Here is a 144,179-nt window from a genome sequence, read left to right as displayed (position 1 = left end):
ACATTGCTGACAAACAAACAAACAAACAGTGCCCTATTTTTTTTTTGTTTTCTGGGGGAAAGAGGCCAAAAGTTGAAACACAGCGAGACCATATTTAAACACTAAAATGGCTTCTCTCAAGTACATTTTGTCCAGTACGATTACATTTTGTGTGTATGCTGGGGGGAACAGAAATCATCTAATTCTTCATGTAGTTTGTTGTCGGTACTTGAATCCAGTCCATGTTTTAGTTCCCATGGGACACTGACCTGGAAAGACCGGAAAAACAGCTGAGTGGACAGGGCAGGATGAATACACGGCATGGATTCACCCTTCCCTCTCTCAAGCACATGCTGTAAAAAAGGCAGTGTATTCGCTGAGGTGAAAGCAGTGCTTATGTTCCTGCATTTCCTTAACGCCCACACATCTAGACAAACGCACGACCATGACAAACACACTGCATGTAATACACGTAAACAGACATGAACAACATTTGCTTTGCAAATTGGACATTTTGCGTGCGGTCCACTGAGCAGAAAGGCAGACATGGAGATCATTAAACTCCAGCTTGTGGCTGCAGGCTTGTAGTCAGGGCGGCAATCACAATGTCAGAGCATTGATCTGCAATAGGTTTCAGGGACAATATGCTGCTGGTCCAATCAGAACTTCAAATCCGGCAGTATGTTCTGACACACAGTAGATACATTAAATTACATCCAACTAATTGTGGGAGTGATCCAAGGAAGGACTATATAATCTATACTCTTAACTTCTAATATGTCAACAACAAAAAAAAGCCGCTCTGATCTGCACTACTGTAAGGATAAAGCCCGCTCACTGCTGTGACAGACAGCAACAGGTTGAAGCTCTCTACCGTGTCTAAACCCCCCTCATTCTCATACATGGATACACACTCCCCCATCCACTGAGGTCAAGTACAAGTGTGTGTGTTAAACAAAACAATACCCTACAAGTCATCTCCACTTCCCCCTTTTCACTCCGTTCGCCCCAAATATCTGAGTTACTTCTCTTCTTTTGAATGTTTTTCTTTCTTTATGGCAGCTCTCTCTTAACACCTTGTTTTTTCTTTCTCTACAGATTTCAGAAGCATGTCCACACATACAGGATCCTCCCAGATGATGAAGGATTTCTGGCTGTACAGGTAAAAGAGGAGACACACACACACACACACACACACAGTTAAAGGTTAAGTGTGTGTACATGTGTGCAGCAAAAGCTGTATTTGCTTCAGTAGCAGCTGGCAGGCAGAGATGCTTTTGTTGGCTGTGAGCTCTCACTCACACAGACACACTAACAGCAGCTTCTTTGTGCGTCATGGCCAACAGCTGTGAAGTCCCCACCACACACACACACACACACACACACACACACACACACACACACACACACACACACACACACACACACACACACACACACACACACATACATACATTCAAGATGGGGCTTCACTCGATTCATGTGGCCACATTTCAGACATCTGTGCCCCGACTCCATACTGTATGATTTTTAGGGTCTAAGCTGTGACATTTAAGGGAGTCTAATTTTGCTTCCTGGAGCAGAATATGTTTGGAAGTAATGTTTACCAAAACACCTCTTCCTGGTTCGAGTATATTTAGACTACTGGGTCATGTTTCCTTACCCAACATTAAATGTGGAACAATAGGGGCCACTAGAGATTTCAGTAACAGGATAACTTACTGCCTAGAATTAAGGATGTCATTGTTATGTTGATACTTGATATGATGTAGAAAATAACTCTTCCTCTGTGTATTCCTTCCTCTTCCTCGATCTCCCTCTCTACCAGACATCTCAGGGTGTGCAGCCTAAGCGATTTAAAACGTTAGCGGAGTTGGTTTTGTTGTACCTTCAGCCCAGCCAGGGTCTGGTCACCACCCTGCTTTTCCCTGTGGACAGAGAGGAAACAGCTGTCAGCGATGACCGGGACTATTCAGGTATCTCTAGAGCCGGATCTCTGTGTTCTTCTCACTTTATGCTCACGCTAACTTTTCTCTTCTGTGATTGGTAGATGGGGAGGATGAGAAGCCACCCCTCCCTCCTCGCTCCGCCTCCACCTCCACTCCTCCTGGACCAGAAACACCCACTGAAAGGTACATGAGGAGTTTTGTGGAATCCCGTTCATGAGGTTGTCTACAAGTGCTGCAATTGAAATCACAAACTACCTGCTGGGCATCTTAGACGCACAGTACAGTATATAACTTCCACCGCCAGCAGGCTCTCATTCAAAACACTAACATAATATGACATTGAGGCTGGAAATCATGGGAGGGATTCTCTTTGCTACTCCACCACCCCAATGAAAACCAACTCCAAGTTGACCGTAGTCCGGAAGAACGGCAAAACAGACCCGAATCTGTTTACAGACGATGTATCCAAGTATAATTTGCATGCCGTCACAGCCGCCCACTCAGCAACAGTACGGCAGATTTCAGTAGCAGTGCCCACATCCTTATACAGCGGTCTTTGACCTAACCTCCAGTGTTTCCATGGCAACAAAAACATTTTGTGTCTCTGTTGCGGCTCTGTAATGGCAGCCACCAACAACAACAAAAATATATAACATAGGCTTAGTCAACACACACCACACCACACCGCGCGTGTGCACACACACACACACAGAGGACAGATGTTGCATCATGGGGACAAATCTATATTGTAGAGGTGTAGTTGGATGTTCACCGTGTGAGGTCAGGGGGGGTCCTGCTGCCTTGCTTAAGTGAGTGTGTGTGGTTTGTGTGTGTCTGTGGTTGGCACTGAAGACATAAGTCAGCGCTCTGTTCAGAGGAAGTGTGTGATTCTGAAAATCCTGACTGCACAAATGCTAGCAGATTTATGCTCTACTTTGGTAGTATGCAACTGTGAAACCCAAATATCAGCTGAAATGGTATAACATTTATAAGAGATTTACTGTATGTATGAAATAAATAGAATTTGACAGGATATAACAGAAAGACGGAACACATGAAGAATCTGAAAAACAGACTGTAAAGTTGTATGTCTGACTTCAGGATTGTAGCTTTTGCAGTAGAACTGGCAATGTATTAAACAACGATTATTCTGTTATAACTTGTTTTCATTTTAATCTGTATTCTTCTCTGATGGAGGCATGTGCATGTAATGAAGGTGGTTGAATATATGTGTTCACTGCACTGTATTTGAATTTGTTTTAGCGCCCCAGCAGCTAACGGCCTGAGCACAATCTCCCATGAATACCTGAAGGGCAGCTACGCTCTGGACCTTGAGGCAGTCAAACAGGGAGCCAGCTCCCTACCTCACCTCAACAAGACACTAGTGGCCTCCTGCAAGCGCCTAAATGGGTAAGAAGGACACAGTAGCACATCAGTAGAGACACATTGTCCAAAGATACTGACAAACTATGTGAGGATTAACAGCCTGAAGACGTGCATGCTATCTAAACACAGCTTTTGTTATGGCCACATGACATTTGTTGTAAATTTAAACAGAGTGCTTAGCCACGGTAAATTAACTTTCATATGAATTAAAAAAAAAAAAAGTAGCTGTGTAATTTGGGAATTGTTGCACAGCCACCGCATGTACTAATGCACATCGTTAATATGTTTTCTATAAACCTAAACGGAAGGAAGACATGACAGGACGTTTTTTTTCTTTCTCTGTTTCCCCATGCAGGGAGGTGGATAAGGTTTTGTCTGGTCTGGAGATCCTGTCCAAAGTATTTGATCAGCAGAGTGCTTTCATGGTCTCCAAGATGATCCAGCAGGTACGCATCTTTGCTACTTCATGTGTGTTTGTGTCAGTGTGTGTATGTGTGTGAACACCTAGAGTGGAAACAAGTGAAGGTAATCCTTTGTTTCTGTTGTCCTGCCAGTATTAAACCCCTTTTCTGTACGTGTGCTGTACAGCATACTGCATGTGTTTGGTATATATATATCAAACATATTACACTATGGGGCGCTGGTGGCGCAGTGGTTAGTGCGCGCGCCCCATGTATGGAGGCTATCATCTCAAGCGGATGGCTCGGGTTCGCCTCCTGCCTGTGGCCTCCTTCCCGCATGTCAGTCCCCCGCTCCCTCTCCCTGATTTCCAACTCTATCCACTGTCTATCTCTCCATTAAAGGCACAAAAAGCCCAAAAATAAATCTTTAAAAAAAATAAAAAAAAACATATTACACTACACTGAATGTCCACACTGTATGTTGCCATTACACAGATTTCAAAATGTAAACATAAGCCGCCTGAATTTGTATTGAAGCTTTTGTGAACCGTTGTTAATTTCATAGCTTCAATAACCGACCTCTTGGGAAGAATATCGATTAAAGTTCTCTCACTTCTTCATTTGTTTTTCTTCACATTTGAGAATCATCACATAATATTCTTCACTCTGAGTTATGTGTGTCCCACGGGAAGATTTAATCAGTTTCACAGATGATGAAATATGTGACATAATGTCCCCAAGTAACAAATCAAGTCTTGCTAAAGCTCCTTGTGTACCGAGCAGCCAATCAGAATACATGACTGAGGCTATAACAAGTTCTTAAAAAAAACCAGTTAGTTTAAAGAGACTGAATGGACTGTGTGTTGTAACACAAAGTGGAACCTGTATATACATGCTTTCCAACACATTTATACAAGAGGGTATCCTGAGGAAATGGGTTTTTTTCTTTCTTTGTGGTCTTCTTAGGACAGCTGAGGTCGACTTAGTCACACTACAGTCATACACACTGATCTTAAAATAGCATATCACAAGGAAACTCTCATCTCTGTGTGTGAGGCTGTCTTCATTGTAATGGTCTTCCAATAGTTGCTCTTAACACAGTTCTTAATACTTAGACAAGATGTTTATGCTCCCAGCAGAAGGTCTGAATTTCCTGAAGATTATCATATATTCACAGAAATAAGATGAGGCCTGTTAATTGTCATATCAGTCACTTGTCATCATGCACACACTTACATGTTGTTTTATGTTTGAATAAAAACTGATTTATGTAAACATTGGAAGACTGGTTGTGCAGCCTTGAGAACAGTCTGCATCTCTTTTTCTGTGCAGATTAACACACTGCAGAAGTGTTGAATGTTTTATTCGTGTCTTAATTCAATGCATAATTTCACTGCATATTTCAATAAATGATAGTCTATGTCTTCCTCTGTAAAAACATTTACTGCATCCCTTAGAAAACAGACCTAAGTCATTTTCTGTTTGTTAATAATAATAGTTCTCACTTTTTTTCCCCCTCCATCAGTCGGTGAATCAGGGTGGAGACCAGGAGTTGGAGAACCTTGTGACCAAGCTGGCGATACTCAAAGACCTGCTGTCCTCCATAGAGAAGAAGGTACACAGTCAATTACATTCGCCATACAGTCATTTGGAGGCATGCATCCTTACACGTGATCACATGGCTCCGTCTCAGATTCACACAAACACACACACAGAAACAGACACTGGCAGCTGTTGAGTGGAAGTGCTTAGTTTTGATAACCCTAGCAGTATGATGGATCATCTGTCGAGAAGTCCAGCTCGCTTCACAGCATGATGACTTCAGGCTAAGGCTGAGTGACAGTGTGTGTGTGTGTGTGTTTGTGTGGAAAATATTGCCTTTTCTTTTTGACACTTCTTGAAGACACATACATTTAGATAAAGATCAGTTTGAGGACTTTTGGTAGAGCAGTTATTTGTCTATGTCTTTAGCTCCAAAAAAAATATTCCGGCTGTAAACCTCACCAATAAGACTTTTTTTTCCTTGTATCAGCTCTTCTGTAATTAACGTTTTGAGCTACATTCGTAAGGAGGGGCTTCAGCTTCACAAGGAAGGAAAAGGCCTCAGTGCGATCACACTCCACTTCTTGACTTGTGTGTTGTCACCGGCTCCACCTTCTCTGCTCCTGCTAGGTCACATCCAGGAAATGGGAAACTGTTTCCTTTTGAACACTAACACTGGAGCTGAAAACAATCCAATTTATCTGCTTGTGACCGTTTGTCTTTCCTTTAGCATGTGTGTGAGTGTATGTGTTCTTTCCCGTTTTCATTTTTTTTTTCTGCCCTTCTCTGTCTTTTTCCTCCTCAGGCTCTAAAAGCTCTACAGGACATGAGCCTGTCCTCTCCATGCTCCCTTCCTCCTCTCTCCATGCGTCACAGCAAAGCCATCCCTGTGCAGGCATTTGAGGTATGCATTAAATAGTCACACTTCAGGGTGAAGTCAGTATAAAGGAAATGGTGATGATGTCATTTGTTACTGGCTGTTGGTTTTTCAAGGAAGTGAATAAAATGAAAACTAGTCTTTTTATGTAAGGAAGGGGGGGTGGGTATAAAATCTGCATTCATCATCAGTTATTGTCAAACTGAGAACAGTTTTTTTTTTTAAGGTGACTGAAATAAATATGTAAATGCTGCTGTGGTGTAGTTGTCCGTCAAGCATGCTGGAGAAAAAACTTTTTTTTTTCTTTTTTTTTCATTTGAATTAGTGAAACCTTTGACTGCTTAAAGATCGCAGGGTGTGATTTCTCACCAGAAACATTATTTACACATGTACAGGACAAGATCAGCAAAGAGATTGGAGGCAATGATTTGTTCCAAAATTGACACAAACTTCAATTTCATTAACAAGACTCTAAATGATTTCAAAGTCAAATTGCCTGAATGGTACATTCAAGCTCTACCCTGCTACATGCATCAGGATGCAACAGTATTTTCATATGTTTTACAATATGTGCAGATATAATAACCTGTTACTCCAGCATATAATGTAGAAAACAGATTTACTCTGCACGGTCAAAATGTTGCAGAATCTGATGACAATTGCTGTAGAAAAGGTTTATTTTGATTTCAGTCAAATATTTCAAAATATTGGCCAGCATTTGGTAATTGTCAATTTGTAAAATCAGATTTGGTCTCAAAAATGTATCGGTTAGGCCGTTCTTTGATATGGAAAAAAATCATAATGAATAGATCACTTTAATAGTGTTTAAATACTCTAGATTAGACGTAACACGTGCTTCTGTCAGGAAGTGATGGATTTGTTAAACAGAGCACAGACTGAATTACATTAAGCAGGCTATGATTTAATATATACTTTGGCACCGTGCTGATGAGAGACCTAAGAAATGCTTGAAGTACACGTCGTCATACAGCCATCAGTGGCTGTGTCAGGATGTGATTAGTAATCATCAGTGTTTGTAATATCCACACTCTGTACACGAGGCTGAATGTGCAACTGACATTTAGCGGTACTACACATTAAGAGACTGTGGTGTAGAGTGGGAGGGGAAAAAGATGAGAAAGTCAGAATTTTATGAATGAAAAGAGATTGTGAGCACTGGGCGAGAGGTAAAGAGACCATAACAGGGATACTAACTCTGGGGATACAGTATGCTCAGAAAAAATGAACTATTTAAAATATTGAATGTCAGCAGAGTCCTCATGCTGTTTGGTGGTTCAGCAGCTTCCTGTTGCACAGGAAAATACATGGTGTTGTGATAAGTAAAGTTTCAGATGTGGCTCCTGATTCACCCACTGACTCACAAACAGAGATATATTCTGACTTTGAGTCATACCGAGTAATACCAAGATGCGGTCTATCTTCTAGTCTTTATTTTGCTCTGACAAATTATGAATGTATGTGTCTTGTTTAAAGCCGAAGGGATTCGCAACCCAAATGCCCAACCCTTCAGAGCACAAAGCATTAGCAAAGTGTGTGATAAAACAGAAATATGAAAAACTGTCTGCTTTTCACTCACTCTAAAACAATGTCATACACCGTATGTCTGTGATGAGAACAGGAGTGCTGACAAGTCAAATATTTTGACTCTGGAGACCCCCAGTGGTGGAATGAGGATTTGATATCGTGTGAAAACTTTGTCACTTAGAGCAGGGGTCCCCAATCTTTTCAGCTCGCTACCCCAAAACAAGGATACCAGATACAGGGGACCCCCACTGTCCCTGGAGGTGGTTTAAGCATATAATGTAGTGAACAGCCACACAAATGGACTAATAGGCATATCTTAGCACTGGTAACACAAAAGAACATCACAGAGGAATACAACAGCCTAAAAACTATAACATTACTTTATATAGTAACTTATTGTAAGAAAGGTTAGGAGCGAAATAGATAATTAAATTAAGATAGTTTAAATGATCTTAAATGTGTATTCCTTTTATTTGGACGGCATCAGAGTGTCACATAGACATTTCATGTGCACTTACAACAGCGACTGTGTGTTTTTCTCCTCTGCTTGTCTTCAGGTGAAGATGGATGTTTACCTGGCAGAGCTGACAAAGATTGGAAAGAGTCAAAAGTACACGCTCTCTGTGGACGTGGAGGGAGGACGACTGGTGGTAATGAAGAAGGTGAAGGACAGCCAAGAAGATTGGACCACGTTCACACATGACAAAAGTAAGGATTGCATAATCACTTCACATACAAACACCCTTTACTTGATGGCTAAAGTTTAATATTGTACAAGTATATTCCTTTTTTATGACTTTAATATCAGAGAGGTACATCACTGTGTGAGAAGCTTTTTTTGGTAAAGACATAAAAACTTGGATAAGGACTTTGGGACTTTGGACCAAGCAACTTCACCCCCTACTATCTACTCCTTGACCTTGCCTCTACCTCTTTCTCTCTCTCCTTATCTCCGACCCTCTGTCTCCCATCTCATCGTCTATTTTGTCTGTCTCAGTCCGTCAGCTGATCAAGTCCCAGCGGGTGCAGAATAAACTGGGCATTGTTTTTGAGAAGGAGAAGGACAAGAGCCAGAGGAAGGACTTCATCTTTGCCAGTGCCAAGGTCTGCACAAACTCACTCACACACTCACGTTGACTCCAAAATATTTGTAGGATCTTTTAACAGATAATTATTCAAACACAAAACTCTCATCTGGAAACACAACACAGGTTACACCGTCATAGTCACACTGAAAAACTCTCTAATTTCTCTTTAATATGTTTATTCATAATAAGACGGGCACAGACCTCTTCTCTAAATTTCAGTTTCTGTGAAACTTCCTGTTGTGTAATTCTCAATAACAAAAAATATGATGGAAAATGCCTAAAAGAGTTGATCGACAACAGTGCTTTTTTTTTTTTTTTTTTACAGTACTTCTATGTCAAAACAGGAGTGCCCTTCAGTGGCAGAATCCATGATTTACATGTGTGTGTGTCTGTGTGTGTGTCCATGTATTTCAGAAGCGGGAGGCCTTTTGTCAGCTGCTGCAACTGATGAAGAACAAACATTCCAACCAGGACGAGCCAGACATGATCTCCATCTTTATAGGCACCTGGAATATGGGTTAGACACACACACACTGCTATAAACTACATTATTATAAAAACACACTGCTACATTATTCTAAAAACTTTTTATAATGTATTAAGAAAATAACACAAATGCATGTTGTGTTTAGGCTCAGTGCCTTCTCCCAAGTCTGTGGCCTCGTGGGTGTTGTGTCGCGGCCTCGGGAAGACTCTAGACGAGATGACGGTCACCATCCCCCATGACCTTTATGTGTTCGGAAGCCAAGAAAACTCAGTGTGCGATCGGGAGTGGGTGGAGTCTCTGCGTGCCATGTTGAAGGAACAGACAGAACTGGATTATAAACCGGTGAAAGCACACAGAAATAATGGTTTTAAATGTAGGACTGTTATGCTAATTTGTAATAATTTACTGGTATTGTATTTTATTGGGTATTTTGTGCCTGCTCGTACCTTTTTTTTAGATTTTAGATTAGATTAAAAACTGGATTATTAGAGAAATTTTCAAAGCAAAAGATGTAGAAAGATAGCCATTACTTTTGTGCATAAGGGTTTACTTAATTTTTGTTCTTGTCTGTTGTCTTCTTTGGTCGTAGATCGCAGTGCAAACTCTGTGGAACATAAAAATAGCTGTGTTGGTGAAGCCTGAACATGAGAACAGGATCAGCCATGTGGGGATGTCCAGTGTCAAGACGGGCATCGCCAACACACTCGGTAACATCAGTATTCACTCTTTATTTTCTTCACATGCTTAACTTCCTGGTTGAAATCTGGAGAAATACTTGAATATTGGCATAAGTTCAACACATACACTTATTTTTCCACTGACAAAAAGGGTAGTAAAAGGCTTTATTATGGCTTTATAACAGGATCTCTTTTAATAGCACTAAATAATGTGGCCCGAATTACGGAGACATCTTTAGGTATTTGTAAAATCAAGTAAGAAAATAAAACTTTCCAAAGCAGTGTCTCTTGATATTCCACGTGAGTCACTAAAACAACACAATGAAAAATCTACTATGATCTTAATGATACAATAGAATATTTTCTGCATATATACCTGTATCTTCCGATATGAGTTATGAATGATATTAGTACAAACCAGTGTCAGCATAAATGTTTTCCAATGCTCAGATAATTCTATTATTTTTAATGTAAAAAGATTGAAATAGCTGGTTATCATTTTGGTATTGGTTATAAGTTTGTATGTCTTGATGGTTTCCTAGGTAACAAAGGAGCAGTGGGCGTGTCCTTCATGTTCAATGGGACGTCCTTTGGCTTTGTGAATTGTCACTTAACATCAGGGAATGAGAAGATTGCCAGGTACTCACCACAGTCCTACACAAACATGAATATGGCCGTTGTATTTCAGGCTCTTTTTCCTACGCTTACATTGCAATATCCTCTTAAGACATCTGTTTTGGAAATCATCTTAAACACAACACATAGTTCTCTTTTTCCTCTGATTGTCTCTGGTACATGTGACCTTTGTGTGTGTGTGTGTGTGTGTGTCCTACAGGAGGAACCAGAACTACCTAGACATCCTCCGCCTGTTGTCACTGGGAGACAAACAGCTGAGCTCCTTTGACATCTCACTCCGCTTCACACACCTCTTCTGGCTGGGAGACCTCAACTACAGGCTGGATATGGACATACAGGTAAAGCTCATACTCTGAGGCATTTACAGAGTGATGATATAAAGCAGACGCCTTCATCAGTGGTTGTTTCTCTCTTTGTCCATGTGTAGGAGATTTTAAACTACATTAACAGGAAGGAGTTTGATCCCCTGCTCAAGGTGGACCAACTCAACTTGGAGAGAGAGAAGAACAAAGTCTTCTTACGCTTCGGTTAGTAGAAGATAAATGATGGGAAATCTCACAACAGCTCAAAATAATGTGTCAATCATCTTTTTTTTTTTTGGTATTATAAATACTTCCACATGCACTTTTTACCTGAAAAATCAAGTGACTGTGTGTCTAACTGTATGCAGCGGAGGAGGAGATCTCATTCCCGCCAACCTACCGTTATGAACGTGGCTCAAGGGACACATATGTCTGGCAAAAACAAAAGGCTACAGGGGTAGGTTTACTTACTTCGACACCTAGATAGATCTAAGCCCAGCTGTTCCTAACACATTCTTGCATTATTTTTGTGAGTTTGTGCTTGATAACTTCCTCTTGTGTGTCTGTCCCAGATGAGGACTAATGTTCCATCCTGGTGTGACAGGATCCTGTGGAAGTCATACCCAGAGACACACATTGTTTGCAACTCCTATGGTGAGATATTCATTCAAGAAACAATTGATTAAACACACTGTAACAGAGATCACTACGAGCAATGTCACTGAGACTTTACAAACCTCTTCATGTCATACAGCAGTTAATATGGTTGATCAACAACAAATTTAAGTGTTTGCTCTTCTGTTTTTCAGGCTGTACAGATGATATTGTGACCAGTGATCATTCCCCTGTGTTTGGTACCTTCGAGGTTGGGGTGACGTCCCAGTTTGTCTCCAAGAAAGGTTAACTTCCTTCAGTAAAAAAACTTTTCTTTGTTTCCTTTGTTTATTCCCTCTCCTTCTCAGCTTCTTCCTCCTCTGTACTCCTGCTCTTTTTAACACAGCAGAGACAACACTATTTGGCCATAAGGAGTGACATTCAAAACAAGGGAACTTTGTGCTTTTTAGAATAACTTTATGATGATCTGTTTATTTTCCTCCTCCAATCCAGACATTTTTGGTAACCTCTGGTAGTCCAGTCATTGACTCATGGCTGAACAGAAGCCAGAAATAAGCAATGAGTTGAGCAGACCAGAGGAAAGAAACTGAAGCCTGTTATTTTGACTCAATCCTCATTTCTACTTTCTCATTTTGGTTCATTCATGATCTCCCCCCTTCTTCTTTCAATGAGAAAAATATCACACTTACAAACAGATGTTTAGTCTGCACACCTTACTCAGATTTGTCTCTTTTTTGTTCTATCATTATTTTCCTCCAACCCCCCTCAACCCTTCCTGGCCTACTGTCACTCTCTGCAGGTCTGCCAAAGTCATCAGAGCAGGCCTACATTGAGTTTGAGAGCATCGAGGCCATAGTAAAGACGGCGAGCAGAACCAAGTTCTTCATTGAATTCTACTCCACTTGTCTCGAAGGTGAGAGAAAGATCCACCAAAATCCACCTGGCGATACAGCACAGACATGGTGGATTTAATAGATGTAATAAAATTGTTTCTGTTTCTTCTTCTTGTATGTTCTCCCTCCCTCCCTATCTCAGGCAGTCAGTATACCTTTAAAGCTCAAATCCATGTTTTACCTGTGCTGCATCCCTCACCTCCTGTTGACCATGTACCTTTGAATGAAATGCAATAGAAACATCTCCCTCCTCTTTTTGCCTCCCGCCTTGTTCCCTTTGTTTCCTCTCCCATCCACCCCGCCCTGCATCTCTCTCTCTCTCTCTCTCTCTCCCTCTCTCCCCCTCTCTCTCTCTCTGCTTCTCATCTGTAGAGTTTAAGAAGAGTTACGAGAACGACAGTCAGAGCAGCGACAATGTCAACTTCCTGCGTGTGGGCTGGTCCAGCAAGCAGCTAACGACGCTCAAACCTCTTCTCTCAGAGATTGAATACTTGCAGGACCAACATCTGCTGCTTACTGTGAAATCACTGGATGGATACGAGTCCTACGGTATAAAGAGAGCGTTCATGATTGTGGTGTGGCTATGCTATTCTTAGAAGATGACAAGCTGACCATGTCTCATTTTGTCTGTCAAATGACTGTTTATTTGTTCTTCTCCTGTTAGGAGAGTGTGTTTTGGCTCTGAAGTCTATGATCGGCAGCACAGCACAGCAGTTCCACACCTACCTGTCTCACCGTGGGGAGGAAACAGGAAATATCAGGGGGTCCATGAGGGTCAGAGTCCCCTCCGAGAGGATGGGAACCAGGGAGAGACTCTACGGTAAGGTTGTAACAATAAAGTTTACTGTGGGGAGAATAAACTGTTCTTTGCATACAGACAGGGGAATTTAAGATTGAGAGTTTTACAAACACCATTACCATCTGAAGAGATAGCATCAAAATGTAAAGGTGTGTATTGTACAAATATGTTACAAGTGTTGATAAATAAAGAGGTCATGTCTTCAATCAAAGCAATACGTGCTTAAGTTTTAAGGATGTAGAGAAATGTATTTGTTTTTAGGTAAGCTGTACTGGTTATATTTCAACACAATGATTGAAGAAGCTGCTCAAATAAAACCATGTTTTTCTACATTATAAAAAAATCTGTGTCTGTAAAGATTTACTTCAGTAATGTCTCCAATGTTCTTTGACTTCAGAAATGTCTTTTAGTAAAAAAATAAAATGTTTATGTTCTGTTTGAAGATCATTTTGCTCTTAAGTAAGAGACATTTTCCCCAAAGGTCACAGCTTTTCTTTTCATGTTTTTTAGCTAAACTTTTTTCATTGTTCTTTTAAAATCTAAACTGTTTTATTGTATTGCAGAGTGGATCAGTGTGGACAAGGACGAGACAGGTGGACCTAAAGGGAAATCCACTTTGGTATCCAGAGTGGGACATGAATATGTCAAGTCAGTACGCTTTTCTCTTTTTCGACATTTTCACACCTTCTTCACAGACCTAAATGTCTTATCGACACGCTTTGCATATAAGTGGAATAGATTTCCCTCTCTCAATAGATAAGATATCTCCATAATAGATGGTTGAAAGAAAAGAAAATGAATGTGAGCCTGATAAAAGGTTGTATGTTTGCTCATGTGTCCTTTACAAAGGGTTCTAAATGTAGATATGGATAATGATGAAAAGCATGCATCATTGTTCAGAAAAAGTCTAGGTGGAGAAATCCAGCATAAACATTTTTGGGGAGATTTTAATGAATGTCTTTCTTTTGAAGTACACCTTCTAGATTAAAGCTTCCAAGCTGCATTGTTCTGAAGTTAAAGCCAGTGTTATTGAAACTGTGATTTTTTTTTTAAGTATATGTCTTAGGAACTTGTGTAGACTGTAGTGTGTAGATGCCCTCCATTTTGTCTTCATTGATAAAATATCCTGCAACTTGCACCAGGGAGGTTCACACAGTTATAATGTGCCATCAATACAGGCCATCTGTGGTTCGTAAACAGCTTGGAGAGCTTGGAAAGGTCAGCGAGGAGGCTGAAAGGAGCAGCAAGGAGGAAACCGCTGCAAGGTAAGGCAAAAAATGAACTTTACACACATTGATACCAAATGCTCTTAGTTAGTAACACAATAAATAAAAACCCTCAACATGTTTTATCAACCAAGTGAACGTGTGGATCATGCTTAGGGCATCAAACACCTGTTCTGGTTTTGTGTGTATTATAAAGGCCTAAACAGGAAGCACCTGAAGGGGATTCATCGATCTGCAAGAACAGCTACAATAATCCCGCCTACTACATCCTGGAAGGTGTTCCCAACCAATCAGCAGCTGCTCTTTCACCCGAGCTTCTCCCATCTCCTAACTCTGCAAACCCTCAGATAGCTAAACCCCCTCCTCCCTCTGCTGTAGCTCGCACCAAACCCCCCTATGGGGCCTCAGGGCCCTGTCACGCACGCAGGCCCATGACTGGACATCCAGTGCGCGCTATAAGCGAAGAGGGCTCCTCAGAGGACGATGGAGGTACCTGTGTAGCAGGAGCACAGGGGGTTGGTATCGTAGCAACAGTTGGGACAACACTGACTCGCCCCCCTCCTGACTTCCCCCCTCCTCCTCTACCTAAGGGAGCACTGGAGATGGTTGCAGAGGCCCCTTTTCCCAAACCCCGTCCTATTTACCCAGACCTAGCCGAGGTCAGGATCCCCGCAGCCAGTCCTGCTAACCCACTGGCACTTGGAGAGGGTTTTAGAAGAGGAGGAGGTGGAGGTGGTGGTGGTGGTGGAGGAGCGCTGGACGACCAGTCGTGTTCTGTGCTCCAGATGGCAAAGACACTGAGTGAGAGTGAATTTCCTGGGCAGCCTCCACGAGCTCCGTCTGCACCACCGCCTCTTAGAGGGCAGCCGATGGGTTTAGGTTTGGATGCCTGCCGCACTTTCCCGCCCAGAAATCCCATCACGGAAAGTATCGCAGAGGACATGCCGGAGGAGGTGAGAACTACCCTTAAATCCCATTCTTTTCTACGGATGAGATGTTAATATTTATTTTTCTAGGTATTTATTTTTCAGGTTTTTTTGTTTTAGCATGTTTTAGGTGATCGTATGTTGTATTTCCCTTTTGCAGGCACTTTGGGGCAGCAGCAGCTCGTCTTTGTCTGTTGGCGAGTCATCAGTAGGGGAGTGGCTGCAGAGACTCGGACTGGAGAGGTATGAGCAGGGTCTTCTACACAACGGCTGGGACGACCTGGAGTTCCTCAGGTGAAGACACTTAAACATGTTCACATCCATTCAGATTAGTGTGTCCTTTCCTCCACCTGTAATCCTAAAGTTATTCTGATATTTTCACTATTTTGGTAAATAGGTTTTGTTTGAAATCCTGTCTCTTCTTTTTGAGAAATGTTCTCACCTCTTGTGTTATGTTTCCAGTGACATCACTGAGGAGGACCTTGAGGAGGCGGGAGTGCTTGACCCTGCCCACAAGCGAATCCTGCTGGAGAGCCTCAGGCAGCAGCCGCAGCAGCAACAGAAATAAACTCTTTCAAACTGGTCTTTGACTGGTCCAAACTGGTCCTGTTACCATACCAAGGGGCTAAAGCTCAGCTGAGCTGAACTGAACTGAGGCAGACCGTGCCATTTGATGCCAGACTGTGCCTTCTACAAGAGAATTTGCACTTCATTTGTACTTACTTGTTGAACCACCATCCTTTTTTTTTTCACATGTACTGTATGTGTGTTGTTTTTGTTATATAGGCGGCCTTATTTAATTATTATCAACACAGTCCATCGAGCATAACTACATAACCCTCAGCTATAAAACTAGTGTCGAGATGTCAAATGAGAAACTGTTATTTTCAGAGGTAAGACTCCAGCCAAGGCGTCATGTTTGTGTCGTTCCATCAGATCTGACTTCAAGCGTCTTCAAGCTAATGTTTGTTTTCCTCTCTTTGTCCTGAAAAACCTCAACTGAGGAGTGATGGAGTTCAAGACTCCTCCAAGGAATTTTTGTGTGATACCAGAGCCTTGAAAACACACTACCTGTGTTTTGCATTTTCAACTCTTGTTTCTGTGATGTGTCTATAGTTGTGTTTGTTGTTATTCAATGATAAAGGGAATTTGGAGCAAACAAACCAAACCAGACAAGCTTCAATTGGCATATTTCACCTCGGTTCAACATTCACGTTTAAGGACATAAACATTTCATATGACAGAAGAAGACAACTCTTTATTTAGAATAATAAGACCCAGTTTTGATGGGTCACATTTTTCAATCATTTCTCATCACAGTGTGTGAATGTAGCGGTGTTTAGGCGACTGGTTAGCATAGCCAAATAGATAAGCTAATGCTCTTCTGGGAAAGATTTAACAAGGTTTTTTTTTATTATCATAATCCTGTAGAAACCAAAACATTTTCTTTAAAATAGTCTGGAAAAAGTCTGGTTTCTTTCTTTTTGTGATATAACTAGAGAGTTGACCTAGTGGACGAAGATTTGACCTCTCATGATACATTGAAAACAGAAATGTCAGGTTTCTTCAGGATACAGATGATGTAAGGGCTGTTGTTATTCGCTGGTTTCACCAGCAGAAGGCGCTGCTGCTCCATAAACCTCTGCCATAGACGCTAACTGGAAACTATCAGAGAACAAAACACAATCCAGTCAAAGGAGTTATACTTTGGTTTATCAATATGTTGTTTAGGCAGTTAAAACCTGAGTTATCTAACCTGTCAGTGTTCAGACTGCCTTTTTCTTCATTCAAATCCTGCCTCATTTTCTGCCTTTGTGACTAGAAGCTAAACAGATGAGCCAGTTTATTGACGTCTTATGAGACACTGCCAGAAAATAGAACTCTAAATGAATGTGTTGTTGCATTAAACAAACATTTTTTTTAACATGTCACATGTCTAAAAGGTGTTTAAATAATTGTAACCGTTTAATTCATGTCTGGAAATGATCCCCGTTTTCTTTTTTGTGACCCATTTCTTTGGGCTCCTGATTACTTGTGTGTTGTGGTTTTTGTTAAACAGTTTGTTTTATCATCAACAGCCAAGCAACCTTAATGCAGAAAATTCAGCTTGCAAACTTGTTAAATCTAGTCTTTTGAGCCTTCTTGGCCTTATCTGTGTGCGTGTGTGCGTGTGTGTGTGTGTGCGCGTGTGTGAGATTGAAAAAGAGGCTCATGGTCTCTAACACACTCCTTTTCTTTTTTTCCCTTCATGGCGTCTCTTTTCTTTCGGTTATGTTAAGTTAATGTATGTTGTTGAACCAATGCCTTTTTTTTCTATTAAAATGTAACATCTTTCCTTACCCTGTAAATTGTGTACTCTGTTTTCACTCTTTTTTTATTGTTATCGCCTGCAGGGAAAGTTGAGGGGATGAGACAGTTACAATCCGTGAGCTGTAGACCCACCTCAATACAGGAAAGGGAAAGTGTGAGGTAATATTTTAATAAGTCATAGTCCTCTAAGGTTAAAGTTAACCATAATATCACAAGTGTGTACCTCAATTTTTCCACAGATTTGACAATCTTTGGGGTCTGACTTTTGCACACATCACACTCATCACACTATTTACACACAAGAAATCAGATCATTGAACTCCTCGTGTAGTGCTTCCATAATGTAGATTTATTAGAATATTCAGAGTAGTGCTATAACTTCTCATTCACTAGAGCGTCCGTCAATTCTTAGATTTCATGAACATGTTGGTCTGGGACACAGGCGCTCTGCAATGAACTCAATCTGTAAAGCAACATGAGAGAAATAAATCAAAACCCTACCTAATATTTATATTACTAAATACGGGATTTACAGTCACAAAATTTCAAGGAGCAGTCCAGCGAATTCTGTGGGTTTTTCACCGACATATTAAAGAATATTAATAAATACATTTTGTTCCCCATTTTGAGATATCTGGAGCAAACCCTTCTGGAAAAAAACAGCTTAGAAATCAGTCTTTTTTTCAGTGATTTGCCACAAAATAAACAAGGGGTGATACACAAGCAACTTTGTAGAGATGCTGTCTCTCTCTACAGCCAATGTCTGACTGGCTCGTGGAATTTTCGGCAAAAGATTGCCCAATATATATTGTGGCAGCGTTCATAAACTGATCAAAAAGTCAGAGTGGGGGACACGCTGTAGGTCGGCTTGAGCTCAAAGCACAAAACTGATGCGACAGTCATTTTTCTTAATCAAGCAGAAAAATCATCCAGAAACTCTCAACGACAGTGAGAAACCAGAAGTAGTACCATGATACCAAGTCCGTTATAGTTTTCCTTGCCTTGGTGCATTTAAACAAAGTGCCCACTGTTAGAGAAAGGCATGATGGGACAGAGGGAGTGAAGGGATGGGGACCACATAGAGGATGTTTGTGAAGGATTCATGACTTGATACAGTAAAGAAGGACAAGGAGGAGGGATGAACTGGGGATGTGTCTGGTCTGGACCCGGCTGCTTTAATTGGATTTCTGGTTGCTCTGCTCTGTTAGGCAAAGAGATTTAAGGGGGACCCTGTTGTCTTACGGTGGTACTGTGTGTCAGAGGGCTTAGAGGAAGTTGTGCTTGAGGGTAAAAGTTTTGTTTGTTTTGTTTTCCCAGCAGAAACTGGAGCATGATGTTTGGATTTCTGCTTTAACGTCGTACCTGACCGCCATGCAGGATGGGGTTAGTTTGCAATGCAGCCAGTGTGGGAATTTTTTTTTTAAAGAAAAGCAGAAAAAAGGAGATTTGTATGTGTGTTGTCAATCGAATGTGGTTTTTCAGCCAAAAGTAGTTCTGATTCGGCTACACACTCAAAAATGTGAAGTTAAAATGGCCTGAGCATGAAGAGTTTAACATCTTATGCAGAGCTGACGATACTCTTTCTATTAGCTATTTGAGCAGCTCTGGTTTTAGGGTAAATGTGAAGAGTAAAGGTGTTGTAGGAAAGGAACTGACACACCTGATAGTTTAGTGGGCGATGATGACCAGACATTTGAGTTCATCTGAGCTTTGAATCAGTTTAACAGTAGAGGTTTTTAGAGAAGGTAAGAGGGCCCTGCAGGACTACATCAGACTAGAACCACTGGACTCGGCCAGACTGTCCCAACACTGATCCTGTAGTACCACATAATGTTTGGTTCTCATTTTCTCTTCCTCTGTGCTTCAGAACAGGTTCGTCTTGATGGCAGGGTTGGGTTTTCTATGGAAGGAGGACAGTACTCCGGCAAAGGGCCCGGTCATACTGTCCGCCGGCTGCCAGGCCTTCAGGATCTCCTGAGTCTGCACGGCAGGCTGAGCCACGGCCGGGTTGGACGGCCCCAGACTGGACCAGCTGGGCGGCTTCAGTCCCTGGAGAACCGGAGAGCTGGAGGCGTTGCTGTAGATGCTGTTGGCAGGAACAGGGCTGGGGCTCAGGCTGGCGGGGCTGCCAAGGTTGCCATTGGCTGAGCCCGGCAAGGAGGCCGTGCTGTCGGGTGTCGGGCTGCAGGTGGATTCTTTGGATTCATCATCATCTGATGAAGATCTCGGCTCTCCATTCTTTTTCCCTCCAGAGCTGCTACTGCTGCTGGTGCTGCCGTTGGGACCCCCAGAGTTGTTGGCTTTGGCGTTGGCTGCACGCTCCTGCTTACGAAACTTGGCACGTCGGTTCTGAAACCACACCTGGTTAACACAGACAGAGGTAAAAAAAATAGTTATGTGATTAGAAAAGGCACAGAATGGAAAAGAGAATAAAAGTATCATTACAAGGAAATTAAAGCTCTTCTTTAGGGAAATCTGCTTGTAGTGATCCTCTCACCTGTACACGGGCCTCGGTCAGGTCTATCTTCAGTGCCAGCTCCTCTCGTGTGTAGATATCAGGGTAGTGGGTTTCAGCAAAGACTCTCTCCAGCTCCTTCAGCTGGGAGCTGGTAAAAGTGGTCCGGATGCGCCGCTGCTTCCTCTTCTCATTCAGGCCAGAGGGGTCCGAGAAAAACTTGTAAGGAACTAAAAGAGATAAATATTTTTGGTTTATTGGTTCAAAGTAAATTTACAGATAATAAATCAATCAATGCAGATTGACTGATGCGTTAGAAAAGCAGAGACCACAAGGTTTACAGTTACACAGAAACAAAAGAGGCTCAGTGTTAATAAAGCAAGGCAGGCAAAGTCAAATATTTGAAACACAAGTTAAGTTATTTTCATAGGCAATCATCCAGAATTATTGCCCATTTAATTGCATTAAAAGATAAATAAAAATCCTTTATAACAAGCTGCTGTGTTATTTATTTGAGTGACTTATTTGTGGAGAACAGATTCATTCATTTATGAATTATGTTAACAGCCGGAAAGAACCGACAAAGAGAGAAAAAAATATGATAAACTAAAGGTCTGAGACTATGAGACCACAACATAATACAAAGACAGCATGTGCTACAATAAAGAATAGTTTTTAGATCTTTTTTTTTTTTCCTTTTGCCAAAAACATGTAGGCCGACCTATTTGACAATGCTGAATTAGTTTTTGGTTCTTTGACATAGTTTGATCGAATTACACACATACGTTTAAGCTTTAAAGGTTTGGATGTTGATTTAAAGAAGTGATTTAAAAAAAAGGTAGGTCCATAGGTGCAGTCCATGTACCATTCACTTTTTTTTTCAGTTTCAGTGTTTGCAGAAAAATATGTCTTTGTCACAGTATGGAGCATTATCCGTCAGCCTGGAAGAATTTGTTTAAATGAAATGATAGTGATTGAAATGCATAGCCTAAGTGTTGTATAATTTTAAAAAAAATAGCTGTAGACTCAAACTCTTCGTTACATGGGCCTGTACGTCACAGGTGTGCGCGCGCTTGATTTATTAAGTCCACCTTGAATTTTTCATAGACGATGTTTTATATAATTACTATTTATCTATCATTTTATTATGGTTGTCTTTGTAATTGATTAAAAACTTTTAAATAAAATGTCAGGCCTATTTTTAGTTATCATGTTTTACGTAGGCCTATATGCATATATATCATGTATTTGCTTTAGTTCAAACAAGTGTAGAAGGTAGAAATAATCCAAGGATCTCAACGCCTCATTAAAAATGAACATACATTAAGATATAAATTATTACATTGATTCTCCATGCAAATGTAGCAGGCCGTTTTTTATAGGCCTATTCAATCGAAATCTAATTAAAATCTATTAGATTACAGATCCATGTGCGACAATCAAGGCATCATTTTTTTAGATATTCAAATAATCAAGAGTCTAGATGTAAACCATGTAACAATTTAAAACATATAAAGGCATTTTTCCATTTTTTATAGCCTATAGGACTTTAATTTGACCTCATCGCTCATTAATGTCGTCATGCTAAAACATTTATTTTAATCGCGGTGGACCTTCGGGAGAAAACAGAATGGAGTCCCCTGTACCTGAGGAGTAAGGTGTGGGCTGGTGCTCCCGCAGAGCTCCTAAGGTGCAGCTGGCCGTGCTGAGCGGGGTGCAGCCCGGGTTGGAGAAGGGTCCACTCCGGATCGGGTTGTACTGAAAGGAGCTGGCCTGGCTGCACGAGCTGAAGTCCGCGTAGGCCGACGCTTCCATGGCTGCCATGCAGGAGTCATAGGAGTTCAGGTAGGAGTAATCCATTTTATACATGGAGATCAGCCGGTGAAAACACCGGGGTGCAAAAGAAATGACGAAGAGGACTCTGAATCTGAGACGCTTAGGTGACTCTTCAGCCTTTTTGATGCTTCAGAAGACAGCGGTGATATTGTTCAAATTAGTCAGAGTTGGTCTTTCTCTCCGGTTTCCCTGAGGACTGTGGACTCGTCTTTCAAAACTCCTCCGGTTTTCGGTGTTTTTTTTTCTTTTTTCTCGCAGTCACGCGGCTTTTTCCTTTTGTAAATAATCCAGATGTTAACACTCTTTACTCTTCAGCCTCACTCTGTGTTGTGTTTCCTGGTTTATCTCTCTGACTCCGTGTCTTTACTTTTCGCCCTCTGGACTCTGCTCCGCTCTGCTCTCGCGCCCCGTTTGACAGCGCGCTGCGGCTCGCGCGGTGTTTATAATAAACTTGGCAGAGCGCGAGACAATAGCGAGGCGGTGGTCTAGTTTCCATGACAATGCCACCAGTGAGTGAGCGTGGACACGGACGGCCCCCCCGCCCAACCTTCCCCCTCCCCCCTGCTCTCTGCACCGCCCCCGCGCTGCAGAGCATCACGAACTCGCAGGTGTCAACAGAGTTAAATAATGAGTCTAAGACCATTCAGTCTCTTCTTTAAGGCCAAATACGACCAAAGTTCAGAGCGAATTTAGCCCCTTTAATAGCATTTAGATTAGAATTGCGTTTGTTAGGCTAATTAAAAATAATTTACAAAATCCAAGTGGACATTTAAGAACCCTTTTCAGCCAAAACCAGCATGTGCTACTTCTTTTCCTCCTTTGATTTTGGCTGAGTTATGATGTTTCCCCATGTAGGCATATATTCCACTTTAAGGAAGACAAGCACCTGTGGGTTTAGCTCATTTACCACGAAGGTTGCCTATTCCGTCCACAAACCTTTAAACTGCTCATAAACCATTCCCTGTTTATATCGATTTGTAACCTATAGTCTATAATTGTAGTCTATATTTGTAGCCTATGTAGACTATTTTCCCCAAATAAAATCTGAGTGTTTTGGGCCAATTAAGGGAAAAAAATATTACCCCTGCTTTGTAGTTTTGGAGGTTTCAGAATATGAATAATGTGTTAGGTTAAACATCATAACACGCATATTAAGCATGTAGATATTTCAAATAGCATATAGCATATGTAAAGATAAGGAAGAGAAAGGAGGCGATGGGTTTGGGGCTCACAATTGTCCGATATTGGAAACTTCCACAAGGAGAAGCAGACATTCTTCCTCTGTTCTGACATGGTCATGTAGTCTATACGAGACTTTTTTTTTTCTTTATGTGATATAGGTTCACGCATAAATGATACAGGCTTGTTTAACTTTTACTATGTGCTACTGCAGTTTATGAGCAGGTGACAGTAGAACCACAAGTTATGCTTTTGTGTCCGGCCAGGAGCGATCCAGTGCCCCTCAAACAAGCTCGTGTAAGTGCAGCTCAGCTACAGAAGTCTTTATGTGGGGAAAACGTCCAGATGTGACGGTGATTGCTGAGATTAAAAGCTTTGATTTGATTCCGATCACTTTCACGGAGATGTCACCAGAGTGAGCGTTAGTTTGATATATAGGACGAGAGAGGGAACAGCGGAGACAACTGAGCCACCGCGACAGGCTAACCATAAACGCATTGACGCTTCATAAATTGGTTTAAGTTTATTGTTCGGTGTCACAATGTGATAAGTCATATCCCATACGGCCCCATCACACACACACACACACACACACACACACACACACACACACACACACACACACACACACACACCAAGGGCTGAATTCAGCAGGCTCGCTTCATGCGGTTTCCAAATCTGGTGCTTTAAAAAAAAAAAAAAAACACAACTGCATGCTCTTTTTCCGTCATTGTTCTTTATATTAAAGAGCTTTTCATCCTAGTCTTATATAGGCCTAGTCTAAGCCACAAACCAAAGATTACGTTGAACATGCACGAGATAAATTAATTAAGTTCGGCTATGGTGCGCGCACTGCCTGACCAGAGGAGATACTTTCTCTCTGCCTGACCAGAGGAGATACTTTCTCTGTGCCTGACCAGAGGAGATACTTTCTCTGTGCCTGACCAGAGGAGATACTTTCTCTGTGCCTGACCAGAGGAGATACTTTCTCTGTGCCTGACCAGAGGAGATACTCCCTTAATGCCATTAAGCCACCAGACACGAGCGCATGCGTGCATTATCCGCTCTGTACTCACTTCAACCAGAAAACAAGTATTAATAATAAGATTAATTTAATGCTTTTATTATGTGGTTGTTGAAAGATTCTGAAACTTTGGGGCGGGGCTGTTGATGTCCGTCTCTGCTGATGGTGTGAACCTCCCTGTCTGCTGCTCCCTCGGAGGGTCTGACTCATGTCTTAGTCTCAATAAAGATGAATTCCACTCAGACACATCAAAACAACATCTGAGCTGCTTGTGTAATTAACACGTTTTTATTTGTAATTTTGACGGACGTTCATTTGAATCGGCCTTTGGACTGTCAAATGCTTCATTTTTATAGACTTCTTATAACTAATAACTCATCCAAAATATTGACCCCAATTGTAAGTACAATTTTAGAAATACGGAGTTTTGCACCTGAGTGCATCTACTCGACAAGGATTTGGAGATTGTATTCACCTGCCTCCCCCTAAAAAATAACAGTTAATCTATTTTATCCTATAATAGGCTATAAATCTTGATGATTTGAATCAAGAAACATTGGCTTTAAATGCAACATGAAATCAAACATTTAGGTAAATGCCAAAGAGCTATACCAGTGCACATGTATTTCTTGAACTCGTACAAGAAAAATTTCAATCATTGTATTGGAAACAAACATTATTCATTTTAAATCTCCATAAAAATGTGCCTTACATCCCTCTAACTGCAGCACCACATTTTAACATAAGGGCACTGTTAAGATCTCCTATTAGCTCACTATATTTTATTGAATCCATTTATAAAAATGGTGCATTAATAAGCCCTCTGACTTTTTAGGCTCCCACATGAAGCAGCAGCTCCCAGGCCGTGCCGACTGGTGTGTGTCCTCGTCCAGTCTGCTGGGTTCAGAGGTGAGTTTACCGAGAAACTTAAACTGTTTCAAAGTTAAACTCTGCAGGCCGTTTCTGCTGCCAAAAAAAAAAAAGAGCATCCAGGAGCGACCCTAGCTCTCCCGCTTTAAAGCATTTAAACTTTAATCCCTTCAAAGAGGGGAGCGCTCTCTTCCAGGCCACTAATCCGCCCTTAGTGCTCCTGCGCAGGGGGAGACTTCTCCTCTGCATGCGGAGGCTTTAACTTTGGACTTTTACATTCATGGACGGAAACAGTAACGGAGATCTTTGGCATTCATGACGTCTGAGTCAACAGAGGGGGGGACACAATGGTCCCCTAGAGGCTCCTGTGGGCTGCTGAGAGGGGAACCACGACTATAGGGATTATAGGCCGATGGAGGACTGGGTTAGGCCTATATGACTTATTCTGCCCTTTTCTTGTCAGAGTTATGATTCAGTGGACATTAAAAGGCAATGTCACCATGTCGGTGATAATGATAGCAAAACATTCATTGAAATTGCAAAACTGCACAAAATCGACAAGAATCAAGTTCATTTTGTTTAATCTGAATTTTCCATTGATCGTTGATTCATCAAGTGTCTCTTTTCATCACTTTACAACCTGCATCTAGCTCGAAGGGTTTTATTTAGAAATCGAGGGTATTGTTAATCAAGCACTTTGCAGATTTGATTTTTTTTTTTCAGCGATAAAACAATTTCTGATTTCAGGGGGGGAAGCAAACTGCCATGAGTCCATGAAGAATTTCTGTCTTCCTCTGCTCATTTCAAACACGACAGGGCCGTGATCTGTAAATTAATTCTCGACATTTTGTCCTCTCTCTGCTCCCATCTTCCCTGCCACCTGTAATTGTTTTTGATGGTCTTGCATCCATAAGACACCGGCTGGAGATCAGCAGGGCTGCATGCAGATCGGTCTGAACGAACAAGCAGTGTGTGTTGGAGGTGTCTGAGTGACTGGTCTCTTTGATGGATGGTATTGATGGAGAGATAGAGAGGTGTATTGGTAGAGACAAGGGATAAGGGATGAGTTAAGGATGGGACACTGGCCACACTGGCTGAAAGAAAAGCCACGCGGGAGGCCCAGTCCGGTATCTGTCCCGTGACACGCGGTGGTGGTCTGCAAACCCGAGTGAAGCTGTCAGTGGGAGAGAGAGAGAGAGCCTACCGGGTTCATCCATCACTAGAGCTCAGAGAGGAACATGTTTCTCTTCTTGCTTCAGAGTGATGCAGCTATTGGTCCTTATGGGTGTAACCCCCTCTTTGTACCACACGTCCGTAAATGTGTGCGTACATTGGGAGAATGGAGTATTATAGGGTTATTATTTAGTATAATTCAGAGTTAACTGAAGTCGGTGATAATGGTCTGATCATGCAAATCAAGTTTTTTTTTTTTCCTCATTTAGAAAATAAATTATCGGCCGAACACTGAAAATGACTTCATTGTGATTTGACTCTGGGTGAACCTGAGGGAGCTGAAGGCGAAACGAATTGTGAGCTCACAACAAAGTATCAGTGAAGTCATTTTGTGCGGTTGATTGTTTTTTTTTTTTTTTATTGTACGATTGTATTCTCCTGCAACCGACCGACCGGCATCTGAGTACATATAGGTTAGCTGCTGCTACACGAGGAGTCCTCTCTGTCGTATCAAACGTGTTTCATGTTGCATGTCATGAAGTGAGCAGAGCTATTATCTGCTGCAACAAAAAAAAAAAAAATGCAACCAGAGGACAAAAGAAAATGAGGCCCGGGCAAGTTGAGTCCCTGCAGAGACTGCAGACTGTGTTCTCTGTAACGAAATCGTTTGCATGGTTTGCTCTACATGTTTTTAAAATAACGATTGAATTAACCTACGATGCATTAAAACGCGCTCGTCCAGCAAATGTAAACCACAAAGCTTCAGCAATGAACTATAAATCTACATTTTAATTCGATCAGGCTGTTTATAAGGCTTTTTTTTTTAAATTAGCCTATATGGCATTCGTTTACCTTTTATAACCAGCAGCAACTCCTGCGTAATATAGCCTGATAGCCTGCGTAAAATTATATTGAAATTAAAATGATTTGCCATATTAAAAGGTTACATTCATTTGATTGGACACTTTGCTATGATGCATAAGAAATGATTAGACCCACAGCGAGCTAAGTAAAGATACAGATAGCAAAGCTGTGTTGCGTTATTAATGACTTTTCTAATGTTGGTTTGATTGCCACATTTGGCTTGTGAGCACAACAGCAATGATCGAATTCCCTCTTTCAGGTTCACAACTCTCAACAGGTTTACCTTTCATATTAATGTATCTATTGCTGTGAAATTACAACCTGAAAAGTGTTTTTTAATCTAAGTATCCTTGTAATCGAATGTGATTATTTGGATCAATCCTTCCTTGTAATTCGTTAACTTCATTCAAGACTGCTGACTATGTAAAAGCCGACAGGCCTGTGTGATCCGCATAGCCCCGCATGCTGTGTTGCTGAAATGTGTTATGTCATCGCCCCCCTTCAGACCCTCTTCCATCGGAGGTGGATTTGATCGCACATAAAATGAAATCAGAAATCACAGATCACCGTTAACATCCGGCCTGCGTCTTTCCAGCAACAGAGGCACGTGGTGCCTTTGATTTGCCCGGTGATGGATGAGAGCCGGTGCAGAAGTGAAGGAGGCCCGTTGCAGGGGGTGGTGGTCCCGTCGGTGCGCCTGTCCCCGCATTTCAATCCCCAATTACCGGAATGTACCGTGACGCCCCAGCTCGAGACGACGGCGCGCGCCTAACCGGGTTAGAGGCGAATAGCAACAGCAGTCAGTGTGTTGTAGTAACATTCAACTCCTCCGTTTGTGTTGAGACACCAGATCAAAATCAGCTCGTTTTCTAAGGACAGGAAATAACTGATCAAAACGGTGTCAATATATTAAATATGACTACATTAAACCATTGTTTCTTTTTACATTTAGGCCACGCTGTAGGCCTATATTCGTTAAGGCTATAAGTCTGGACAAAGTGCACCAAGTGAACTGAAAGGCGTCTTTATGCATTAATTTAAAAAAAAAATAACCTTATGAAATAACTCCTACAAACATGCCCAGATTCAGCTGAATATTGAGAAAAGATACCCAAATTGTTTGCTATTTTGTGCTTTATTGGACATGTTAAATGTCATCATATTGCAACAATTTTTCATAAACAGTGTTATTAAACTGCAGCAAAGGTGCATAAAAGCTGCATATATCATCACTGGGACCTAAAAGCGCCTGTAGAGGAACCGCTGTGCCTATTTGGTTAAAAAAAAAATGTGACAGAATCAAAATGCAACATGGTCTAATGTAAGAAAATAATTGTCCAGCTCAAAGGCTGGTCATTAATAATAATGCATCATTTTGCACTCATCCAGTTGTAAATCCATTGGAACATCAGTCAAACCCGCTCTGAGCAGCCAGAACATGACGCAGAGCAGCTGCGCTGATTCTCATGCTGCGTACATCCCTCCACTGCAGCACCAGACCTGTATTACCCTAATGGATAGCGGCATGTTACTTAAAAAAGAAGCTTTTTAGGATAAAAAAAACAGGTCCCAGGAGACCACAGTACACACACGCTCACACTCACACACACACACGCACGCGCACGTACGCCACAGCTGGAGCGGCGAGGGATGGCCGCGCGCAGGAGAGCTTCTCCAAACACGCTAATTAGATCTCGAGCTCTGGCCCCGCGCTCTGAAAGCAGCCCAGCGGCGGGGCGCGCGGAGCTGTGGAAAGTTAATTGAATTAAATTCCCTCTAAACTAATTAGGCTGCAATCTGCCACGCGAGCTGTCCCTGAGCAAGGTTCGAATTAGGCGAAATGGATTTGTTCCTTTTCTTTAAAAGAAAGGAGGACAGACTGGTGTGTTTTCGGTGGGCTTCTTTATGCGTCTTTTATGCAAATTCTCCCAGGGGACTTTCACGTGACTGCCTTGTGGGTAACCGGACAGCATTCGGTGTGTCCCCCCCCCACTCCCTCAAACACACACACACACACACACACACACACACACACACACACACACACACACACACACACACACACACACACACACACACACACACACACACACACATACACAGAGAAACACCACCGGTCCATCCCCAAATCCGCCTCAAGATAACACAAGAGCCACAAATAACAGGGCAGGTTGTTGTTATTGTTCTTCTTCCCAGCTGCATGAACGAGGAGCATCTTTAAGTGAGAGCAGAGAGGAGCACTGAGAAAGGTAATGGAGGTGAAATCGATCGCTTTCCTGGGGGAACACAATGAGGAAAGAAATGGAGGGAGGGATGAGTGGAGTGCGGAGGGACACGGATGAAAATCCCCCGTTAAGAGCAGGGACAGATATGATAATGCGAGAGCCGCTAGTAGTCGTTCATCATTCAGCACCTCCACCTGGCTGCTGCTGCTGCTGCTGCTGCTGCACCTCTCTGAACTGCTCAATGGACTGTAGTGCACAGAAATCAAACACATTACGACAGCATTCATAGGCAGCAGATCTCTCATATAGATAAAATATGTGCAAGTTTTATCATCTTAACTTGGTTCAACACGGTGTGGTGTCAGTTTTATCAGTTACCAGTATGGCTGATTAACTCTGCAAAGTAGGCAAGTGCCTTGAAGCTTAGGAAGGCTTTATTGTGAGATGTTTTTCACTATTATTTTTAGGATATTTCCTTTACTTTATTAGACAGCTTAACAGAGACGAGACAACAAAAAAGGGGAGAGAGATGGGGAGTGAACACACTCAACAGAGGTTCTCAGTCTAGAAAAAAAAATCAAGGCTGCTGTGTAGGGTGGGACAACATTTTTGATACAGCGAAATATCAGAAACATATCGGTTAATTATTATCGAGGGATATTGTTGGACATTGGTGAAAAAAAAAGTGGAAATGTGAAGCATTGTGAACCAAAGCTGCATAAATATATTCATGCTGCACTTTTCCTTTTTTAGGGACAATTCAAATGTTTCAGTAAGTCAGATATCATGATGTAGGCCTATCATTTTATGATTGTCTTGCATCAATCATCCCGTAATAGCGGTATCCTGATGTAATCGTCTACCTGGGCCACCCATTACATATCGTATTGTGAGTTACAGTACCAGGCCATTCCCACCCCTAGTGCTGTCAGTGGCTTGAACCCTTAAACGGCCAGGGGCCCCCGCCATAGCTTGGTCCAAAACAGTTTCTTCTCACATCAATTTCAAGTTCAATATTATTGTAGGACACACAGTTGGCATTGTGCAAATACAGTTAACATTCCTAATCAAAATACCACAAGGTAACACGAGTGAAATATGTTTAATTTATCCCTTCTTTCTGGTCTTCTTCTTCTATGTTCAACCTTCTTCCTCTCTTTATCAATCCTCTGTTTTTCTCCCTCTTGCATCGTGACCTCGCCTCCTTTTTGTCCACCAGCAGCAGAAGGCGAAGTGAAGCACCAGGACAAGAGGAGAGAGAGAGACAGACAGACAGACAGACAGATGGACAGGAGAGTAAGAGGTAAGGACTGAGAGAAAGGTGGAGGAGAGGGAAAGAAGAGGAGCATGAGGTGGAGGTAGGGAGGGGGTGAGGGAAATGTAGTGAGATAGAGTGAGAGGGAGGTTAGGACGATGCGGGGCCAGGTTTCTGTTTCTCCATAATCTAATCAGAGAAATGGCAGCAGTCAGAAATAGCCTGACGGACAGACTAAGAGCCTCTTCTCTTTCTCCTCCTCCTCTCATTCTCGTCTTCCTCCTCGGGGAGGGTAAATGGATACACACGTGTGCGTGCACACAACACACACACACACACACACACACACCCGCCAGCTTGACTTCCTAAACCCATAAAGCGTAGATGTGTTTGAGGGTTAGAGGAGATGGGAAAAGCCTTGAGGTATCATAACTGAACCTGATCTACTGTCCAGATGCAGCCACTTCAAGAATCCCACTTTAAAAAAAAAAAAAAAATCTCCTCACATTTGTTTCCTTTTTTTCTGTGGGCGTGTCAAGACTTAACCACATGCAGAAGACATGTCAGACACTTTGTCTACAATGAAAGCTATGAAACACAGCAGAGTGAGCGGAGACCCATGGGTAGATAGCAGACAAACATGGTAGGAGATGGTAGGAATAGTTGAACAAATCAACTGCAGGATGCACAAAATATAAAGGGCTGTTCTGCTGCGGCTCGCTGATGATGTGCACGACCGTAAAGGCCACTAAACTTTATTGATTTCCATGATTAAAACTATAAAAGTCCTAAAGGATATTGGGAATTCATGAAAGAGGAGGTTTCCAGCAGGTCTTTTTAATAGTTGTCTGAGCTTTGAGACCACAGACATGTAACTGAGGAAATCATTATTTGATTAAATTAGGACAGCAAGTAAGGTTTTTTTTATTATTATTATCAGAGATTAATCTGTTATCTTTTCATTTATATAATATATGAAAGAGTATTAAAAAGTGTCACAATGCAAGAGCCCAGAATGACCCAATGGAAAACAAGATTTTTGATTTACTCTGATACAAAAAAAAAGATGAATGCAGCAAATTCTTAGGAGCAGCAACACTGAAATTTTAGGCTTTTTTTTAAAGTAAGAATTGATGATTAATTTGTTAACAAAGTGTCTATTAATCAGCCAACTTTTAATTCCTGATGTTCAGAAAAAAGCCTCCTGTGTGATCATGTAAAACTGCTACAACAGGGAAAGATGTGGAAACTGTGCAGTGACACGTTCTTTCTAAAACAGCTGTAAAAAGGAGTTCAACAGACTGTATGTGTGTGACTGTGAGCTGTTGTTGTTGGGGGGTCCAGACAGAGCACAGTAAGAGTGAAATGTGTCTTTTTCTACTGCATGCTAATCCCCTCCCCATAGGGAAGTCATTCCTGCTGTGTGTGTGTTGTGTGATATCCTTTACATTTCTGTGGCATTTAGTGCGCTGCATTCCCTTCTGACGTCTGACACAGACCCCCACACGGAGCAGAATTCCAAGGAAATTCCTCTGACATGTTGCTTTACATGGTGGACAAGCGTTATTGTTGCAGAATTCCCACCCAGGGACTTGTCTCTCTCTTTAACCCTCACACACACACACACACACACACACACACACCCATCCATCCATCAGGAGTGTCAGTGAAACACAAACAGCACAAAAAACAGGAATTCCCTTTTTTGTTGTGACGACTTTATTTACAGGGTGGAGGTTGGGATACAAGAATGAAAAATGTCGCTCGATTACCGTTTGCTTCTCGCCAACATGCTCTTAAAACATTTATGAAAAAACACTTTGAATATTATTTCTTCATGACTCTAAATTTCTCTAAACGTCTGACGGACTAGCCTGCAAAGCACCAGAGCACGGCGTCATGACGGACGAGGATTCTTCACATTAACATGTATCAACAGACACAATTTACATGGCAGTTATATTACCCATCATTCAATGGGCTTGCTATGCATTTCTGCTTGGTGTTTTATTCTCGACTTCCAATGAAATGAAGAAGCAGGTTGTGTTTACAGGCATTTCTCAGTGAAGGTCTGCTGGTAAGGAAATGTGCATTTAAGTGAACACAACAACAATCTGAGGACAACTGTCTTTGGTCGTTCATACTTCCCTGTTCTTTCACAGAACATGGACAGATACTGGTACAACATGTCATTTTTCTAAATGAAACTTAACATTCAAGAGATTTAAGTGTTTCTGCTAGTTCATATTCTACTATAAACATCTACTTTTTTCTAAGACATTCTCTTCCAGATCACAGAACTCTTGCCATCGCCTTTATCTTCCATATATTTCTTTTAAATAAATATTTTGGCTTTTCTTTTAGTGCTCTACACAATACAGTGGACGATACATATGTCACAGCTAAGCTCAACCACTACAAACATGCAGTAGCAAATATTTGTTTTCAGCTGATATGATGACTCAACACACTGATGAAAACATGTTTAATGTTGATGTTGTCGAGGCCTCGATGCTACACTGACAATCTCTCGTGACATGTTCCTCCTCCTGATATCAAGTCCCAACTGATATGAACATCCATTGATGCATAAACGTAAAAGGTCCAGCTGTAGGTGAACTAAATTGACTGAATACAGCACCGTGTTGGCAGAAAGTGTGCTGCAAAGTTGGCTGTTGTAACTTGTTGAGTTAACTGAAACAAAGAGGCAGTGATGTGTTATCAGAGGTACTTTTATTGGTAATAAGAACCAAAAACTATCCATCCTCCTGACACTGGATGATGATGATGATGATGATGATGATGATGGTGGTGGTATGGTGTGGTTGTTCATATGGGCATAAATATCGGTGTACTTCCTGTGTTCTTGTGTGTGTGTGTTAGTGTTCAGGACTGAGCGGTGGGCGAATGTCCAGCAATCTCGAAGAGCTATCCTCTCCTAGTACCTCGAGGCGCAGACTGGGCGCACTCCGCTCCTCTTCATCCTCTGACTGGACAGACAGACGCAGGGTGCAGCCTTTGGGTAGAAGCTCCTGCTCGTACGCTGCAGCTAACTGGTTGACGACTCGTCGCTCGACCTGAGGGATCCGCGGTGAGGTTAGTGGTACAGCAGAATGAAGAACATAACACTGCATGTTAGCATCCAGACATAAACTAACTATTCATCACTGCTTTCTACGTCTCTTCTTCTTGAGTTTGGTTGTTTTATTCCTAAAACAGCATCTAAGGCCCCGTGTCCACCTAGCGTCTTTTTTTTTTTAAGAGCACCAGCGTCTTTTTTTTCAATTGTTTTCAATGAGTAGAGAACGTTCACAGCAGCAGGCGGCTGTCCGGAGAAAAAGCACAACTTTTCCCTCAACCTGAGGGATCTGTGCCCAACGTCTTTTTTTCCGAGCACTTCGCCTTTTTTGTGTGGCCGCTCGGAGTCTCTCAAGTTGAAATTGTTCTACTTTTCATAAAGGCTCTGTTGATGTAACCGCCGCTCTTTTTCAAATGGAGGATATTCCCTGTGGATTTGCTGCCTACGGATGGTGTCTTGTACCCACATCCTGGGTCATTTTCTGCGTGTCTGATCATATATGATCTACAATAAAAAAATAAAACATGTGGTAAAAAGCGAAAGAGCAGTGTCGGTCATATAGCCACAGTTGTCATAGAGACAGGACAGACGTGCAGTGCTTTTCTTCTCAGAGCACAACCAAAAAACTGCTGGGTGGACACGGGGCCACAGGTGATATTGGACAACTCTGATAACAAAAATCAGTCTTTGTATTGAGAGTGTCCCTGATAACGTATCGTATGTTTGTAGGCTGAAAGAATATTTGACATCTCACAAATGAACATCAACATTGTCAGACTCATTATGGATTAATCTGCTTTCAGTTTTTCCTCTTTTTTACTGTTTGTGTAAGAAAGTGAATAACTCTCATCACACCTGACCAAAACATCTTATTGATGAGATTTAGGGATGTTATTTTTTTATTCTTATACGGTACACCAAACCACAGTTATAGCATGTTCTTAAACTTTAAGTACTCAATCCATGTATTCAGATTTAGAGGTCCATTCATCATATTCTACACATCTGATAAAAATCTTGTTTTGAAGACTTACTGTGGAAAATGTGGAAAACGTTGTTATGGCTAGGTATCATGTATTACAACATGAAATCAAGTCCCAGATTGTTTTGAATTTGTTGTCAAAAACGTTCAAGTTGTTACCTCATGTTTGATGGATCGTGCTCCGTAGTGCATGTTATACCCGCCCGCCAACAGGTCCAAAACTGGGCGATCCCACTGAAGAGTGATGTCATGGCGCTGCTTAGCCTAATGGCAGGATAGGACGGAAATACAAAGCGAGTTGATGTTAAAAAGGGACGCCAGTGAGAGCAGTCTCATAAACAGTCAAACCTCAAAGGGGACGATGAAGAGGAGTAATGAGATTGTTAGAAAGAGACAAATGCTGAGGCAGTGAGGAGAGACTGTCATGCAGCATGTCTGACAGTGCTAATCAACAGGCCCTTAATGCGTTTTAATCAAACACAAGTCAATAGCAGCACTCTGAGCTGCTCATTTAGCTGCTGATGTTAACACTCCATTCAATAAATACAATGTCATGCTTCACTCCAGAGAAATAAACACAAATATTACAGCAGTATTGATACCACATTAAAAGGCAATGATGAGAGCACTTAGCATTTCATTATCTAATACGGATCACAGTTTTCATGAGACACACCTTTAAATAACTTATACCGAGAAATAAATACACGATAAAACACAGACGCACAATGCACAGAGGGAGAGTCATGAGTCAGGTCCCTACGAGTCGCCTGCAGGCTGTCCAGACAGCAGCTGGAATATTAATAATTAAGTATTGATGAAGGCTCCACATGTTAAACACTTTAATCACATTACAGTGAGTAGTAGTGGCACATCATATCGATCTGTGATAGTTCCTGCACAGCTCGGCGGCTGCAGGACTCAGTGGGCAGGGCCTCCCTCTCCCTCCAGGACACCCATGTTATAAATGTAGGGTGCTTTAAAGGACGGAAACTTATTCGCAGAGAAAGGCCTTTAAAACGAGCCTGTTAGAGCTAGGTCTCAAGTATAGAGATGATATAATGCAGGTTAAGGTTAGTTTTATCGATTATATTTTGAATAGAGTGCAACCAGGTTTGATACATTTTTACAAACTGCAGTTAACAGGAACAATTTTTAATTCATGTATGTCATCTGTTTTTGTCAAATAGATAGATATTTGGAATGTTATCGCCTGTGCTCACTGTGTGTTTTTACCTTTTTAGCCCAGAAGCTGAGCTCTTTGCCGACCAGCTGCAGCAGCTCTGAGTGACAGAACGGCAAGAAGTACACGATCTCATTTATCCGCCCGAGAAACTCGTCCCTCCGGAACTGAGCCTGGGAGAGGGAGAAAATAATAAACAATGACAACAAAGCAAAAACTTAAAACTGCAACATTTACCTTAAATCACATATTAAAAACAAAGTGGATTATAATCTGTGTGATTTTTTATTTGGCTCGTGTTAGTGTTGTAACCTTCATGTTACCTTCAGGATTGGTCGAATCACAGATTCTTTAAACTGCCGAGAGATTTTGATGTCATCACTTTTCTGTACGTCCTCTGGGGGAGAGAAAGAAAAAAAAAAGCATTGATTTAACTTATGATGCTTTTTACCTAACTTTTCTGTTTTTGATTGCTCTGTTTGTCTTCACAGTGTGGCACCAAATCCAGAAAGTCCTGACAGCAAATCAACACAAACTGACCAATCATTTCACAATACATCACATGAAACAGAACACAATGTGTCCGAGTGGTTTTAATTGGTTCCCACTTTAGACACCACCACTGACACTTGGGACCATTACCTGAAATTTTGACTTTCATTCACAACTTCAGATTCTAATTTTAAATGTTTGTTGGAGTACATCCAAGTATTGAGTTTGTGTTTTGAAATATGTAAATGTTTGTGTGCTTCTCTCACGCAGGGTGTCGGCCAGCTTTCTGCGGCTGACCTGCTCGGCCTCCTGGCGAAGCTGCAGAGCATGCTCGGCGATTTCGTCGCTTGCAACATTAGAAGTCATGATGAAGATGGCGTCTTTACACTCAATGGTCTTCCCCTTACCATCTGTGAGGCGACCCTGAGAGAGAAGCAGCAGGAATGACAGAGGTCAGTTCATTACTGAACTTTTCTCCCCTCAGTATTTTATGGATGTAATACTCACCTCATCAAAGAGCTGCAGCATGATGGTAAGAACATCCGGGTGGGCCTTGTCTACTTCATCAAACAGGACTACAGCGTTGGGACACGCCTTCAACAGTTTGGTCAGCTGACCCCCTTCCTCATGTCCCACGTACCCCGGAGGAGAACCGATAAATTTTGCCACCTGAAAGACAAAGAGAGGGCACGATTGATCCAACAGTTATATCATATATCTTCAACTACCAAGCTTTCTGTTGCTACAGACTTTGCAACAATAAAAAAAAAAAAAAAAACTGAAAAAAAAAAAAAAAAAACCTAAAGTGAAATGATTGGATTTGATTGAAACTGCTGTTACTTAACTCTGTGTGAACTCTGAACTAACTTGATTTAAAGTATGAATCACAAGGCTTCACTAAGAGGAACAAAACAACATTCATTTGAGTTTATGCAGCATTATGAGGAGATGAACACAATGCATCCAATAAGTCATCTGAGCACAGTAACAGACACTGGAGAATGAACCTCTGTGACACAGACATACTCAACACAATATGTGTGATTCAGATGTTAGAAAAGAAAAAAAAAAACTTTGCCCCCCTCCCCCTTAAACTTCACACGGGAGTATTTGGAGAAGATCAAAAGCTTCTTACCTCGTGTTTTTCCTGGAACTCCGACATGTCCATACGAATAAAACCCTGAAATCACATTCTGTATTTAACCATATATCCCCCAGGAGAGACACAAACTAACACTGCATCAGTGTGTATTGTTGTACTGGACATGCTATTGATAGTTACCACGGAAACCAGCACAAATTGAATTCTCTTTCATTTCTTTGAGCCTGAAGATTAAATGTTTGTGTTTCATATATCTATGAGAGGACCTGTTTTTCATCTATTGACAGAACATGTATAGTGTGTGTGTGTGTGTGTGTGTGTGTGTGTGTGTGTGTGTGTGTGTGTGTGTGTGTGTGTATTAACGAGTGTGTTATTGTAACGTGTGTGTTTTGTGATTGGACATATCAAACCTTTTTGACGTCTTTGTGCATGTAGCGAGCCACCTGTTTGGCCAACTCTGTCTTTCCTGTGAAAACAGAGAAGTCATGTCATTTTTTTGTTAAGAAAAACAAAAAAAAAACACACCAGTGTGCAGAGATTTCAGGAACTCAAAGACTATTTCCCTCTCTCCTCTCTAAAGCTATTAATCATCTCCTCCTCTCCACAAGCACACATTGTCTTTGTCAGTAAAATATTCTGCATAGAAATGCTCATATATGATATTGATGCCTTGTGTTTGGTATGCATATGGGTGTGTTGAATAGACTGTGTGTGTCTTGTTGCTGTGTTTAATATTGATGTCTTATGGCCACTGTTTGTCGCTGAAGGCAACAGAGAATATGAACACCGTCTCTCCTCCATCTATCTCTCTGGCCTGTCATTTCACATTCTCCCTTCTTTTTTAGCCATCCATCCGACCCGTAATATCCTGCTGTCTCCCTCTTTTTTTTCCTCCACTCCTTCTCTAACTCACACACACAACACACACACACACACACACACACACACACACACACACACACACACACTTCTGCTTCTTTATCCTGTTCAAGTTTATTTCAGCTTTTCTCAAAAACTACAGATGTCCCCTCAAGTTTCTGTAAATAATGAATAAAAAACATAGCTTAAAACGTACATCTTCCTTCAAAGCACAGCCCAAAAAAAAACCATTTTCTATCTCTCTGTAGCGTCTGACAGGAGGAGTGTCAGTCTGTTGTAGCAGAAAGGTCCAGACCGAGTTTAGACAGTTATAATTCATCCTCAGTGTCCCTTGTAGATTGTATAAACTTAAAATGCTGTCTGACGTTGTTTTAGTGTTTCTCTGAATTTCCTTCCCTCTCAGTGCTCTGTGTTTCATAAAAGAATTAGCTATTTTTTAAATTTCATAAAACAACTGCTGGTCAACTCAAAATGTCTTGATTGCATTTTAATATAAAAGAACACGGGCAAAAATAAGGCACTAGAATACAAGACATTACTGGCATTGTCACAGGCACGCCCCATTGTTTCAGGAAGCTGCTATTCTTGTTACGGAGTATCAGTCATCAGGACTGTGTCTGTATGACAGCTAACTTCAACACCAGTGCTGAACATTAAGTGAATAAAACATCTTCCTTTTTTTTTAGCACTATGTGGATCTGCCCAAGATATCTATTTGCTTTCCTCATTCATCTGCAGCAGCTCAGAGACGCCTTCCCTTTCCACAAAATAAACAGCTGCATGTTTCCAGTCAACATTTTGGTTATAACTTAGCTAATCTTCTCTGTTCTGGTGGCACATCTAGTAAATGAGGATATCAGAAATCGCTTATCTGTTTATTTTTTTTTCTTTCTAATTATGCTTACAGTACGAGTGGTTTATCGCTGCACTTGTTAGATGTTTTATGCAGCAGTGCAAGAATACTGTTTACTATAATACTTAAGTTGGCTTCACATGCTGAATGCTTATCGTTGTCTATACGCAGCTTTCTCTAGAAGTGTTTTAAAAAAAGCACATAAGTATCAGTTTTGCTGACTCAACTCTACAAAAATTACCTCCAGATTTGTTTTTTTTTTTCTCAGGTTGGAAATCGTTCGATTAACTTTATTATCGCAAAAAAAGTTGATTGACAAACAAGAGAGCCAATCAGAAGCTTTGAGAGGTGGACTTTGATTTTGATATTTTTGGACTTTTTTATTGGACAGACAGCACAGTGGATAGAGTTGGAAATCAGGGACAGAGTGAGAGGGGAATGACATGCAGGAAAGGAGCCACAGGTAAGATTTGAACCCGGGCCGCCCGCTTTGAGGATTATGGCATCTGTACACTCTAACAAGACGGCCAACAGCACCCCAATTTTGTGACTTTTTAACGTGTTCCTGAGAATGTTTGTCATCACCGTTATATAAATGAAAAACATTGTGTAACTACCAAACTTCTCTTTCATATTAATGAGAGTACTAACATCAGCTAAGAATTTAGCTAAGAACTTAACTACCCGGCAAACTAGCCAGAGCAACCTTTTTTTCTCATTTAGTCTGAATTTAATCTAGTTCATGTAATTTAACCATTTTATTCTGAAATCATTTTAAAGGAAGTCTAAACTCTGATCTATCCCCCTCAGCTGAATACTGAAAGGAGTTTCACCAACTTGTGTTTACTTGTGACAGTGTGACGCATGCTTTTGTGGTCTTGTGTATTCGGACTCTTTTGAACTCAGCAGACTGGCAGGAGGAAAGTTCACTCCACGCTCATTCACCAAACTTCAGAAACTTCACTTACTCAAGTGCTCTGTTTATTTTGGCAGCGGCTTTTGGGACACTGTGGAGATCTGTTTTTTTTTTTTTTTAAACTATCAGTTAATGAGATCAAACTAGAGAGGAAGTGTGGGGTGTTAAAGATGCGGGAGTGATTTACCGATTCCTGATGAGCCGAGGAAGAGGAACACAAGAGGATGCTCTTCATCGTACCAACCATTCTCCTTCCTCCTAATGGCTAGAAGGGGAAAAAAAGAAAAGGATTAGTATTGTGGTCATTTGCATTTGTTGACTTTGCTTTTGCTGTAATTATTCTAAGTCTCGGCTGAACCGAGGTGACCTGAGGGCGGAGGGTATCCCAGAAACTATGATAAAAGAGCGAGAGAGCAGAGATGAGAAAGGGGTCAGAGACATTTGGAGTGAAAAAAAAAAGAAAAAGCAGAGAGAAAACAGAGCAAGAGAGCAAGATGAGAGACCTCCAGAAAGCTACCCACGACGCCTCTCTTCCCCCCTCAGTCAGTGGGGCCATTAGCCGGCGGTAATTGTGTTAGCCTCCCTGGCGCGGCCATGGCAAAATCAGTTTAGCATGGATCGCAGCCTCGCACACACACAGACAAACACGCTTGCTTAAAGAAGAGTGCCTACCCAGCCCTGCCATCACCCCAGCAACCACACTCACACATACACAAAGACAAGATGATGAGGTGGGCCGAAGGGGAGGAAAGAGTGTATTTGGCAGTGGTTTTCAGGAGCAGACACAAACTCATCCATACCTGAAACTGCTGAGAGGCCAGAGCCAAAACCAGAGCTCTCGAATCAATATGCAGGTATAGGAAGTGGATGTGTTTATCCTGATTGTGATATTCATGGAAGTTAAGTGTTTAAATGTTGGACGAAGCTGACACAGAAATGACCACAATTTCCTGTTTAAGCCCTGCGTCCACCTCAGGACTTCTTAAATACAAGTGATGCTGGCAGACACGGTGCTGCAGAGCGGTTACACCTTAACCACTGAGACGAGGTGTGATCAGTTTTACATCCTGCACGCTGCAGCCTCCTTCCTGATTGTAAATACTAGAAATACAAAATATTTCAATGCTGATACAAGTAAAGCCTAATGGGAAGTCAAATTATTAATGTCGTATGGAGACTTTCTTTAGACGAGTTTGCAATTTGTAGTTACAATTTTGGGCCATGGATCCTGCATGCATTTTCAATAAGGGCTGCAAGTAAATCACATTTTTACAATCAATGGGATATGAACGTGTTCAATAAACACAGTGACAAAAACTGCCTGAATTGCATTAATAATACAAACTTATTCATGTACATGTGCCATCAATTCATACATTTGATGTATCAGGTAGAGCTTTGGGTACATGAGCCAAACATTCCTCCCATTGGTGAATCAGCTACCCTCAGATACGTTGATGTCGATGACTTTTCCGCTGTGAGGATAGCCAGCAGCCTGACAGCAGAGGAAGGAGCAAAGGGCAACAAAAATGTGATTGTCAAAGACTTTGGGGTGAAGACTAGCAGACCTTCAGCTGTTAGAAATTATTATTTTTAATTATTTAGGAGAAATGAAAAATGCAAGTACTGTTGAACACATGCCAAACAGTAAAAGGACCTAAATACTCTATGGTATTTGTATTAAACACTCATTTGTGCCCACCTTGATCAAAGGCTGTATGGGTTGTGCTATGGTATCATGATGTTCTTTGTCTGTTGTGTGTAATGTGCAATATGTGTTGTTTGTGGATTATATACGTGTATCCCTGTTAAATGTGAGTTGTTGTTTGTTTCTATTTTTTTATGATTCTACTGTAGAGGCAGCTTCATGTGGGCAGCACAGGAGTCTGAGGCCAATTTCCCAGAGGGGACACATGAGTGTATCGTATAGCTTATAGTCACACTTTTATAGAGGTTTATTTGACATATGTCATATCATCATCATTTTGAACAATGCCAGAACACAAACCTTATAAAAACTTGCTTTAAAAAACATTCGATTTATCTTTTATTCTTCTAGAGTTTCCATTGTCCCTAAATTCCTAAGTTCTAAGTATATATGTCTATATATGACTAACTGATAAAAGTAGGAGATGTCTATTTCTTCTCATGTTATCAACCACAACCAGAAAAAAATAGAAAGTCGAAACTATTTCTCGAGCATTCAAATGTGTCCAGTAGATGATAAAGTGTCTTGGTTTGTGTCTGTGTGTTGTTGTGAGGCTAAAATACTTTACAGACATTAGGCGTGAGTGTTAAACCAGCTTCTAATAGCTGATAATCATAGAGAACAGACTTTTGGCAGGATGAGAGCGGGAGATGCAGAATGAAGGAGGTGGAGAGATGGAGAGATGAGGGGAGCAGCGGCAGGAGGAGCACTGATAAGGAGAGGAGAGAGAGGGAGTAAGGAAGTGAGATAAAGAGGGGAAAGAGAGGGGAGTGATGGAGATAAGGAGACAGAGGAGGTAGAGAAACAAACCGGTGTGTCAGAGATGGACAGGCAGATGAATAGTGACAAGAGGGGCTCCAAAGCTCCGTCTGCTTTATCAACGGCTGTGTGAATGACAGCGTAACCTTCTGTGTGTGTGTGTGTGTGTGTGTGTGTGTGTGTGTGTGTGTGTTTGTGTTTTAGCTGATTGAGAGCGACTTTGACAGAAGGGCACATTGACATTTCTCAGAGGACCCTGACAACAACAAGGAAAGGAAAGAGACACAAAAGAAATGAAAGCTTGCGCTCTCTCTCTCTCTCTCTCTCTCTCTCTCACACACACACACACACACACACACACACTAACTCTCACACACACTCACAGGGAGCAGTGTGTACTGGGCAGGTCTGGTTGGCTCTAACATGATTACAGAGGGATGATTCTCTTCAATAACTCTTAGCCCTGAGAGCTAAACCTGGATCAATCTAACCTCCTTCCTGTGTGTGTGTGTGTGTGTGTGTGTGTGTGTGTGTGTGTGTGTGTGTGTGTGTGTGTGTGTGTGTGTGTGTATCTTGCTGCAGGCCAGCTGTTCTTCACATGGAGTTCAGGTGAAAACAGTCATTTTGGAGACATGACAGCACACAAAAAAATTAAAACAAAAAACTTTTTAAAGTTATTTTCTAAACTTCTGATCTGCAACACGTTCAGGACATCCATCCTTTTCTGCACTGACATCATGCAGCACAGACACTGAATTAAGGGCGGATTAATCAGCTGATTTATCTGCCTTTCAAGTAATTAGTCAAGAAAAAAAAAATCAATGTCCTGCTACTTAAAATATAATTAGTTCAAATTTCTCTGATTTTTACCACTCAAAGCTGAAGATCTTTGTTGTTCAGAAAGTTTGTCTTTAAATAAAACAGATTTCAAGACCACAACTTGAGTTCTTATTTCATTTTTTCATAGTCATTTTCATGATTTTCATTAGGAAGGGGAAACAGAGAGTAAGAGATGATTTTTGCAAACCTTAAACATGTATAAGTGGGATTTTCCCATGGTGGGTTATTGTCTTTTAATTTGTTTGTGATTGTGTTTGGCCAGGTCGGTCGAGTAGGAAAAAAGAGAGAGAGGAAAACGAACAAACACAAAACAGATCATTTTGTACTGTTGTGCTTTGGCAAAAATATTCCTTAACCTTTCATGCCAATAAAAAGTCGAGAGATTATTGCTTGTGAAAATCAATGACAATACTGATATCAATTTAAAACAAAAACTATCTGATTGCAGATAGTGACATTTCTTTATGTCTTCTTTGTGATTTATTTGTTTTAAATGAGCTATGAGATATTTGATGTATCTAAATTGTTGTTAGTAGTCTCTCCTCTTGAATTGTCTATGGAACATGTCTTTAAACTGCATGTCACCGATCTTTCCCAGAGTTGGTGTAAGACTTCCACCCTGCCGACATTTTCTTTCACATTTGACTCTAAAAACAAATCAGACTTTGTCCAACAGGTGACTTCTCTTGCCCAATATAAACCCTCTTCTCTGAGCCAGCAGTGATCTGAAATAACTTGACAGCATTTAAATTGATGCAACACAACAGATACACATCAGTTACTGACATTGGTGCATGCCATATTATTTACTGAAGGGCCGATGTTTGTCAACAGGGCCAACATCATCTGATACAGATGTTTAACTGTTACATTGGTGCATCTCTAAAAGCTTCTGAAATAAACTGAACTGAATGGAGAATGTGTTTTAACACCCGGCAAAAGGATGTCTGGCTATCATCAAACTGGGAACGATGCAGTCATGTCTTGCTATTTCCACAATAAAAACAAATATTTTCTGACATTTAACAGACTGATAATAATATAAAAAATGAACACACTAGTCCGGAAAAGTAATGAGGGGTTTCAATCCTAGCTTTTTTTTTTAGTTATTCCAGTAAAAACATGTGATTGTATGCGCAGCTCCTTTTGTGACATAATCTGGTCCCGCCCTCCTCTCTCCTTATCTCTACATCCCTTTCTCATTTGTTGTCTTCTTATCTGCATGTTCCTCTTTCTCTCCTGGTCCATCTCTACATCTCTGACTTCCTGCTCCCTTCACCTTTTATTAGAAAAAAATACCCAATAAACCAAACAAATTGTGAATGTCTAATGTGTGCTTTTGTAAATATTTAGTCTGACTTCTTCTTGGCCTCTTTTACAACAACTCACATGCTCTCTCTCTCTCTCTCTGTGTGTGTGTGTGTGTGTGTGTGATATATTCACTGTAATACTTCTAAGAGATCAATAGGCTGTTCCTTTATCACTTTGCTGATGTCTTCTATGGCTTTCAGGACAATTTGCCATGATAACAACAATCATTCATCACCCCCTCCAAAGACAACAAGTCCCATGTTTCCCTTGTTCTTCTTTCACTCACAGCAAACCCATACAGACACTTTCAACCACCCTTTAAGAAGTACATATGTTTGTATTTTAGCTTGCAATCATATATTTGGTAATTGCCAATAATGTAGTTATGTTTTTTTCCCCCTAGAGTTTAGAAGTATCCGAGTTGTTGTTCTCCTGTTTGTTGTAAATGTTGCAGTTTTTGCACTCACATGAACATTACACATTATAATATCTGCTTTGGGAGTGAGTTGATTATTTTCACAAATCTGTCTGAGATCATAAAAATAACACACAGCCTCTTTCTTCACTGCAGAATCTAAACACACACACATACACACACACACAGCTACGGATCAATACATGGCCTCCGTGGATGCCTGGTGTAATATCAGCTCTTTACTGTCTGCTGTGTTATTGTGCTCTAACTCATCCACCCTCCTCTTCCTCATGCATTACACCCGCTCTCTTCATCTTTCTGTCGGTGCTCTGAGCTCTCGTCTTCTCAGCTACTTCTCTGCCATCGTCTCTCATCAGCGTCCACGTCTCTTTTTTTGTCCCCCACCGCCTCGGTTTGTTTTACACCTGTCTCATCTGTTTCCCTCTTCCTGTCTCCATCACTTAGCTTTTCACTTGTCCATCCCGGACTCTTTTGAGTTTTCAAATGAAGGCAGGTGGATGGCCCGGCATGGTGGGTCAACCATGGGAGGATACAAAAAACAAACAAACAAACAGAGGCCACAAAGTGAAGAGAGGGGAGAGAATAGAGATGGAGAGGGGGAAAGCAAAAGGAGGAAGAGAAAACAGGGGGAGGAGGGGTTGGGGTGAGGGTGATGGGGGGGTCTGTAGTATGTCTCCTCTCGCTGTAATCCAGTTAACTGGCGGCTCCAAGCCTGGCCTAGTCTCACAAACACACACATACACACACACACACACACAAACACACAAACACACACACACACACACAGCACCTGTGTATGCCTGACAGACAGCTCATTCATCACAATTAGCCAATTACAGCCTCTGCCGGTCTGTCTGAACCCGCCTACTGTGGGAGGGAAGGCAAGAGAGAGAGAGAGGAAAATGAGGGGAGCAGAATAAAAAGAAATATGCTGAAAAGAAAGAAAGAAAAAAGGAGGAGGAGGGGGACAGGGCTGCTTGTATTTATGTATTTTTTTTCTCATATAAAGTTGTTGTGTATGCATCTGTTTAGCTGCTTATACAATACAGTTTTACCTGTGTGTGTGTGTGTGTGTGTGTCTTGGGTCTGTGTGTTTACCTGAGGCCACAGTATTGATGGCCCCCTCCTGTCCGATGATATACTCCTTCAGCCTCCTCTCCAGGGGGAACCTTCTCCTCTCCTCTGCCTCCCGCCGAGCCTGTGCCTCCTGGAACTAGAGCGACATGCAGAAGACAGATGAGACAGTCAACGAATGAGGAAGAGGAGAGAGACTTTTGAGGGAAGAAATCATCTGTAAACCAAGATAGTGTGGACACTGAAAGGGAAAATCTGGGAGCAAGACAGACCTAAAAACTCATCAGACATGTTTTTCCTTATCAAAGCATAATGAAGGTCAAATGGTGTCAAGTTGTGCAAATTGTAAAAACCTGTGGGATACATTTGATTTGATTTATGGACATTTTAATAACATTTGCTTGAATCTTTAACGCAAGCTAATTCTGCAACAAAACATTTGTCATCATTCAATTCTACTGGTTCTATCTTTCCACTTCTCTTTCTTCACCTGAATCTCTTTGTTGTCCTTATTCTTATGTCTCATTTTCTCATTTGCCCCCCTTAGTTTTTCCTCTCCTTGTTTCTCGTACAGGCCCCCAAAGCCTCATTCATCCTCTCCTCTTTGTCTCCTCTTACTCCAGGTTTCCACCCTGCAGTGGAGGAAGGCGGTTTATTCTCTCCCTCCATCTTGTTTAGCTCTGTCCTGCTGTCACGCTGCTAGATAACTACGGAAACTCAGGCTTTATTTAAAAATACCGCAGACCCCTCAGTGACAACCCCAAATTCTGAAATCTCAATATCACACATATATTTCCAGGTTGTATCAACATCCATTTAATAGTTGTGATAAAAGTAGGTACATAATTAAACTTAACTCCTCAGCACATATTAACCCTGGTTAACCCCTACCAGCTTTCTCTTTCCTCATCCTCAAAAGCACCTGTCAGTCAATCACTGGCCTCACACAGCCCTCCTGAGGAGTGTGTGTCTGCGTGCAAGACTGCAAAGAAATGACGCAGATGTCTGCTGAGTCAATTCTGCCGAGTCACTCAGTCTAGGCAACAGGAAACAACTGCAGTAGCCAAACAATCAGCGTGCATGGGAACTAATGTTGTTTTCATTGTTGCACATTTTGCACCAACAACATTAACGTTTGTGTGTGTGTGTGTGTGTGTGTGTATGATTGTGATGAGTGTCATGTACCTTTCCCTCCCACTCCTGCAGCACTGCACTCACGTCTCCCTCCTTAGCGTAGGCCCGCGCCGTGTGTCCCAAACCGTTGGATTGCAGGGGGTTTGCACCTGTAAACAAAACAAAATCTGTTTAGAGTTTTTTGGTGTGGCAAGAAAATGAACAAGACCTCAGCGGGAGGGTCAAGACGTCGATGGAGAGGGAGAAGCTAGGGGAGAGAGGTCACCAGGGTCACCGCATTAAAGCAAGAGGGCAATGCAATGACCCTACAGGGGGTTTCATATCGGCAACGTGTGCCAATATCACACTCTCTGACCCCGACACCCTCAAACAAAGACCCTGCGTTATGATACAATCTATACACACTGCAGGTTGTTGCAGGTTGGGGGCCTTTGAGGCACACCAGCACACTTTCACACAGCAGGTAGGGTCAAATGGAGGAAAGGTTTAGTTAGAAGAGAGGGGTGGGGGTTATGATTGAGGAAAAAGCATGATGTCAGAAGTGTGCCAGAACTGGACTGTGTTGGGCTTGTCAATAGGGGTGGTTAGCAGTGCCTTCTGCCCTGACCTGTGCCACCAATCATCCGGAGTCACCCAACCACACGTGCCTCCACATAAACCCAGTGCAGGTTCACACTACATCAGCGTCAGACAAAATGAAAAATAGAATTGAACGCTTGTTTTGTGTGCAAAATCAGTTACATATGCAATAAGCAAGTGCCATTGTACTTAAAGGAGGAATATATAACTCTGACACAGAGTTGAAAATAGCTACTGTAGTCCAAATTCAGAACATTGGAAGCAGCTGTCTCCCCCCTCCTCCCTCGAGTCGATGCGCACACAGGTTGCCATGTCGCCGACACAGAAGCTTCAGTATTACACCAGCTCTGCATTGGTGTTGTAACCTTTTTGCTTTCTATCATCTCTCTGTTGTTCAAAAGCATCTCCAGTATTCATCCTAGTTTTACCATGTTTCTGTTCGTGGAGTTTATAAGAAAAGTGCAGAGGTTTATTAGGTCGGCTGCACGTTGCCATCGCTGCAGCACCGGTTGGTGTGTTGTGATAAGTGTCTCACATCTGGGAGGGTGTAATTGACCACAAATGCTCTGGCATCATTACAAATTGTCAATCTGTTTGATACTCGTTTGGCCTCTGTGATTTTAAACACAAACTTTGTTTTAGGCTGTTGTTTATTTTGGCATTGTGAACACTGTACAGCATTTAGCCTTCTGAAATGATTGTAAAAATGTCTCTACTCCTCAAACGTTTATCACATTAAATGCAGGGACTGGCTCAGAACTATTATAAAAGATTTAAAAACAACATTAATCCAGACCCAACATTTGTCAAAAGGACATAACTGTTACAGCAGGTCCATTAGGCTGGATTCATTTGGACTCAGATCTTACTGGGGAATCAATTGGTCTAGCTATGAGGCACTTTACAACAATCTGCAAGAGGCCTTGATACAGTTACAGGGAAAGCGTTTGAAAACAGTACGACTTATTTCTAGTTAAAAAAACAGCTTCAAGATATTTTTTAAACTGGATCTAGCAGGGCAGACTTAGATCTTCAGGTCATTGGTGGAATGGTGGATTAAGAGGTTAAAAACCCATCGAAAGTTTTTCTGAGTGAGCTCCTCTCAGAGAAAATATATCAGGGTGTTTAATCAACACAGATGCAGACTGTTCCTGCTGCTTTGACCACAGAGACTAATAATCACTGTGATAACGTTTATCGATAAACTCCTAAATTTTGCAACCTGCTCACACGGCTATCGATCCTGACAACAATACACCACTAACCCCCCCCCCCCCCATCACACACACAACCACCAAAAACATGAGGGAGGAAAGCAATAAAGCACCCACACACACACACACACACACACACACACACACACACACACACACACACACACACACACACACACACACACACACACACACACACACACACACACACACACACACACACACACACACACACACACACACACACACACACACACACACACACACACACACACACACACACACACACACACACACACACACACACACACACTAACACGCACACACAGTAACACGCAGACAGTGGACATAATAAATAGCATCATTTAGGGCTTTAATATCAGGCCAACCCTCTGGGCCATAGCACTTTATAACAGGATCAACACAAACAACACACACACACACACACACACACACACAGCAGCTGAACAGTCACACACACACTCACAGCCACATACACAGGATCCCTTCATTAGGAGTGCTTTAGTTATGCCTATTAGGAGTCCCCTCCTCTTTCCTATTTCCTCCTCCCTCTCTTTCACTGCAGCTGGTGGGAGAGAGCCCCTGCTGCTCTTTGTGGGTGTGTGTGTGTGTGTGTGTGTCCTTGTTTTTTTGTAAAGTGTGTGTCGGTGAGCATGTGTGTCTTCTTCTGGCCTCCTACCACCTACTGAGCGGTCTATTACCAGAGTGCCCCTGGCTGCGGGCCTGATGTGGAGCCTGGGGAGGAGCTGGAGAGGATCTTCAGGTAATGTGAGGGACTGTGGGCCGAGGAGAGGCCCGAGGGTGGGCCTGGAGACTGTGATGGATGGACATGTGAGTTGAGGGCCGGCTAAGGCCAAAAGAGCAAACCCACGGCTAGTAGAGTAACATTGACAGATACAAACACAAGGGAAATAACAAGGTACATAATACACACAACTTGGTACACAACGTACACAAGATGCACATACATGTAGGGAAGACGACACACACACACACACACACACACGCACTAATCCAAATGGATGTCCTGAAGCTGTGCCACATTATATGACTTTTTGTGATGATGTTAAAGAAGATTAAGAAGAGTCTACGAAGAAGACATGGCACAGAAGATTTGTCAAGAAAACAATCAAGCATTCACTTCAAAGCCTTGGATTTTTGCACCGAGTGACAGACTCACACTGCACATGGACAGATGTATGTCCATGGCTGAGAGAATGTGATGTCATGATTGTGATTGGGCGTGACAGTGGCGCCAATCCAGCAACGGCCCAGTTGGATAAATAAAAACCCGCTGCATCTTTAATACGATTGTCTTATAACGAATGTCTCTGCTTTGTGAAATTTCGTACCTTTTTAATTCAAAAATGCGTCTGCAGAACATTTGATCGAGTTAGACCAAGTGATTTGTTTAAGCGTACAGAGCACTCACAGATGCAGGGGTGAGACGGGCAGACAGAGCTCTGGACGCACCATCCATCATAAACATAAACAAGACATTAATACAAGTCTCTGTATGTGTGTGTGTGTGAGACTGTGTATAATGATATTGGTTTGGGCGGATGATCCCCCCACAAAAAAAATGTTTTTAGACTAAAAACGGATCAGTCTAAAAACTTCAGATGACCAAGATGTGATTCAACAAGGCGTGTGTAAACGTATCAAAAAGATAAAAAGCATACATGAATATTTAAATATTTTTATAAATAAAAAGGAAGCTTGAGTGCACAAACACAGAGATGCTCTCTCTCTCATACACACACACACAAAGGCACACACATCCTGTGATTATGGAGTTACCCCAAGGGCATGTTCTGTTCAGGGGTCACAGTTCAACTAGGCCTGGCCTGGTTAAGATCTGCTCGTCTGGAAACTGAGGGGGATATTCTGCCCCGAGGGTGTATGAGTGTGTGTGTGGAGCTGAGTCAACGACAGGTGCGAGCGTAATGGGGCTGAATGGAGAGGGGGGGTATGAACGAGTGATCAATTTCAAATGAGCTTTGTAATACTGTTTATATTACTCGGGGTCGAAGCACTAAGATGATGATACATGGAGGCTTATTAAAGCTGATGGAGACGATTCTGCCTCCAGCTCTGGTAGCACTATAAGAAACAGTTAGTTTAGAAAGCAAGGAGCCTGACATGTGCCTGGATAAAACCTGTGCTTATATTAGTCGCTTGTTTTCCTCAAATGAACTTTTTTAAATCTTCATCCCCCTATGAAATATATATAACTATTTAACAGGTGGATGTAGCTCAGCGGTATAGTCAGTTATCACCCAACTGGAAGGTAAGGCCTCGTCGGGTCACATGTCCAAGCGTCCTTGGGCAAATCATTGAACCCTGAATTGTTCCCACTGCTACACTTGCAGCGTGTAAATGGAGCAGTATTGTAGGGCAGTTGGGCACTTTACGTAGTATACTCTGCCATCAGACTGTGAATGTGGTGTGAATGTGACTTATAGTGTAAAAGCGCTTTGAGTAGTCAGAAGACTAGAAAAGCACTACACAAGTCCAAGTCCATTAACCATTTGTGCATGCCCAACAATGCAGAAACACTACTATCCAATAACAGAGAGCAGTTCAAGAAAGCACAAATGTCTGCAACTAAATTAAAACATGATGGATCACAGGGGACACATTTAGATAAAGATACATTGTCAGAGAAATACTAAAAACTAGACCTTTTGAAATGCCCAAAAATAAAACAATACAAAGAAAATCTGTCACACAATACATTCACCCCCTCCCCTCTGTACTCCCTCAAAAGCCACGGCCCTCACTTACATGCCCGAGCACCGTAGCTCCAGAAAAAAAACTATCTGGACTATTTTACTAGTCAAAACGGCCAATAGCAAATTAACAGTATATTCTCCATCATCTGTGATGCGCTTTAAGTGTGGGTTAGTGCACCAAGGAGTAGAGAACGCACAGGGAGGCAGGGAGACAGGGAGGAATGATTGGTTCATCAAATTGGTACCTCGTGGCAGACATTGGTCAAAGTTTTTACATGCTTACAACTGCTACAAATGATGGATTTTCAGAGCACATTAATTATTCAATTCTGTCAGGACCTGAAGACAATTTCAAACAAAATCTTAAAAAGCGTATCTGGAGGAAATTACCAACCCTGCCTTTAATTGTTTACATTTATGAGTGAAAAGTATTCTTCAGTCTTGGGCCGATCTCCACCAACTCAAAATTGTTTTCTGTAACAACCACATGAATGTACAGGATTGATAACAAACCCACTTTGCAGATTACATAAGCAAAGTAACTGTCAATGAAATATCACAGATAGGATAAACACTGTGTTAAATCACTGGGACTTCAAAAATCTCCTATACCTCTTCTCATTCTGTTAGGTAAATGGAGCCCATCAATGGGATAAAATCATGAACGTAATGTGCTGCACTTGTGTAGCGCTTTTGCAGTCTTCCAACCACTTAAATCAATTTACACTACACACACACACAAACACACACAAACACACGCACTCTGATGGCAGAGGCTGCTTTGCAAAGTGCCAGCCTGCTCATCAGAATCTAATCTAATCATAGGCATACCTCCATGGTTGTGCCTTCTAGAGCAATTTTGGATTTCACAGTTTTGCCTAATGAAACTTTGGCAACCCGCTTAACCTTTGAGCTACCGCTGAATGTGATCAAACATTTTTTCAATATTTGATGTATGTTTGAGAATTGGCTCATACCACAGCTGTAATAAAAGAATATAGAGTTTTTGTTATGTAAAATGTGCAAGGAACAACTCTATGTCTTTTATTGATATGCAGCCCCTCAGAGGTGGATTTTAAGGTGGGGTTAGGTTCGGTGTGTGTTGGGGTGAGACGTACCAGCCTCCAGCAGCATGCGGACAGCGAGTGTGTCGTCAGCCAGTGTGGCGTAGTGAAGCGCTGTGCAACCACGGAAGCCAGCCCTGCTGCTGAGCCTGCTGCTGAATTCATCCTCTCTGGACACAAGGACTGTGAGACGTGAGAGAGTAGAGTGAGTGAAGAGACGAGAAAAGATTCAAACAGAAGATGAATTTAAAAAAAAACAAGACACACAAAAAGCCTGATGTAGACATAGTTGATTTATAGAATTTACCAAGATTTTGAGTGCTTTTGTTACAGTGTTGTGGCCCATTATCACGTCATACCTGTATTAATATAATAGTTGTAATTGCTAATATTTAGCTGATCTCTCAATAAATGATATGTTGTTGTTGTTATTACTGTGGCTACCAGCACTTACGTCTGATCCCCTCTCTATCTGACTCTCCTTTTCTGTATTTCAATCCAACCAAGGCTTTTGTGGCATCTTGACTTTAATGTAGCGATGACAGTGGATGACCGAGTGGGGAATGACATGAGGCAAAGTGCCGAGGGTTGAAGTCAAACCCCGGCTGCATGCTTGGAGGACCGTAGCCTCTGTACATGGAGCGCGCAATATAAATGCTATGTTATCAGCTGCCCAAGATTGATGTCTTTTTTACTTAACTTCTTAACATAGATTTGACAAAATCCTCCAAACTTTTTTTCCCTTTACAGACGGAAAAGAACAAGAACACGTCCAAATCCGAACGAGAGATGAGAGATGATTTACAAACTTTATGAATAATTGTTTGAGCTTTTATTTCTGGAAGCCTCTCTGTAATCGATTCACAACGAATGGTTAGGCTTCGTAGCATGTTGTAATAATAACACTGCAGACTACAAGATTGTTCCTGCTGTTTCCAGCTCCAGAGCAGTTGTTCATTTTCACATATTTAAGCTCAAACTGTCCAACATGATCTGAATAAAGTGCGTTTAGTTTTAGGGTCTGCTCTGCTTCGCTCCTTACAGATAATAGAGATAGTCTATCATTCTCTCCTTACTTATCTTTTTCATAAGCGCACTCATCTCGTGCCACTCCTCCATCATCCATTTCTATTTTTTTCCGCCACCTTCCTCTACTCCTCCCTACCCATCAGTTCCTATCATCACTCGCAGCCTCTTCTTCTCCTCCCTCCCTGCTCCCTCTATCCCGATAACTGTGTCTCATCCATTTCCTGACTTCCTCTCCCTCCCTCATCATCCCACCCATTTCCTTCAATGCCTCCCTCCCTCTATCATCCCTCGCAACATCCAAATCTTCTTCCCTCTCCTCCATCTCTAAACTCTCTCTCACTCCGTCTGTCGCCCCTCCTTCTATGCCCCCTTGCTTTCTTTCACTGTCTTCCTCCTCTCATTCTTCTTTCCTTCATCAGTCTTTCCCTTCCTCTACCCATCCCACTCTTTTTTTCTTCTTCTGGCAGTCTCTCTGCAGTGTGTGTGTGTGTGTGTGTGTGTATGTGTGAGAGAGAGAGACAGGGCAGGATAATCATAGCTAACCCAATAAAGCGTCGCACAGGCCCCCCTAGCCCATCCATCAGTGTGCGTCTGGGAAACGCTTCCCCACGCTACGCCGGCCCCACGTGGACCCAAACCTGACAGCCATATAAATGTCTGCAATATACATATCCCATATAAATATGTCGGCAGAAACCTAACACAGACTGGAGGGGGGGAGGAGGAGTTTGTGTGTGTGTCATCCTATCTGTTTTTGCCGCTCTGAAGAAAAACAAATAAAACAAAGACTTCTTGTCACAGAACATATAAAATAAATTATACAGAAGAAATGAAACATGTACATATATGCAAATCTTTATGCAAATCATAATGTCTCATAATATCTGGCTCAACACTTAGGATTCATATGTGTAATATTGTTACTACACACACACACACACACAAACATACACATGTGGTTTCTGCACACACAAAAACACAGGCTCAATGTGTTTCTTTCCTCTTTCTTCACCTTCCAGTGAGTGGATGCCTTTCTCCCGTGAGGTGTCGTAAACGTTGTTGAAGTGATCTCCAGTGTTCGGGTCGGCACCGGCTTCTAGCAGAACCTTCACCACACTAGAAGACAACAGGAGACACAGAGACACATGTAAATACATGCAATCACTCAAACTTGTACCGCACTAATGAACCAGCCAACAGGCAGCCTTTCAATTATGAGAACTCAGTATTTGCAGCATAAATGCTAACAAATGTACGGGTAAAGTCTTATATTACAACATGTTCATTCATATCAACATATATCATAAAACATATTCCCTTCAATTCTGATAAAGACTTCAGGTTTCGTTTTTCTTGACACTTAGGGGATTACAGTGAAACAATCACAAGTGAAGGTTCTTTATCATGTTCAGCAAAGAGATTGTAAATTGATTCCCAGAGACACTCCCCTCAGTGGTAGCTCCCACCGTCCACCATACCCATATGCACAACTTCTATATCTTACCTACCCTACCGAATGGCCATTACAGACCAAACAGCGTTACCACTTGCCACCTTCAACAGAGCCAGGCTGCATCCATCAAAGTTCATACAATCTCCCCCCCGCCCAGATCGGGCTGACGCTCTTATTCACACACTTGTCTGCTTCGTAACATGTACATGTGTGCACATGGAAGGGGGCAAGGGTCGGGCCTGTTTCCGGTGCCAGTGGAGGGGAGAAGGGGTCTGTGTGTTTGTGTGTGCTCGTGAAGCCCTTCATTGGAGCGTACCGCCTTATAGAACAAACACAACTACCTCGGCAACACCACTCACTGTGACCCGACGGACATTCCAGGTACCGTCTCTCTGTCTACAGAACACACTTTACATTTACCCCCATGAACGTGAGTGTTGGCATTGACATTGAGACACAGACGTGCACATGAACACACACAAAAAAAAACTGGCCCGTTAGTCTGTGCTGACCGAGAGGCAGAGGCAGAGGCAGAGCCATGGCCGAAACATGAACCCTGCCAGAACTCTGCAGGCTGACATTAAACCTGTGACTGAGTGCTGCTCAGCTACATGGTTATAGCAGAGGTCTGCAGTGTCTGAAATGGAGCTAAATTGTTATAAATGTTTAACAGGCTCCAGCTTCCCTCCAGGAAAGAACAGACCCTTAAAAAGTGATGAGGCACAATGGAGAAAAGTTCTGCACAACTCTATTGTCAGAGTTAATCTGAAGGTGAGGTGTAAAAATAAACAAGCCATCAGAAGATAGTCCAACAATCATCGTTCCTTTGACAATACACTAAAAAACATTTCAATTAATCCAGATTATTCGGAAATGTTTCAGGTGCATTTCAGGCATTCAAAAAATAAATAAAATAGAGACCATGCCCACTTCCCAGATCTCACTGTGAACAATTCTAATCACTTGTTTAATATGCGGAAAACCAAAAGACACACAAGTTCTTTTTGAACAGAGATGCAGAAATAATGATACAGCTAACGAACCAATACTCCCACTTAATTTTTTTCACACAGAACCAGACAATGCATGCCGTGTTTAGGTAGCATGTGTGACGTGTAACATGTCTGCATCACACACACACACAAACAGAAAGGCGTCTACCATTTATTCAGATTCTGAATATACACAGATGTTGAGCCGGCACTGTTAGTTTTTTAAATGAGAAACGTTCTGTTTGCGTCATTTTTTTTTTTCACCTGACAGAAAAATGGGGATGTCTTAGCTCTTTGCTGTACTTGTCCTTTACATGAATAAGAAGTGTTATTTTGTTTTTTAAACAAAAACCTCATGATGCTTTCTAATGTCAAATGCAAAGGAAAGATTGGAGAAAGTAAAAGTGGATGTTTCTGCTGCTGTTCTGCACTTTGCCTGACATCTGAGGCAATGGTTTAATGCTAAAGAATAACAGTATAGAAGTAATACAATAAATCTGGCTCGGACAAGTTTGCTTTTGTAGCTCATAAAAGAGGCATCAGGATTACTTTCATTCTGTTCCATAACCAGCTAAACACTGCTCACATCAGCATCAGCAACATCCCTCACCATCTTTTGTTTGCTCATTTATACAGAGCAGCGAGACAGAATTAAAATACCACCTTAGGACTTTAGATTATTACATAGAGAAAAGAAAACCATCAAATCCTTATATTTGCGGAGCTGGAAGCCGGAAAAATTAACGTCTCTTATTTAAAAATTGCTGAATGCTGGTCTGATATTAAGGTAGTTGGTGATTAATGTATCAAATCATTGTTTTCACCCTGAATATAGTCCTGAACTATTGACTGTGTGATATACAGTACAGGCTAAGAAATTATAGTACAGTAAAACAGGATAGAAAAAATACTCCTGCATATTACCTACACAAAAGAAAATGCAGAATAAGGCCCAGTTCCCCCCTTTGTCTCAAAATTCATTCTTCTTGTAGTTTTGTAGCCACTACAGAACATATGTGCTCCTGTTGCTGAGAACGATCCTGGCCAGGTCTTTGTGTCTGACCTTGCTGAGGGGGCATAAAGGACTATCAGGGGGTCCCCCATTGTTACTGTATCACTCTGGCTTGGGAGGGGGCAGGGGGGCCGTGACCCACAGTGGGCTCTCTTCTCACCCTTGCAAGCACTTCTACAAACATATGGGCGCATCCTCTGAGACACATCCAGACGCACACAAACCCAAACTAAAGTTGGTCACACGAGGATGGGCAGGACTGTGTGAAGAAATGTGGCGGTCTGAAAAGGGTTAATGGCATCAGAAAGGTAAACACTGAGGGATAAAGAAACGAGTTAAAGAGCAAAACTTCAGAGAGGAGGAGGAGAGGGAGGAGGAGTGGATAGAAAGAGGGAAGTGCGGCTAAAAAGATGAAAGAGAGAGAGATTTAATTACACAGATAGTGCTAAAACTAATGAGCTCTTTTAAACAGTTGATAGTTTTACTAATCAACTGATGATCAAGTGGCTAACTTTATTTGGGATGTTTAGGAGGAGAGCTGCAGCACTAATTTGAGGCCAAACTGAAGGCATGCAGAGGTTAATTCAGTTAAACTCCCAGTTTGAAGGACTAGGCCAAAAGCTAAAATTACATACTTGGTAATGTGATCCTGGGAGTATCAAAACAATATTATCAGTAAATTACAAGATTATTTTACTTTCATAGCTTAACGAAGCAACATGGGGTTTAGTTAAATAAGGAGGGAGCACAAACGTTGATACTACATTACCGTGATATTAAAAACCTCTGCGTCACCCTAACAGCTATGAGTATATTCTCCCTGCTTGCTTACAAGCAGCCAACATGTGTCAAAACCTTCAGTTAATGTTCACTTAACAAGCCGGTGCTGAGGTTGGTAGTTTTGACCTTCTAGCTCGTGCCAGCAGGTGACCTGTGTTACTACGTGGGAGCAGGTGTTAGTTTCTCATCCTTGCCCCGGAGGGAAGACAGGAAACAGACACTTCCGTCTCTCCCATGCTATAATAGACACCCGAGCCGAACTGACCATCCATGTCAATGTGACCACCTGGCCCAGACGCTGGACCTCATTGGACCTCATGTCACCTGGTGCACACTTGGGGTCAAATAGATGCCAGGAAGAGAAGCTCACGGCACTTTATTTATTTCAGCCGAATAATCTGATTGGTCAGGGTGTAACGCTATGCTGCTGCGGTTTGTTCCAAGTAAAAAACATTCTGAAGCAAATGTTGATATCAGTACAGTCAGATGTTCGTTATAGAGTGGGAGATATTATGAAACCCTATTTCATCAAAAGTTGGGCAAAATATAAAAAAAAAAACACAATGTGACGATTTGCAAAACATTGAAAGCCCACTGTTGGCAGAAAATAGCAGAAAAACAAAATGTTGAATATTTGTGGAAAATTATAACACCCAATTTAAATTAGATGCTGACAACATTGTTGTTAAGTTGTTAAGTCGGGACAGTGCGAACAAAAGCCTGGAAAAGATGAGAAATGCTTCAAAATGACATGATAACCCATAAATGAGGCTTTAATGTTGCATCGCTCATAATATCCTTCAAGTTGATATTTATTTGATCACCCTTCCCTAACTGGGGCAATATTACTTCAGGGTGCGCGGAAGAGTAAAAGACATAAATAATGATATCCCATAAATGTTCACACATTCTGTCAGTCATCCTGACTTCTTACCATCGCAATCATGTTGAACCATGACCATCTCATTAGAGCCTTTCACCACGAGCTCTCTGCTGAATTTCACTTTTCAATTCGGTTAATCCCGACCCAAAACCATAATCCTACTCCACATGACTCTCTCCAAAGCTTAACTCTTCCCCTCTGTCTTTCCTCAACGAGCCACTCATCCCTCTGCTTTCCCTCATTGCTTCCCCCCCCCTCTCTCCCTTCGAGTCGCTCGGCCGACAGGTCGGAACGGTCAACAGGCGCTACACTCGGCTGAGCGCTCATTGTGCACGTGAATACGGCGAGGGAGGAATGGACGGATTCTAAGAGAGATGGAGATGGGTATTGTGTGTTAAAGAGTGCAAACAGTGGGCCAGGCCCTGCGCCTCCCTGATTTAGCCTCACATCAAAGCTAAGCAAACACATGCCCCCAGAGTCTCACCCTTAATTCTTTCACACAGCCCTCTACTCCACCCCTGATTCCCTCACACAGACGCACCTCGACCTCTGAGCACAGGAAAGGCTGGACGCTACACCTAGAAAACGTTTCCTCTGAAATCACACTGAGCTTAAATCTCATAGTTTTCACTTCTAAGAGGGAGCGGGGGGGATTTAACAATAAGATCCATGCTGACACTGTAGCTACGGGCTAAACCTCTTTCATGAAGGATGTTTCCTGTGTTTTCACTTATCGCCTGCAAATAAAGTTGTGGTTGACTGAGTAATAGCCAGTTGGCTTCTAAGATATTTGGTATAAACTCCCCTTGTGTGTGTGTGTGTGTGTGTGTGTGTGTGTGTATCTGTATCCACACATGCATCCTCACTTGTGTGCGTGGCAATGACTGTGTATGTCTTTGTGTGACTGATGTGTGTGAACCGATGTTCTGTCTTCCCTGCAGCAGTGACGGCTCACTGGGGGGTTACAGACGGGATTAAACACAGAGGAGTGTCACTGCCTCGCTGAGTTATAGCACTCATAACACACACACACACACACACACACACACACACACGACAAATAGACAAGTGCAGTGACACACACACACAAGAAATAGACAAGTGCAGTGACACACACACACAAGAAATAGACAAGTGCAGTGACACACACACACAACTGAATTTATATCCAAAAATACATGAATGCAACAATATTTTAAACACTGGCGACCCCTCCACACATCTCATAAATATATGAAGACATAACGGAGGTAAAACATCATGACACATTTTTTTTTTTCAAAATCAAAGCATATAACCTTATTTGACACGGCAGAGGAGGAACAATATCGATTTTACAGTCAAGTAAAGAAGCAGCAACTTCTTACAGACCGGAATTACGTTTTTTCATGTTTTTCTGCATAAATAACTTGAACTAGTAACATATTATCAGAAAAATTCATTTAGCTTTCTTTCAATCTCCTAGTTCAGAATTTGAGACATTTAAAGAATAGAATCTAATCCTCACATTAAAACAAGTTACACACATAATTCTCCATATAACTACAATACTGAGGAAACGTCCATGTTCCGACAAACATTTGTCTCTTATTTCTTGTGTTGCGATCTCTATATGTTTCCAGTTTAGCTTAACTATGTCACAAGCTTTACGATGGATAAACTGTAACCCCCTAGATTTAACATAAGCACATTTGAGGCTTTTTTCCATATTCAAATATCACATTATGCTTCTCACGGACACATACGGCCCTTAAACAAAAAGTGGCCACACAGTCCTGATGGAGAAAATAAAAGCTCTGTAAATTGGATTTGGCCCGGCCTTAACCTCGGCCCCTCTGTGTCGTGTGTGTTCTGGGGGCCAGGAGGCTAATTTAATTTGTCCGACAGAGAGATGGGGGACCGGGTAAAGACCGTCTGTTGGTCTGAAAGTCGCACTTTGCACTTCTGAAGACCTACTGTAACAACTCGAGCGGTGGACATGGATGACATATGCTCACACGGTAACTAATGCAGACAGCTGCCCGGTACCGGAATCGCTACATTACTGTAACATATGCTCACCAGGGAGGGCATCTCAGAGCTGTAAAACACACACACACACACAAAACACACAGACCTGTGCTGTCGGTTTATTGCAGCCACCATGAGAGGAGTCCAACCAAGACGGTGCCGGTGATTTGGGTCAACCCCCTCTTTCAATAGCCTAACGGGAAAAAGAAAAAAGAAATGGTTATTATTTGAAATCTGCTTTAACATCAACATATGGTAAAGGACACCTCTGACAACTGCTCATAAAGTAGTGGTGTGGATCTGTAGTATCTTAAAGAGTATCTTAAAACAAAGGACAATACAAAGATGTTTAAATAACAGTGATTTCATATTTGCATACTACATTGAAACACACATTTCTTCTAAATCAGCAATATAGTGGATAGCTGTATGTGTGATGGCATCACAGACATGCCTTGTTAGACACACCAGCATGAAACCATGTCGTCTTTGTCTTTATCTGAAGTGAAACAGTTACTCCCTGACCAGTTAATGTCTATCTCTCTCTCTCTGAGCCAGGTGTGTGTAGGGCTTTCCGCCTGAGGCTAGGACACCAGGCAGGTACTAGAATGACAAGGTAGGTAGGTGTGTGTGTGTGTGTGTATGTGTGTGTGTGTGTGTGCGTGATCCGTCTGTCATCTGTAATGCTGAGCAGGCAGACAGTGTGTGTGTTTACAGTCAACAGAGTGGCCTCTATCTAGTCTGCACTCAGCTCTGACACTCCGTGGTTCTGTTTTCACTGCCTGGTGTGCACGTAGCATCAGCGCAGGGGGGGGAAAGAAAAGCTCAGTGCTGAAGCTACTTCACAGCTTCTGTGAGTGAGGGCAGCTCGAGCATCCTTTACTGCTTTAAACTTAACCAGAAGGTTGGGTTGAAAAAATAGACATGAGTTGCAACAAACAAATACGTCCTGAAAGTAGCTGATAAAGCATTGTAAATGAAATGTGCAACATAAGAAAATAAAAGGCTCCATTCAGTAAATCAAACAACTTGATTAATGTTCTGTGATCTCTACAGATGTGACATTTTGCTCGTCAATTATTTTTTAATTTTTGCCAACTGTACATTGTAAGTGCTTGAGCAAACGTATCTGACAGAACTGTAATTGTCAACTGCCTTCCAATTTGGATAAAAGGCAAGTGAGCATCAAGGTAATCTGTCGTGCCTATTAAGAAATTAAGGGAAAATGTACGATGTTGAAATAAAACTGAACTATAATGGTGATGAACTTATTTATTTCGTCTTATTCTATAAAAATTCCAAATACTGAAAATATTGAGTTGTCATGACATCGAATACACATCAATCCCGAAGTGAAGTGTGAAAGAAAAGAAAATGCAAACTTTCCCCACACTTGTACTACAGCTGCTTTTATGAAGCATGAGTGAAATAAGACCTCTCTCCCCTCCTCAGCTGCCTGTGAGCGCGCGCACACACACACACACACACACACACACACACACACACACACACACACACACACACACACACACACACACACTTCTACAAACTTAACCAAAGCACTTAACACATCTGGTAAATGCTGACTGGCTGTGTGGCTGTCTGTCTCACTGCACTCACACCTACACCATCTGCCACAGGGCGCAGGTAACCCAACACTACAAAGAGGGACACACATGGTAAAAAGTTAACAGTGATTATGTAACAAAGGCCTTAATGTGGGAGCATGCCTGACAGAAAGTCCAGCAGTTGACTAATATGAAGAAACATATGTCTATCTGTAATTCATATAATAAAAAGTAGCAATATTATTGTTGTATCTTTGGCACATTGTCTGCTTTTAAAGTTATTCAATATTTGTAAAGCACTATCCCAGAGAAAGGCTGTCATTCAAGCTGGGGTAGAAATACATAAAGGATGTGAGGGAAATATTATCAAACAAGCTGAAAAAAAATAAAGAACAACAACAAAAAGAAATCTAGGCACACTGTTGAAATAGGTGTGCATACTGTAATAAGAGTGTCCGAGTTTGACATCCACCCTGCAATCACCTGCTCCTCAGACAGATATTAAATCACACAGATGATTCTCTTCCTCCACCTAGTGGTTATTGGTTGTACTACAACTGCTGTTGATTTAAAAACATGGGCTTTCTTCACTGCAGATTATTGGGGGTTGTTCTAGAAACAGGACTCAGCCGAAGAGCCATGACTGATCAGAGGCTACGACGTCTGAACAAAACTAAAGGCAGAACATGATAGACGTACAAGAGCTGTGTAGCCAGAAAATGCTAAAAGCTCTCACAGAAAAGCTCATTACAGATTTACGAGACATTATACTGCATTACATTGATGCCCACTTTAAATGGAACTAGTTCATTTTTTTTATACAACTAAATGTCCTAAAACTAAGTCCAGGTAAGATTAACATTAAACAGCCAAGTGCTTTCTCATTCAACTACAATCAAACTTCAAATAAAAGGCCATCCCAACTTAAGGCCCACTCCCTTTACTAGTCTGGTGATGCAGCACATTTTCACTAAATAAAGGCAGGTCTCTATTTTAGGCCCATATGCATTTAGTGTTGAATTAGTTTGCGGAACAAAAATAAGGAGAAAAAGCAGCAAGACACAAAAAATATAGATGACCATCAACATGTATCCAGAAGGTTATGGTCAGCTGGATATTGTGTCTATCAACAGAAAGTGAGCACTGCCTCTCAGAGTCTACTGCTTAATTGTCTGAATGAATGAAGACATGCAAACCTCAGTTAGAGACAGGAGGGATGGGGAGAACTCTGTTGCTTGTGCTAGCTTTAGATATGGAAAATAAATGTAAACATTTTGAAAATAAGTTTTTTTTCCATCTCTCATGCAAATTTGTAACACTTAAACATATTCCAAAAACACCACATTAACACATTCTGATATGTTTACACAGCTCCCCCATACTGATATAATCACTCAGTTGTGATTATATCAGTATGGGGGTCTCTCTCTCCCCCCCTCAGAGCAGCAAGTTGGCATAGATACGCTGACTTACAAAACAAGATCAAATTAGTGATTTGTAATTTAATTAGTTTATTCAATATCCTCATTCTGTTAAATATTATTTCCAGTGTAAGTTAAATGAAATTAGATGTTCTTTCTCATATTTTCTGTGAACGAGTGTTGTTTGAAAGTAATTAAAGGCCTTTCTTGTATGAAAACCTGTCGCAAATAAGAGTTGGGTAATTTTATACAATTGAGTAATAAAAGCCTGCACTATGGGGGCGGCATTGGTAGCCTTGTGGTAAGTGTACATGCCCCATGTACGGAGGCTATAGTCCTCCAAGCGGGCATCCTGGTTCAAATCCAACCTGTGGCTCCTTTCCCACTATCTCTCCCTGGTTTCTGACTCTATCCACTGTCCTATCTCCAAATAAAGGCAGCAAAAGGCCCAAAATATTATACATATTAGTTAAAGTTTTATCGCATATACTTCCCAGCTACCTATCTGATGGACCCAGGGATGGTTCGCCATGTGTGATGTATAAATGCAAATGCATGAAGTTAACTAATATAAGTACTGGATATGAACACTTCATGTTTGGGGTAAAAGTAGACAAACATTAAATACACAAATAGTAAAATGCATTCATTCAGATTGTTACTGAGTGGGTGTGTTTATGTTACCTTGCCACATCTTCAGAATTATTGGTCCTTGCTGCCTCCAGAAGTGTATCGCCTTGTTAATGCAAAAGAAGAAACATGAATAAGATTTACAGCAAAGTACCAGTAGACGCTGTGAACACAGTATCTCATTATGGATATATCAATTCTATATTTTGTGTACAAATCCAATTCTGCTATGCTTTTTTCCTAACTCAATTGAAAAGTATGACAATTTAAATCTATTTTTTAGAAATGTCAAACTATTGCGAGGTTTATTTTTGTAATTAATTTTTAAAAATATTTTCATACAAAACTCGTTTATGGCTTCAATAATAGTCGAAACAATAATACCAATTCAGACAACACACGTCTGCTGATTGGGCATACCTTTGTTATCTGAATCCTTCTTCAGGCAGAAGGCAACAGCTGCAGCAGAGAGAACACCGACAGAGGCCACTCCTGTCCGGTTGGCTCCTCCACCTGTTCCCCTGCCCTCACCTCCACCTTTCTGCCCGCTCTCCTCCCAGTACTGGTTATTGCCGCGCCCTCTGCTGGCCAGAGCCGCCCAGGAGCTGCGGCGGTTCTCCAGGTTGGACAGCCATCTAGGGGCGAGGTTGTGGAACTGCATCGACGGATTCAGATTGGTGCTACAACCAGCACTTTCATCAGACAAAATACCCCTCCTGGAGACCCGGGAGGTGGACACGATGGGGTTGCGGTTAGTCTCCGTAGTTGTCTCTCGGATGCCCTGACATGCGGCACCGCCTGCGCTGGTCTGGAGCACACGGCTGCATGGTGACAGGCTGCGCGACCTTCGCGCAATTAGCCTAGTGGGAACTGATGATAACATGGCGGTAAACTCACCGAAAAAAGAGGCAGGGATGAAAGTCTCAGTCAGGAAGTAATTCCAGATGGTAACGGGTTCCCTACAGATCGGGGACACCGCGTAACTAGCGATGTACCTGCCGTTATACCTCAATAAACAGGTAGCTAATGGAAACGAAAACAACCGCTTCACCTCATCGTCGCATGGATGTCACTAGAATGCGCGGTGCATTCTGGGAAATGGTGTTTTACTGAAAACGTCTGCGCCAGGCTTGCTTCCGTGTTTAATGTCTTGAACTGTAATTAATGGGGTGCACATGATTCAGTGATTTGTCATGTTTATATTGCTTTTTAGGGGCGACATTTCTGCAAAAAAAAAAGGTTCAATGAAAGGCTTCAAGACAGAAAGGTTAAGGAAGCTTGCAGTCAGTCATCTTTGCGCATGCTCAGTGTGTCAAGCGCAATTACTACTACTACTACTAAAATTATTCCCATGACTTATAAATGTTTGCAGCTTTCCTAAATTATTGTTTTTGCCAGGTTCTATGTATTCTATTTTCATGATTAACTTGGTATTCAGCCCATCTCGTGACACGGTCATGGTTTGGTTTTCTGGTCCTTTCTTAAACAGAAAATGTGATGATGCAAGTGTTTTTTTTGACAGTGCATCAGTCATGGCCACCAGATGGCGGTAAAAGCACATTGCATTAAGGTTTGTGGCTTAATAGTAACTGCAGAAGGCAATGTCCTTTTTTCTTCAAATGTCTTTAATTTTAGCAGAAAAAAATGATTGTCTGGATAGATTGTTTACGTTGATCTTCCATAAATGCCATTAACATTAGCTATAACATTAGGATGAATCCACTCAGTTGAATCATTCTTCTATCTATCCTACCTGTGTAAGTGTTACAGCTGTGGACTTTATTGTATTGCATGATGGTTCTAATTTGCATTAACAACTACTACTAGCTAATGAGGTTAATATTAGTACTATATTCCAGAAAGAGATTCACAAAGTACCATTTTCGTTAGACTGGAAAAACTAGCAGAACCAATCTGACATACATGCAAGTGCCTCCTGCAATGGAGTAGAGCTGTAAATTATTAGGTGGGAATGTTGTGTACTGGCAGCAGGCTTGCTGCGCCTAACCAGTCGTGAATCATGGGACATCTTGCTAAGCTATCAAAAATCCAATTCCACCTTTAACAGCACATCTTATGCATGCTACTGTGGTGTCAGTGTGGATGACTCCTGACAATACTTTCATTCTCACCCACAAATACAGTTCAAGTCATCCACACCTCTGTCAATACCCGAAGACCTTCATTTTCGACCTGCAAATAAAAAGCTACTGAGGGAGTTCCAAAAGCGGGGAAATTACGTCCAGACAAAACTGTACAGACAGCAAACTATAAGGAAAGGTGGACTTCTTCTTTTCATATTTTATATTTGATGGCTTGCTGTCCTTGATAAATTATAAACACAGTTTTTTATTTTTCTCCCTGTCAAATGTGTCTATTTTGATGTGAAGAACAAGATATTGCATCAAACAGAGCAGCAATTATCACAGATAAAGGCTGGATGAGTTTATGACTCTGTCTCTGTTGACCACTGCAATGTAGGAATTAGTTGTGTTATTTATTCTGTATCTTGGAGAGGAAAGTCACCCCCCCATCACATGAGGTCATGGTTCAAGGTAAGTTTAGACTCTTTGATTTATTTCAGGGTTTTACTCAAAAAGCTGCAACAATCCTGCACAAAGCAGAGACTGAAACTGCATCTTTGTAGAGATTCATCATATTCCTTAAAAAATAATGATTTCTAGACTGTAACGGCATTTAGGACACCGTATAGTAGCCAACCTGTAACCCAACACAAGATTTACATTTTAGCACGTGTAAAAAAAGACTTTCAAGACCTGTTTTATATCAATACACGACTTTGTATATAAAGAAAGTTGGCTATTCGAGTTGCAATAAGCCTACAGATTATTAAGACATCTAGACGTCGTGAGAACACCCACAAATGAAATGGAGTGAAGGAGGCCTGGGTTTACACACGCCAAGATAATAGCAGAGACAGCCAAGAAACTGAAAAAGACTCGTGAAAAATAACTCAGATTAAGAGAATGTCTAAGCCTATTCAAGACCGTGACACAAGTTAAACTAGCCCAGTAAAAAATATTTGATACCTTAGTTTTTTAAGTACATGTGAGTTTTGCCTTGTTGTAGCCGAAAAGGAAATTGCAGTAAAGTTCAGTTCATTTAAACCCACAAGAGAGGACTGTCACATAGGTTATGGGCCTACTTCACAGGTCAGCCAACAGGAGCAACGCGCGACCCCGCTACACTACTACAAAATAAATGCGCGTGTATGGGTTGGTGGGGTGCATTCAAATACTATCGGGAATGTGAAAATGTTATACAAGAGTTTCCTAGGCATAAAGCCTGTGTCTTAATTGAAGAAACGTAGGAAGTTTTCAGTTTAGTAATATGAGCTACACATTTAGAGAGGAATGTAATTAAAGTATTGTTAAATGAAAGATTAGCCTACCTTTCAACCACATGTTTATCCTCAACTTGATTAAGATTGGCTAGGCCTTTATTAGGCTACATTCAAAAGGTAAGCTTAGAAAGTAGGACTATTTATTAAAAAACTAACCTAAATCAGCCAACATCACAGCTATGGAAGCCACAACTAGGCCTACCTTTAAATTTCACTTTTCTTAATGGTATCATATTAATTAGCCCTATGTTACATGACATAACCGATATTTTTGCTTTATGCATCTACAATTTGTGTAGCCTAATATTAGCCAAAGTAGAAAATGTTGGTATCACAGATTTATTTGGCTACCTTTACCGTGTGAAGCAGCAAATCAACAATGCAGCTAAAGGATATTCTTTGAAAATCCTCTTTTGGTATTTTAACCTAGAAAGTTTTTCAGGCAGAGCTTAGAATATTACGGGGAGCACTTGAAGGCAGCACAGGGAGGCGTTTCCGTTGTGGCAGCCGCTGCGTCGACCTGCCTGTTCGTTGAGCATGATTTCTCCTCCTCTCTCCTCTCCCCTCCTCAACCCCTCCTCTTCCTCTTATTTCTCCCCGCATCTCCTACACCACCTGCTTCAGTAGCGTTGCAGAGATGGAGAGCCGCTGCATGCTGATGTAAGCCCATGGAAGACCACGTTCGCGATAGAAATAGAGAGAGAGAGACACGCACGAAAGGAGACATAAAGAGGGAGACAGAGAGAGAAACGGGGAGCGAGTGTCGGAAACACAGAAACATATGCTGGTGTGAAGAGCGGCTGTTTCTGAGGACTGCTGAACCTGACTGCAAACTTATTCATCCGCCCGCGAGCAACTAAGATTTGATTCGTCATTCTCATTTTTGGACACTTTTTTGCCTCTTGTTCTCTCAGCTGTGTGCGGTGTTTGATTAGTTTGTGCAGGCTGGGTTGCGGCTGTTGTACCTCCCCGAGCGCGCGCGCACACACACACACACATACACACACGCACACAACACACACACGCGCACAGTTATCGTCACAAGACACGGCGCAGCCTCCAAAAGCTTCTTGCAAGGAGGAAATTGAATTAGACAAGTTATTCCCACAGAAGAGGAGGACGCAGGCGACTATAGCTCTCGGCCTCCCTTCTTTTTTTTCACCCCCCCCGACCCAACTTGTCTCCTACTAGCCCAACACTCTCCTCCCACCTCCACCCCTCGGTGAGTAGCCATGTCTGACCAGACTGTGACCATCCCGGACGACCGGGCGTTCGCCAGCTTTAAATCGGAGTGTCTGTGCGAGGAGGGCTGGACTATAAAATACAACAAGGAGGGCCTGACGGTGTGGACCCAGCGTCTGGAGGAGGGGAAGTCCGTCCACAAATTTAAGGTGAGACAGAGACAGTTTATACATTCAATACTTCAAAGGACACCAGAATACAAGTTTGGTGTAGGGTACTCAATTGCCGTGAATTAGTAAAGATGAATAATCTAATCTACATGAATAATACAAACTTGAGAGCCAAATATTGTTTTGCAACACAAAGGGGATTGGGAGAACCACTACTTTGTAATCCAGTTGGCAAATTCCCAAATGATTCTAACTGCTATCATGCAACACTGCTTTATGCTGCATTGGTGCAGAGACTTCTTAACACACAGCACATTAAAGGCCCATGTTAGGCTACAGTCTGAGTAACATTAGTGTACAATAGGCAGTATTGCACCTGGTAAATTAATGCATCCTGTGTTAGATTGAAGTGTGTGTATAGTTTTGGGGTTGTGGATTCCTGCCTGATGCACACTGTAGAGAGAAGTGAGAGCAGGCTCAACACTGTTATCCTGTCTGCAAGTGAAACTATTTTCAACGCTTTCAAAAAGCATATTAGGTAGTGATGACAAGTGTCAGTTCACTTTGTGCCGAGTTCCTACAGTCTGTCAGACGTGTAACACTCAGGGAAGTTAATTTAAAACGTGCTGGAAAAGCACAGTAGACATTAGAACTGACAGGAATAGTCAGCTGGCTGATAAGTCAATAAGCAACAAAAAAACCAGAATGGGTGAAGTGGAATACTTTTATTATTCAGTTTTACAGACTCAATTCTTAGGATTTCCTGCTCACTCATTAAAAACCTTTGTGTTAAATGTCAGAATATATATATATATTTTTTTTCTGGCCTTCTTTTCCTTCCCCAACACAGGTTCCAATACATGAATTTGCAAATTGGCCAAGAACCAATTAGATTCCAGTTCGACCTTTTGTTGAATGGTTTTAGCTTGTGTTTAACCTTGTGTATGACATTAACAACCAATACACACAATTCTGCGTACAGCAAAGACCACAGGACAAATGTGCACAGATGTAAGGAGTTCTCGGACAGAATAGACAAGATGAATACCTAAAACACGCTATTGTTGACGCAAACTTTGTTTTCTGTGATATTCAATATTTACTCTCTGACTAACAATCCAGAAACGACTTCTAGGAGCAGTTTGTTATATTTGCATACTGATGTCTGTTTACAGAGATTAATAAAAGCTAAATCGTCATAAGATCAGCTGTTTCAGTCACACAAGCACTCCTGTTTTTCCTAATTGTCTTCTGCAATCATGTAACAGCAACCAGAGGAGCAAGTGATTACAGTGGTTGGATGGTGTAGGAAGAGAGAGCAGCAGGGGGAGAACGAAGCAGGTGAGACAGGGGAATGGGAGAGAATGATAGTTTGTGGCTAGGGTTTGATGGTCAGGGGTCAGCAGTCAGTGGGTATTCTGTGTGGGCAGTGAGCTGATGGTTTCCCGGATTGCATCGTGGTGGATTGTGTATCCTTCTTTTGGTCTCCACGCGTTCTGTTTCCTGTATGCAATCAAGGTCCACGGGAACATTAGTTGGCAGAATAACTACAACAACTAACAGAAACTAAAACTCTTATGAGACCAACAATCGTGTCACTTGCCCACAGATTCTGCATTCATATGCAGGTTCTGTTTTTAGAGGTTAGAAATGATCAGAAATCAGGTCTTCAGAGTTTTGAAAGATTAGTTTTTAGCAGCAGCCATTTTTAGACTCAAAACGGCGGTGTAGTGCAACTTACTGTGCGGGCTGCTGTTTAGGAATAGATTTCTGGTAAAACAAGTGCATATTTTTCAGGGTTTAATAGGTTGATATGCAGGTTGTGATGGACATTTGTTGCTACTGGTAAGTTTTTCATATCTAGATCATCAACTAGCCCCAGAAGTGCATTCTTTTACAGTTTGAGATCAACAGAGTCAGGCTGCACAATAATCTGCAATATCATTGCTATCACAATGAGCATGATCATTTTCAACAACAAGAACACATTGCAAAAGTCTGAATTTATCGCAATAAATCAAACAATTATTTTACATAATCAAGCAATCCTTCCTCATTCAGCATTTGAACATTTTGGAATCGAACCCAGAGTATAATAGCTATACTTTTGCACCATTCTGATGCAGTCAGATGAAGCTTAAGATATAGCTACTGATATAGCTATCAGTTACCCTAAGATTAATTGGTTCCAATTTATTGGTGAAGAAAAATGCTTTCTGTATTTATTTTGGATTTAGAAGGGACATGTTGGAAACCAGTTTTATGTAAAACATGAAGAACAGAAAAAACACATTGAAACTGTGAGTTGTAGCTAATATACACTCTTCAACATACTCTCGTTTACAGATCTTCATATTGTCATCAGAATACTGAACAATGTTATAGAACATCCCGTGTTTCATTCATATTGCATAATCCTAGTACAGAGTGTACAGAAAATGTTGTAGTTCCTGCTCTTTGTTTACATTGGACCAACTTTATGACTTTGTAACTGAGCCAAATACCAGCCATGGTAGCTCATCACAAATGTGAATGTTTGTCTTTGGAGTTGGTGCGGAGGTGTCATCAGGACAGCAATGTCACTTACAGCCTGGAAAAACTGCTGCGTACCTTCTAACCCATTATGTTTGACAGCAGTCATTAATCACGCTTTGTTTGTGTCTTAAGACCCAAAGGACAAACAAATGCATACGCTGCCTACACAGCACATTGCTTGAAAACCCTGTTATCTCTTGAATACGTGATAAGGTAAGATACACACAGAGGTGTTTTGAAATATTAAGATACAAAGTGAGTCCAGCTCCCTTTTCTAATTAAACTGTTGAAAAAACATTATTAAGATAATCCCCAATCATTTATTTCAGGAAAATTAAACGGCCGGAGCGCAGATATAATTGATTTACTTTAGGCATTCTTCTCAGCCTTTACTGGCTGAAGCTGCCCGTTTGATTTAGGATGGTATTAATACCTGCTGAAAGTTCATCTATACATATATAATCTTGGTATACTTTTATAGATAAATAAAAAGTCAAACAGTTTGACTTGTTCCACACGGCCATATGGAAATGGTCGAAATTTGAAAAGTAATTGTGGAAAAAAATATATTGTTAAAGAAGAATCAGCTAAAGGCCGAGTCATGTACATTTAATAAAAGTATGTCTTGTGTTTCTCTCAGTCTACTTACACTCAATTCAAAGATGATCCAAACTGTAAAAACAAGGATATCAAAGCTGACACATTTTGATTAATTTTTCATGGTCATTATTTTCCAAGGGACATTTTAGTCTTAATTTAGCTTTAAATGTAATCTCTTTAAACCAGACTGACACACAATTCAGTGCTTCAACTTGTTGAAGTGTTGTCACTTTCACTTTAAAACAGATACAGCTTTTCAGCTGTCTGTTTTTGAAGGGCTACTTCGACACTTCCAGCCTTTGTAGTGCTTACTGATTTGACCTGACGTAAAAATCTGGTTAATGTCACTTGCTGTTGGCTACATTATCCTCCTGTATAAAGAGAGAGGAGCTAAGCCCATTCTCCTCTGGGTAAATATCTGTGCGCGTGCTTCCTGTTGGTGTATCCGGGTCTGGGGAGCACGAGCAAGCCACCAGGTGTTTACTTGTTAAATAATGTGGTGTGTGTATTTGGGTGTGTTTCTGTATGCATAAGGGGCCACAGCAGCAGAGGGCTTTTCCAAACTTTCTCTATCCCATAACCCTATCATTTTACCTGTGACACAGGTTCTTTGTGTGAGTGTAGTGTACAACAGTGGCCAATCAGGATTGCTTAAAGGGCCCCATGTGATTCCTCCGGGTAAGTCCTGTGTGTGCTGAAGGAGAGGTGTACTGTATCATGTCTGCATCAGCAGGGGAAAAAATGTGTGTGCGCAGAGGATAAGGTTCTGCTTATTCATGCTTTTTCCTGCAGGACAGGTGTGTTTCCTCACAGCAGCTCTGCAAACACAGACGCAGAAAGTGCACACATATGTTTGAAGTTGGGGTGGGGTATCTCTCTTCTACCGGCAGTTTATCTTTATGTAAATATTACAGTTACAGGAGCTGGATTTTGCATTATTCTCTTTCTGTCCGTTTCTTTTGCATACGGACAACCTGCTGGTCATTTCGTCCAAACCCAGACTTAATTCAAATGTTTTTATTCCTTAAAAAGAAGGCAACCTTAAACGGAATATATTATAAAAAAATCCACTTTAACAGTGTGTTTGAACATACAGTATATTTGGGTAACCTGAGTGTCAACCGATCCCACAAAATGTGAAATAATGTCCCTCCCCTCCCCTGGGATATCCACCCATAGACTCCACCAGTGGAGATTGTAAAATATGATGGGGCTCTAGGCAAAAATCAATTTGGGGGGCCCTCCAACCAACGTTCATCACCTTTTTGTCTGCCAGTGTCCCGACGCCTACCCCTTTATTTTCCTGTTTCTTTTTTCTCTCCTGTAGATGGATCATTCCTCTTCATTTTTATGTTTACTTATATTTCAAACTTTGGTTTTCACTGCAATAATGTATGCAACGGTTAGCAGGGCAATGAAAGTGAGTGCTGTCAGTTGGGGCCCTCTTAGGGAGGTTTCCTGCTGTCATTGTAAAATTTTCACATTTTGAGCCACTGCTTTGGTTTAAGTTTGTAAGCCCTCCAGGGCCCCCTACTGGTCTGGGACACCAAGCAGTTGCCTGCCATGCCTGTTGACAAACAGTGCCTCTGGGCTCCACCCCTGGCCTAGAGCAAAACTTTTGGTCCGCCATTTTTATTGTCACTAGCGAAGGAGTGATGTCTACCGGGAAAACTGGGGGGCTCATTGCATTTAAAGAGACACACACACCAAAACGGAGCATTCTGAGAGAGCTGGTTTACGCAGGGTCACAAACCTCCTCTGGTGCTTGATTCATGTTATATTTTAAAACAGATGTTTCATTTAGACCACAGGGGACTGTTTTAAGAGGTGGCAATGTTTACAATAATAATAATAATAATGTCCTCTTTAACATTTATTGTAGCTGCGTGTAAATGTTAGCAGTGTGTATGCATCATGCTCATGAATATTGTGTTGGTAAGGGTGGGGCATTCAGTTATGCTACAGAAACAGCTCCTCTATTTATAGCCTATATAAAAGCATGCATCTTTGCTGATGCATGTGGAATGATTAATGTGAGTGTTGAGACTTAAAGCTCTCTTCCGCTCTTTCCGGTACCCTCTTTGCTTTAGCATAAATGTCTCTAAAGAAAAAGTGCGACGCATACAAATCAGAGAGTGAGAGAGAACAGACGGGCAATCATCATTATCATTAGCGGTGTAATTATCAGCAGACTCGTTATCATTGTAATCATTCCGCGTGATATATTCATCAACAATGACTTCCATATCACAGCTGTAATCACTCACACCAGCCATCATGATATCATCAAGATATCATTTGTCAGCACATGACTCCACCACACACATTGCTCATGTGTGGGTGTGTGTTGATCAGTGTGTAGTTTATGTTTATTTGATTAAATAATTTGAAGAGCTGTCAGAAGGTTGTACACAAATATTTGTATACTATTTGCAACTACTGGGGTTTACCTTCTCCCCTACTGCCACACAGGGCAGACCAGCTAATTGACCTCTACAATCAGCACCCAGAGAAGAAAATGATGAGAGGTTACAGACTTTCAAAAGAGAGATGATAACAGAGAAAGAACAAAGTGAGTGAGAAAGGGTAGAGAGAACTGTAGGGGGTGGATGCAGGCATCGGAGGTCATTGGGTATTCTGCGTGGGCACAGTGTGGCCTGAGACAGGCATGAAGAAATATACAATCAGCAAACACATATGTATTGTTGTCTGCCTTTCTGTTTCCCTACCCTCTTTTTTTTTTACCCTTCTGAACTCTCTTTCACCCACCCATCTCTATCTCCGTCTCCATACTTCATCTGTTGACTTCGCTGAATTAGTGTGTAATAGAATTACGTACATATATACAAGATATATATGCAGTACAGCTGTACCATATACATATCTTGTATATCTAGCTATTGTTGAAGCCCTGTGAGTTTGTGTCTGTCAGGGTTTTAGAAATAAAATGGGTATAAACTGCAGATGAGAAGCAATAAGTGAGCATCAGTATCTTGCACATAGCTGCATTGTTGCAAAGGTCCAGTTTGGATTCAGAGGTATAATAACAATTCTTGCACGAGTGTGTAGAAGCAAGAACAAGCCATGGACAGATTAGATGATGTTGTTTCTAACATTGTTTTTTGTTTCCTCCTCTGTTGAACTCCTAAGCCAAAGGAAATACTCCTCGTGATCTTTATGTCCTAAACAAGTATTTCATATACTGTCACCAACATAGATAGATGGATAGATAAAAACAACAGCTTCTAAAAATGGGGTGGGTTTTTCCCGGGCCAGAGGGACTTTGTAGCGTCTGCCTGATGTGTGTTAATATATATCTGTAGATGGCTCTAGGGACGGAAAAGTGGTTTCATCTAGTTCTTCATTAAGTAGTAAGCTAACTTGTTAAAGTAAGATGGTGAAAGTGGTAAATATTCTATCTGCTAAACAGCAGTGTGTTGTATCATTGTCAGATCAGCATACTGGTATTAACACCACTGTGTTAGCTGTATATCCTTTGTCTGACTCTTTTGTAATATGACAGAATTAGTGGGTTTTCCAGTTTTATAAAAAAAAATAAAGATTATGCACATCAATCATGAGCACCTCAGATAACAGCTTTTTAAATGGCAAGTGCATAAGGCTATTTCACTAGCTTTCAGTGACAAGCGATCTCCCATTTAAACAGATGTAGAGTGAAGTTTGTGATCATTTTCTTAAATGAAGCCCTCAGGGAACAGCAGGAGAGAAGACAAAGCAGATTGAGCCATAAACCCTCTGGACTGTTTCATAATGGGAGCTGAAATCATCGGGCACAGACAGCCACCCTCGGCCCATTTCTGTCTCACTCACTCTTCTTCTCTTGTTCTATATTTTTTTCTCTTAGTGTCTCCATGTCTCTCACTTGTTAGTGTTTATTTGTTTCACTCATCCTCCTTCTTTCATTATCTGTCTGTCTCCTTTATGTGACTCTTCTCGTTCTTGTTATTATTAAGACTAATCCCCCATGGCAATTGTAACTGTAGGAACAGCTTTACTCAGGGGCTGCCTGCAGCGCTCACTTTACACCAGCTCAATGCACAATGTCATCTGTTTCAAACCTGACATAGGCAGGAGTCTCCATGGATTTTTTTTTTAATAAAATGTGACACACATACACTGAAGTTGTTCCAAATCAACAAGTGTGGATTTTACTCAAGGAAGAATTCCTCTGAGATTGAAGATTTGAATTGTGTCTATTTAACTTCCCTTAAGGTTTTTCTTTTTAGATTTTTGGATCCAAAATGTGTGCTGGCCTATTTTGTCCTAGATAACATTTTGAGTAATGTTTTATTGAATCTGTGTTTCAGTGTTAAACAAGTAGGTCTCATTTCTGTTTTTAAAAGCTAAACTTTTCGTTCATAGTTTAGTCCAAGTTTTAGTTTTAGTCCTAGTTTTATCTGGCACTCGGATCCCCTGCTGCCCCATCACTCTTACAGACCGTTTGACAGACTGTGAATGTGTTGTCTGTCTCTCCGTGCACTGTACTGATTGTGTTGCTTCCCATTTAACAGCTCCATTCTAGTAATGACTCATCTGTGGTCTGAGGTCTGTCTCTTGATGCCCTCATAATATTCTATCTCTCACACACAGCCTCTGCTTTACTGACTCTGACACTCTGTGACCATCTGATGTCTGGTCGTTTACATGACAGTTTTTGTATCAGTGTGTGTTTCTTTAAAACTGCAAACACATATCAGATGACCTATTAGGGTTTTCATTTTGGACTTTGATGTGTTCAGGAGGGTTTAGTTTTTAGTTTTATGCCTGATGTTTTTGGCATTAAAAAGCAAAATATTCTGTAACCCTCTCCAACAATGATCCCTTTTTTTTACTGTGTATTTATAGGATGTAACTTCAGTGAAATCTATTGGATTTTACTGCTTCATGGCCTGCATTGTATTGAGCTATAAAACATTTAAGGATACGTGCAGGAGCATGATTTATTTATAGGAAATATAAGCGTAATACATTTGGTTCTTCCAAGACTCAGTTGTGTTAGCGGTTAGCTTTGTGCACATATTTGAATGCCAAATAATAAACCATCTGCTTTTCTGTGTGTGTCTCTCAGTGCCGGATGGTGTGTAAGGAGGTATCAGCTGAGACCATGTACGACGTGCTCCATGACACTGAATACAGAAGGAAGTGGGACACAAACGTCATCGAGACCTTCGATATCGGGAAACTCACGGTCAACGCAGATGTTGGGTACTACTCATGTAAGTTCCATCCTCACATGGTAGCATAAAAAATGTTTACAAAAGCGTTCATTCGTCGCTAATATGATTTGGGGCCGTAAGAGGAAGCAGAGGCACAGATGGAAGTGCATATTTGCTCTTCAATGTTCAGTTCAACAGATTTGTCTTGTTTGCTGACAGGGAATTGTCCGCCACCTCTGAAGAACCGCGATGTCATCACGCTTCGCTCCTGGTTGCCGATAGGGAAAGATTACATCATCATGAACTACTCCGTCAAACATACCGTGAGTATACGCGCTAACACACACAGGCATACAGGACTTACGCATGCTTAGCTGGGAACAAGCTCGTTCACCCTTCTATAAGTCTATCAAGTGTGTTCAAAGGTGCATTGTGAAACACATGGCACATTAAAAAATTAGTGCACATTGTGTGAGCTGGCATAAATGCTGATCCAGTTTAGCAGGTTTCCATAAATGTGTGGAAAGTCTTCAACACAAAGCTCTGTGTGTGTTTGTATCAGTCACTTAAATCATCGTACCATCTTTCACGGAACCATTTGGTCTGTCTGGCCTCTTTCCAAAACAGAGATCACTTCCTGAAGCTTTTACCTGTAGGAATGATGGATGCACTGAACACTGGAACTGCTTCACATCAAGCGTGGGACAGTTAATCTGATTCAGTTGACTTACATTGTGTTTCCACTCATGCCTTGAGTGATTTGAATGCCAAAGGCCAGTAAAACGGATAGCCTGATTAGAGAACCCGAGACTGTGTGAGTGACGTTCAGTTTGGAATTAGTCCCAAAATCCTCAGCCTTACGTTTGTCTCCATTTCCCTGTTTCTCTTCCAACTGGAAGAAGAGGTAAAGAACTGTTGTGTGTACAAGCTTATAATCAACACCTCGCTCAAGGGCTGCAACTATCGGTCATTTGAAGTGAACTCAGTAGATGTTCAAGCTGTATCCCTCTCAATCTGTCGCTACCCTCTATTCTCTCGTTTCTGTTTTTCTCTCATTCTTTTTTTTTCTGTTCATCCTCCCTTGTTTCTTTCCCCCGATCCATGTCACTCCTTACAAAAATGTTTATAGAAGGATAAGACCTCTCATGTGACTTTTTAGCTATTGACTTCCTCCCCCCCTTCCGCATTCCTGCATCAACTAGTGGTTACGAACATAATAGACAGTGCGTGGGTGTGTGTTTGTGTTCCGCGTGTGTGTGCATGACTCTGTGTGTGATTAGCCAAGGTCACTCTTGATAATCAGTAGATTTTGAGAACTTGACCTGTACTTTGTAGGTTATGGGGATATGTAGTGGAGTTTATTTGCACTGCCATGAGTCCGTCCACTTGTGCTGGCTTTGACACTCAAATCAACTGTGCTCTGAATACTAACAACAGTTACTTAAGTCATACACCTGGAAAGGTTTTCAGCTTATATGACATTCAGCTGCTACTACTCTGAGCTTACTCTATATTTCAGAAATTGAAATAGTGCAGTTTTCTAAATAATCTAATTTGTGCTTTTAAGAGAGTCCTGTACATGGGGTTGCAAGTAATGACTACTAATGTCTAATCTATCGGTCAATCTATTAAGTACCTTTTTAGCCACAACGGCGCCATTGCTCAAGGAATTGCAGTGCCAGCCAAACAGCATGTTGTCTCATGCACAACTTAATACCAGGCTAAAATATCTCAACAAAACAACTATTGGATAGATGAGATTTTGATCATAGACCCACAAGGTCCACTCAGGATGTAATAATAATAATTTATTGATCCCGCGAGGGGAAATTCGTTTTTACACTCTGTCTAGTTAACATGCTACACAAACATGCACAAACAGGATCCTACAGTCCCACAGTGGGCGATCCTGAGCTGGTGGGGGGGGTTAGGTGCCTTGCTCAAGGGCACCTCGGCAGTGCTCAGGAAGTGGACTGGCAGCACAGCTGAGAGTAAGTACAACACCAGCAAGGATCTAGAAGAGAGGAAACAACATCTGTGAGTGCAAACAAACAGCTTCAAGTTAGATTGGACACACGTGTGACGACAGGCAGTGCAAAGAGGCAATGCACAGGGTATATCATAGTATATTAGGGTTTTCATGATGTTGGATTTGTCACAAACTCAGCCCAACCTGTAGTCCCCTCTACAAAAAAACGACTCTCTCAATGAACTGTGTCCCTGATTTCCCTGAAACCTGCACACTTTATGATTAATTAAGTCTTTCATTTTACTGCAGAGAGCAGCATAAAGTCCTACAATGTAATATATTGGTAGAGACATGCCGGCACCAAAAATACAAGTTAAATATTAAGATCAAAATAATACAATTATTGAAGTTCCCCTCTGTTAAAAGCTTCTCAAGTAGCCTGCTGCTCTGTGTGCTTCTTAAGTGCACCGCAGTGTGCCTGTCCCAGTTAGCAGTACACTGTACTATCATCATGAATAATTAGCCCTAGATGTAAAACCAAAGGAGTCAGCAAAGGAATGGTGGACTGAAGCTGGCCTTTGCATTTGTGATTTTTGTAGCTTTAGATTATTTCTGTTAGAATTAAAACATTTCTGCCCACCAAAAAACACAGTTATATGATAATAATATATACCACACACGAAAGTTAAAAATAAATACATTTAGGGAATAAACAGACGAAGACAAAGATTTGGGCTGAAACTTGGCTCATTATGCTCACCCTTTTTACATAACATACTCTGCTAAGGTAACCATTTAACGACACACCAGCACAAAACAACGTTCCAAAAGATTCATACAAAAGAAAAAACTAAAACTGAAGTTCAAACCATAGATCCCAATCATCATGTGTTCTCATTATATTATTTATTTATCACCCTATTCAAATTAAATGCACTGAATGATCTCAACACATTTTAAAATCTTTATCTAAACTATTAAATAGGTTTTCCCCCATGATAGATATGTATGTGTCCTAACTTTTATAATTTTTTAAGATATCTGTTTCCCAAGTTTATACTGGCTCCTCTGAATATATTAAAACATGCTGTTTTTAAGTTCAACTAAATCATAAAACTTTGAAGTGTGTACATGAATAAACAGTTTAGGTCCAAGCACAGACTCTTGTGGAACCCCACATTTGATTTTACATAATTTATTTGTACATATTGATATCTGTCTTTTACCATAAGTATGTTAAGTTTTTTTTCAATAATAAGTCATGGTCAATGGTGATTTTTTTTTTTTTTTTAAGTATATAAATATTCCCACACCATATTCCTTACATGCATTACAAATCTCGTCCAGTACCATCACTGCCTTTGTGGTGGACCTATTTGCTCTGAAGACAAACTGTCACTCAATAAAATGTTTTTTTATTTTTAATTATCAAGTCTATATGAACACATAATTTCTCTATTTTTTGAAAACTGCTAAAGCAATGACATTAGTCCGTAGTTAGAAATAGATGTCTCTTTCCGCTTTAATAGATGGGATTGACCTTTACTGTTTTCATTTGAGGGAAATATACCAGTTTGAAAGGATAGGTTACAGATATGGTTTTAGTATATATTCCCTTATACTTTTCATTAATAATATCTCAATATCAGAACAATCAGTGGACTTTTATTCTTACGTTTTCTGACAATATCAAGTATTTATTTTTCATTTACAGTACTAATAAACATTGAGTAGTCATTTTCATTAGTAATGTGTTTATCTATTTGACCTCTCTTTCTTTGGCGAGGTTATAACTATCATACAAAATAATCATTAAATTTGTTTTTTGTGTCTTTCGTTCTAGCAATAATAATATTTTAATCTGTTATAAATTGACTGACTGCATCTTACAGCTCTGTCCACATACAAGGCAACCACCCCCTCTTATTGCTCCTTATTGTAAATAATTGATATCCTTCTAGCTCTATACATACATATACATTAAAAAAGGCTTAAGAGACTTCTCCAACTCTTTCTCAACAGCAGTATAAGCTTTCATTGGTGGCATTTTTTTTAAGTTTCTTTACCCTTGCTTATGCTCATCAAGATAATATTTGTATGATATTGCTGCGAGTGGCTTCGCTGGTGATCTCAGGACACTTTTCTTTATCACATAGTGTGGACTGGATTTGCATCAGAGAGATGAATGTGAAGCATGCAATTCAAATTGATAGGCAGCAGAACACACCCTGCTGCTAACCCTGCACAATTCATGATGACAGTTAGATATTTAAAAAAAATGCCTTTTTTGTCTTTTAGCTGTGATTTTTGAGTAAATCTGCTTAGGGGTGCATGTGTGGATTTTTTTGCATTCAGTGATCAGATATTGTTTTATTTGGATTGTGTACAAGACATTTCATTAAACACATTAATGAACCAAATCTGGGACAGAATTTTATAAAATCATTATTTTATAGGGCTCCTTCTCTTGTTCAGGATTGTTGATGTATGCAGGAAATGAGAATGATGCCAATTCTGTCTCTACAGAGGTATCCCCCTAAAAAGGACATGGTGCGAGCTGTGTCCATTCAGACAGGCTACTTGATCCAGTGCCAGGGACCCAAAAGCTGCTATCTCACTTACCTGGCCCAAGTAGACCCACGAGGTAACTATGCACACATACACACACACACACACACACACACACACACACACACACACACACACACACACACACACACACACATACACACATACAAAAGGCAACAGAAAAAAACATTTAATCACAAAGGTAGAAACACACACATACAAACACTCCCAGGTGCTTAACACATGATCAAAGTTGTAATGAATGATTCATTCTCCTGTCTTTATATCAATGTGTCGCCATGGAAACCATATGAAGGACGGAGTCTATTTTACTCTGCTGCTTCTCTCTCTCTCTCTGACTCTGTCCTCCTTCCTCTTGTTCCTTCCGTCTCTCTTTTTTTAATTCATCTATCATTTTTCTTATTCTCCTTTTTAATTATTCTTTTCTGCCATTTTTACACGCAAGTCGATTGTCTAAATCTTTCTCACCACTCTTCTGGAGTGTGTATGTATGCTGTGTGTGAAAGCCATCTGGTTGCAGTGAGTTACATTTTACAAAGCTGCCTTTTGATCCTTAATGCCTTGACATGTTATAACTCTTTCTGTCTCCCTTTCATTTTTTTATTCCTCTGCTATCTCTATCCTTTATTTGCAGGTTCATTACCCAAGTGGGTTGTCAACAAGTCCTCCCAGCTCCTCGCTCCTCGTGTAAGTAATTTGCAGGTTAAAAAGAAGTCTGTTCGTGTGTTTATTGATGCATTAATCCTAAAACACTGTTAAATACTGTTACATACAGAACACTGCTTTTTCAAGATGAGGAATACAAAAAATGTTCATACACATTTCAAACGTTGTTTACTATATTTGTTTGCACATTGGATGAGATATGGCAAAGATTCCCCGGAGAGCACCCAGGTTTGAAAGATTCCCTTGGTGAAAGTCATAAAAATAGCAGCTCAGGGAGATGCACAGCTCCCTGCTACACAATAATACAACATCAGTTATCTTGAATTTTCATTTGGCTTCATTGATCATTTAAAAATACAGCCATCAGTAACACTCCTTTGGATGTGTCTGCCTTAGATGTCAATTGATCAAGAGCAAGTTAACCAATGAATGAAGTTGTTAATTTCCAATAAAGATCTATCAATAAATCCAACTATTTTTCTTTCTTTTAAAATCTTTTTTTCCTATTTAGGCCATGAGAAAGATCAACAAAGCCTGTTTGAAGTATTCAGACTGGAAGCAGAGACACAACCCTGGCTTCAAGCCCTGGCTCTACCCTGAACAGACTACATTACCCAGCATCCCACTCTCAGAGCTAAGCATCCAGCATGCCGAAAGCCTGGAGAATATTGATGAGAGCTCCCTGGCTGACACCCAGGAGAGAGAGGACAGCGACTAGCACAGACATTCACACACATGCAGTCATATTCATACACACATACAATAATGCAGGGTTACATGCATGCTTGATACACATCCATAAATACACCTCTGTTTATGTGATTCTATATGTAAATATGTGTGTGTATGTAGAGTATATGCACACACATACATACTGTCCATGATGTTGCATATACAGTCACATATACAGTATATAAGCATTGCAAACAGACAGACTCATACTTGACCAACTTGTATTCGTAATGTATGAACACATCATATATTAAATGAAACATGGATGGACTCACATTAATGCATCCACTCACAGTGGCAGTTAGAAATGTTCATAAAATTCAGTAAATTTATTAGTCATTGTTACCAGAGAAGGGCCTGTAACTGAGATTTTCCATGCAGGGTAGAGGGATATCAAAGTTTTCTAATTTGGACCTATGCAGTTTCCTGTAGCAAAATACATTGTCATTATGGTTTATTGTCAAAATGTTTACAGACTTAACCTAACAGTGCACAACTTGTCAATTAACAAAGAAACCATGGATCCCAGAATTACACTCTCCTTCATTTCTACCAATCACTACTACTGATTTGTACATTTATACACCAGACATGTATGTTTGTGTGTTTATTCCCAAGTTGTCTTACTATCACCCCTTACTTGTCTCCATCACATTATTGTGTAAGCACACAATAAAAAACGCAGGTGTGCAGAAAAACACAAAAACAGACACACAAACAGACACACAAACAGATTTTACTCTCACATGTACTGTCTACTCCTCTATTTGAGAGATGTATGAATGTATGTAGAGTTTGAAAATTAAAAACAGATTCCTACAAAGGTTTTCAAATTACACTTGCAGTCTGAGTCATTTATTCTGTATATATGTGTGGGTTTTATTTTTTACATGTCTTCGCTTGGTTGCTGCCTGTAAGTTTGCCTGGTTGGTCTGATGCTGAAATAAGTTTAGAGTCCCTGACCTGTTCAACTGGATGATCTGCAGACATTCACACATTATTTCAGTCACACCCACACCCACATAAACACACACACACACAGAGACACAGACACACAAACACAGGTATTGATTCTCAAACTGCACGGACATGATTACGAAAGATAGCGTATTGACTAACAGTTTTTCACTCTGGAAATAGTGTGTGTGTACATGCATCCATACACATCTGTGTGTGCACAGTGGCCTAGATCAGAATTAGGAATCCCCCAATCTGTTGGCATGGCAACTCTTGAACGACTCAGCAGTGAAGGGAGACACAGGGAGAAGAGAGAGAGCTTGCGTGTCACAGAGAAAGTGACTTATTGTAGGGTGTCCGCCCCGTCTTCACTAAGTAGAGAGAAACTGAATAGTATACTGATTATACAGCACGTGTGCAATGGCTGCATTTTCAGGTTCCCTGTGATCTGTTAATTTGATGTCAGGAAACAAGATATTTACGTCCCAAACTTACCAAATTAAACCCAAGATGAGAACATTTATTGAGAAACTATCAGTATGTGTCTCAGCAAGCGGAAGCAACTCTTCTTCACACACAATGACTAAAAATGTTTTTTGCATTTCATCGTGGCTGTATGTTCCCTTTTCACAACATCCTTTACATATGCACCACCCAATGAAATATGAATGATTAACGCTAAGTGTAGGGGGGAGCTGCATGACAAGTGTACAGCCATCAACCTTTTTCTTTTTCCTATAACGTATTGCCTGTTTATGCCTCTGCTCTTGTAAATAACCATCCATCCATCCTCTGAGTCTTAATGAGGCCTCTTGCTCAGTTATCATTACGTCAACATGTGTGTGTCAAAGGAAAGGCTGAGTGCACTGATGTCTGTGTACACTCAGTGTCCCAGTGGCATCCCTGTATTGTCTTCCATCCTCCTCCACAGCAGGAGGAGACATATAAGCAGCATGACGGCTGGCATCCCTCACAGTTTGTGTGTGTCTCTGCATATGTGTCACACTGCCACCCCCACAGCAACCCGGCCCACCAGGTCTGGTATCCTGGTGATGACTCATCAATCCTGTTATCCACTTTACTTTTTTCCTCAGATCCTATTTTCCATCTCTTCCCTTCCTCTTCACGTCTGTTCCTCTCCTTCTTTTTCGTCCTCTTTATCAAAACCATTCGTTCTCCTCCATTTATTCCAATCCAATCCCATTTTCTCCTCTACAGTCGCTAGTTTGATCATGGATTGCTTCAGGTGACAGGGCCCCCTGACTAAGCCAAGAGGGTACACTGAATTACATAATGTGACACAGTGAAACATAAAAGCCTATATATAAAATCTATTTCCCTTTTAACTCTGTGAAAAACGAGAGCAGTATGGTCACAATGTGATCTTTTATAATCACCTAAACTTGGAAGCAGGATATATTAAGTCCAAAGGGTCTCCTGGTACATCACAATGCACTGTTTTGAGAGAAGGCATGGGTTGAAATTTGGTTTTCCTCATAACTTTCATTATGTCAGCCTCCCTCTATCTCAATTGCTTTCATCGTTCGGACTTTTCATTGTGGCTGTAATGCAATTGAAGGAATCCCCTTTAATAATTGAAGGTCTATTTAGATGCAGAATTCATTTTCTACTTTAAATTCCAGCCTGTTGTCCTTTTTTATTACTCCACACTTCGGTATTTTTTTGTCTCCTCCCACGGGGCATGGTATCTTGACAGTGAGTGGTTGCCCTCTTCTGGTTTCTGTGGGAGCCTACAACCAGCAGACCAGCAAACCAGTAACTTCTCTGATTTTAACCAACATATTGAGAAATGTTCATAGTCACAGTCATTGCTACATTTCCTAAACACCAGGTGGTGTTACCTGTTACCACCACGTGTTATGGCCCCATTAACTCCAATTGAGCCAATACCTATTGAATACCCAATGTATGTTTGGCTTATGTACCAGGCTACTTTTGTTAGGCGTTGTTTGTTAAATATATAAACCTGGATTTATCCAAGAAAATCTTCCTATTTCACAGTTATTAAAAAAAAATGTAGTTGATAGTATTGTTTCCCATAGAAATTAAGATAAAGCCTAGAGTGTATCTTGAATATATTCAGTGTTTTCTCACTCTCTTGTACAACAGTTTATCATAATATTTCATAATGTGTGATTATCTTCTATGACAGCCCTTTAATATTTAAAAAAATGCATTTCTTATCAAACTTTTTTTTTTTAAATGTACAAATTAAGGCTTGTGTGAGCTGAAATTCGTAGTGAGAAGTAGTCTTATGTGTGATAAAACCAAGTCAAAGGTAGAACTATCGAAAACACTGGGCTGTCCATTCTTTTTCAGTGGTCACATGACGGCCTTACGGAAGTTTTTGCAATTTTTCGCAATCAAAGTTAGCAAGAAATAGTCGAAGACACAACGGAAGACAGAGTGCGCAGTCCTAAAACTTTGAACTCCAAACAGTTGTTTAGTCTTTGTGATATTTTATTTTGAAATGTTTAGACGGAAACAGTATTCTTCTTTTTCTTCACCTTAACACCGCCTGTCTAATTGTTGCTGCTGCTGCTTTTCATTCGCGTGAAAAATGTTATCCGCTATTCGGCGTCGGAGTTGTGGCCGCTTGTTGAACCCCAAAATACTAAATTTGATTTTGTTTCAGTGAACTGGATACATCAACGACTTAAAAGGTAAGTGCATGACAAGAAGTTATTACTGTGTTCAGATATAAACTTTACGAAAACAGTTGATAACAAGAGTGTCTTAAACTCAGCAGAACTAAAAACCAAACTCAGGGAGAATTAAGTCCTGACCATTAACCTGACCTGCTGCGACAAAAACAACCTTAGTCGGTCTTATTAACCCAACATACAAAACAAAAACCATGTAAGGAAACATGTTCGTGTTAAGACCGTTAGTCGTGTCCACTTCTGCTTTTAGTAAACTACCTTTTAGTCTAATATAGTGAAGAACAGGAAATAATTCTCGACCTTCATGGTTAATTTTAACTTGCTAGTTGTGCTTGGCTGCTCTTATCTTTCTTCGGGAAATGCTGAGAGGAAATGTGCTGACGGGGTTGTTTATCCCCAGTGGAATTCGTTATTTTTAAGCTGGCCGAAGGGATGAATTTGACCATTAAATGGAGGTTTTTGAACCACGTCTACGACTACACCTGTCGGGAAAAGAGAGTATCAAGCTTTATGATGTGAGAGCTGTCAGACAGCAGGTGGATCTGACCTGAGACAGGTGGACGTCCAGGCCTTGCATATAGATCCAAAGCAGGGAGTTTTACATTCTCTATTTATTGGCCTTTATCTCTACAGCCCACACTACAGCTAGACCCACGTATGAGGTTTGTTTTTTAGTTCCACATGTGTGTGTTTTTAGAGATGTGATAAATAAGCTATCAGTTGTTTAGATAAGTGGAAACTCTGATAGTGTTTCCCCTTGCTGTGTCAATTCACTCAGGGGCGATATTATTTGCATGGGTTAAGCCTAAGAATTGCAAAATCCATTTTGCATGAATTGCTTGGTCAACAGACTTCTTAAAGCCTGTTTAAAATATTTGTGGACAGTTCAATGTTCTCAAAGAAGCTGGGCTCCTAAATGTTACGTCAATTGTGGTTAGATGTTGTTCAGGTGCATATTTCCTGCAGAACTCGCTCAAACTCAGGTGGGTTTATCCCTCCTTTAAGAAAACGTAAACAGGATCATATATGCATTCAGAGCAGTGATGGAAGGAGTGTCAGAAAAGGGTTTTCAAACTTATTGATTCAAAGGGCAACACAAAATATAAGAAGATACCTTACAGATATCATTGTCAGAGTTCGTGATGAGTGCGTCTGAATGTCTACTTTTAGCCTCGAAGTGCTTGATGATGGGATGTTATTTACCAAAGTGAATATGAATACATTATTTCCCTACCCTTCAGTTATTGTTTCAAAGAAGGCTTTAAGTTAAGCCAAAACACATTCACAATCTTGATTGGAATTGGTTGTGCTTCTTGCTGAGGATGTAAGCTCTGAATTATTTAACGGTCTTTGACATCAAAATGCAGGGAAAGCTTTGTGTGTCTGTCTATCTGTCTTTCCTTATGTCCCTTGTGTTTACCACTTTTCCATATGTTTTTTTTTTTTCGCTCTTCAGTTTTTTCCTCTCCATGTGTCTCATAAGTTCACATGATAACTCTCTTCTGAATCACTCTATAATGAGGTGAGAGGGGGGATTACCTCACCGGTTCAGGACGCATCAAGCCGCCTGACAGTTGTATTACACATGCTTGTATAAAAAGCCAAGTTGTGCAAGAAGTGATCACTTTTGGCAAACACTAAAATTACATTAACAACTATAGAGTTTATTCCAGGTCAGTTTACGTGGCTTCTGTGGATAAACGTGATGCCATTTTTTGTGATCTTTTCTATCATTTAATGAAATAACATGAAATCATAGGTCGATGCATATACGTATCTTCTTCATCCTTCCAATCTTAAGCCTCCCTTGCACCCGCACCCAGCCCATGAAGTATGGATACAAACGTAATATTGTTAATGATACATAAACAGCACACACACATACTCACACTAGGGAGTGTGTGTTTGTGTGTGTCGTGCACTAGCGCAAGCTTTTGTATCAGAATGATCTGACGGAAAGACGGCTTCTTTTTAAATAACATTTTACATTTTTACACTGATGTATGCAGGATAAATAGTGGTGACGGTTTTACTGAGTTTATTAGAGAGGTGAGGCTTAAACTTTATGGTTATTATGAGGATGTAGATTGTTTTGCTGTTGAGTTGTACTACATTCGTCTGACAGGTGTAAATAATATTTAGTCTTACCAATAGTGGTTAGCTGCTACTTTTTAAACTGTTCCTAATGGTATATAGGAGTAGTTTCGACATATTGAATAGAGTGATCAAGTTTCAGCTCACTCCTGTGAAGGTTGTAACTTTGTGGTATCCTCAGTTTGCTCTTGCGTTTATCAGCTGACTTCCAGAAGGCCCATCTGAAGTCAAAACATTGTTTTCGTCCCAGGCTGATGACTTCGGTCCCATTTAAGGACCCAAAGGTTAAATGTGGTTAGTCAGTGGAGGGTTACCATGGGAAACTTCCTGCTGTGAAATGTTTTAGCCTGAAGATTTAGAGGCACACACACAGGCTTGTTCATCAGTGGACATTGTTCAGTTGCATTTCTTTACTGGCAGGACTGAGTCACTATTGAGTCTTAATGACAGTGGGCTGAAAGCAGCAGTGTGTGGTGGTCGGTTTATGAGTCATTGCCAGTGTGTGAGTGTGAGTCGTTTTTTTTTCTTCAGAAATCCTTTTAAATACACCTTGATGGGAATCTAAACTTCTAGGAATATTTACTCTTAAGTGGCTCCAGAAGTCATTTAGCCAACGAAAAAGTGAGTTTAGAAATTGATAAAGAAATTGAACTTTTCAACATTTTTTTTTTTTTTTAAACTTCTTGACAAGAAAAAGCTATTTAGACCCGAGTCTCCTTTAATGAAGTAACCACTCCAGTATATCTCTGAGAAGGTAATATCATTTATATTTTCTTTGCGACATGGGCAAACTACTGTCAACAAGCCCTCTTATCTTCAGCTCAAATTAACAGACTGCTCCTACAGTTACCATCACAAATAGAATCTTCTTCAGGAAATCCTGCAAATCAGTCAACTACAGAATTGGCCTAGAGTGGAAACCAATATGAAACTTAGCATAGGCCCACAATACCGCCTTTTTCCCCCTCCACATGCAGATGTAGAACCACAGAAAAACAAAATTCAAGGTAGTGATTTTGTTCAAATGTTTTGCTTTGTTTTCTCTGGACAATTTCAACCTAAAACCATCTCTGTCAAGTGTCTTGCCCAAGGACACATTGGACATGTTGCTGCAGGAACTGGGGATCGAACCCCCAACCTTCCAGTTTAGAGGCAGATGATTCTACCAACTGAGCCACAGCCACCCCATGTCCTAAAGTGGTTTCAAATGCTAATAAACAGAATGTGATGATTTGCAAAACTTTGAAAGTCCATATATGATTGAAAAAAAGCCACAAAGACAACATGTCAGATGTTAAAACTGAGAAATGTCATTGTTTTGGAAAATTATTTGCCCTATTTGAATCTGATGCTGACAACATGTTTTTTTAAAATTAGGACATTTCCAGCAAAAAACCCCACATCCTCATAATAATAATAACCACACAGTTCCATCACCACATCTAATAAATGTAATACAACATCATTTAATGCAGGATAGTTGCATTACACTAGCTCAGTCTGTGATCCTTGTTTTCTTCCCCTGTGAAAATGTACGGTCTTAAACAAAGTATATGACCCAAGCTTAAGCCTACTGTATTGACTTTTTAAACAGGGTGCATGAATTGAATAAAATAAAGTCTACACAAGTTTAAATATTTGATATGTTGTATTTGTTCTATTCTCAATTAATAATATTTTGCAAATCATCCCATTCTGTTTTTATTTGTAAGTTTACACAATGTCCCAAAATTATGAAGTGAACAATTTGGCTCAGTGAGAGGTGTTGCTCACTTCTACTTGAAGCACTTTTATGCTTTGTGTGTGTGAAGTGCAGTACACTGGGTTATAGCACCAAATATGCATTCATAGAGCACACGTAATGTCAAAACAATTGTAGAGCAGACTAGTTACAAATTTAAATATCTGTTCTATTCAAAACCGAAAATTCAGATCCTGTAATAACCTCCACAGTTATTTTTTTCTTACAGCTGCCTGATGAAGATAATAACCGTTTAAGGGACGCAGATGCTTCTGCAGAAAATAGTTAGTTCACATATTTTTAATAGCCCAAGAACACACAATATAATATGTTGATGTTTCCAGCATGATAGTGCATAGTATGCTGTCAGTAACATGCCTGACACTAGGAAGGTGTTGCTTAGGTGTCAAACGCTGTGTCAGTGTAATGTGTGAAAAATAACTTTCGTGAGATGTAAATGTTTTTTTGCCTAGTGCTTAAGTACAGTCTTATGAGTTAAAGAAACAACTTTAGTGCTGAGGAGACCCACTGGAGATGAGGGCCTGACATTATCAGGCGCAAATCAGAGAAAAATGAGAGAAAATGAAACGTCCACGCTATCTGCTGTGATGAATTACATCAGCTTCTACACAAAGCTTCCACACACAATATTTTAAGGTGAGCTCTGGTTTAGGAGAGATTGGTCAGATTTAACAGTAGGGTTTCCACCATGCATTTCCCTCCTTCTTTTCAGTGTGTGTGTACTTGCCCAGGCAACAGAATGCCCCATTGTGAAGGCAGCACAGAGACTCTGTTATTGGCTGCTTTGTGAGTGGGAGGGAGGTAGTGCAGAGAAAGATGGAGGGAGGGAGGGAGGGAAAGATAAAGGACCTGAAATGTCCAGGGAGCAAACTGCTTGTCGTGTATTGTAAAAATAAAATAAAAGCACAGGGAGTCAGCCGCTGATGTGCAGAATTTATGAAAAATCTAAAATTTTCTCGGTATTATGTGAGTTCATGAGAAAGTTCTTTGTTTATTGAAGCAGTTCAAGAAACCTGTTGACAGTCACATGAAAATATGCATGTATAATTATTTTCTTTATTTAGGTCTGCAGTACACAGAAGATTAGCAAAAGACACAGAGAGGAAGCACATATGGAAATAAAAAAGCAACTCCAACAACCATAAAAATGTTTAATCTACTGTATATGATAAGTTGTAATATGTAAAAAAAAAATACTTATACATTCAAGAGCCGTCCCTCTTTTGCAGAGGCCTGCTGGCAAATTAAAACAAATATTTCTACACTGCAAAAGCTGTTGGATAAAATAATTTATACGGATCATTATAGTGGGTGAATCTGGATTATATTTCTTAATGAGAAGCTTTAGTCAGGCAGAGAATAATTATTTTCATGTGTGTTCTGTTTGGTCATAAAGCTTGTTCTTTTTGAAACAGTAAACTACTGAGAAGTGTTGTTTCACAATACCTGAATATTTTTGAAGACTGTTAGTCAGGTTGTAAATCATCAGCAAGACTATACTCTTCGTGCTTCATCAGTTCATCAGTCACACTGGGTGATTTAGGATGTAACTACTTTCTGTATTCACAGCTGTGTGACTCCTGTGTCACACATCATGCATGAGATCCAATTCACTGTTATGCAGATGACACATAGCTTTACCTTCCAGTTACCACCAGAGCTTAGTTTACTGGATTCCCTCCATGTTACAATTAAGCCTCTTACAATATAGTCACTTTATCAATGTGTGCTTACAGCAACCTCCTCATGACAGATCATATATGGCTCAGTTATTCAATGGCATTGAAACATAGTGAGGGTGTAACTGCGTGATGTTTAAAAAGTTTTTCATTTGTTCTTGCCCTCTATTAAGCACTTGTGCTACACACACACACACACACACACACACACACACACACACACACACACACACACACACACACACACACACACACACACACACACACAACAGAACATGAATGATTAAGGGCCTTTCTAGTCCAAATTGCTGAGGTGATAAATGTCTTCTCAAAAATGCTGAGACCTGCTAGTTAAAATCTAGGAGTGTGTGTATTCTCGTGTACATTTCGCGTACGTGTGTTTGGTTTATGAGTAACACCCCAGTGACTGCTGAGGACCAACCAGACTTTAATCTGCCTCATGAGGTGTTTCTGACTTCCTCAATTTAAAAATAGGAACTGTGTTTGATCAGATAGGAGATTGACACAGCCATGTCCTTGCGTCTTGTGTGCTCAGCCTTGGCACAGAAAACATTCAACAGGAAATGAAATGCACTCATTTCAGCATACTCAGGCACTTCTTGTTGGCATTTCTCGGGCTGGATGTTGTGGGTTTCTGTGTGCTCATCCAGCCCCACTAGCCCTCACATCAATTACCCAATGAAATCAGGTCTGTGTCACATTTTTTAGCTTCTCAGGGCAATCTGTCTCAAGTGTATTTGAGATATAATCTACCGCTGGTGTATTTGCTAAATGCTCCATACACAGCGTATTAATGTGAAATGTAATCAAACACTGCTGAATTCAGTCTTTTTTTCATAGTGAAATACCCTTTTTAAATGTAATATTCAAACACATTATATACTGCAATAAGAAATGTAATAGTTTCATTCATTGTAATGTTCATTTTGTGTTTAAAGGCATCATGGATGATAGATGTTCTATCAGCCTATTTCCAATGAAGTGTACTCTCTGTGTACTTTCATTATTGTGTAATAAGGATCGTAGCTCTCAGTTCACTCATGTTTTTTTTTAGTGTATTAGCTCACGTTGCATTGAGATGGAGTTTTAAAAAGTTTAATCTACTTTTAATTTTTCTCTTAGGCACATTTGAACTGCCTTAGTACAAGTAATATTCAGTCTAGATGGCCACATAGAAAGCTGTGTGTTTGTGTCCGTGGGTCAGCCTGGCAAACAAGCAGCTTCCTTTGTAGTCTGAAGAGTGAGGCATAGCGATAAAACACAACACATTCAAGAGGTGTTTGATTGAATGTTTTTTTAAAGCAACAAAATGGCTTTTGGAGGTCCAAAGTTATTTTGCTGTCAGGATTCCTTTAACTGATGTTTTTTGGTAGTGCTGATTTATAATGACAACAGCCCCCCTTGTGGTATTGCTCACAGTCAGGCAGGTTTGAATCATGGGAATGCTGGGAGCTGGCGCTGCCTGCTGTTGTGCAAACCAGGACCTGAAATTGTGACTGATCTTCCAACTGAAAACTTTTAGGAAAAATGTTTACTCTTAGACAGTTATAACACTGGCATGATGTACATAAATTATAAATGAAGACGTACAGAACAGAGTCAAGAAAGCGAGAGCTGGTGTAAAAAGATGAGGAGGCTTTTTGTGAGGCTGGTCTTGAATCCACTTAAGCAGCCTTCAAGTGTGTGTTTGGGAGAAGTGAGCCAGTCGGTATGAACGTGCTGTGTGTGCCAATGCTTGTTGTGTCAATAACACTTCCTCCCATAGTGGTCTGTTGTGTTTTAGTACCGTCAGTGTATCAACTACTGTAAAGAAGCAACGTATGTGTAACACATACGGATGGGAATCACAGCGAGCAATTTAATTCCAAGTTAAATTTGCATCAAAGATCATCTGACCTGAAAGTGTCTGACTTCACAAGCCAAACAGAAGTATGCACACGAAATTCAGCAGAAGTACAGTTGAGAAGGATAACGCTCATCCAAGTGACTGAACTGCTATGCTATCTTTCTGTTCTGGCATCCACACAACTTCCTCCTTTACCAAGGTCATAGTCACAACTGTGACGCCAATTTATCACATACTACTTTGACGCTGCTGGGAATAGTCTATAAATGTGATCTCTATGAATGAATCATCATTTGGTCTGTAATTCTTCTATTCCTCTTTTTTAAAAACTGTATTACAACAGTGGTTTCTTTTCAAATGCTGAATGCAATGCTTTTTTTGTTAGTTATACCGCACATTTTAATTTTTGTCTCTTTCCCAGGTATTGTACACCATGATCTAAGGTGTTTGAAGTTTGCCTTTCCTCTGTGGACAAACTGGCCCTCACAAGCAACAGTCATGTCTCAGTCTGAGTCCTGTTTGTCAGTGTGGGACTGGTTGTGTGTGCTTCGTCTTGAGCAGTATTCTGAGGCATTTCGGAGTGCCGGGCTGGCAACTCTGCAACAATGTCGCACCCTTACACCACGTCAGCTGGAGCATATGGGCATCACCCTGTCAGGTCACAGGAGACGCATTCTGGCTAGCTTGAACAAAACACAGGATAATGTTGACACAAAATCTGATAGACTATCTCATGTTGCACAGTCTGAGAGAGATCAGAGGTTGGAGGAAACAGGACCTGGTAAAGTATTGCAGAGCGAGAGACCTGTGCCCGTCCCAGTGGAAGCTAAAGTTGTCCTTAAGGAAAAGGAGAAACTGAGAAGTGGTGATCCATTGATGACAATGCCCAGAGATAGAGAGCAACCAGTCCCCAGGGAGAGACAAGTTTCAAGGATGAAAGACGAAAGTAGAGAAGGAGCAGAGAAGACACCCGTTCCTGGAAAAAGACAATACTTGTCCAAAGGAGGAGTAGAAGAGAGCAATGGAGGAAAAGGTGGAGAGAGGGAGAGGCCTGTGCCTAAAGAGAGGACTAAGTTTCGCCCTAGTGCTCCAGTCGATTGCCAACCCTGCCCCGATGATTCTCCAACTTCTGACACCTCTCTACCCCCTGTCCCCCCACGAAGCACTCCCAACTGCCCCCCGCAGCGCTTCACCTCACCCTTGAACCCCTCACCTCCACCTCGTTCACCTGCATCACCCAAACTGGACCAACATGATGTAACAGCCCCACCTGTACTGAGCAGATCTGTGTCCAAGAGTGCATCCCCAATCACAACCCCTTCCCATACTCCCACACATGCCCCTCTTCACCCTCCAAGTTTCCCCTTAGCCCTAACTCGGCCTCAGACATTAGCCATTCAGCCACCTGGCCAACATTTAGGCAGTGATGGAGGAAGAAAAACATCACCTGTCTCACCCATGGCTTCCCCCAGCGATGACAGATATGTTCCACCTCTCCCTCCAAAAGTGGGAGTGGTACCAAAGTGCCCTCCACCAATCCCACAACGGATTCCAGCACAGTCTCCCAGAAAGAATAGGTAAGGCATATGTTTAAATTGAAACACTCTCCGCCCAAAGTTTCCTGTCTCTCTTCAGCTGTTAACATTGGGGAAAAAAACAAGTAACAGATTAACTTCATATGTTACTATTACGATCAGTCACTCCCTCCTCAGTATGGTTATGGTCCCCCTCTCTGGGCCTCTTGACCCCCCTGTCTTGACTTGACTCCTCCTGGTTGAGTGTTAACATTTTAGCCTTTCTTCCCCTTAAATATACATCTGTGTTGTGCATGGTCAGTAATGTTAAATATAGAGGAAAGGGTGACTTTAATGTTGAAAGAGACAAATTCAATTGAAAAAGGGTAAGAAAGCTCATCTCTGTACAATTTTAATTCTTAGAGCAGTGGTTCTCAACTGGTGGTTAGGGACCCAAAAGTGTGTCGCAGAGCCAATTTCAGTGGGTCGCAAACATTTAACTAGAAAAAAAAAAGTATAAATAGTCTATGAAGTGCTCATAAAACAGCGCTCTGTTCCTTTTCTTTGTTCTGTCAAATGTGACGTACCATTCGAGGTCCGAACTGCACTATTTTTCATTCAATAAATCTGACTGGTTGAAAAAATATCAGATATTTTGGTCACCATTTTCATGAAGGAGTTGGTGTTGGGTCCTTAGACTAGACCAGTTGAGAACCACTGTCTTAGAGTATTATGCTGCCATCTATTGGACAAAACGAAACATTGCAACTCCTTGTCATTTTTCACTTGTGCCGCAGTCTAGACACAAAGTGTTATTGGTGGCTTTAAACACACCCGAATATTAAAAATAGGATCTTTTCTAAAACTGAACGGCCAAAACATTATGACTTACAGCGGTGAACTAAAGCTGGGTGGCCAGTTGATTACACATGTGAACTTAACCCTTTTCAATGTACATCTAAGTAGCCTGCCTATCTGTGAGGCTGCTGTCTGTTTTTGTGGTTTCTCATACCTGACCACTGGAGTGTGATATGCACGATGCTTTTTTTTTACAAAGGCTCTGTGGTGACCTTTTCTCAGCTATTATTTTCCTACATTGTATATGTGAATCTGCTTTTTGCAGGGTTAAAAAGGTTTCACTCTGGTAGTTTCACAGGCTCTCTTGGACATTGAAACTGTGGATGTTATATTTCAGAAGTCATAAAGTCATTTGTTGTTTTTTTGTAGTTCCAAGGTAAATAATGTAATGCTTGGAGCTCCTTTCCTGTGTGTTTTGTCAAAAGTAACTTTAGGTTTGCCTTAGGCTTTGAGTTTGCTAACTTCTTAGTGTCATGCTTTTATTTTCAGTGTGTGTATTAAAGGGAAACAATCTGTAGAAAGAGGGAGGAAGTTACAATGGAGAACAAAACAGAGCGGTTACAACTCCTCATTAGCTTCTGTGATTGACCTAGACAGAGAAAGAGAGAGTATCACAAAAAGACAAAAGAGAAAAAAAAAAGTCATTTTATATTAGAACCTAACTTCACTTTTGGAAGCCTCCACTAGTACACGTTCACACGCTCTCTTGTTTCCTTGTCAACGTGCTTTGTTGTCTCCTCCCATCTTCTGGTTGAACAGTCATTTCCTCCTCCTTCTTTCCTTTTCCTCTCACTGTTACACGTTTGTGTACGCTTATGCCTTTTGTATCGTCATGAAAGAGGACTCCCTTTGAACATGTCAGGACAGGTAAAGTTGATGCTTATCTTATCTGTACTGTTACCTCTCAGTTTGTACTTGCATGCGCTCACACCTCCTTCCTCACCTCCTCACTTTGTTTCAGTGTTTCAAACAAGGAAGCTTTATCTTTTTTTAACTGTGTTCTGCTGTATTATAGTTGGGTGGAACCTTTTTTCAGCTGATTAGAATAATATTAGTGCAAATTTGATCAAGTTTACATGAGACTAGTTTACCTTGACCAGAGTAGTAGTGTTGTCACAGCTTTGCACAGGTGGTACACAGACATATTTGATGACATAGAGAACAGTTATTCTGCTCGCCCTTTGGTTGTTAGAGTTTAGGTTGCAGACATTGATGTAAGTGAATTATTTTTATAATTAATAAACCATTACGATGAGATCATGTGAGGGCTTGTGTTTAGCTGTAGTGGTCTACAAGTTTTATGTGCTCCCTTTTAGTACTCTCTTCTTCAAACAGATATACAGAACATACTTTGATTTTATGCCACTCAATAGCTGCTAGCTAGCTAGCTGCTGCTTTTGTATGCTAAAATGCCTCATTTTGCTTTTATTCAAGACATGTAAGCCCAACAACAACAACACGCAGGCTAGCTTAAAATGCGTCTCATCAGTCGACATCACAGCAACAGTGTCTGTGTAGCTGCTATCATTGATATGGAGATAACGCGTAAAACTGGGCTCAAAATAATTTCACATAGATCGGTTTGCTAAGAGAAAGGGTGTAGTCATTGCTTCTTCAGCTTTCTTCCATCTGTGTACCAACATAGACTGTGTTAAATATAGCACCCCGCTAACAGCTCCCAGTTCAGCACTCTTCCTCTGAGAAAAAGGAGGAACTGTGTGAACGGGTCAGTTTCCTGTCATTGTGAGCTTAGTCTATGTGTTTAGAGGTTTATTATTAAACAGAGCTAATTAAAAGAGCCGTGAGTTAGCCACTTCTTTGCTTTGTTTTAAGTAGTGGAACCCAAGTGCATTAAAAGGCTTTACATTTTGTCCACAGTGGTGCAAAACTCTGAATGATTCCAAGTGTAAACAGTATACTGTGTAAATCTTGTTTGGATTTCAGTATTGACCGATGAGTCAGACTTGTTTTTTTTTTAACCCTCTGCTTGAAAACAAGACATTTACCATATATGTGTTTGTATGTGTGACAGTTATCTCTGCACTAAAAGTGTAAAAGCTGATCATTGTAATAGTAGAGAGAAGGAAAATCACAAGAGACATAGACATAAAGAGGATCTTACACAACACTTGAGGGAGAGGAAAAAGGCCTATGTGCTCACTCTAGACTTTCCCATTAGCATGGCAATAGTGTCTGAAGGCGTGAAAAATTGTGTGAATGAATGATTTCCACAATTATGGAGTTTTTATATCTGCATTAATAAGTGGAAAATGTGACTGTTAATGTTGTAATTTCAGAGAAGCAGATGAACTGTATTGGTTCATTAACGTTTAGTGTGCAGTGACATATAGCCTATGTATTGAAAAAAAAACATTCCACAATTTTATTAAAGTTTAACTTTGATATGAACATGCAGATATTTGAATGAATAAAATGTTAGCATAGCAATTATTATTATTATTCTTGGCCAGAGTAAATATACATATATTGTCAGGGGCGTGTCCAGAGTTTTTTTTAACAGGGGTGGCCCACTGACTAATGCAGGGGTGGCATGAAGTTTGTGATCACAAATATATTAAAACATTTAACCCTTTCTATCCCCACTAATATGTACATGTGAGTAACACACATTCTTTTAACATATACATCTTCGTAGCTTGATTCTTTAGGGAATCAAAATCAAAGATGTATGTGCAAAATCACAGTTTAAAGTGCTTAGAAATTTGCATGCAAACTCTTGTACACTGTGCAACTTGCATATGTACATTTTGTGGCAAGTTAGTCAATTGCAAGTTGGATGGATTTGTTTTATGGAAAGAGTAAAGCATTTATTTACAACTGAATGTTCTACAAACAGCCTGTTGAAAACAGCCAGAATATTTGATTTGTACTTAAAGGGATTCTTCACCCATTTGCATTATACTTTATATCACTAGAAACCTGGTAGTATTTTTGAATGGTCAGGCATCCCGCCCTCATTTTCCCCTGAGATGGGAAATCTTTGTATTTTTAAGTCTGAACTGGAGCTTCCAGTGACGCAAAATGACGATTTTTGCGTCATTGGAAGCTGTTGCGGTTAGCGAGGTGAAACTACAACGCTAGTTCCTCATATTTTCGACCACTGAAGCTACAGACCAATCACAGATCAGTGGGTGGGCACTCACGCCCAGAATCGAAACTTAACGTCCGCCATATTGCTTGGAAGCTATGCTAACAGGCTCTATGGAGAAAGCTGATAATGGCGAAAAAAACATAAATATAGCGGCGAGACGGCTGCTGCCGACAGGCCGGTCTTGTGTCTTGGCTGATGCGGCCGCCGGGCGCTGGCCGCGACACAGGACCAGCTTGTCGGCAGCAAACGTCTCGCTGCTATATTGCCGTCGGCGGCCGCTGTCAACTCAGCAGCCAGGACATAATGCTTGCCCCTGTCGGTGGCGGTGAGGACGAGGAGCTGGGGCCTACTCAAGCTGGGGCGGACTGGTAGTGTCGGTGTCTGGTAGAGTCTGTTTTCTGCCAGGAATTTCCAAGATCAATACTGGAAGAAATTTCGGAATCTGTTGAGGAAACAGCCGTATGTGTTGAAGTAAATTTGTCTGTAAATGTTTTTATTATTATATTTCTACTGCTATACTGTATATTTTGGAGAAACTGTATCGATCGAATTTCCCTCTGGGAATAATAAAGTATTTCTGATTCTGAACTAGAGGACCTTAGTGGGAGTGGCCTGCGGTGCTGTGCATTCTGGGATTTGGTGTCTTTCATCAACATGAGCCAAAAAGACACTTTCTGCCTTTTTATGGCCAAGAAGGCACCAACTTCAAAATGTATTTCTCATTTCTACTACATATATGACCCAATGTCAATACAGATTCATGTTTCAACGGGTGAAGTATCCCTTTAATCCTCTAATTAGGCAAATAGCCAAGTATATTAGGATTTTGGGGTGGCACCTAGTGTGGACAATCTGATTTTAAAAGGGGCCCATGCCACCCCTGGACACACCCCTGGACACACCTCTGTATATTGTGCCTGTGTTACTCTGTTTGACTTTCCAATTGGTGCTCCTGTATGCATTATCAAAATAAAAGTGCCAAAACAGCAATGGCAGTACTGGAACAATTACTCAATGTCTCACCAGCATACTATATCCCCTGTGAACACATACTGTGTTTGTGTGTGTGTGTTTACAGGGGATCCCGAGGTGTGCTGTGTTTACATCCAGATCTTTCAGGTTGAGGCAGGTTCAGACTTGCAGCTTAAAACAGAAGGAGAGGGAAAACCAGTCAGTCAGAAGAAGAGCAGAGGGAATGCCGGTTAGATCTGGGACTCATTTTTGCACCACTGAAAAAAGACTTAAGAGCAGCCATCAACAATGAGGATTTTTTTTTCTTCTTCTGCTTTTTCCTTCAGGATTCTGGGATAGTTTTAACTTCCTGCAATGATTGCTGCAAATTTTGTTGCCGGCAATCTTTTTTTTTTGTATTCAGTTTTTGGATAAAACATTCAAAACGTTTCATTTTCTGAGTTTCACAATGGAATAAAAAAAGACAAGGACGAAGAACAGCACAGGAGAGGGGCTTTCTTACCTATAGAGCATGTATAGAGTCAGCCGTCTGTTTGGGATTTTCACCAGACCTCAGATTAACACGGTGCCTGAGGACTCACCTGCTGCTCTCAAAACCTCTGCTGACATGTCCTGTTCCCCTTTATTCCCCAGCCCCTCTCCTCCACTCCCCACCAAGACGGTTGCTAATGAGTTGCACAGGGAACAAACTCCTCTGGTCCCACCTCGCATCAGGACACTTAAATCCCAGGAAAACACACAACAGCCATCTCAAGCTGACCTTCAAAAGGCTGTGTCCGATAAGAGGGTCTCCCAACCCCTGCATGAGCACAGTGAGTACCGTAGTAACTGCATAATAGTTTCTGAAAGGAATATATACTGGAGTCACCACATTGAATAAGGGACTGAGATAAAGAAAGTAAACAACATGCAACAGAAGTTCACGTGATTGTCATAGTTATTTAACACCTTATCCCCTAGACCACATGAGCTAACATGCTTATCAACCTGACAGAAACGTACTCTTGTTTTGTCTTTCAATAGAATGCAGTCTTCCCTTGATATTCTATATTTGTTCAAAGTTATGAGGCAGAATTCAGGAGAAAAAGTTAAAATTATTCAGATGATCAATTCAGCTCTGGGTAGGAATTGAGAAACAGGTGGCAATAATTTATTTTACTTACTCAAGTTGATCAATTTAGAGTCCCTTTTTATGTTGAACTATTCCAAGTATCACATGGAAAGTTTGCTAAAAGGATTTTTTTTTTTTACCACCATCACTCACAAGTCTTTAGTTTACTGTGGTTTTGTGCTACTGATGTTGGACATGCTACCAAGGTGCAAGGAATTTAAGCTCCTGTGCTTGAAAGGAACAATATTTGACTCTAAAAACATCAGTCTCTACTCGTCCTTATTATAAACGTGTCCTGTGTGCCAGAGAAAATATGACTCTGAGAGAAAGCTACTTATCTGTTGGTTGCATTTCAGTCAGGAAAGGTAGATTCTAAATGGATGTCTTTTTTTCTTGTCTTAATTAGACTCGGATTCACTGGATGATGACTCTGACGACTACGAGGATCCAGTCTTGTTTCACCCTAGTGTTCATTGCATGAAAACACCAGACAGGGTAAGTGAGATTATTTCCCTCTGTTACACACTCCTCTTCCTCTTCCCTTTCCTCTTGCTCTTGCTCTCCTGCACATTGTGGATGAAGTCTGTCTGCTCCTATAGGATATGTCCCTGCAAGTTCCCAGAACGACAAAGGAACGGTACAGTTCTCTGTGCAGCGATGATGAGCTGCTGGATGATGATGAGTGAGTCACGCATCAACACACAAACACACAATTAACTTAAACTCACAAACTCATATTCTAATAAACAGTACACATGAAGAAAGATAACAAGCTGGTTTTTACAGAGTATATCATTTCTTATATGCTCCACTGTAACTTCAGTTCGCTCAACAATACACTTCCTTTGCCTGAGTTGTCTTTGCTTAAGGGTTTTGGTTGAATAAATGTAGCTGTATTTAAATGTAGAAGCCTTACTTATAGACTAAGCACAAAGTGGATGTCTTGGGAGTGTTGCTGTTGTTCAGTGCAGAACATGAATAGGGGTGTTAGAGAGCTTTGCATTGTGGCAAAAGGTCAAACATGACAGCCTTATTACATCACACTGTGCTTCTGTCTCTGTTGGTGTGCCGGAAACTACTTCACCATGAAAGGCTTTGATCTCTGTGCATTAGGTCATGATACTACTCTTTCTAGTAGTGTTGCACTGTATACACACATTTCAGTTCAGTACTAGAAGAATAACAAAAATATGAATATAACCACAGATTAGAAATGTGCCCTGATGAATATGAAATTGGGAGATTGAAATGAGATGTTTAAGTTGTCTTGATGATTATGTATTATGTTTACAATTTCATTGTTAATGTTATTTTTAAACTTAAGGTTGTTAACAGACTGTTACCAGCCCTTCATCTTACTTCTGAACCATTATGTATTGCACCACAGGTCACACCTACCCAATCACAACACATTCCCACACTGATGGTAGACGCTGCTATGTAAAGTGTCCATCAGTTTATTAAATAATCAATTCTTACACATTCAAATGCCACTGACGTAGCAGCGATAGCGATTTGGAGTTAAGTGTCTTGCCCAAGGACACTTCGACATATGGCTGCAGGAGATTGGGTTCAAAAACTCTGAGCCACAGACGCCCCAAACAAAGCAAATTTGCCCAAAAAATCTTTGTTTTTGAAAGTTGGGTTCATCAGTTTTTATTTTAGCCTTTCTGTATCATCCAGGAAAATGGCACAAAACTAAGCAAAACTGTGTCCCCTGTGTGTTTTCTACAATTTGAATTATTTAAATGAATGATGATTGATGATTATGTATCCTGCTAGATTACATCCAGTAGTTGTTGGCCTATAAAAAACGTGAATATGAAGTTAAAAGTGGAAAAGAGCTGCATTTTATTTGCAGTAAATTATTGGCCTATGCAGCTTCCTAGGCTTTTCACAATGCAACAATAATTAAACCTCAGATGAACGACTGTTTGAACAGGAATGCTCCTCCAGCACACCTGTATCAGTTCTCTATGTCAATCAATCAAACTTTATTCATATCGCACCTTTCAGACACATTAAATCGCAGTGCTTTACAAGAGTGCAGAAAAGTTATTGACGAAAAAGTAGTTTATAAAATCATTGAGCGACTAATGTACACCAATAAGAATTTAATAAAATGAAAAGATGGATCAAAAAGAAATAAAAAGACAAGACATAAAAGCAATAATATAATAAAATGTATACATCAAAGAAAACATTTAAAATTGTAGTTAGATAAAAAGACAATGCAATAATGCTAAGATTGAATTTATGTAAAGCACTATATAAAAGCCAGACTGAATAAATGAGTTTTAAGACTGCCTTTAAAAATCTCAATATTCTCGGCTCCTCTCAGACCCTCAGGAAGGTTGTTCAACAGTTTCGGAACGCGACAGCAGTCATGCCAGTATTAAACAGGAATGCATTACGATTTTTAAAAAAAGATTTATTTTGGGGCTTTTTATGCTTTAATTGAGAGATAGGACAGTGGATAGAGTTGGAAATCAGGGAGAAATAATGGGGAATGACAGCTAAAAGCTAAATTCGAACCTGGGCAGCCCGCTTGGGCGTGCACTAACCACTGCGCCACCAGCGCCCCATGCATTATGATCTTAAGACTGATATGTGGTTTATCATGCTTCATGCCAATCATCAGTTGAACAAAAACACTGGAGTTAAATTTGAGGCAACTTTGCATGAGATTGTGAAAGCCGACTTTAAAGTACTGAGTGAAAGTAAACCTTTAACATAGTTAAGTTAAATAAAAGACTTAGTGGCTACTTTTTCATACAATTAGTGAAATATTTATTAGTTTTCAAAAATCTACATTATTATAATACAAATCTGTGAGTTTTCTTTCTGTTAATAATTAAACTAATTGTTTGTTGTGTGCTTTTTTCTGCATATCCAAAGGCCAACCCTGTGGCAGGATGAGGTTCTCAGTAACCTGCAAGGCAGTGTCTACCTGCCAAAGTCAGGCAGACTGGCTCAGGCCACTAAAGAGGACAGCTCTCAGCTCGCTGCCGTCATCAAGATGGGCTGGCTGGACAAGAATCCACCTCAGGGGTATGAATGAAAATGTATAACTTTATAAACACAAATCATAAGGTCCTGCAGCATCGGTGTATTGAACTGAAATCCACACAGATATCTGCAATGTACATGACCTTTGCACTTCAAACGTGGTATTAATACAGAACATGCTGTAAAAGTTTGGTTCAATATGTTTTATGCTTTGCATGGACTCTAAGGCCCACCATCGATAATTATTTTGATATAAACAATAATGATGTTTCAGAGTTGAATAACTTACATCCTTTGGCTGAGTTCCTTTTGTATTTCAATAAAAGGAGAAGTTGCCAAAAGACCCTTTTTTTTAAAATGTGTATGTGTGTTCTTGTACACAGGGCCCTTTATTATCAGAGACGATGGGTAAAGCTGGATGTCGACTACCTGAGATACTTCGACAACGACAAGGTAACAACAAACAATAAAGTCATGAATTATTCTTACGGAGGTGCCACTGAAGCATCTAGTCTGTTCAGTCCACATCATCTCAAACCCATGTTTGTAGGTCATTCCTCCTGTCACAATCAAAACTACGATTACAACAACAGCTGGAAAACTGCCAACATATGATGACAGACAGCAGAGATGTTTTTGCAATATCAATGCAGGAATGAGACAGGGTGTGATAGTGTGCTTTAGAATACTCGAGTGAAACCAAGGGGGCATGATCAATAATAACAGATACCAGCAGTAGATCTGTGTTACTTCAACACGTTTCTATGTTCACAACAATTTACAAAGCGCTAAAAATAGGGATTAAAAGGTGGGGGTCCTGTGGTGACATGCTTTACACACATAGTGAAGTCAGTTGGATTTATTCAATTTGAAGTGTGTCCCTCCTTTGAGACAGGCGTGTGACAGATGTCAAAAATGCTTTGCGTGTTTGCTCCTCAGACACAGTACATTTTAATACTGGATTTCCTACTCACTCAAACACACACAAACACACTCATGCACTTCCTGCATGCTGTATGCTACATCCATTAAGGCTTATTTGTGTTGTAGGAGGTGTATTCTAAGGGGATCATCTCTACCGCCTTCATCACTAATGTGAGCAGTGTGGGAGAGCTGAAGTTTGAGGTCGTCACTAACAACCGAACGTTTATCTTCAGGGCTGAAAATGAAGGTCAGTCTGTTTAATCTTCTCGTCTGTGTGTGTGCCTACACCTATAAAAATATTTTCACGCTGCTGTTTGTAATACATTAAAATGAATAGATAATACAAACCTGTAAATTCATACTTTTGTTTACACGTCCTTCCAGCTGAAAGAAACGACTGGGTGACTGTACTGCAAGACTGCACCAGGGGGCGCAAGCCCCGCAATACCATGAGCCCTGGCTCACCTTTGGCCCCAGACTTTCAAGGCAATCTAGAACTAAGGGGGTTACGCTCCAAACTTTATACTGTTGTCGCATTAGATAAAGTCTTTCTTTACAAAAATGTAGAGGTAAGTAGCCTCTTTGTGGGTGTTTGATGAAAAATTATAGTTTTCAAATCAAAAAGTTTAAAAAAATCTATTTTTGTTTCTGCATTTTGTCTTTGTTTGGAAAATATTATGTTTAGAAGAAATTAAATTTTTTGTGTCATATGCCATTATTTATTGTTTAATATAAATGGAGTCAAAGTCTTCTCTTGATCCATATGTATGACAAATTCTTGTAGACACTATTCACATGACCTTTTCCTTCACACAGAGTATTTAAGTTTCAAAAAGTTGCACAATTTGATCAAACCCTTTTTTTTAACTGCAGGACTATCGATTAGGAGTGGGTATCACATCCATTGAGATGAATGTAGGAAATGTTAAAGAAACTGATCGTCGTACTTTTGATCTCACCACACCTTACCGCATATTCAGGTACAGCATGCTCACAAAATTGCAACACACACACTTATGGTCTGTCTTGCTTTATAAATACGTTCAATGTAAACTATTGACCAGAATGTGTGCTTTGTGAATGTTTATTCTATAAGTAAACTGTGCATTAGCATTTAAGTACTCAAGTGTCAAGAGAATCATTCTTTATTGAAAGTCTGAGTAGCTCTCGGTGCTAAGTTTCTAAGGTTAAATTAGATCTTGTTATTTTACTGAGAACTCCCACCATCCAACTATCTTCAGAGTCCTCAGCTGGACATCTTTTGTGAATGTGAAAAGCCCTTTGTGTGAGTGTGTGTGTCTGTGTTGATGTGGTGTGTGTGGTCTTTTGGCTGACAGTGCACAGCCTGCAGCACAAGAGCTCAGCTTGACAGGATGGGGAAAGCTGAAATGGCTTGTGTATTTGTATAAGAGCTGGACTGTGAGTCAGTGTGTGTGTCTCAGTCTAAGTGTGTACTTTTGTCTGTAGTCGGTGGGAAATGTTTGCATATGGTTTTTAAAGAAACAGAGAAGTAACATGTTGTTTGAGGAATGAGAAGAGGAGGAACTGTCTTTGTACAGTTTCCAGCCTTTGACTCTAAAAGATTTAATACAAGAGCCGAGTAAGAGTCAGAACTCAGTGGATCATGAGCATAGAGACCAACAGGACAAACACAGGCTTGTGTATTTCTGTCACTTGGGAGTTGTTATCGACACCATCATGTCGGCATTAACACTCGGTCGTTTGTGTGTCTCTCTTCGCAGTTTCATCGCAGAGTCTGAGCAGCTGCGAGAGCAGTGGGTAGAGGCCATGCGGGATGCGATAGGTGAGGCCTTGTCGAATAGCGAGGTGGCGGATCAGATCTGGATGGAGCCTAGCAACAGTCTCTGTGCAGACTGTGGCGCTTCAAAGCCAGAATGGGCTGCCATCAACCTGTGTGTGGTGGTCTGCAAAAGATGCGCAGGTTTGTGTGTTTAAGAGTTTGGATATGTGTGTACTTTCATTTGAATATTTTAATGGTTTGTGCACTTATATTAGTGAATATGATGTCAGAGAATATGTCAAGTTTTGACGTTATTGGGCACGTCTGTGGGCATTGTACAGGAGAGCACAGAGGATTGGGTCCAAGCATCTCAAAGGTTCGTAGTCTGAAGATGGACAGGAAGGTTTGGACAGAGGAGCTTATACAGGTACACACACACACATACACACACACACACACACACACACACACACACACACACACACACACACACACACACACACACACACACACAAAGTAAAGACAAACGAAGAAAACGTTTTTAAAGTTTTATACATACATGAAAACTATGATTTAACAGCTTAAACCAGGTAGAGCTGCAGATAAATTTAACCTAAAGTACAGTTTAATTACAACAGTATAATGTAACACAGTCTAACACATTAGTTCTTGATAATCTGAGTGAAGTTTTTGTCGATGTATCAGAGACTTTTTTTATTTTCTGTGGTTATTTCGAACTCGAGTTGTTAAATTGGCTGCATTACACTTTTTTACATGCAATTGGGGAAATATTATCAACCTACCCAAAAACACGACTCTGAGGAAGACACAGTGGTGTCGAAACGGTAGTCCTCTGCACCTTAATTAACTGCCATTAAGTGATTTGTATGCTCAGCTACTTTTTTAGTGGATTCTGCCTGTGTGAAGGAGTTCATTGAATTATATTGTTAATGTCTGTGGTCCTTCTCTGAGAGCACCAAACTCCTCATGTGGAGGGGGGCTGAAGGTCAAGAGCTTCCTTCTACTTTGCCCAGAAACAATTGCAATGAAAATAATAATGCAAAAAATCTCCAAACTTTACAAACTGCAGAGTGCATATTATCAAGGGACAACACAAAATCTGCACAATGTAGACCCTCTATGTACTTTCTTCAAAATCTTCTTTATGTGGAACTAAATCTCTCGGATCCTAACTGCGATACAGGTGTTCTGCTTGCTCGGTAACGAGAGGGTTAACAGTTTCTGGGCAGCCAACGTCCCGCCAAGTGAAGCCTTGACACCTTCTAGCTGCAGCGACGAGAGACGACGATTCATCACTCACAAATACCGCCAGGGCAAATACAGGAAGTACCACCCTCTGTACGGAAACCAGAGAGAGCTCAACAATGTAAGTTAACATCACTGTTTTGATTGTTTGCATTTGTTTGTGTTACCCTTATTACTGGGTGTAAATCCACACGCTGTACATTCCTTCAGTGTTGGTCAGCACACCTCAGTAAAAAGAGGCAGGGAGGATTTCAAAGGAATTGAGATGGATGGTTTAGCAATCTAATATGGCTCAACAACTTGTTTGCATTCAGACACCCTTTACTGCTGGTTGTATTATTGACAGCTACATTTACCTCACTATACAGCTCTTTTTCAAAAAGCTTGTGTGCATATGTCTCATTAAGGGGCATAGGCTAAGTTGTGACTACATTTTTCAAGTTGACAGGCTTGGCCACACAATACAGAGCATGTCTGCATTCTCACTATTACTCAAACCATAACTAAGAGTCCAGGAACAAAGAAGCGTTCCACACATTCTAACAGAGCAACAACACAACAGGAGTTTTCTATGAAAATAAAAAAAATGGCAAGACAGAACAACATAGTTGAGTTCCTTAGTTCAAACTCAGGTTTAAGAGCCTACAGATTTAATCTTTATAGATAATTGTAAAAGCTGTCAGCATGCTCACCTCACCAACAAGCATGTCTTACATCTGTTTGATATGTGACAGTAAAAGTGGCTGGTGAGATGTTTTGTTTCCTTTGTAACTGGTGGATTTATGCGAGCTACATTTGTATCGATATCCCCCAATTTGGGGCATTCAAGGAACTGATTTGAACTCCCTAAGGTTAGAGAGAAACCCTAGATGTCCCTAGATTACAAAAGCTGGCTGAATCCCTGATTAAGATCAGCATATAAAGCAAAGTATGCCAAGTACAATAATCCTGATAACTGACATGTAGAACCAGAGACAGACTGATGTTAATACAGGTCAAAATAAGTTGCTCAATTTTCTGGATCAATTCATAGTTAGCCATGTTTGCGAAACTTAAGCGCTCATGCTATGATGTAAGAGAAAGAGAAGAGGCCTCTGTGTTGGAGAAATATTACAATGAAGTCTAAGAATTCCACTACCTGTAGATATCAGCCTTCAGACACACTGTAAACACAGTGTGCTTGTCAGTGGGACCTGAGAAAACATATACCCGTGCCCTCTCAACCTTAAAATGTGTCATTAAAGTTGGACATTGCAGTTTGGGAATTGCCAGACTCGGGGGTTGTTTTAGATGTTGTGCCATTGCTTTGCTTTGTGCCTCCGCTGCAGTGCGCGGTAAATGTCACAGTGTTCAGACTTTGCTTGGTCACTCATTAGCTGCTTAACCCACTTACCCTGAACAATGTGGACTTCTCAGAGACATACTGAGTGCGTTAGTGAGTCACATTAAGCACCTGACTGTGAGTACTATTTTTCCTCCCTCAAGCGTTCAGCCTTGTACCCTTGTGTGTATGTGAGTCACTGTGTTTGGGATGTGCAGGACAAGATATATGAAATGTTCTTATTTTCGCTACTACACTGGTTTTAAGCTTGCTTTGTTTGGCTGCTTGTCCTCCCTTCTTCATTCAGTCCTCCTCCATGATGTCCTCGTCTTCCTGTTGCTGTCTCTTCAGATTGTGATCTCTCTGAGTCTTTTTTACTTACCTTCCTTTCAGTCAGATCTTTAACGATTGTTGATTAACCCGTTCCTCTCTATCCAGAATTAAATAAATTTTTCAGTTTTGCATCGCTACTGTTTCCATTTGGGTGTGTCTTAAGAACAATAGACTGTGCTGTGTGTTTTTGTTACCTGTATGCAGTCACAGTGAAAAGAATTGAGTTCAGAGCAGTGTGTGTGTGAGTTTTAAAGACAGAAAGAAAACTTTGTTTGTGACTTGGTGAGGTAAACACCTACTCATTTTTATCCCCACTTCTCTGCTCTCCTTTCCTCCTTTGTTTTTCCTTTTTTTTCTCCCCTCAATGTGACATCACTACTCACTGCTTAAGCTGGAATGTGCTGAAACCCCGCCTCTCTCTCTCGTCTCCTCCTCATTGTTTGGCCGGGACTGCTGAAGAAAGTTGATCTCTTCCCTCCTGGCTCTCTTTCTTGTTTGTAAGTTGCTAGTTTTCCCTAAACTTTCTGCTAGAACAAGGCACCACTAACTGATTTGTGGCTTTTTGCGACTTGAGAGTGTGTGTCTGTGTCAACTTACATTCATGCTGAGAAGTGACTGAAAAGGAACTGAAAAGTTACAGGTAAGGTTGTGTGTTTGTGAGCTGTAGGAGAAGGAAGTGTGTGTTTGTTTTGTCTCTGTGTATTTAGCTTATTTCTGTCAGGAATTTGAGTGGATGTGTTTTTTAATCAGTATACAGTAGGAATGTGTTTCAATGGACTTTGGCTCTGTGACACTGTATGCAATCTCAGCACAGTTGCACAAACCCATATTTGACTGTATGTGGGGCATAGTTTTGTCATGAGTCGGGAAGCTCTGTGTTACTGTAGCTGTATGCTAGAGAGCACATTAGATGTATTGTGTGTCTGTCTATGTTTTTCACTGGAGGGGCTGAGATAGTTTAACATGCATATTTATGTGTGCGTAGGCATGCGAGCCATCTTTGCATTTTGGGCTGTACTACTCAATCTGTGCCTGCTTGTTTGTGTGTGTCCATGTGTGTGTGTGTTCTCTGGGTAGTCAGAGTAGATGATAGGCTCACCTCCCTCAATAGACATCATTGTTTCTGGCTCTCTCTTCCCCCTTGCTTTGTTCCCCCTCTCTCTGCCTTTAGCTCTCTTTCTTCTCCCCTTAGCACTAGGTAGTCCCCTTTTAAGTTTTCCACAGTCTTAAATTCACAAGTCGGATGTGGTATACTATTGCAACAACATAGTAAACATGTTTTTATTGAAATTATCCCAAAAGAGTTACAGGAATTCAAATAGGTTTCCTTTTTTTTATTAAACTGTGTTTTAGAAATAATTTGAGGTGTCTTTAGTATAACTGATATTCACAATTAAACAAAAGCTGTGGATTGCTAAGTGATGCACTAATGTATTTAACACAGACATCAGTGTTTGCAGTTTTTCTTTAGTGAAACCCTTATTATCACACCTTTGTTAAAACAGAGCTTTATGGTTTGAAGTGTGAAACCTCTTCACTGTTGTGATGTCACATTCGATATGCCCCTTAGGATGAGTTAATTGAGCCTGTGTTGACTGAATAATGGTGACATCTAGCATGCTATTTGGACTTATTTTTAGCAAACTGACAGTAAATAGGCAGCAGTAAAACTCTTTATGGGTTTGTTTTGTGCTTTAACAGTTTTGGAAATTGGCTTTCCACATGAGAGCAGCTCGCAGCTTCATGTCTCTCAGTCCTTCTTTAAGTCAATTTCCTGCTGTTCCATATTCTTTTGTCTCAGCTTTCATCCTCTCACTTCCTCATTCACACTGAAGGATTTAAGTTTTTTTTTTTGGATTTTCTTTTCTTATTTATTTCTCAGGGTTTTCATTCCTTTCATTTCTCTCTGTCTCTTTGTCCTTTTTTTCATTTTCATCCCTCCCTTCTTCATCTGTCTGGATTTTTACCTCCATCTCGCTCGCTCGCTCTCTCTCCCTTTAAACTGTTTCTGGTGAGGTAATGATGGAAAATATGTGGATAACCACTTTTCTGATCTGGATTTAATATACAGATGTGCTTACACACATATATAAATGTGGGTGTGTCCTTTATTGGAAGTGTGTGCGTGCGTGTGTGTGTGTGTGTGCGTGCGTGCGTGCATAAGGGTCTGAGTGTAATGTTGAGTTTTTGGCCAAGTACAATCAGTGTCTGACTAATGTGCCTCACTGAAGTGCTTTCATCTTCCTTTCACAATATTTTTCTTTAGTCTGCGCCTCTCATCAACTTTTTTTTCTCCAGCTCTGTCCAATATAACCGCCGAGGCCAGCTGGAGAGCTAAGATTTTAGACACACCCAGATAAAATCTCTCTCTGTCTCTCCTTCTTCTTCTCTGGGGAAAACTGGGAAAGATTCTTGAATTCCCCTCTCCCCTCTCTCCTTTTGTGTGTGTTATTACATTACTCAGTTTCATAGGCAGCAGATGTTCGAGGATGTGAGGTCTTCAAACATTCAAACCCATTTCCTCCTTCTACTTTCTCCTGATTGGTTCATTCTTATGGTCAGAAGACGCATGGTTGGCTATCGATACATTACAGGACACTGACCTACATCATGGCTTTAACGTGTATGTCTACATGGGACAGTGCTGGTCTTATTAATTTTGACTGTCACATAGTTATAAGGCGTATGAATGTGTCATCTAAACACACTGATCTGTGTGTTTGTTTCTGACCAGTATTGTGATTGTCGTCATATTTTAGTATTTCAGTATTTCACTTAGACATGTAGCTAATGTTCGCCTGCAGGGATTGATCTGAAGTATTGACTTTTCTGGCTTGCAGCATCAGCCTGTAAGCTGAACAATATGGTCGGGTCAATGTGATTGTTGAGGTAGATAAAATAGGAGCCAGCACATGGGCAGTCATTTTCTCTCAGAGCTTACATTGAACAGTCTAAACCCATGGTTTTATTTGTGTGGTACTATTGTGTAGGGTTTTCCTAAATTTCAGGCTACATTGAATGTTTTTGACTTCTATGTATTACTCAAAAGTCCTGGAAAAAGTTTATATTCAGGAGGGTAAAGGAGAAAGTGAACAAACATACATAAATAAAATAAAAACATTAAGAAGATAAGATAAAGGAGAATACATGAGACATGAAGTAAACAGTTTCCAAGGCAAAGGAAAAGAGAGAGTGGTGCCAATTTAAAGCAGAAAGAAGTGAAAATAAGAAACGTGCAGAGATCAGCACTCTGTCGAGCACATGATTTCCCATTGATCTAGTTTTCCAAGATAGCGTGCTAACGTACTGGCACTTGTGTTCTTTTCCTCCCAGTCTTTCATGTTGTAGGTATTCTGACTCTTTAAATCTGTAAAGTTCCTGAACTCCCTCACCTCTCTGTTTTTACTCTGGTTGGACTTGTTTCACCCCTTTAAACCTCAATCTACTCCTAGTTCCAAGTTTTAAAGAGGATTTTTTTTTTTTACCTTTTCCCTTCTTATCTGCTTCTAATGATCAGCTGTATAGAAATGTACAATAATGATTAATGTGGTCAGTTAAAGCAAACACACAGCTCTTTTTTATTTACATGAAACCTACCTGCCAGGGTAAGACACCTGCTTTTAGCTGTGTTAGTTATACTTTAACATTTATGTAGATTTATAGAAGCAAATATCCATTAATCAGTCTTTATATGTAAAATGCCAATTCAATCAGAGGAGACTTAATTGAGAAACAACATTTTTTTTTTTTTAACAATTTAGAAATAAATGTGCATAGTCTTTGGGGATTCAACTCCACCATGACAACTTCATGTACTCTGAGGGGTAATGAGGCCGACAGCAGGATAGGATACCCCCCTATGGAGTCTAGACACTGGTGGTGGTGAAGAGGAAGGGAGGCTGTGATGAGGAGTGGGTTTCTGAGCCTGTATCTGGACTCTGCTGAGCTGCAATGGAGGTGACTGGGGCGGAGGAGGGTTGTAGCAGTTGCACTGAAAAGACAGAATGACTGTGGAAGTGAGAAAACTGTTTTTAGCATTTGGCAGCAGCAGGATGATTGGTTGGGAGAGATTGCGGCGGCAGAATCTGGTTGGTTAAATACTTAAAGAATAAACTCCCATAATCAGCTGATCACCAGAGCAGGGAGACAGAGGAAGTAGTAGGGGGAGTGATTTAGGTTGAATGAAGAGATGAATGAATGTGTGAATTTAAGAATATAACCAGTCTTCCTGCTTTAACTTACGCTTAGCTCCTTTCATAACAAATGTGATCTCAACACACTTTACAAATAGCAGGTAGAAATACCTTACTCTTTATTATACTATCTACAAAGAGCCAACATGAATCCTTCATGAGCACAAATAACATATGACAAAGTTACAGTAGCAAGGAAAAACTGCCTTTAAAGAGGCAGAAATCTCAAACAGAACCAGAGTCATGATGAACAGCCGTCTACAGAATCTGCGTTGGGCTTGTAGAGTGGGACACAGGGAGATGCAGGAAGAAGGATTGCGACAAACACAGCAGCAACAACAACAATGAATAAGATATATTTATAGCTGCAATGTCAGTTATAATAGTAACATTATGTGTAGTAAGAGGAGTAACAAATAAGTGTGTTAATTATAGAGGTTGAAGTAGCGCAGCTCTAAGATTCACTTCAAAAAAGACAATTGTTTGTACCTGCCGATTATATTTTAACATAACTCGCAACAGTTTGTCATGCTAGGGATAAGTGCCTTGCTACAAACCTTTCTGAGAGGAGACCCCAGGGGGAGACCCAGAGTTCGCTGGAGGGATTATATATCCCGTCTGGCCTGGGAACACCCTCGGAATCCCCCAGGAGGAGCTGGAAAACGTTGCTAGGGAGTGGGAAGTCTGGGATGACTTGCTTCGCCTGCTGCCACAGGGGAAGAGGAAGGAAATGGATGGATGAAAATTGTGTGTATATATATAACGTCATAGTTCAGTTTGTTTTGGATGCATTTGCTTTCCTAGAACACCTGCTGCTTGTTCAGCCATGTAATACAAAGTAACCTGAAAAATGGCGGCATGTATCATTTACTTTGAATAAATTGAAAAAATAAATGAAAAGTCTAAACTATTCCAGACTGTTGAAGCTACTGAAATACCTAGAATTCATCTTTGAATGTAAATAACATAACCCAGCTCTGCAGTGTATACCACCTCTATGGTGGAACTCATGTGACCCATATAATAGGATTACTGGAGCATCTGTGATTCACTATATGTGGCTGTGCATACATTTTTCATTCAGATGTCATCAATTTTCTGGGAGACAGTGATATGAAGTTTTCCACAGTGCCGTGTGTGTGTGTAGGGGTCTCTTGTGTAATTTTAATCTTAGTAAATTGGTTTGTTTGTGTGTGCACGTGCGGAGGCTCAACAGTACTTAAATAGAGGAGGGGTTCTGTCTATGTGTGACAGAGTGCTGTGGAATTTCTCAGTCAGATCCAGAGGAGCTTATTGGTTTTAACAGAAGACAGGCTTGTGTGTGTGTGTGTGTGTGTGTGTGTGTGTGTGTGTGTGTGTGTGTGTGTGTGTGTGTGTGTGTGTGTGTGTGTGTGTGTGTGTGTGTGTGTGTGTGTGTGTGTGTGTGTGTGTGTGTGTGTGTGTGTGTGTGTGTGTGTGTGTGTGTGTGTCTGAGTTGTGTTCCACAGCTGTAAAAACACTGCATCCTCCTTTTCTCTGTCAAAACATCTTTCTTATTCCATCCCCTACTCCTTCCTCTTTCTTTAGATTTGCATTCACCATTTTTGGACACATTTTTACTTCATACTGTTGCTCTCAGTTAGTTTACAGTCTGATGATGACAGCATTGTAGTTTCATCCTGTGTTTTTGTAATGTACAAGTAGTAGTGTACAAGAGTTCATTCTGGCAAATTTCTATCAGATAAGACCTTTACTCACTTCACAGTTCAGTTCACAGTCTTTCTCACTTCAGTCTTACTCACTTCACAGTCAGCAAAAGCTTATCTGCACGCAACGCTAGTATCACACATGATGACATACCGTGGTACAAACTGGTTGCATACAACAGCGAGCACATTGAAACCCATCAGGTCTGTCTTCAAGAACACATTTTGGAAGGGAAACCTTTTGCTTTTCTTGTCAATATCATTAGTACAAATCTGCAGTTTCCAAACATTCATGGATGTTTGTCTTAGTTTAAAGTGTTCACTTCACCATTTAATGATTTTATCCAGGAAAAAGCACAATAACAGGATAAATATTATCCAGAGCTCAAATTAGGGGAGACTGTTGAGTACCAACACAAAGAACTACATTAGGAGAAATGGATGGTGTCTGTTAGAGGCACATAATAATGAACCAATTTACCAGCTCATATCAAGGACTGTGACAACTACTTAACATTGACACAAAAAAAAAATTCATGTACAAACATTTAGTCAAGCATAATGTGGTGCAGCCTGTTGCTGTGGGCTTCTGGCTCATCTGACATTTTAACCAGCTTATTGTATGTAGGCCTGTTTGTGTGCTTTTCTGTATGCCGTCCCGTGCAGTGTGCTGCTTTTGTCAAATTGTTTAATGTTTATTTCTGTAAATACGGGCCTCAGGACTACAGATTAAGTTAAACTGTTGTGCTTTTTACCGCATATTTACATAGACACGTTTTGCTGACATCTTGATTAATGTGCGCTGTCCTCATGTAGTAAATTAAATAAAGTCTGTATTTGGTTCTCATGGTTGGACTGTTAAATTATCTCCAAGTGAAGATGATTCTCTACTTCTAGGAAGTACATCAGAGATTGTACAGTACAGTAATGTCTGTGGTAAGAGTTTCCTCTGTGTGTTCAGCGTTCACTAAATGAGTGTGGGGTTTTTCAGTTTTCTTATTTTCCAGCAGATCTGCTTCATATCTCTTCTTGCACATAAAAGTTCAATAGGATGTAATGGACATCTTGGAAATGTCCTCTTATCTAATACTTCAACACAACTAAGAAACATGACGAGAATATAAAAAATCGACCAAAAATATCTAACATTTCTCAAAGCAGTTACTTTACTCTGAGTTCAGTGTTCCTTTTCCCCCAGTGTGCCTCTGGATTGAACTAAAAAATAATTGGGACTTGGATACTAATCACCCTAAAATGACTGCAGGTTGCTTTGTTATGAAATGTGCATAGAGTGGATTTAAAGGGGACTCAACAACTGGCACAAGACTTGGAATGCTTGGTAGCACCCTGTTTGTTGTTTTATCGTAATAATAACCTCCACAGATCCTATAAATCCCTAAATAATTGTCCTAGCTTTTTTTTAAATTAACCGTTCTGTATATTCGTTTTTTCAACAATAACAGGGCACACATCACATCATTTCCACCAGATGAGGGCATAGCAGTGTTAGCAGGTCTTAGCTTCAGGATGCACATTACACTGTTGCACTGCAGTTCTGGATCATGTTATGAAGCCTGACTACACAGACACCCTGAGTTTGACCTCAGCTATTTCCTCTGTAACAAAGCTGACAGAGGATCACACGCCATGGTTAAAGCTCAGTCAGCTGAAAAACCATAATACAAAAGTGATCACTTTATTATCTGTTTAGTATTATTCCCACTACTTTTTTATTATCTCCTTCTCTCTTCTCTTCTATGTCATTGATACTGTATTCCTCCTGGACACTCTCTCATTTGTCCATCCTATTTCAATATATCCCACCCCTGACACCAGGGTTTAGATTAATACAACAGTATTACATCTGCTTTTAGATGAATTGCTTACCATGCTTATTGTGTCTGTCTTCTTTAACTTTGCACATGAGGATTTACTTATGATATTACGTTCTGTTTATCTCTCCAGGCTCTATGTATAAATGTGCAGTGCAGTGATGTTCTGGAGACGGTGAGCCTGATTTTCTGCGGCGCAGATGTAAATTGTTCAACTGGTATGGCAAGTTGGCCTTCCCCTCTATCCCTGGCCAACGCACACTCACAACCTTTACAGGCGGAGCTAATTAGCCACAATCTCAACACAGGTATAGTATAACTCTGCATACCCAGGATCACATAAAAGCTCACAGACATGAGCCGTGTGTGATGGATTCAGATTGTTATCTTGGTTTTAAAATTAAAAAAGATTATTTAGTGTTCATTGAATGCACATCTGATGTCTCAGTGACATTTGTTTTCCCCCAGCAATAATAATATATCTAAATGTTACAAAACCAAACACACATTCCTGCCGTACTAAGGAGTGTTCACAAACTTTCCCATTCACTTTTAAGACTCCCAATAGATGACAGACTTTATGGTATGTTTTGCCCAAGAAGATAATTTAACTTTGACTGTTTTGTTTTTCTCTCCTGCAGAGCTGCCGCGGTCAGAGGTGGGCGGGGACATGGAGGCGCTTCATTATTCACCACAACCTTGTGTGTCTTACAATGGCTTCCTATTCAAAACCGCTTCCATGGCTAGAGCCATCACAGAGCACAAGTCAAGAGAGGGTATTTACAGACGCCTACACATCATCTTATGTTCTTTTCACAAGAAAGCCATAAATAGCTCGAACATTGACAAGATAGATTGAAAACATATTTAGAAGGCTCGTCAAAACAACGTATAAATAGATGAAAATTGTATAATTATGATTGTTTAATCTTTATTTTTTGCCTTTGGTGTAGAGTTCAGCCGTCGCTGGTGCACGCTGAATGATGGAACCTTCAGCTACTATGAGAGTGACAAGAACTCAAACCCTAATGGATCCCTGAAGGCCACAGAGATAGTCTGCTTGGCTGTTGATGTCCATGAGAAACATGGGTATACACACACAAAAACAAAAACATGCAAACGGAAACCTGTCTATTATCCCCTTTGTATACTCTCTGTCTTAAAACACTGTTATACACATGAGAATAAAATATACAGCTAAAACTGAATTGGTACGTTATTATTCAGAATCGGCTGTGATATATACCAAATGTACCGCATGTATGCATGGACACGTGACACAGCTGATTTTAATTTTCCTCTGCTTCTCTCTTTCCCCTTCCTGACCATCAGGTATGACCACACATTTGAACTCTGCTCAGAGTCAGAGCGTCTCTATCTGTTTGGCACCGATGACCCAGACAGCCACAAGGAATGGGTCAAGTCTATTGCCAAGGTAACCACCAAATAACTCACATATATACGAAGACAAATCCTCCTACTTTCCCCCTCAGAGGAGCCTTTATTTGGAGAGAGAAGATTTGACACCATCATTTTTTTGGCAATGAAATTGGAGAGCTCCGCTAAGTGGAAGGTTTGCAGTCCTAGCAACGCTAGATTCGGGAAGTGCTGCTTAGCGGTCAGGACCGGGCTGGCTATTGCTGACTTGTTTCCTGTGTTGCTTATTTTCCTTCAGAGCAGCACCCTTAACAGCTGAGATAAATGTAAGCTGCATTATGGAATGAAACAAACAGTTTCTTTGATCCTCTGCTCACAAGTGTTGAAAGCCATTATCTGCTTTATTCAGACGCATCAGCCAAGGTGTTCAAGAGCTTCTGTAGTTATCTGTAAATCCTTTTAATGTGCCAGTTAGACTGAGAATCATACAGAACCTGAATTTATACAGATGTCTGTTGGATTGGCTGGATTAAGAAAAATTGTCTGTTTCTTTATTGTGACTCAAACGAAAGGAGATTTTAGTTGCATAGTTGCTGAAACACCACTCTTCATGTGACCAGCAATCCCCTCACATTGAATTATTGTGAAGGAGCTTTAACCTTTATTCTAACAACTTAATTCATATTGGTTTTCACAGAGCGCTTTAGTAATAGGTTGACTAAAGTGGTTAATTCCTCATCAAAAGAGCTGCAAAACAATGATGTATGAATCACAAATAAACGCGATGCTTTCTATTTATTTGTAGAGCCTCATCCCAGCCTCTGCAGAGCCTTTATTGAGGTTGGGTTTTGAGCGGATCGGGCGTCTGAAGTGTAAAGATGGTCTGAACCTTCAAACATCCAAGGTCGGCTGGTTTGCTCTGGTGGGCTCCACACTTCACGCTTACCTCGGGGACAACCAAGGAGAGGAGATCCACCTCCGCAAGCTGAATGAACTCTGTGAGTGTGACGTAAACACAAAAATACACACTCATACTTTTGAATGAATACACACTGCCGTCCGTACACGCATGAAGTCAGATTGAAAGCAGTTTCAAGCTCAGACAATCTGTTAAGCTTAGGAAAATATGATAACTCTGTTTTTGTGTTTTACAGCTATTCAACAAGACAATGAGGTGCTTGTGCTGGTGGAGAAAGGCAGGTGAGAGAGCAGTTTTAATAGTTATTCACAGAGAAAAAAAAATCTGTGTTTGCATCTATGCAGTTCACAAGTCAAGAGTTCAACAATTGGACATAATATTTTAAAAACGATAACATAATCAAATCTTTAATATATAATTTTTTGTCTTTTCTAAAGTTTTTCCACAATTACATGCTCTTGTTTGCCATCTTCTCTTCAACTGTTGACTGTTTTTTGTCACTTGTTAACCCTTCTCTTCTCTGCTCGACTCTCTTCCTTTTTTAAGAACTCTGTACATTGAGGGAGAGAGGAAGTTGGACTTTGCCGGCTGGTGCAGTGCCATCCAGGCGGCAGCGGGTCGCGGAGGAGACACTCTGAGCCAGCAGCAGCTGACAGAGACAGACATCCCTGTCATAGTGCACAGCTGCATCGGCTACATCACGCAATGCGGTGAGACACGGAGACAGAGATATTGGAACAAATGGTTTTAAAGAGAGTTTCCTTCATAACACGCTGTGTGTAGACACAGAAATACACACACACACAGGCCTTAAGCCATTCTCCTTATCTCTACCACACATGTACACATGCATTTACATCACAGACGTATATATATATATATATATATATATATATATATATACAGGCTGCTAAGCTGTAAGCAGTTTTGATCTTTCTTGCCGTGACTGTGTTTGCCGATCTGGCACTGTCTATTTTTCTGTGTCTGTGTCCTTGTGTGACTTAAACTGCAGGATATCTGGCTCTGCATGAGAACAGCAGAACGCGAGAAAACAAAACTACTCTGTTCCACCTCTGTATCTCCCTTTGCTCCTTCCTTTTCTGTCCCTCTCTTTTGTTTCCCATCTTTTATCCCTTGTTACTCATTCTTTGTCTTCCTCCCACCTCTAACAGCTGACCTGGCTTCTATCACTCGGACTACTCGTCTATTTCTATTTGATCCTTTCCTCCTCTCACTCTTACATGTCTACTGTTATCTGTATGCACGTGTGTTTCCATATATATATATATATATATGTGTGTGTGTGTTCCTCCCCCTGTGTGTGGCTTCCTTATAATGATATTCTATATGTTCTTGTAAGGAATATTAAACCCTTTGGTCAGTTTTCCAGGATATCCGGACAGAACTCTTTGGCTTCTTGTAATAGTTGTGGTCATTTATCATGACACAATGTGACACTCATGTAATCATCTGTTGTGTTGTAATATAGTGCAGGATATTTTAAACCTTATGACAAATTATTGAAACATACTGGACCTCTGATGATGGAGACATAAAAGGAAATGCAGCTCATCATTGACCTTTGGTGTCTGTTTATCAACAAGTGACACACTCTTTGTAATGGGCAGAAGCCCTCTAGTGGACACAATGTGTACTGGGTCATTTAAGCAGTTATTCACTGTCAGGACATTTTCATATATTTTCTAATTTATGTCTTAAAACTATCTATTATTATAGACACTGAAAAATGTAAAAGACACATATGCTGTCCCTTTATCCTTTATCTTACGTTGCATTAATGTTCCTGTTTAAAACCCATCTCATGTACATTTTACAAGTATTTGAATTTCCTGTGTTGTACATTCATTTTCTTTCCAGGCTTGACGTCTGAGGGGATCTATCGTAAGAGCGGTGTGAACTCCCGCGTGGCAGCGCTGTGTGAGAAATTCCGTTGTGATGCTCGCAGTGTTCGTCTGAGGGAAGGAGAGCACCAGGTGGACGACGTGTCCAACACACTCAAACGCTTCTTCAGAGAGTTAGAGGAGGGACTGTTCACGTCAAAGGATGCCTCCACCTGGCTCAATACTGCTGGTAAGACTTACCACACTGAGGTTGTTCTCTTAAGTGCAGTCAAGTGCTGTGATTTGAGAACAGGTCAGTTCACCCGCAGCATAAAACACATTTTTCCACTTACGCCCAGTGGTACCTTTGGTACCGTGGTACTTTTATATTTATTTCATGAGGTTTGAAGATACTGTATGTGTCACTAAGAATCCTATATATGTCGCAGTCTCCCTTCTATTTCCTTACACTTTCATTTTGTGCTTCCACTCTCGTTTCCTGACACTCCTTTTGATCCTGCTTCCCCCCTCCGTTTTTTACTATTCTCCTTCCCCCTCTCTGACTCCAGCCATCCAAGATGAAAGTATGAAAATCTCCCAGTACCAGCTGCTGTTTAAGAGACTGCCTCGTGTCAACAAGGCTACTCTACAAGCTCTTATTAACCACCTATATTGGTGAGAAACACACAAACATAAATACACATCAACATCCTCTTGTATGTGTCTTGTGTGTCTGTTGTATGCTCATGTTTTTGACCTGCATGTGTTTCAGCGTGCAGCGTTTTTCAGAGCTGAATCAGATGAACCTCCATAACCTGGCCATAGTATTCGGTCCCACACTGTTTCAGACTGACGGGAAGGACTACACTGCTGGTCGCGCCGTAGAGGACCTCATCCAGTTCTACACACTCATCTTTGAGGTCAGACTTGCTACTCATTAAAAGACAGGCGGCTTAGTAGGAGGGCAACATTTTTTAAGATAAGTTCAAATTGAATGTCCTTGTCGTGAAATCTGCTCCTGACAATGTCCTGAATCTCCAGAGAAGATTAAAAAAACATACTTTATAGAGGAAATGCATAACAACACATCACCACACAACACAAAACTTTCCATTCCTTTGTCTTAAGTAATGACAGAAAAATGTGTACATCCACAAAAAAACTTTCAAGAACAGATTCTAGCCAATACTTTTACAGTTGTATTTGAGCATTTATTGTTTGAAAATACTTTAGTGTTCGGGGATACAATGATGTTCTTGGAGCCATCAGTTTGTTATAAAAATACTATTTTAAAAAGGTAGAAGCCATTGTTAAACGTGACTTTTATTTAAAGAAAACCAGCCAGCTACAGAAAGCCTTACTGTAAGCACATTACATTTTTTATGATAGGATTGTGAACAGCTCACGTTACATCAATACTGAGTTGAGATTTCTGCTCGAGATCTCAAGAGTGCCATGATGTGTCATTCAAGTATTATGCCACATGATGACTGATTCATTATTTGCAGGTGGATGAGCAGCAGCTAAAGAAGCAGCTAGAGGAGATAACTGTTATCATCCAAGTGCGAGAGAAACTCAACATGAAGTTTCCTGTGAGTCTCAAATATTGCCATCTTGTTTATTCAAGATAAAGATAGTTTGGGTAACCGATTGCTTTGGAGATAATCTGTTTTGTTTTTCTTCACTGTATTGACTTCTGTGAGAGTGTGACATGATAATCTTGAAAAAAAACATCTTTGTTTTCATGCCATGTAAATGGAGAACTGGTTGTCATTTTTGTTTGTTTGTGTGCCCCGGACACTTCAGAGCACTGAACCTGGAGGTCACTTCATCTGCACAGTTTATCTGGAGGAGAAGAAGGACACAGCAGAGCAACATGTCAAGGTGATGTAACAAGACAGTTAAACTCTCCATTTAACATTTTTAGCACCCGGTTCTTCTCTGGGTTGGCGTTAAATTAGTGCTGCAGGGTAACTCTACTGTCGGCCCCTTTGCTGAGTAGCAGTGTGACTTCCTCTTTCAGATCCCCGGCTCTATGACAGCAGCAGAGCTGACCTGTGAGGTTCTGGACCGGCGTAACATCCCGGTTAAAGACAAAGAGTACTGGAGCTGCTGGGAGGTCAGCGAGAAGGAGGAAATGGGTAAGAAAGGGAGAGGTTGTTTATTTTTTGTGGATAAACATTTCTTTATTGACCTCTTCTATCCTTCAGCCGTCTTCCTCTTTAAATCCACATTTTCTGCCTCTATTATGAACTCTTTATTCAAAAAGCAACATGGCCTTCTCATGTTAAATTAACATGAAAGAAGAACAACAAACAGCTAAACAAATTTAAAGGCCTGTAATCTTGTGTGTAGCTCTCCACTCAACCTGCAGTCCAAAGCCAAAACATAAACTCCAGAGACAAAGAGATCACTGTCAGCGATGTGACAGTGTGTCGTGGTTTGTTTTGAGCCCGGTATGTGGGCCATCTGGTTCCCTCCCAGGAAACCTTGTAGGTGGCTTATCAAATGCCAGAAACGCTCAACTCATCTGGCAGATTTCCTGTCACCGGACAGAAAACCCAACCTGCTGGTTAGAGGAAGTCACGGAGGAACGATATTGAGTAAATAAAGAAATCGTAAAAGAGGATGAGTCATGGGATGAGCTGGAGGGGATTCTGTCAGTCACCTTTCAAGACAAACAATATCAGAAGCTATTTTTAAAGCTTGGTATGTAGGTGTACTGCAAACATAAACACATTGTCAACGAAATTCAAAATTCTTTAAAATAGAAACTCAAGAACTTTCTTAAAGCTTTAAAAACATTGGTGTGCCGGTGGTCTAGTGTTAAGTTTGCGCACCCCATGTACAAAGGCTGCAGTCCTCAAAGTGGTTAGCCCAGGTTTTTGAATCGGACCTGTGTCCCGCATGTTAATCCCACTCTCTCTATCCCTGATTTCTGGCTCTATCCACTGTCCTATCTCTACGTTACAGGCCCCAAAATACATTTTTAAATTAAAAAAGTGCACCAGTGTCAATTGTTGTGACAAGAGCTCAGCCTTCTCGTCACATTGTTTTACACAACCCTCTGCTGTATGTCGCTGTGCTTTCTTCAGAGCGACCGCTGCACTACCAGGAGCGAGTCTTACCCATCCTTCACGCCTTTGGCACAGACTCCAATCTACTCATCAAGAAGCATCTCGCAATGGACATGATGATCCTCTACTTAGGTGAACACACAGACCATATGGAAACAAAATGATTCTCTCTTCTTCACAGTTCACATTGTTACTATCTGTCAATCTGCCCTTCAGCCAGTAAAGTGGATGCATCCAAACACGGCAATATGAAATTCAGAGAAGAGCGAAGTATCTTGGGATTGGGACTCTCCTCTGGAAGTTTTCACGACCGATATTTCATCCTCAATTCCAACTCTCTGAGAATGTACAAAGAAATCAGAGTAAGTATTTACAGAGTTCATCCATATCAAGTCTTCACTCTCTGTTCGTTCTCAGGCTAATTCACTTTGTTTCTGCCTCTCTTTGTCTCTCAGAGTAATCGTGCAGAGCGTGAATGGCCCGTAAAAAACCTGAAGGTCTACCTAGGAATAAAGAAGAAACTCAGGCCTTTCACATGGTGAGCACCTGAAGCACTGATGTCACTTCCTGTCATCCTCAACAGCAGTACAGAGTGGCAAAGCCACAGCTAGAAAAGTGTGACCTGTGATACAATTCCAGGAAAAAGAAAGGAACAATTGAAGCCCACAGGGAAAATATCTACTACTACTGTCGATCATTCATGAAGAAAATCTGAAAATACTATTTTTTTCTTCCCTGTAGTGTATAAAGAGCACAAGTCTGTGTGAAAAACAGTCGTGCTAAGAGTTATCGAGTCTGATACCTTTATAAATATTTTCAAACAGTGAATTTGAAGTGTACACCACTACTATAACTTCAGTATATAAGAAGTTATGCACCCATCCTCTGTTTGTGAGAGTTTGAATAATCCACTAAGCAAAATACAAGATTAATCATTTAAATGTAGACTAAAAAATCTTCAGATTTTAGACATCTTAGTAGTTATGAATGTACTACATAAGGCAACCACTGACACATGTTATAAACAATCAGATTGATTAAAAGAGAGTCTTAATATGGTTAAGAAGACAATATTTTTTACAAGATTTAGGAAACAATTGTTATTTTTTAACATACTTTTAATGTTCTTTCTTCTCTTTGTTTATTTGAAGCAAATGTTTCTTCAAACCTTTTCTGAAATGGCTCATTTGGGATTGTGAAAAGAGTGACCACAAGGGGGCAGACTGAGCTCATGAATCACAAGCACTTGAGCTTTTTATGATTGTTGTTGCTTGTTATTGAACTAATCCAATCTTTCTTATCTGTTTCTCTGTCTGTTTTCTAGTTGGGGGCTGACAGTGGTGTATGAGAGTAAGAAACAAGAGAAGTCCGAGAAACAGCAGTGGTGAGTAAGCTGTCCAGAGCGTCATCTGTAGCTTGTAGACCGATCTATACAAACATAACAGTCAGACAAGACGTCAAAGCTGAGGACAGTCCTACTGACATTAAACAAGCATAGATGGTTTATTCCAAACTTTTCCCTCATCTGTGCTACATCCTAACCCAAGACAGATTTGGTACATACAGTTAGCCATCTTAATGCTCTTTAGCTATCTCCTTAAGTGAGTGTGGTGAATAGACAGGAAGAATGTAATTTTCTTATTTAAGTGTATTCATTTCTATCCTCTTCCTTCAGTTAAAGCCACATACTTTTTTTTTCTTTTTTATATCTCTGGAGTTGTGTTCAGCCTTTAGTGGTAACGGATTCAGTCCTCCTGTGACGTTCTCTGTTGATGCCGCCTTATTTTCCCTTAGTGGCAGCATAATCTTAATTTTTGATGCGCATGTAAACATGACCAGTGTTACAAACAGCTAGCTGTATCTCTGTAGGCAGAGAAAACGGGTCAGATCCCTGCGTGAGAGTTTGGAAGAGGAGGCATATGAAAGGTCGTCTCCACCCAGGAGGGAAACGCACATGACTACACCTGTAACCATGACTCTATTTTAATCCTGACTCTGTTGACATGAACATGCTTCTGTATGTACACTACTTTTATAAATGTGTGTACATCCCTGTGCATCTCTCAGTGTGTGTCCATGTGTTCCTGTTATAGTGGGCTCTACTCTGTCAGCAGCAGACTTCAGCTCCGTTGTAACAGGAGCGCTGTTCTCGTCACGCTGTAGGCAGCAACGTCCCCTCGGTTACGCTTTGTGGCCTTATCGCTCACAGAAAATGAAATACGCACACCTGAGAGGAAGTGACAGAGAGAGGGGAATGGAGAAGAAAGATAAAGAAGGCATACAGAGGAAGTGGAAAAAAGAAAGGCAATATGTCACACTGAAGAGGGAGAAACTGTATGTTAAGAATAATGTGAAAATATGTTTAAAAAGATGGATGAAGAGCAAGAAATTTTGGGCTGACTAAAGGCTTTTCTTTTAATCTAACATAGCTACCTGCACTCAATGCTCATTCTTGTCCTGTTTTATAACTCGTAGTACTTGTTAATTTTCCCAATTTGTAGCAGTATCTTATCAGCAAAAGGTAGCAGCCGCCATCTTCTCACCTCTAATGGATGTGGATATATATATATGTATATATATATATATATATATATATATTAGAATATTATGTAGATTTGAATCAGTGTCTTATTATTAATCTGCAGTGATAAATGAGTAGCATGTTCTTTCTCTGTAGCTGATAATGTTCTAGATTAGCGACCCAGTTTACTGCAAAGAAAGAACATGATTGTAGAACACAGCAGAATACAGAACTGTAGGTATGCACGCTCGAGTAGAGTCACTGTACTGTTTCGTATCCCAACAAGCACTAATGAGCTCTGCTGGCATTAATGATGTAAACTTGGGAAAAAGGGGAGGTGTGTGTGAGTGTGTGTGTTTCTGAGGTGTGTTAGCATGTGTGCCAAATCTCTTGATGGTAGCTAAATTTATATTTGGTGTATTCTGCTCAGCTCTCCAGTCGGAATCAGTGTTTTGTTGCGTCTCAGTGGAGAGAAGTTGCATAATTGTTGTAGTATACATCTGTGCTCATAACAATAATTACTGTTTAAATAAAACCTATTTATTCAGCATCACAGCATGGCTGATGGCTCAGAGGGCTCGATGACGGCTCCTTTAGTGGCATAAATATACACACTCACATAGACATCACAGAGAAATCTAAAACCTTTTTGTGGATACAAGAACACACTGAACACTGCAGGCACTGATCACTGTCTCTGATTGTGTCGTTTTAAATGAGGAACAGCAATAAGATGATGTGTCAATTTCTTTAATATCTTTGACTTCCTCTCTCTCTCTGTTTCTTCTGGTTGTTTATTCACATTTCCCTTAATGCCTATCTCTCCTCTTTCCTCCCAAGACCACATACACACACACACACACACACACACACACACACACACACACACACACACACACACACACACACACACACACACACACACACAACCTCCAGATTTTTATCACGCTGTCTACCTCACTTTGTCACCCTTTTTTGTATTTGCAGGTATCTTTGCTGTGACACGCAGTCAGAGATGAGGGAGTGGTATGCTACTTTTCTCAGTATCCAGGTGCGATATTCACTCTCTCACACACAAAAAAAAAAGAACAGTTTTAGAACTACTTTTAAAACACCGCCCCTATTTTTCATTATTTAAAACTCATGAATCATGATATCTCACTGTTTACTACACAGCCTGCTAATCCTGTTTTCAAACTCTCCTCATTGTGGATGTGGTCATAACCGTTATGTGAAGCAGTTTTGGATTGATTATATTTTAACAGGAAAATTAAAATGTCAATGGGACGGTTACCTGAGTCTAAAACTTCCTTTTCCCCTGGCCACATTATTGCTGCTTCCTAAAATCTCTCTTTTCTTCCTCTTACCACTTCTCCATCTGCCTGTGTTCTCATTACAGTATGATGGAGACGTGTGGCCTCAAGACGGACTCAAGCAGACACGTGTGAACCGTGTGATGCCGACAGACACGCGTCATGGTAACGTGTCGCTGATTCCACTGCGTGGCAGTGAGAATGAGATGCGGAACAGTGTAGCAGCTTTCAGCCAAGACCCGCTTGCTGTGAGTGAACCTACCAATCATGGGGACTAATCTCGGACAAACCAGGAAGCTCAGTCGAAAGCTCCTGGCTGATCAGAGACATTCATGCTGTTCAGGTGGTCCAGACCCTCAACCTTAATCCTCAGTGAGCAGAACAAATTTACTCTGAGCGTGTGCTCGTTGTGTGCTATGTACTTTACATTTCCAGATCAGGAGAATTCTACCAAGTTTAAATATTTGAGATGTATGATTGTGCATAGAAATGTGGGAAAACATGCACATTCAGTGATCTCTCATTATTTGTCTTTCTCTTTCGTCATTTAGTCATCTCAAAAGGAGGACATAGGGTGAGGGTAGAACCTGTGCAGCATCAACTGTCTCTGATCCATGATTTATCATTAATTTAACCATCATGACCGGATCTGGGTTCTTTAACTTTAAATTAGACTTTAAAGCTCTTTAGCGTACGCTAGTGTGTGTTGTTTTTTTAAGACCAGGTTCCTGCACAAGAAAAAAAAAAAAAAGACCAATTTGTGCCTGGCACTAAAAGTGTTTAAGAACCCAGACAAAGTTAAGAGGAGTTGACAGCTGCATCTTCATTTTGTAGGAGGTTTGGACCAAGAATCGACTAAACAGAATTTAGAAATGTTATTTTGGTGAGGCTCTGCCAAAGCTGGCTGCAAAACACCAAGGACAGAAATTAAGACTTAACATATTTGAAATGAGCTCATGCCTGCAAGCAAACTCTGGTTAATACTGTTTTTCAAAGCACTGCTGCCTTATCAGCTCACACAGTTGTATGCTTAGCAAGTATCTGACAAACATCAACATTGGTTCTCTGGACCATATTTCAAGTGCACTGACATTAAACCAGACCTGTTCAACGGCATCAGCATCCCCACTTTCCATCTGTTCTCTTATTTTCATTTAAAATAGAGTGCAGCCATCCAAAAATATTCAGTCTGCACTAAGTCTTTGTGCTGAGGGACCAAATGTCCACAATCTGATGATGCAGTCATCTCCTCCTGCTGTTTCAGCCATCACATGCCTCTCATTAGTTTGCTGCAGCCTGCAGCAGAACACAAGAATTCAACTCAGTCTGCTGTTACTTTCTCTGGCACCATCACCATGCCAGGACTGCTGTGTAGCTGCCTTCCAGATATTTTCTATTGATCATCGTTTTGTTTTTTTGTGCATTATTTGTGTAAACAGTGAGAGGAGGTGTGATTGCTTTGGTGATGGGGCAGCAGCAGGAGCTGGGTTATTTTGCAGGATGTTTGTGTGCGTGTGAGAGACTGACGGCACTCCAATGCAAAGTCCAATTTTCCACCTGAAGTGAAAATTGATATTGGATGCTGGCCATGTGTGTTAGTTTGTCTAGATTGTGTATGTATGGGCCAAACAGAGAAAATCGTTGACTGCTCTTGTTCTGACACTCAGGCTGAATCTGTGATGTTTGTAAAGACGTTTGAATGTCAGCGCCACATTTTTCACCACATCTCTCTTACTCCTTCCTCACAGACTAAAAAAATATTTTTCACACTCCTCTTATCTCTGTCACCCCCCCCCCCCCCCCCCCCCACATCTTAAGTCCATCACTGTCTTCACCTCCCTCTTCTTTTACACCTCCCCAACTCTCTCCATTTGTACTTCCCCCTCCCTGTCATAACCCCATTTGTTGTTTATCTTTCAGCTCTTTAGAGATGTTCGATAATGGTTGCAGAAGCACAGGTAAGGCAACTTATCTTGGGGGACATATGTGTTTAAAGTTGCTACTATATAGGTTAAGCCATGAAAGCCTCATATTTAAGTCTGTTGTAATATATATATTAATATATTTAAGATGTACATGTTAAAGTATAGAATGTAATGGCACTAATTTGATTTCTTGACTCCTTGAAGGTTTGGTGGTTGCCCTCAAAATTTGAATGACATCATCATTCTTCCACTGTATGGACCAGAAAGAAGGACAATATTAAAAGTTTGTGGATTATGGCCTTACACAGGCTTCTGCTCCTCTGAATATGAACTGGACCATAAAGCAAACGGACAACAGGATCACATGTATATTACAAACCGCCGCTGGTTTCCATGCGCAGAAGAATTTCACTTGACTTGATGTACAGAACTGGAACCTTTTGATGGACAACAATCATGAAGTCCTGACTCGCATTGTGCTCAACGTGCAGGAAGTCTGCGCACAACATTTCACTGTTTGCATTGTTTAGTATCGTTGGGACACAATCACTGTGTTGCATTATGGGACAAAGGCATGAAAAGATATGCTGAGAGAAACTGTCATTTCAATTTGTTTCAGAAAAGACTTCTATGGACCATTCTAGGCACAAGCTATGAGTGCTGAGTTTGTTTTAACAGGTAATTAAAGTTATTGACTTGCAGTTGTAGCTGAATCCTAATTTAATATGTTTGCTTGTTTTTATATGTTTACTCTTATTCTATTGCTTAAATATTGGTCTTGGACGCAAAGCTGATGTCGGAGATGACGATGACCTAATTTAGTCTAGAATTTGTTCCACTGAGACCAGGACTGAGGAGTGACAGGTGACAGGTGACAGATCTTTGTTACTCTGCAGGACTTTGCCAGTATGTTCAAACCTTCCTTAGAGTTTCTTTTTTGTTGCTTTTTGTTTGTGAATGGAACATTTAGTAAATAGTTGTATTATAAAGTCTCCGTAGTGTCTGTTTAAGGGTGTGAAGGAAGGAGAGGCATGTGTGGAAAAACACATTCTCCTTAGAAGAAACTTCTGGTTGAGGGCCAGATGGCTTTTTACTTTTACGTTTGGAAAATGTGATATAATTATTTACTATTTTTAAATCATATAAACAAAATTTAACTTAAATAGGTCACATACTGAAGCCTTGTTATTATTAGAGGTATTATTCTGTACATAATAGTCAGTTTAGTCACTAACCAGCTGTATTTGTAAAGTTTTACATTATGAATTAGTCGTATTGGAATAAATATGTTCATCATGCACAGCGTAATATCTTTGCAGCAGTTTGTGTTAGTTCATCAACGACTCTAACACAGTGCACAAAAGTTACATTTAATGATCTGTAATTAAAGTGGATTAAAATCTCTACTATTTTTCTACTGTTTTTTTTTTGTTTTGTTTTTTCCCCCGAAGAAGAGCCACGAAACATTCTGTATGGACTGTAAGAACTTGTCAAAAGCTGCTTAACCATCTGGAATGAGCTGACCAATCTTCAAAACCTTGTTTCCTGTGTGGTATCCTAAAGTGTGACCTTTTTTATTTGGACGACAGAGAATGCTAGCTCCACCTCTGCTGGTAGGGCAGAGTTATTTTCAACTGAAATGTATTTATTTTTATTTTTGGCTTTATACAGTATGCCTTTATTGTAGAGACAGGACAGCTGATAGAGTTGGAAATCAGGGACAGAGAGAGCGGGGAAAGACATCCGTCCTATGACAAGGAGCCATAGGATGGATCCGAACCCGGGCTGCTCTAATGGAGGACTATAGCCTCTGTACATGGGGCGCGACCACCAACCACTAGGCCACCGGCCCCCCAACTTAATATTATTTTTTACACTTTTCAAAGCAATTATTTATGTAAAACATTTAGTGTGTGTGTGTGTGTGTGTGTGTGTGTGTGTGTGTGTGTGTGTGTGTGTGTGTGTGTGTGTGTGTGTGTGTGTGTGTGTGTGTGTGTGTGTGTGTGTGTGTGTGTGTGTGTGTGTGTGTGTGTGTGTGTGTGTGTGTGTGTGTGTGTGTGTGTGTGTGTGTGTGTGTGTGTGTGTGTGTGTGTGTGTGTGTGTGTGTGTGTGTGTGTGTGTGTGTGTGTGTGTGTGTGTGTGTGTGTGTGTGTGTGTGTGTGTGTGTGTGTGTGTGTGTGTGTGTGTGTGTGTGTGTGTGTGTGTGTGTGTGTGTGTGTGTGTGTGTGTGTGTGTGTGTGTGTGTGTGTGTGTGTGTGTGTGTGTGTGTGTGTGTGTGTGTGTGTGTGTGTGTGTGTGTGTGTGTGTGTGTGTGTGTGTGTGTGTTGCCCTCCAGCCCAGACTTCAGCCGAAAATATAATTACACCCTAGACAATATTCATTCCCTCTCCATGCTTTTTATTCTCTTATCATTGTTTTCAACATTGGATCACAGTCAATGTACAATCATACATGTTATCATACTGTTCATCAGAAAAGACTAATCAAAGTTAGGTACAAGTGATAAAAAACAAAAGTATTAAATTATTCCAGTCTATTACCACAAACTTAAATTCTATGATTGAATTCTTCTTTCTTCTTATGTGCCCTCTGGCAAACATTTTCAAAGTGGGATGTCTTTCTGGAGTCATGAAGTGTCCTCTGGTGAAGCGTAGGGAAGTAGTTGTACTTAATGTTCCAGTAATGAGTCCACAGGCCTCTATGTGGCCTCTCATAAAATTCAATTTTAAACAGTCAGTTATTCTAGGAAGATTATCCGTTGTTCCTGCTCTTTAGTGTCTTCATGGTTTTTACTGCACTCTAAGGGGTGGTTCAGTTTGTGGAAGTTTTCCCTGCATCTATCTTTGCGACTTGTTTGTCTTCATGTTTATTAAAAAGTTTTCCTTTGAATAAAGAGACTTTTTAAAAACAGGTGTGTTTAAAAGGAGTAAAATGTCACTCGGACATATAGCATTTAAAATAGCTACTGCAGGCCAAATTCAAAACATTTGAGAGAGCTGTCTTCCCATGCCCCCTCCTCACCAGAGTCAATGTGCATGCAGGTTGCCATGTTGTGGGCACAGAAGCTTCAGTGTTTAGCCAGCTGTGCATCAGTCTTGAAACCTTTCTGCGTTCTAACCTCTCTCTCTTTTCACTTCAAAAGGATGTCCAATATTCATCCTTTTTTAAGGTTGGGTAGAATCAGTCATATGTGAACCTTTTAGTTTGCCGTCTTGGTAAACCCAGGGGAGTCCAAAACGGCCTGTTGACAGAGAAGCCAGCACTTCAACATAGCATGTTTCCTTAATGTCTGATGAAATAGTGCGATCATTGTATGATTAAATTTAGTAGATATATTACATATTGGTCCTTAAAGTTACGGTCCCCACCTGCATTACTCACAAATGATATCTGTGACTTCTGAAAGCCATGATGAATGTCTTCAATACATCACATTAATTCAATGTTGTAAAACAATGGAGTACAAAGAGAGAAAGGGGGTGATGACTACTTTTTGTAAGCAAACTCTTCATTTTTCAGTTTTGTCATCTCTGAAACTGTAATAAACACATCGAGCTAGTTGTGTGTGAGTGTGTGTGTTTCTCTTTGTGAACGTCCATATAATTACACTTTGTAGTCACAAGTCCTTTAACTCTAAATGTCCTATGGCTCTGCTTTTTACACATGGTAATAAACCTGCTTTTTACTTCAATGTATTTCAATATAAAAGTACAATCAAACACACACACACACACACAGGAAAATGTTACCCTAAAGGGTAACTTTCAAAAGACACATACTCTACACATAACACGTGTACATGTACAGTAAACACAAATGCATAGGGACAGAAACTTTGGGGGCCTGCAGGTTTTATGACAATGTCATGCTACAGTGGAAAAAAAACATTAAGTGGAAGCCTATAGATGTGCTTCGAGGAAAAATGTCAGGAGTGTGTGTGTGGGTGGGGTACAGTGGTCATAGGGAGAGCCCTCTGGAGGTTTCCCATACGTGTGTGTGTGACTCATGGTGGTCCACCAGTTCTCTGTTCATTCTTCTAAGCAGAGTTGACACATCAGGGTCACTCTGTACCTCGAGACACACACAGGAGAGCCCCAACAGCGACTCACATAGGAGGCCTTCGCAATAAAATTCACACATAAACACAGGAGAGCCACAGGGAAAGAACAAACACACGCTAATATGGCCTTTACTAGATAGGTCACAGCAGCAGTTGCATAAACAGAGGGATACAGACTAATGTGTGCGGTTCAGAGAAGGGGCACGAATGAAAGACACAGATGAAGTCCAAACTGGTGGAGAGGAAATTGAGGGGCCCACACCCAGGACCTGCCAGCTCCAGAAAAATAAAATGTACATTTTCCAGGCGCAAAGTGTGTCAACCCTCCTGAAAAAGACGAATAATAGGAGGGACAGCAGCAGCCACCTGCCTCCCACATAAATCTGGACATCCACCTGTATGAGCAAATTTCCTTCATTTCCACTCGGAGCACACGGCACCGAGAGCAGCGTGAGTGAGTGACACTTCAATTGGCTTTCTGTTCACACTGCGCTGCATCCGCAGACATGAAAGCTTCTGTACCTTCTGAACCGAGACAACGATGATAAGCCAGCGTGGGTCTGAGAGCATAATGACAGACTGGGATCATTGTTTGCTCAAAGGTACACTACACCTGATTTGTGCACAATAGAGCCCTAATCCTCACATTTTATCTTGAGATACACCACCTTCCATATAGTGCCTGTCAGATTTGGTGAAAGGGGGGGGGAACGTTACAAAACACCAACAGAAACACTTTTTAATACAAGAATGGTTCAGAGCATCACTAACTGAGTATGCATGCAAATTACCAAGAAAGGACTTAAGCAACAATGTTTCCTAATATTTATTTGCTTTCCTTTCTATTGTATTGTAATATTTCTTTAAGGCATTTATACTTTAATTTTCTTTCTTCAAGATTAGAAGTCAAACTGGCCTCAACAATAGTAAATACAGCACAACTTGAACTGAACTTTGATGTTCTTTATGCTCTATTTGTTTTGTACGCTCAGAAGTGTTCCTTTTTCATTTGAAAAACATTTGGAATACTGTTGCAGTAGTTTCATAAGGGACCGATTATCTGTGTGTTTTTCTTCTAGATTCCTGCTCCTGTGTTTCTTTGTCTGCGTCATGTGTTGGCCCTGCCCTAATTGAACTCACCTGTATCTCATTTTGTCCTGGATTGTCTTTGTGCGCCTTCACAGTTCATTGTTTGTTCCTTAGTGTCATCTTTCACCACACTTCTTGTATCCAGTGCCCGTGAGTGATTGTTCGATAAATTTACCTCTTCCTGTTTTCTGACTGCTTTTGACAGCCCTCTTGGATTTGACTGCTGACTGATATTTTCTGTCCTGAATCTATTGGACATTAAACTTTGCCTGCTTTTTATTTTACCCAGCCTTCTGTAGATTGTACATTTGGGGTCCATCGTCTGTGTGACAACCACAAATGTTAAGTCACAGTTATTGAACAGAAGTCAGACCTGTAACATCTGTAGTTCATTGGTTGTAATACATAGTATACAGTAGGTGTAGATTTCTGGGGCTATGCATCAGACAAGTTCCACTTGAAATATAAAAAACAGAGGACTGCAATTTTGAAAAACCTTTTAGATCAGAACTCATAGTGACAACAAAGTAAGTGGTTTCAAAAATGCAATTCTGCAACGATGAACCAGAATGTAGAAATGAAGTGTTCAATGCTCAAGGATTCCTTAAAGAGGACATATTGTCTGCATCCTCAACATGCGCGCAATGCTGATAGCAATGCTGGCGCTACACGTGCAGTTGTTAATTTATGTATGCATGTTCACATTCAGTTTGGAAAAAAAAACACATTTTATTTACACCTTAATTCTAATCTGAGTTTTGGTTTAAGCTTTGTCTAGAAATGTGAAACACTTATCTACTATGATTCGGTTTGATCGGGGCTGAATAAATACATTTTAATTAGTTTCCTCCTTTAACGCTCAGTTGTCTTTAAAAGCTAAAATATGACTTTAACAGTAACTTTAACATCATTAATCATGTTCTTAATCATTAATCATCTCTGCACTGCCACATTGTTGAGCCTCATCTATAAATCATATTTTCTTGTCGTACTGTGTGTCTTTCATTGCACCTTCTACATCCACCTGCGGTGTTTAGCTGCATGAGGTGTCAGTCCAGATTTGGGTAATGACTCCGCGCTCTGCCAGAACCTGCTGTCACCCCCGTACAACTCTAATCCACCACTGATGAGCTGCAGGCCAGCTCAACAGATACAATCCATTGGATCTACTTGTCTGATTCATATTCAGTGCAAGTTGTTTTCTTTCTGGTCCAAGACAAAATCATTTCATTTTGAAATCTGTAGCTTTGTAGTCAAGGAAACCAGCGAAGCTATAGCATGGATGCCATCACAAACTGATCCTTGCAGGATTTGTAATATAAAAGCAGAATAGAGGTATTACTGTGTTTTATTCTATATGGAATGAGCTTGTGGCATCTAAAAAGTTGCATTAGAAGGTTTACACTATCCTCGAGGAGCATGTGTCTTTTCTGTCTTTTCTCTTACCTCTGAGTTCAGTAGCAAAACTTGTTTGAAGCCTCCTTTCAATAAGATGAAAGAGGTGTGAAAAGAGAGAGGACAGAGTGCATCAACCTGCTGCCAACGTTTTTTGTTCTTGTGTACTGGATCTGTGAATAACTTGTCATTCATATTAATATAATGAGACATGAGAGATGAAAACAACACAAGTGCATCACTCATCTGCTTAAAAAAAATGTGTGCAGCTATTGCAGAAAATAACTCAAGTTCAATCAAAAGTAAAACTCGTAAAAAAACCAAAATCAAACAAAATTTGGATGTAACAACATGCTTGTTTCCTTGTAAAAAACCCATGCTTGGTTTATAAAACATGTTAAACTCTTTTCTGTTGTATTTTTGAACTGCCTCTTCCCTTGCCTGCCAGTGGGATTGAGGTCAAGCTCTTTTCCGTCTCACTCAAAGGGCTTTTCAGATCTTAAATTTAAGTTCTAACGACTGACAGATCAGCAGTAACGTCAGTTCTTAATACAAAGTCTTTACAAGACGGTGAGAAGAGAGATGGAGCTCAACCCGAGTGACTCTGTAGCTAGCGAGCCAGATACTGATGCCAATTAAGGTTTTCTGTTTTCAGACACTTACTTATTAAACAGCAGGCCCGGAGCCAATGAAGACTATTTCACTGAAGATTTATACTTAATGTTACTATCAAAGCAGAATTTGAAAAAGTAAAACCGGTGTAGAGTTACATGAGAGGGAATGATAAAAGAGGGTTTGGTTTGCCTTTCAGAATACAACTTTGTGGATCAACTTTCAGAGCAGAGCATTTGTGAAGTAAAATTCCATTATGTTCACATCTGAAAGTATGGCACCAAAGGTATACTGGAAACAGCTCACATGACAAATGCACAAAAATACCAGACACAATCACATGCGCATGTTGCCTCTGTGCATGTCAAGCTTTCCACTACAACAACCCACAATAGAACAATATCAATATCAAACTGCATGGTCACCATTGATTTGACATGTGTATGCAATGTGCTGTACAAATTGAATTGTATCATCACAGCTTGTGGTTACTTCAACATGCATTTTTAAATGCTTGCACTGGAGTCATACTATACACTGTATTAAAAAAGATGGACGGCATGACAGCTTCACTTCAGTGAAGCCAAAACATTTGGAGCTCCCCCTACTGACTTGCTGCAGTATAGGTCATATTACCCGTCCTCACCCGGTTAGCAGATAACTAGAAAATCACGTCAATTTATTTTTTTTACAAACATGGTTTCTGTCATTATAGTTAGTTCTTATTATGCTGACATTCATCCAAGTGTTCATATTTCTGACAAGTTAAGTTTTAATTAGTTATTTCATGTGATGTAAAATGGCATAATTGACAGCTGTGTTGATTAGTGCGCCTCTGTGTTGCTGTGTGCATTGAATTCGCAGAGTGGGGATGGGGAACGCACAAGGAAACATAACACACACTGACAAGAGAGTCATTAAGCTTTCCGTTACCACGAATGTCTGATTCAAAACAAAAAAGAACATGTTTTTTTAAGTAAGATAAGTTGTTTTGGTTTGCTGAAGGGACCTGATGTTAATACTGCAGTTCCCCCATCTGTACCCTAATGCAAAGGCTGCTGCAGTGTAAAATACGTCAGCGTCCATAGCAAGGGAAATTTTGGCTTCATTTTTGTACAACGAGAGGAAATGTAGATGTGTCTTCTATCTTAATATACAGTCAATGTTTTGAACTGACTCGAGGACATTACATAACACAGTATGGGGCAGCACGGGATCCTAGCTTGACCTTAAATGAGTTATAAGAATTTGGATGCCCTGTGGTTTTTCATTAAATAAACAAGAGAATAATTATCTGTTCATCATTATTCTTTATGAATGTTATTTTTTTGGGCCTTTTGCTTTTATTAGATAGGACAGCTGAAGAGAGACAGGAAATATAGGGAGGACAGAGTAAGGGAAGACATGTAGTAAAGGGCAGAGGTCGGACTCAAACTCATAGCTGCTGCGACGAGAACTATATAGCCTTCATATATGGGGTGCGCAACATAACCGCTAGGCTATCTGACACCCCATCTGTTTCAATTTCAAAAAGGACAGTAACCAGGAACTGGTTCCCTGAAGGTTGTATATACACCGTCCTAAAAAAAAAGGAGAGGTAGCTTTGGTGCAAATGAAAAGTGACAACAGGTGTTCTGTCCAGGCTCTACAAAACGACCTCCAGCAAGCTACAGGTGTGGGAAGAGAACCGGCTACCAATGGCGGACCTGCTTATTCTGGTGTTCTCTGGCGAACGTCAATCGAGCTGCACGGTGCTGGAGTGTGAAAGCGTGGTCCCAGAGGGAGTTGGGCCCTCATGCCACCTTTAATGGAGTCTGTTCTGACAGTTTGGTCAGAAACATGCACACCACTAGCCTGCTGGAGGTCATGTTGTAGGGCCCTGGCATTGCTCCTCCTCCTGTTCCTCCTTACACGAAGCAGATACTGGTCCTGCTGCTGGTTTGATGCCCTTTACAGCCCTGCTTGTGTACGTCTCCCGGTATCTAGTCCATGCTTTTGAGACCGTGCTAGGGGAGCAATCCACACATATGGATGAACCATCCTGGAGGAGCTGGACTACCGCTGCAACTTGATTGGGCTGCAGGTATCGCCTTAATGCTCCCAGGAGTGACAAAGAAACTAACAGTACACAAAACTAAAGAAGAATCAATCTTGAAGGATAAGGAGAGAGAACATGCAAAACCATTTCCTTTTAGGGGGTTATCTTGCGTTTGCCTCTATTGCACCTGTTGCCGCTCTCTATTGCACCCAAGCTTGTGAAATGGATTCACAATCACAATCGTGCTAAATGGACAGACTGAGGTCCCTGAAGTATAACTGACTTGGTGTTATACTACGACGATTAGGTGTTACTTTAATTGTTGTGTGTTAACATTTGCACTGTTATGACAAGATCGCATAATATGATCACAAGCTCCACAACCTCTGCTAAATGAACCATGAAGTCAGATTTTGTTCCCAATTAACTGTTTGAACAGGCAATGACCTGTGTTTCTGACAGCGCATCTGCTGATGGTGTCTTGCAGGAGAATCTGAAGTATCAAAGAATGTCAAAATTGGCAGTATATATCACTCTTTATGAACACTAACATAAAGGCCCTACATAAAATGAAGAAACAAACAGCATACCCTGGACTCTTCCTCCATGGTGTAATATAGAGTTTGTACAGCTATGAAATCTCAAAGAAACATAAAAGAAGCACACAGCCTGGAGACTTATGGTGAAATATCTTATTATTTATTGTTATTATATTTTATAGTATTATTTTGTTTTTAGCTCTGACAGTAAATAAAGATAATAAATGTCAATCACTTTTTTCCACTCTGTGTCCATAGATGTGTGAATGTGCTCGCATCGCTGACGTCAGAATGGAGTTGTTTAGAAGGTTTGATGTCCTGTTTCCTTTAACACAATACATTAACACCTCATATCCAATCACCTACAGCCCACAGTAAAGTACATAAAGTCTTACACGCAATCCTCTCCAGCTTCCTCTTTGCCATCAACAACACGCGTGTTACTTCTGTGTCACACAAATATACTCGTACACTTCCTGAGTCCTGCAGCACTTCTTCAGCTGCGCTAAAGCTGTCATGCTTTGCTGCATCTGATTCTCGCCCTCCAGCCCCTCCCTTCAAGTTTATCACCAATTACTGGCCCCTCAAAAGAGAAAGAAATAAGGAGGTAAAAGGACCTTCTCCTCATCCCCATAGCAACAGCTCTCTCCCCCCCACCCCCCACCCCCCAATCAATCAGACAACTACTCTCTGGCTGCTCTGCCTCAGCCCGGCTAGAAAGCAGACAAACCACCTTCAGAGGTTTGGTTTGCACCATTTTTGTCATTTTAATCCCCCTTAGTCATCTCTTCTTGAGTTTGTACTCATTTCTCCCAACTGTGTAGTCATGTTTTGACTGTTGCATCTTGCAATATGAAATATTTAAGAGATGGTTGAACATTTTGGAAACGGATAAATAATTCACTTGCTTGCAGAAAATTGAAAATTAGTTGGAAAGATTGACCGTAGCCAAATCTGTGAAGCCTAAAACAACAGCTAGTGACCAGTTATGTTAGCTTAGCTTAGCTTAGCTTAACCTAGCTGGATTGGAAACAGAGGGAAACATTTAGCCTGGCTCCCTCAAAGGGTAATTCAGTGTTCACTCCAGCCTCTCAATATAGGCCTAGTTATAGGCCTAAAAGACAAATTGTTAAAAATACAATTTGTTGTTTTATGATGAGTTAAATGTCGCCTACAACTAGGATATATCTTTGCCAGTTTGACGACACAGGGATCTATTGTATCCAAAAATAAGTTTTACCTACAGGACGCAGCCTGTAAGCTTAGCTTAGCACAAAGACTGTAATTAAGGGGAAACAGCTAGCCTGTCATCACCAAATGATAACACAATCCTTTCTCTATCTCTCTATCTTGACATGAACTGGAAACGGGGCTACACAGATAGTGTGTCTTCAATAAAAGAATAAAAACACCCCTCCATCTAGTATTTTATTTAAAAATCAGAAGCAAAACTTAAGTGTTAATATGACTTTTTGTTATATGTGGAGTGATTTATCTCGGATAGTGTTGAACAGCTTATTCAAATCTTTGGGCAAAGCTAAGCTAACCAGCTGCTGGGTCCAAATACATGTTTACTTTACAGACATGAACATCTGTATCAAGAAATGTACTCAACTGTCACAGATCAGGATGACTAATGACGAACATTAAAAAAAAGATGCCTTTAAGTCCTATTCTTCCACTAGTCCCCCTCCCCCACCCCACCTGTTGGCTAGTCTCTCTCTGTGCTTCTTCTTTTCATGCCCCTCCAGTCCTCTGCCATCATTCTTTGACTTTATCTTTCCGTCAGTCCATTTCGCAGCACCTCCAGACAGAGAAAAGTCAAGGAACATTTCGTGTCTGACACCCAGCTATCTCTTAGATGCAGACACAATAAAGGAACTCAGGAGGAAGTGGTGGAGGTTGGAAAATGAGGAAGAAATGGAAAGAGAGATGGGCAAAAAGTGGAAGAGCAAGAGAACAGCATGGTGTAGAGGTACAGTATAACATGGATAAGGTATGTTTCAGGTGGAAGAGGAGGATAATAAGAATGTTGAAAAGAGGTGGTAAATTAGAAGCGATGAGGAAGGATAAGCTCAGAGATATTGAAAAATCACTGATGTCTATTTGAGGAGGAGAGTATATTGAATGGAAAAGATGATAGGAAAAATGGAAAGAAAATGTCAAAAATGATGTCATCGTTTAATAATACTAAAAGATGCTAAACTAATCAGGAAAGCCCTGCTAATATCGATGAAGGAGGAGACAGAGCAGAGGAAGAGTATGTGTGTGTTTCAGGGGGAGCGGAGGGCTTATAGTAGATAAGTCACACTAAAGATGCTCTGGGCTAGTGCACCACAAGTACAAGTGTGTGTGTGTGTGTGTGTGTGTGTGTGTGTGTATATGCACGTACTTGCAAGTGTGCGTGTATGTGTGTGTGCATGTGAATTTAGGAGTATGGGTGAAACAGGATGTGTACAAGCTGACAGAATGAGGAATCTTCCCCTTTATCGTTGTTCAGTTTAATTAAACTTGATTGACTTGATTAAAGAGCACACATACACACACTGACACACACACACATACACACACTGACACACACACACACACACACACACACACACACACATACACATGGTTGTATACGCAGTCTCTCTATCTCTCTCTCTATCTCATCCACACACACACACACTCACACACACACACACACACACACACACACACACACACACACACACACACACACACAGTGCCACAGGCCAGATGATGTCACAGTATTATATTGTAAAGGCAGCTGGAACAGTAGTGGCGTCATCTGAGCCAGCAAACACATTTCTTCCCCTGACACAGTGGCATAAATAAAACTTATCTCTTTTAACATTTTGACAGCAAGTTAATCTTTTTTTCTTATCTGTTTTATCTCCCTCCTTTCATTCCT

General features: G+C 40.7%; 5 protein-coding genes across 7 annotated transcripts in view; 3 read left to right on the top strand and 2 right to left on the bottom strand.

Moving 5' to 3' along the window:
• The window catches only part of inppl1a (inositol polyphosphate phosphatase-like 1a), a 21,889-nt gene extending 5,839 nt beyond the window's left edge, over nt 1-16,050 (top strand). The window contains exons 2-27 of the mRNA XM_061046354.1: nt 1,078-1,141; nt 1,808-1,955; nt 2,030-2,111; nt 3,192-3,338; nt 3,670-3,760; nt 5,241-5,330; nt 6,063-6,161; nt 8,237-8,387; nt 8,677-8,783; nt 9,182-9,284; nt 9,400-9,596; nt 9,844-9,961; nt 10,474-10,570; nt 10,767-10,905; nt 10,995-11,094; nt 11,238-11,326; nt 11,442-11,523; nt 11,679-11,768; nt 12,284-12,397; nt 12,750-12,926; nt 13,042-13,197; nt 13,740-13,824; nt 14,355-14,441; nt 14,599-15,355; nt 15,489-15,622; nt 15,791-16,050. Of these exons, the coding sequence (XP_060902337.1) occupies nt 1,078-1,141; nt 1,808-1,955; nt 2,030-2,111; nt 3,192-3,338; nt 3,670-3,760; nt 5,241-5,330; nt 6,063-6,161; nt 8,237-8,387; nt 8,677-8,783; nt 9,182-9,284; nt 9,400-9,596; nt 9,844-9,961; nt 10,474-10,570; nt 10,767-10,905; nt 10,995-11,094; nt 11,238-11,326; nt 11,442-11,523; nt 11,679-11,768; nt 12,284-12,397; nt 12,750-12,926; nt 13,042-13,197; nt 13,740-13,824; nt 14,355-14,441; nt 14,599-15,355; nt 15,489-15,622; nt 15,791-15,896 (3,610 nt within the window). The 3' untranslated portion in view covers nt 15,897-16,050. The remainder of the gene's footprint in view (nt 1-1,077; nt 1,142-1,807; nt 1,956-2,029; nt 2,112-3,191; nt 3,339-3,669; nt 3,761-5,240; nt 5,331-6,062; nt 6,162-8,236; nt 8,388-8,676; nt 8,784-9,181; nt 9,285-9,399; nt 9,597-9,843; nt 9,962-10,473; nt 10,571-10,766; nt 10,906-10,994; nt 11,095-11,237; nt 11,327-11,441; nt 11,524-11,678; nt 11,769-12,283; nt 12,398-12,749; nt 12,927-13,041; nt 13,198-13,739; nt 13,825-14,354; nt 14,442-14,598; nt 15,356-15,488; nt 15,623-15,790) is intronic.
• Nucleotides 16,051-17,339: 1,289 nt separating this feature from the next.
• On the bottom strand, nt 17,340-22,367 carry phox2a (paired like homeobox 2A). Its single transcript, XM_061046356.1, has 3 exons — nt 21,740-22,367; nt 20,136-20,323; nt 17,340-19,999 (listed from the first exon to the last, which is right to left on the bottom strand). Exons 1-3 carry the CDS (start codon nt 21,960-21,962, stop codon nt 19,502-19,504), a joined length of 909 nt encoding a protein of 302 aa, XP_060902339.1. The 5' UTR covers nt 21,963-22,367; the 3' UTR covers nt 17,340-19,501.
• A 10,507-nt stretch (nt 22,368-32,874) lies between these two features.
• clpb (ClpB family mitochondrial disaggregase) lies at nt 32,875-65,754 on the bottom strand. The gene is made up of 16 exons (XM_061046353.1): nt 65,079-65,754; nt 64,713-64,764; nt 61,146-61,232; nt 54,922-55,025; nt 52,935-53,063; nt 47,319-47,416; nt 46,158-46,272; nt 40,193-40,270; nt 37,768-37,823; nt 37,391-37,435; nt 36,763-36,924; nt 36,522-36,678; nt 36,087-36,160; nt 35,817-35,936; nt 34,740-34,844; nt 32,875-33,596 (listed from the first exon to the last, which is right to left on the bottom strand). Exons 1-16 carry the CDS (start codon nt 65,539-65,541, stop codon nt 33,399-33,401), a joined length of 2,043 nt encoding a protein of 680 aa, XP_060902336.1. The 5' UTR covers nt 65,542-65,754; the 3' UTR covers nt 32,875-33,398.
• Nucleotides 65,755-68,567: 2,813 nt separating this feature from the next.
• On the top strand, nt 68,568-84,480 carry stard10 (StAR related lipid transfer domain containing 10). Its single transcript, XM_061046351.1, has 6 exons — nt 68,568-69,413; nt 77,599-77,746; nt 77,906-78,009; nt 82,182-82,299; nt 82,879-82,931; nt 83,422-84,480. The coding sequence occupies exons 1-6, from the start codon at nt 69,255-69,257 to the stop codon at nt 83,626-83,628; spliced, it is 789 nt and encodes a 262-aa protein (XP_060902334.1). The 5' UTR covers nt 68,568-69,254; the 3' UTR covers nt 83,629-84,480.
• A 2,650-nt stretch (nt 84,481-87,130) lies between these two features.
• Nucleotides 87,131-132,935, top strand: LOC132980296 (arf-GAP with Rho-GAP domain, ANK repeat and PH domain-containing protein 1-like). Of its 3 annotated transcripts, none has more exons than XM_061046349.1 (34): nt 87,131-87,283; nt 95,107-96,262; nt 101,775-101,953; nt 102,659-102,747; nt 102,852-102,934; nt 105,151-105,303; nt 105,645-105,714; nt 106,312-106,432; nt 106,570-106,754; nt 107,059-107,165; nt 107,928-108,127; nt 108,268-108,353; nt 109,131-109,313; nt 118,690-118,864; nt 119,198-119,332; nt 119,510-119,645; nt 119,889-119,991; nt 120,739-120,931; nt 121,088-121,133; nt 121,399-121,562; nt 122,731-122,943; nt 123,263-123,368; nt 123,466-123,613; nt 124,202-124,285; nt 124,500-124,577; nt 124,717-124,834; nt 125,789-125,902; nt 125,987-126,132; nt 126,226-126,308; nt 127,095-127,154; nt 129,279-129,342; nt 129,691-129,769; nt 131,525-131,562; nt 131,734-132,935. In XM_061046349.1, the coding sequence occupies exons 2-33, from the start codon at nt 95,184-95,186 to the stop codon at nt 131,530-131,532; spliced, it is 4,788 nt and encodes a 1,595-aa protein (XP_060902332.1). In that variant the 5' UTR covers nt 87,131-87,283; nt 95,107-95,183; the 3' UTR covers nt 131,533-131,562; nt 131,734-132,935. The 3 variants fall into 3 exon arrangements, with proteins under 3 accessions (XP_060902332.1, XP_060902331.1, XP_060902333.1); XM_061046348.1 differs by having other exon boundaries at nt 129,691-129,852; XM_061046350.1 differs by lacking the exons at nt 87,131-87,283; nt 95,107-96,262 and adding an exon at nt 97,806-97,924 and having other exon boundaries at nt 129,691-129,852.
• The last annotated feature ends 11,244 nt before the right edge of the window (nt 132,936-144,179 follow it).

Source organism: Labrus mixtus, chromosome 9 (genome assembly GCF_963584025.1).
Source record: "Labrus mixtus chromosome 9, fLabMix1.1, whole genome shotgun sequence".
In the NCBI taxonomy this organism is placed as follows: Eukaryota; Metazoa; Chordata; class Actinopteri; order Labriformes; family Labridae; genus Labrus; species Labrus mixtus.
This window is presented reverse-complemented; position numbering and strand designations above follow the sequence as displayed.

Bases quoted from the DNA above. Each gene is read 5' to 3' on its own strand.
- stard10 (XM_061046351.1), top strand. From the start codon at position 69,255: ATGTCTGACCAGACTGTGACCATCCCGGACGACCGGGCGTTCGCCAGC. The intron at 77,747-77,905 runs GTAAGTTCCATC...GTTTGCTGACAG, and splicing joins AGATGTTGGGTACTACTCAT to GGAATTGTCCGCCACCTCTG. The intron at 82,300-82,878 runs GTAACTATGCAC...CTTTATTTGCAG, and splicing joins GGCCCAAGTAGACCCACGAG to GTTCATTACCCAAGTGGGTT.
- clpb (XM_061046353.1), bottom strand. From the start codon at position 65,541: ATGTTATCATCAGTTCCCACTAGGCTAATTGCGCGAAGGTCGCGCAGC. The intron at 47,417-52,934 runs GTACGTCTCACC...TTTTGTTTACAG, and splicing joins CCGCATGCTGCTGGAGGCTG to GTGCAAACCCCCTGCAATCC. The intron at 46,273-47,318 runs GTACATGACACT...ATGTCGCTCTAG, and splicing joins TGCAGGAGTGGGAGGGAAAG to TTCCAGGAGGCACAGGCTCG.
- LOC132980296 (XM_061046348.1), top strand. From the start codon at position 95,184: ATGTCTCAGTCTGAGTCCTGTTTGTCAGTGTGGGACTGGTTGTGTGTG. The intron at 122,944-123,262 runs GTAAGACTTACC...CTCTGACTCCAG, and splicing joins CACCTGGCTCAATACTGCTG to CCATCCAAGATGAAAGTATG. The intron at 126,133-126,225 runs GTAAGTATTTAC...TTTGTCTCTCAG, and splicing joins GAATGTACAAAGAAATCAGA to AGTAATCGTGCAGAGCGTGA.
- phox2a (XM_061046356.1), bottom strand. From the start codon at position 21,962: ATGTATAAAATGGATTACTCCTACCTGAACTCCTATGACTCCTGCATG. The intron at 20,324-21,739 runs GTACAGGGGACT...TATCTCTTTTAG, and splicing joins GCCCACACCTTACTCCTCAG to TTCCTTACAAGTTTTTCTCG. The intron at 20,000-20,135 runs GTGAGAGGATCA...TGTGTTAACCAG, and splicing joins TGACCGAGGCCCGTGTACAG to GTGTGGTTTCAGAACCGACG.